This window comes from Rhipicephalus sanguineus, chromosome 7 (genome assembly GCF_013339695.2).
Source record: "Rhipicephalus sanguineus isolate Rsan-2018 chromosome 7, BIME_Rsan_1.4, whole genome shotgun sequence".
Classification (NCBI taxonomy): Eukaryota; Metazoa; Arthropoda; class Arachnida; order Ixodida; family Ixodidae; genus Rhipicephalus; species Rhipicephalus sanguineus.
The window spans coordinates 18803561-18947739 of record NC_051182.1 but is presented as its reverse complement, the minus strand read 5'-3'; the positions used below and the strand labels follow the sequence as shown (position 1 = coordinate 18947739).

Genomic DNA, 144179 nt, shown 5'->3' with positions numbered 1-144179 from the left:
ACGGGCGACCGGAGCGCACTGCACAGCAACCAAACACGAGCGACGGCAGCCATATTGCATAAAACTCATTTCCGTTTCCTGTTGTACAACGGCATCTCTTGGTCGGCTACTTTAGTTCACAACGCCACCGCTACCCTTATTTCCGTTGCACTGTCAAAGGTACAGTTTCCCATCTCTAAGTGTATGGGTGTTCTCTGCCGAGGCTCCGTCCTGGGGCCTTTGCTGTTCTTATTGTACATTAATGATATCGCCGACGGTTTGACATCGCAGTTGAGGCTGTTTGCAGGTGACTGTGTGGTTTATAGTCTCACTAACGGTAAGGAAGACCTTAGCCCGATTCAGCAAGACCTCGATCGAATCGGCACATGGTGCACTAGGTGGTGCACAGAGCTAAACCTCACGAAAACTGTCAATATGACATTCACTCAGAAAAAGAAGCCTTTAAATTACTGCTACACATTGAATAACATTGTAATTGATAAAGTAACCGAATTTAAATACTTAGGTGTTTGGTATACCTCAGAACTATGCTACGTAACCAGAAAGGCAGGAAAAATGCTGGGCTTCATTCGCAGGAACTCTGGGGCATTCAGTCAGTCCACACGTGAGCTACTCTACAAGACGTACGTGAGGTCCCTCTTCGAGTACGCTTGTATACTATGGGACCCTCTGGCAACGCGCGACGTTAATAAACTTGAAAGGGTTCAGAATCTAGGTGTGAGGTACGTGTCCCGTCAATACACTGTTAATTTCAGCGCAACAAGAACCAAGGAAGAATTTTAATAGGATACCCTGGTAGAACGACACCGAAAGCTGCGCCTGAGGCGTTTTCATTCCATATACCATGGTCCATGGTACGTTTAATATACAGATAGACATGTATATAATGCCGCCTCACTATAGGTCACAACGCGTGGACCATGAGCGAAAAGTACGAAAGGTTCTATGCCGGACAGAACTCTTTAAGAAATCATTCTTTCCAAAAACTATCCAAGACTGAAAAAGGTTACCTTCTGACGTCGTCAACGTAGTTTCAAATGAAATGTTTTTTGCCCTGCTGAAATTATTGTTTCTTTGATCCTTTTTAGACGTAGTGTATCTGTTATTGTTCTTGTCTTTTTTTTTCTTTCCGTCACAAGGTATGCGGAAGAAAACTGTAGCTATACTCCGGTATCAAATGATTTATCTTAATTCCTATTGAACTGACTCAACCTTGTAGTGTTTTTTGGCAAATTTAATGTATATGCTTTGAATACCTTTTGTTGTCAATCTGCTGTAGTTATTGTTGGTTTTGTTAACGTTTTCCACGTTTTGTCTATGACAAAATATTGAACTGTCCAAACTGACTGTAAGCCCCTCCCCCACTGCAATTCTGGCACTGTAGGTACCGAATAAATAATAAAATAATAATAATAATATTCGCGAACGGGCTTCGTGCAGGAGGCGCCTGCTTTCACTCCAAGCATGAGTGGTGTGCGTGCTCGCGATTTGACTCTTGTGTGCATTCCAAATAATTACTGCTACTGCCACAGTGTGCTCAAGGAAACCGCACCTTAAAATAGTGGACATGCGTCTGGTTTCGCAGCTTTATGGGATGACATTGTCACCACACGCCCCAATTTACAAACACTTATTCGCCCAAAATTAGAATATGCTGCCTCAGTCTGGGACCCAAAAGATGCAAACTTCATTCATTCACCAGAAATGGTTCAGAATAACTCAACGCGTTCCATTCTTTCCAACTATAACACAACAGCAAGCATGTCTTCCATGAAATCAAGCCTCGGTCTATCACCTCTTGCACCTCGTCATCAGATAATTCGCTTAAGCATCATTCATGCCGTATTTTATCATCCACAGCTACGTGACTGATTTATATTTCCACCTCAGTATGTTTCATCTCGCTTAGATGGCGCCCAAAAAGTACGCATTCCCTTTTGCAGAACTGACGCCTTTTTTCAGTTTTTTCTACCAAGGACATCAGAAGAGTGTAATCACCTTCCTCCGCATCTAACCTCTATCACGAATCAGCAAGTTTTCAAGAATGCCTTAGCTAACGTTGTATAATTATAGTTTTAAGTATTTGCTCTTTTTGTTATTTAGATATTGTTCTTTTTTTGTAACCACACCCCTCTCTAATGGCTCTGGCCCGGAGGGTATGTAAATAAATGAATAAATAAAAAGTGTTTGCCACAAATCACGGCCTCCGAGATCAGGCGCGCAATCTCAGAGGCCATGCTCAGACGAGCATCAACAAGCTTCCCTACGAAGTGGCGCTCTTCGTAAATACGCCGCTAATCTATTCTTTATAACGCCGGGACCGCTAATGGCTTCATTTGTGGACACACTAGCTTCGTTTACGTGCTGCGTCTTTTATAGTAGAGTCAAACTCTAATATAGCATAGTGGCTCCGCGAATGGTTTGTACATGTTAAAGAGACAGGGCGTGCAAACACGGACACACGAAAGAAGTGAAGACACCACAAACACCGCGGAGAAGTCAAGACAACACAAACAGCCCGGACACTTCTCTCTTGTGTCTGTGTTTGCCACGCCCTGTCCCTTTACCATGGATACCAGGGGCGTAACCAGAAATTTTTTTCGGGGGGGGTGGGGGTTCAACCATACTTTATGTATGTTCGTGCGTGCGTTTGTACGTGTGTGTGTATATATACGCAAGCAAAACTGAAAAATTTCAGGGGGGGTGGGAGGTTTGAACTCCCCCAACCCCCACCCCCCTGCCTAGGCCCCTGATGGATACTTACCAACTAGCTCAGCTCTCTGTTATTTTATGGTTTCTGCAGGTGCAGCCACGTGAAATGTCAGCATTGGTAAAACTTCCAAAGAAGCATTACAATTTTGAGAAAAATAGCACGTGTAGGACTCCGGAGATAATTACGCCAGTTGGGTTTATTGGATAATGTGTTATTTCACCGTTCAGAAAACGCTGGCGGCAGATCCTGGAGTGTTTCGTAGGCTCCCAGAGGCTCTCATCCTCTCTAAAAGTTCCATAAGGTTACAAAGAAGTGGAAGAAGCAAGCAATTAGTTAAAAGTACATATTTGCAATATTCACAGTTTGAAAGCGAATGCGAAGAGTGGTCATAAATATTGCTTCTGTACTATGTGCTTCATTGCGATTTTTCAAAGGAGATACAAAACTATAACGAAGCAACGTGAACGTATATTGACCAGTAACATGCAAAGAGAAAAAAGAACAGCAGTAGCGAAAACTAGAAGCAGCGCGAAAAAAAAACGACGACAAAAATAGGAACACACACAAGAGGACTAGCGCTGTACTGCCAACTGAATGTTTATTGAAGAATCACCCCTTATAGCTATGTTGTTCGGGCAAACTAGTTTTTTGACGTTTGGAAAATCCAAAAAAGAAAGAGAAATCGTGGAAGCTTATTTTATCAATAAAGCTGGAGATAAGTGTGTCAGCGCGGCGTCACTTAGTTTAACTACTCATGAGAGATCTTTTCTCGATAAACACCTGTTAGTTTAGCAATACGCATGTCCGCAATCGTTGGTTTTTTGTGGCGTTTTTTGTGTGACAAGGCGTTTTTGGTGGCATAGCTATAAGTGGTGATTCTTCAATAAACATTCAGTTGGCAGTACAGCGCTAGTCCTGTTGTGTGTGTTCCTATTTTACAGCGAAAGCTGTTATGAGATCATTTCACCGGCCGTTTTTGGCGCCGTAGTTGTCCGCCGCCGCCGCCGCCGCCGCCGCCGCTGCCGCCGCCACCGCCGCCGCCGCCGGTGTCCGTAACCAGTATCGCTCGAAATAAGAAAAAAAACGTGTAAAGGCGTTTATTGACGGCGGGATCGACGGCGACGATGCGCAGCGACGACAGTAACGACAGAGCGCACTCGCAGACTCACGAGCAAGAGCACGAGGGGCGTGCTCTCCGAGAAGAGGCAAAGAGGGCGACCCACTAGAAGGCGCTCAAGAGGACGGCCCATTACAGCGTTCTAATGCTTCTGTACAATTACCCCGGGTACGCAAAGGGAGCCGCCCGGCGACCTAACAGCTGGTCACTATGAGCGGGTCATGGTAGGGCTTGAGGCGCTCCACGTTCACAATGTCGCGCCCTCGACGGCGCATGTCCGAAGATGGCTCAATGGGTTCAATCAGGTAGTTGACCGGGGACGTGCGTTCGACGACACGGTAGGGGCCTTCGTATTTGGGCAGTAGTTTGGAAGAGAGGCCAGTTGCAGCGGTCGGGACCGAGAGCCACACGAGCGCTCCAGGGAGGAACGTGGACTCAGAAGTGGTGGTGCCACCGCGAATACTCTTCTGCCGCTCTTGTTCGTGCGTCGTAAAGGTCTTCGCAAGCTCGCGACATTCTTCAGCAAGCCTGGCTGTGTCCGAAATAGGCGCACATTCAGATCGATCCGGCCTGTAGGGCCCTGCTCCAGCAAACCGATGGCGCACACCTGACAACCGCCCCATATGCTTCGCATGCGGTTACGCCGGCCACGTGGCGCGTTATTGCAATCGCGTCCAGCCGCCTCAAGTCGTGCCGCCCGCCACCAGCCAGTCAAACCGCACATTTTACGCCCCCACCTACGCCTCTGTCACCGACGTCACGCCAAGCTCCATCTACTCGGCGCTCTCCGTCTCCCCGACGTCGCTCACTGTCGCCGATGCGCCCGCGTCCGGTCGCACGCGACCAGGAAAACTAGTCGTCGCAGTCCACGAGGCAAGGGCTGCGACGCTATCGAACTGCGAAAGCCCTCAGCGAAGCCCATCGAACGTAATAGACGTTTTTGTGGACGGTGTTCGCGCATCTGCCCTTATCGACACTGGAGCCGCCGTATCCGTTATGGACGCTAAACTAAGCCGCCTGCTACGAAAAGTGACGACGCCACTTTCCGGTCTTTCCCTCCGTACAGCCAGCGCCCAATGTATTCACCCGACGGCGGTATGCACAGCCCGTGTCATCATTCAGGACGCTCTGTACGCCGTCGAATTCATCATAATTTCCTCATGCTCTCACGACGTCATCCTGGGATGGGATTTTCTCTCCCGCCACGACGCCGTCATTCATTGCGCGCCAGCCGAAATAGAGCTTTCACCATTCTCAGATTTGACGCCGGCAGACAGTTCATCGGCTGCGACCAAGGTATTCGTCAAAGACGACATCGCAGTTCCTGCAAATTCGTCAACGGCTGTGTCAGTCTATTGCACCGGTTTCTGCGACGTCGTTGCACTCCTTTCTCCATGTGACCGCGTTTTCACTAGGAAAGGCTTGCTGGTGCCATTTGCGACCGTGGAAATCACTCAGGGCAACACGGATATTTTTGTGACCAACCCATCCCCGTTCACTGTTACGTTGGTGCGAGGGGAATGTCTCGGCAGAGCGGAACCCCTCGAAGACGCACAAGTTATAGACGCACCGGGTGACACGCACTGCGCCAGCTCCCGTACGCTCTGGCAGAGCGTGATGACCTCGGCCACTGTGCTGGGGTTTTTCGCGAGCAGCATCGTGAAGGCATCGTCGTCGATGCCTTTCATAATGTGCCTCATCTTGTCAGATTCCGACATGGTGGCGTCGGCTTTCTTACACAAATCGAGGACGTCTTCAATGTAGCTGGTAAAGGTTTCGCCGGCCTGCTGAGCTCGTTCTCGCAAACGCTGTTCGGCCTGCAGCTTACGAACGGCAGGGCGGCCAAACACGTCGACGATGGCGGTCTTGAAAGCGGACCACGTCGGGAAATCGGATGCATGGTTGTTGTACCACATGCCTGCCACACCCGCGAGGTAGAAAACCAGGTTGCTCAGCTTGCCTGCTTCGTCCCATTTATTGGGGACACTCACCCGTTCGTAAATCGTGAGCCAGTCTTCCACGTCGGTGCCATCCGCGCCGGTGAAGATAGGAGGGTCGCGGATACGGGGGACACCGGGACAAGCGTTCGGGGCAGGAGGCGGCGTTTGCTGAGCGGCGTCTTGCGGCATGGTAGATGGCACGGTACGGGATCGAAGCTCCAGGGGCATCAGATGGTGACCGAAGTTGTGGGGACGGTACAGCACTCTCCACCACTTTGTAAAGGCGTTTATTGACGGCGGGATCGACGGCGACGATGCGCAGCGACGACAGTAACGACAGAGCGCACTCGCAGACTCACGAGCAAGAGCACGAGGGGCGTGCTCTCCGAGAAGAGGCAAAGAGGGCGACCCACTAGAAGGCGCTCAAGAGGACGGCCCATTACAGCGTTCTAATGCTTCTGTACAAACGAAATAAGAAAAAATTCCAGGATGGAACGAGGTTCCAACCTGGGCCCTCTGCGTGTGAGCCCAGTATTCAACCTCTGAGCCATGCCGGTGGTTGAAACTGCTTTGCAAAAAGGTCCTATACAGGCTTCGTGTAGGGAACGAACCACATTAGCATATGCAATATAGCGTGGTAGAAGAATAAAATAAGCACCAAGCGTCGCACAACGCGAATTCTATAACCAGGCGTCACACAATGCGAATTGCGCAACGAGTAGATTGTTGATTGCTTCCAACCCATTACAAAGGTCTCTGCCATAATTCTTCGTCGTCATCAGGCACAGCATCAACAAAGTGCGCATAATGCCTTGCATGCGTTTAGCAGATAGCACGGCTCTCCGTAGAATGACGAAAAATGGCACAGTGCCTGCTGCCCTACTTCTCAAAAATTACAATGACTTATAGCGTAGTGGGTTCCTCGCAAGTGCACTTGTATTGGTTGCCAAGGAAGCCCATAAGCGCATGATCCATTTCCTCGGGGTCTCAGTAAAGTTCTTCGCACCCCTCCCCCGTCTCTCTCCCACGTCAGCGTATCTTATACAGCATGACGGCAGAGGGAAATAGCGACCGGGCGTCACCCAGTGCAAATTACATAACTGGTGGGCCGTTTAAAGCTTCCAACCCATCACAAATGGCTGAGCCGTAATTCTTCATCGTCATCAGTCGTCGCGTCAACAAAAGTGCACATAATCCCTTACAGACGTGTAGCTGGTGCCTCGCTTCTCCGCAGAATGACGAATAATGGCTTAGTAGGCGCTTCCCAACTTCACGAAAATTTGATTTATGGCGTAGTGGGTACCTTTCTAGTGTACTTGTATTGTAGCCCCAAGAGAGCTTACAACGGGCTCTTGAAACGCCGCTCTTCCAGCTTTCGCTGTGACTGTGCTGCGGTTTCAGCGCAGGCCTGGCGTTTTTTGTCGTCGTTTTTTTCGCGCTGCTTCTAGTTTTCGCATCATGAACCGACTCGCCCAAACCTACAAGTTGTTGCTAACAGCAGTAGCTAGCACCACGAGCAAGAATAAAGAAAAAGGACCTGAAGGTTTCAGAATCGACCCCACGCATTACACAATTTTTGTAAATACCATGCAGTCATGTTAAGAGGCATTCAAAACTAGGTTTATTGTCCTGTCGAAATCCTTCAATGCTCACAGGTGCCAGATTGTACAACCAATATGCAGATAGCTGAGGCGAGCGCACAGCGAACATTCTGCATCGAAGAAAGCATGCCAGTGCGATCGATAGGTAGAGCATGCAGCTGATTCCGTGCATGTGTAATTCAATCGGCGCTTTTCTGAAGGCTCTGCAACCTGCTTTTTAACACGGAATCCTTTCTTTAAAGCATCTATTCGCAATTAATTCTTCATAGATTTACTGCGCATGGTCTAGCTTTGTACTTTGCATCATTCTTTTTTTTTTCAAAGAGAGGCATCGCGTCTCATGAGTAACAACAACCTCATGTGGATTGGAGCTTCCCGAATTTACACGAGGCGACCAACTGTAAACATGGTAGCGTTCACTAAAGGCGTAGCGACATAAATGGAGAAATAAAAACACGGTAATCATTGTAGCATTGCCGTAAACAAAGCGCGATTGCTTGCCTTCTGTGTCATACAGCGGCAATCCACCGCCACCGTCACCCTTGCTCGTGAAGCAGCACCGGAAACTTGCGAAGTGTGTTCCTAGCGAGCATTTGTACGTGTTAGAGCCGACAACTACGCAGCAGTTGTTTCTGGGCATCGTTGCAGGCTGACAGAAGCGTTAAATTGCGATGGAAGACGCCACTATCGCAGCAATTACAGCGCTCGCTTTGGCGCTCACGGGAACACTGCTCGCCCGAGCCCGCCTACGCTTCCAAGCCGTGGCGACAGGCGTCGTTGTCGGCGCTTTGCGCCGCGCCCATACAGCCCCTAATAAAACGCGGACGTGTTATAAAAACCAACTCATTCAATTGAGTTTGTTTATATCGCCATACCTTTGATTTTTCATGTGTATTCCGATTCAGATTAAATATTCGGTTAGTATAAGCGGTCTATACATCTTCCTGGCTTCGTGTTTTGCGGTTATTTTGCTCTGTTTGCAAAAAAAAAAAATAAAATTGTAAGGAAGCTTCAGCCAGCAAAGCATACTTCTAAAGTAACGGTCGCACTCAGCCAACTTTGGCGGCGTCTGGTTGAGTACAGTGTTCAAACATATAGAGCAGGCGAATGAATGAAGAATTCGAGCGGCATCATCTAAAAAATTCTGCTGTAACAAAGCAACAGCTGCAGCTAAACGTAGTAAAAACAGTTTCTACGTAGACGACGGCGATCACCGGACATGACGTCACGAAGGACAACAAGGCAGCGACACAGTTGCGGAAACATTGCGAAATTGGGATTGATAATACAGGAAGAAAAGAAATTCCAACTTCTCTCGCGAGCGTCTTTTGTGCTAGCAAGCCATGATCGACTTAATGGCGAAACCTTTGAAAGACGCTGTGGAAGCCCAAAACAGCACGCCGAAAATTGTACTGCTGAAAAATATAAACAATACCAAAACAGATATGGTGTAGAAAAAAGAACCAATCCAACGAATACATAACCTTTGCTTGGTAACCGAAAATACGTAAACACAACTCATCCATTACGTTTCAGGAAGCTTATTTCGCACAGATCTGAGGGGTCGATGGGCAGATAATCCGACATCGATCGACACACTAAACACGCATAATCCCATCCACCCTATAAGGCGGCTGTTTTCCCACGCGCACCGAGGCGGATTCTTCCATTGAAGCAGCCGAAAGATGCCCGCATTGAAGGCACACATAGAGGGAAGTTGAACCCGACCAACGACAGCACGTCGCTCCATTGTCCTCGCCGCCGTCCACCGCGTGAATAGACTGCGATGTCACACACCTTTAGCCCAATTTCCTCGGTATACAGTGTTCGCTGTACACCGGAATAAAATTTGATTTGATTTGATTTGATGTGTCTGAGATAACAGATCAGAGGCAGCCGAGACGAGCAGCAGGATAAGAGAAATTTGTGCGGCCATTTACGGCCTAAGCGATAAATGCTTCCTAATAAAACGGAAGCTGTCAACGCCCCCCATCATTACTCCGCGTTGTGTGACACGTACTATCATGAACAATATGAGCTGGAACACCGAATTCATGTTTATTTACGGATTACTTGTAATGTACTGATATGATGTGTTGAATTGCAAGAGATAACTTTCCGCTCGAGCATTTAGTGTTACGAACACTTTTGTGCCTGCCACCTACGCTTTGCCGCTATGACCTTTAAAAGGTAATTTCACTGTTCCAGCTCACAATGCTCACGACTATACTTATATAGAGCGCATTTGAGGCATTAACTGTCAAGAGCCTTGCTGTTTTTGTACAGCTATAGAACTACGATTTCTATACGCAAGGACACTAAGCACCAGTGATCAATAGCAGTAAGTGTCGCGTCACATTGTCATGTCAGCGGTGCTGGTGAAGCCGGCCGCCATGGCTTTTGGCTAGAGAGACGTAAGGCCAGCCGAGGCGGCAAACTCAAGCAGAGGCTACAGGGCCGGGACTGGCGACTTTTTGGCGAATATCATCACCTATAAGGTTGCAGTTGGGAGACGGAGCTTACGGTAGACACGAGAGCTCGCAAATCACCCGATACGGCGGTTTCATCTCTCCATGGTTGCTCTATAAGCGGAACTGTTGGTCTTTGCGCTGTTTCGCGCGCACTTAGTGCACAAACCTCCGCGCAACTGAAGCCGCTCAGGGGTGGGTGAAGCGCCAACTCTAAAGTATTACTACAAATAGCTCGCCGTGTGATTGCAGGAGGAAGTATGCGAATGTGGATGAATTGTAACGCGTCGCGGCGCGGAGAGAAGGGTCGGTGATTTGAATACGCAGTACGAAATATTTCCTTCCGGACTATTTTTCTTGATATGTTTATAATACAGCGTGTCCCAACTCTAACGCCGCAAGATTTTTTTTTAAAGGAACGGCGTTACGCGAAGCAAACCTAGTACAGTGTTGCCAGTACGCTGGCGTAACCACTACTATTTTTTTCGTTAATAAGATTACATTAAATACATGTAATTTTATTTGTAACTCGGCAAACACTCACCTAGTTATCAGAATGTCAGTGAGGTATATGTGAGGATGTTCAAATGACATCTAACTTAGCTATTTTCAACGACGTACTAAATGCGTACTCACTTTTTTTTTCTGTTGACGAAGAAAGCCCGCGAAATCTAAAAAATCCTCTCAGTGGGCGGGATAAATCTTCAGATTTTTCTATAATGCTTGCGGCCATGGCCCCGAGCTACGATCGTGCGGTCATTTGCAGAGATACACAAAAAGCACAAGCTATTTAACGTTATACAAAACATAATTTTAGCATTTTCGATGGAGGCGAAAATGCTTGAGGCCCTTGTGCTTAGATGGAGGTATACGTTAAAGAACCCCAGGTGGCCGAAAATTCCAAAGCTCTTCACTACGGCCCACTAAAGCGTTCCTCATAATCATATCGTGGTTTTGGGATGTTATACCCCAACAATTATTATTACAAACATAATTTTACTCGATGAACGAAACACAAAGCCTACCAAGAAAAAGCCAGAAAAACAGAAAGGATTATTTTCAAACAAACGAACTTCATCGGCTTTTAGGTATACATAGCTGCGAATAGCTAGAATATCTCTCGTCTGTGTGCCCGGATGGTCTCGTTTGAGCCCCCAGATGACCTTGTCAGGGGCGTAACCAGGGGGGGGGGGGCGGTTCAACCCTCCCACCCCGAAATTTTTCAGTTTTGCTTGCGTATATATACACGCGCACATACAAACACACGCACGAACATACATAAAGTATAGTTGAACCGCCCCCCGAAAAAAATTTATGGCTACGCCCCTGGACCTTCTATAAGTACCTGGGAAACAGCTGTAGATGAATTTCTTCTCAATGTACGGGAGGGAGCTAAAGGCATTTCAATGCTTAACATGAATAAAAATGCTGGAGTGGGAAATATACTCCGAAAATGAAGCCACACCTCCACCATCTTACTCCAGGCGCTATAAAACGTTAGAGAAGAAAGCACGGTACACGAATGAGGAAGCAGCGTTTTCCCAGCACGCCCTAGCAGTAAATATCCCTGACAGATACGAATCAACGGGTGCCTCTCTCTTACTGCTTTCCCTAAAAAGCCGCAGAGGCATGACAATTTTTATTGCAGACCATGACATCGATTCTATGCGGGATGTATTACTTCTATAGGCAACATTGATCTCTTATTTTATATTTATGTAGCCTTGCGTTTACGTGAGCGGAACACAAGCACTTTATGTCTAATCGTGCATCCCATTGAGAAGGCTATGTTTTATAGGTAAACTAAAGGCAAATGCTGGCTTCACATCTGCTGCTCAGAAGTTGCGAGAACTTGCACTCCAGAATTTTCAAAGTGAAGACCTTGGATGTGTCATCAAACGCGAGGGGTGACCGTCAGCATCGGCCGCGTCGTCGTCAGCACGAGTGAGGTAAACAGTCACCGTGTGATGGCGTCACTGGACGACGTCAACGACGGAAAATTGGTGCCGTCATTATGTCGCAATTATGACGTCACATAGCGTGACGTCACATGATGATGACATCACATGAAATCACCCTCCTGTAGTGCACATAAAACATTCACCGACGATTACGATACTTCCTAATGCCAATTCTGAACGCAGCTTCGTGCTGGGGCAACGCCAGCTGTGTTCGAAATTATGGCTATCCGTAGTTGTAGCAATGTAACATTCGTTACATATTGCCACAGAAACTGCCAGCGTTGTTGTGCTACGCACACCATTCTGTGCATTTCAGGCGTCGCGAACCAAGCGAAACGCCGACAGCCCCGTTACGACAAGCGAAGCTAGCCGCAGTGCACGTGCCAGCCCTGCATGCGCACGAGCTCAGACCGATGGGCCAGCGCGCGTCACGGAGGAAGAAAGCGAGGTTAGAGGCCGGTGGCACGTGATATTGACAGACTCCGCCTTCGCTCTCTTTCGTCCTCGTTCGCTCTGTTTCGTACTCGTTCGCTCTATCGGTTACGCCGACATCGCCAACGCCAAGGGCGACGCCTCTCAACGCAGAAACGGGTGCCTAAGAGCTGCGCTTTAAAGCAGGCTGAAAATTATGATGAAATGATGACAAATCTTTGTCACTAATTTAGCGAAAAGGCTCAGAGCGCCAATCGAAATATACAACTTAGTATTGCAGACCACGTAAAAGTAGCTGCATAAGCATGTCCTCACTGTTTGGACCTATCATGGACGGACCAGAACGGGACCTTCAGGGCCGCTGACGTTTCCAGAAGCAAACTTAGACGTGTCCCTGAACGGACATCCAGGTTCCTCACTTCAGTTGTTGCGCATCATCGCACATGTCCTGGTCTGCCATATATATATATATATATATATATATATATATATTAAGCTTTCCGATATTATATCGAAAGAATTGTGGTGTACCACGATACTAAGGGAGTAGAAGCTTCCAGGTCAAGTTCAAGTTCAATCACGTGGTAGCGAGATAACGCGTGGCCGAAGCCGTGATGCGCTGCAGCATTTGCATAAGCCCCTATTATGAAACCATCGTTGCTTTCACATTTTTTATGTATTTTCGTTTTAAGTTACTTAGCTAGTGTGGCAACGTAGATATAACCGTTGCGTAAAAAATGGCCACAGTAGAAAGAAAATCAATACATATATATTCTTTGCTTACAAGTGGCGGTCATTTCTTGCTCTACAGTTGTCTTTAAATAAACGATCCCTTACCCTGCAGCATATCATTCTGCAGCTGTTTCGGCTTGCTTCATGAGCGATACGGGCGCCACTTGAAGTGTAACAAGTCTGAAATTCTTCGGTTATTTCAAGTCTAGTGGAACAAGACTTACAATGCGCGAATTGAATCTGGAACCTCGTGTTCAGTATCCTAAAGACGTGGTCACTCAGCAGTAGCACTTGTCCAAACAATTAAAGCATTCCATTTCAACGTTGACGTGAATTTTGATTCAGGTATACATGGTCAGGTACGAAGCGATGAAAGTGACTCGCTGCGACTCTCCATTTGACCGTACAACGCTGTCTTCCAACCACAGCTACGTAAGCAGTTCACTTCTGACAGGTGCTACTTCTGACTGCACAGGTGCAAGTGGGCCGCATGCAGCTCAGTTGCAGTTCCTCTGTACGAACACCCTTGAGAACACTGCTACGAAGAGTTGTCTAGCTAGAAGCGTCCCAGCGAACATTACCCGAACCTAAAGAAGAAAGGCAAGTGTTTTGGGCACCACTAACGGAGACCATTCATTTGACCAACTCGATTAGCTCGTGGTGGGGGCTGCCATTAATCGGGCTTAGAATTCAACAGGGAAAGGGAGTGAGGAGAGAGAGTGAACGCTGGGTGTACGTGTATAAGGTGTGCTGGGAACGGGCGCCGAGGGTTCAGTCGGCAGTGTCGTGTAGAACGCCTTATATATTGCTCTAGCAGTGGCGACTCAGGAGAACCGCGAAAGGTCCGCTGAGATGCGGCAGCCCATTAACGGCTGGCACTTCATTAGCACGCGTTCTCTGGGACACGGTGGCAATTAATCGTTACCTGTGTCACCCTCACAAAGAGTGCGGCCTGGCCACGGGTTCCCGTTTACTATAGGACTTTCTCGCGGTGTTCTTTGGCTGACCACGGATGCTAGTTTCGATTCAAGCACCTGTTGAATACCAGACTGAAAGTGCACTTGCATGAAGCTGGCAGTGAATTTCAAGAAATATCTTGTAATGTGGCACTGCCGATGTTTGGTCATTTAGTTCGCATACAACGGTCTAGCAGCCACATATGAACCAATGTGCTCCACTCAGAGCGGAGTCATTCTTATCTAAAATATCCTCGTAAGAACATTCATGAATTTCCTTACTATATAGTGGGGAAAGTTGTCGAAAAAGATTTTTATCACTTCGTCATTAGCTTCTTTACACCGGTGTATGTGGGTCAACTCCACTGATTGAGCAATACGTGAATGCCTCTCACCTTTAAGACGTCACTAGAGACCGGATTTTAGGCAAATATCTATTTTCTTCCTCGCGGTCCTGTCACGCCACTTTGAAATATGAGCATGAATTAGAGGTTAAGAAGGGCTTCTATAGTGTTTTTATAGTGCCTTTAAATGCTTACTTTTGCGTTCGTGCATATCGCCTATAAGTGCCTATAAATCGCCAAAGTGCGTTGGCGGGCTAGTTGGTTTATCATGCTAAGTTTGAAGAGCGCTAGTGAACGCGAACAGAGTAGAACATGCACACACACGCAGCGCTGTGTGTGTGTGTGTGCGTGCGTGTTCTACTCTGTCCGTGTTCAGGCGCGCTGTTTAAACGTAGCCTATGAATGCCTATTTTCAAAACTGGCGCCCATACGAACAGTATTTAACATCGTGTTTCTCTTGCCGGTGCAGTTTGAGCCCGTTATTCATGTTACTGCGTAACATTCACTATTCGGAACACTATGGGTTTCACCCTAGTCCTCTAGTTGAACTAACTCCCGAAAACAACCGCCAGCAGCAGTGAAGTGGGACGCGCCGGCGAGCATACGCCGCAGCGCTAACATGGCGCGAGCGGTTGGCGAATGCGAAATTGCGGAAAGCCGTCAGGGGAGAGCGAAGACCAAAAGAAAAATTGAAATATCATGTGCACGCGGCTTTTGTTTAGCTTATGTTAACTTTTTAAGGTGTTCACCGGCCGGTGAGAAACTGGTTCTACGCGATTCTACCCGGCCAATATGAACAATCCCCCCCCCCCTTCTGGTCTTCTAGCGATATGAATGTGTGCTCCAGCTCCACCCTTCGCAGTCATGCCGAAAAGAAAGACACAAAAGTGTGCGTTGATTCGATAGGTCCGAACAGTCAATGTCACGCGGTAACAGTGGACACTTGACTCACCATGCCACAGAATAAGCGGAGAAACCGTGTTCTGCAAAGCGTGCGTAACAAAGGACAATTCACCGCTACGTTCAACTGTTGGTGTCTGTGTACCCGCTTAAACAACGTTTTTTTTTTTTTTTTACTGCCGGAAATAGAGGTCACGCACGTCTTCCTTTGAAATATTTTGCATTTCTGTCAAAAATTTATTGTGTATATTTACGATATTGAAGGCCTAAAACGTTGTTTTTCCTGTCTATTTTCGGCACCTAAAAGGCGCTTTTTTAACGCCTAAAAATCCGGCCTCTAGTCATCACCATGTCATAGTGTTTAAGTACACTTTACAGTGACTGCATTTTGTATGCAAACTCGTATTAGCTGTATCCAGCACTAGCCTTATAGTTTCGACGCCTCCTAAATTTCTCATGCTATCGCTTAATTTATTAACAGATTTACTGTTCTGAAGCGCACTCGCATTTTCTTTGTATGAATTCTGTTAGTCTCACAGACTTATCGGTATGTGTTCTGCCTATCACGTCTGCCTATCTGCTGCAGTGCGTAAGAGCACCTAATCCTACTCCTTACAACGTCACCTTCTTTTACTTGCTATCTGATTCGCACGATTCTGCTTTTACGATAATCCTCCGTTCTGTCGCTTCTTTTTTTTTTTCACTGTTCACTCTTTCGTTTGTGCCCCGTGCCCGACGTCTTTACTCAAGAGTCTCCGCCACGTTGCCCTAATAATACCTCTCACATATGCATTGTGCTTAATTAAAATTCTTAACCCCACAAACGCGCAGCTAAACTATATGACACCTCTCTCCCAGTCAACGCCAGGACCATTTTGAAGTTTGAGTGAAGCAACTCTGAATCGGAAATAAATGCAAGAATAAGGTGTGCGAAGGCGTGGATACAAAGCTGTATAACGTCTTACCACGCGATGAGGCCACACCGAGGCTAGTTTACATTTCTCCACGCAGACCAAAGCCACATTCCCGAAGTACCACGTGATCCACAGTGAAAACACACCAGCAAGAAAGCTATCTCCATTTTTGGCGGCCAAGTGCCGCAAAGAAAACATTGGACCTTACAAAGCGTCAAAAATGTGAAGTGGTGATCTGCTCCTTCAAGTTGCTAGATAGATAGATAGATAGATAGATAGATAGATAGATAGATAGATAGATAGATAGATAGATAGATAGATAGATAGATAGATAGATAGATAGATAGATAGATAGATAGATAGATAGATAGATAGATAGATAGATAGATAGATAGATAGATAGATAGATAGATAGATAGATAGATAGATAGATAGATAGATAGATAGATAGATAGATAGATAGATAGATAGATAGATAGATAGATAGATAGATAGATAGATAGATAGATAGATAAAAACGTTCAGATAGCATTTCATTCGCTCAGAAATTATTTCATCGCATATATTGTTACGCCCACAGTCTTCTTCTTCCAACCTCCACACACTTCTTCCTCTTCTCAGTCCGGCACATACACGGCGTAATATTTCCCCCTTTGCAGACGAAGCGCACCGCGCGTTTTAGGCATCGTCCCGCTGACTAAAAGGTTTCAGGCGAGCCACATGGGTGACCTCAGTCTTTGTAGATCGTCTCCCACTAGCTGTCAGGCGTGCTATTCTATAGTCCACTGCACTGAGGCGCTCGAGGACAACGAATGGGCCGGCGTAGTTGGCGAGAAGTTTTTGGCACAAGCCACGCTTGCGCAGAGGTTTCCATACGAGCACAAGGTCTCCCGGTTCATAAGTGACATGCCGGTGCTTGCTGTCGTAGCGGAGCTTCGATCGGTCTTGTGATGCTATGGTACGCAGACGGGCAAGACGGCGGGCTTCTTCAGCGAGACAGAGAGTTTCGGCTAAAGAAGGATCGTCATTATCAGAGAACGAAAAGATAGTATCGAGGGTATAACGAGGGGGTCGAACATAAAGAAGAAAGAAAGGGCTGTGGCCGGTGGTCTCGTGTTGGGAAGTATTGAAGGCATACGTGATGAACGGTAAAACATCGTCCCAGTTCTTATGGTTGGACGCCACGTACATTGACAACATATTCACCAGTGTCCGGTTTGTTCGTTCGGTAAGGCCATTCGTCTGTGGATGGTAAGGCGTCGAATGTCGAAGTTCTGAGCCACACATATGGAGGAGTTCCTCGACAACGTCTGCCGTAAACTGACGTCCGCGGTCAGTTATTATGACGCGAGGAGGTCCGTGGCGCAGTATAATCGAGTGCAGAAGGAAGGAGGAGACTTGCCCAGCAGTTGCAGATGGCAGGGCGGCCGTCTCGCAGTAGCGGGTAAGATAATCGGCGCACACTATAATCCATCTGTTGCCTTTCGATGAGCGTGGAAAAGGGCCCACGAGGTCAATGCCAACTTGCTCAAATGGAGCCCTGGGAGGCGTCACAGGCTGGAGGAGACCGGCTGGAGCTGTCGTGACTGATTTGTGCGCCTGGCATTGGGTACAACTGGCCACGTACTGCTCAACTGACTGGCGCATGCGTGGCCAGTAAAAGCGCTCCTGTGTACGACGGAGTGTTCGCGTCATTCCCAGGTGACCCGAAGTTGCGTCGTCGTGCATGGCGCGCAGAACGGAGGAACGTAGCTTATCCGGAACCACCAGCAGGAAGCGGGAACCCGTGGCCGAGAAGGTCTTCTTGTAAAGCAGTCCTCCACGAACGCAGAAGCGGCCTCCCGAAGTGGATGCGCGTGCGTCAGCAAATAACGGCTCCAAGCTGACGTCTTTCCGCTGCTCAATTTCAAAGGTGGCCTTGTCCGGGAACATTGGTGTCACTGACGCAATGAGGTGATCGAAATTGTCGGCATCGCAAGCTGTCGTATCAAGCGGCATCCGCGAAAGGCAATCAGCGTCAGCGTGTTTCCTGCCGCTCTTGTACAATACCGTAAAGTCGTACTCTTGCAAGCGTAGGGCCCAGCGTGCAAGACGGCCGGATGGATCGCGAAGGCTAACAAGCCAGCACAAGGAATGATGATCCGTGACCACTTGGAAGGGACGACCGTACAGGTAAGAGCGGAATCGCTGTAAAGCGAAGACGAGTGCCAGACATTCCTGCTCAGTCACTGTGTAATTGCGTTCCGGCTCACTTAAAGTTCTACTGGCATATGCAATGACGTGTTCCTTTCCATTGCAGCGCTGTACTAGAACTGCACCTATGCCAATTCCGCTGGCGTCAGTATGAACTTCAGTTGCCGCAGAAGGATCAAAGTGCCGGAGAATAGGCTGCGACGTGAGTAGGAACTTCAGTTGGTTGAAGGAAGTCTCGCAGTCAGGTGTCCATTCAAAACTAGCACCTTGACGAAGCAGGCTGGTCAAGGGGAAGGCAACGTCAGCAAAGGCAGGAATAAAGCGGCGAAAATACGAGCACAGGCCTAAGAAGCTACGAAGCTCCTTCGTTGAGCGAGGCGGTTTAAACGCTTTCACGGCCGCTGTCTTGTTGGGGTCAGGCCTGATGCCATCTTTGTTGACGAGGTGTCCAAGCACCAATGTTTGTCGCGCGCCGAAACGACACTTCTTCGCATTAAGAACCAGGCCAGCGTTTCTAATGCATTCCAGAACAACGTCCACTCGTTCATTATGTTCACTAAATGTGCGCCCGAAAATCACAATGTCATCGAGATAACACATACAGATGTTCCATTTTAGGCCGCGCAGAATAGTATCCATGAACCTTTCGAATGTGGCGGGAGCGTTACATAACCCAAACGGCATCACGTTAAATTCATACAGTCCGTCCGGGGTTATGAAAGCAGTTTTTTCCTTGTCCTTTGGATGCATAGGAATCTGCCAGTAGCCTGAGCGTAAATCTATAGACGAAAAGTAGGACGCCGAATGTAGACAGTCCAAGGCGTCATCAATTCGTGGGAGAGGGTAAACATCTTTCTTGGTGACGGTATTCAAACGGCGATAGTCGACACAGAATCTCCAGGTACCGTCCTTCTTTTTCACAAGAATCACTGGAGCTGCCCAAGGACTCGATGATTCTTGGATGACGCCCTTCTGTAGCACTTCACGCACTTGATCGTTTATTATCTTGCGCTCGGACGGCGATACTCGGTACGGTTTTTGTCGAATTGGCTGTGCTGTTCCTGTATTTATCCTGTGGCGTGTGCGAGACGCGGGAATCGAAGGCGCATGGTCACTCTGTGAAAAATCAAAAACCGGCAAGTACTTTAGCAGAACGTCTAGAAGTATGCGGCGCTTGTCAGGAGGCAGTGCCTTGTCGACCATAGGTGAAATTTTCGAATCGTCTGAGCAAGCGTTCACTTGGGCATCAGGTCGAACGTTACTGAGGACAGCTACTGTTGTCGGCGAGTATTCTTTGAATGAAGCGAGCTTAAGTCCCCCTGGTAGTAGCACCGGTTCATTTGAACAATTTATGGTCCAAAGTTCCGTACACCCTTTCCTCACTGAGACTATGCAATGGGGTACCAACGTGTTCTTCTTAATGCAACTCAAATGGAAAGGTTCCACCATCGCGTCGAAGCTGGTATCGTTGTCGTAAATAGGCGAAGGAACTACGGGAACGCATACAGCACAGAATGCCGGGACAACGGTATCTTCGTAGACTCGAAGCGCACCGTGTTCCCTGCCCGAATTCTCCATAAGTCCATCAGGAACAGTGTCACTTATGAACACCTCGCCATTTCTACAATCAACAGTGGCCCCACACATTCGCAGGAAATCAATACCCAGAATTATGTCGTGCGTGCTCCGTGGAAGAATCGTGAATTCTGTCGCAAACACTTGATCACTCAGCGACACTGTCGCAGTACAAACACCAATCGGACACAGCGAGTTGCCACCCACGCCACAGAATGTTGTCGCTTTCTCCCACAAAAACATCACTTTGCGTCCCAAACGACCTTTGAAAGCAGCACTCATGATCGACACGGTCGCACCAGTGTCCACCAAGGCCATCGTATCTACACCATCAACAAAAACTTGCACTTTGTTCTTAAACATAAACACCGGTGGAGGTATCTCTTCTTGCAGCAAGTCACCAGCGACCTCACCCCCATCGGCCGCGCTGTCTAGTTTTCCTGATGTGGTGACGAGGAGCGGCGACGGGGCGACGGAGACCGGCGCAGTCGAGGTGCTGGAGGTGGTGTCACACTTCGGTCGGAGGCAGGAGAACGGTTGCGAAAGGGTCCCTGCCAAAAGCTGCTCTTGGGTCGTGGTTGGGTGGTCCAGCGTTCCTCAAAAGGTGGGAAATCAGGCTGCTGCGTCCAGGGTGGCGGCCGTTCATAGCGTAGTATTCGCGAGCGATCGCAGTACCTTGATATGTGACCGGTCACACCACAGTTGTAGCACACGGGAGCTGGGCGCAGTCGTCGCTGCCCTTCGACGTGTTCCGGCACGTTGGCATGCTCATTTGCGTAAGTGCGACGCTCAGCAATATTGACTTGACTGGCATAAATGAATAGATGCTATTTCAGTCACTTCTTAAGCGGGTACTCAACCACATTTCCATGTCATCATCGAATGAGCTTCGTATCCAAGTTTTTTGCATGACAAATCCATCGCGGGGAAAACTTTTCGAATCCTGCAGCAACGAGAGGAGTTACAGGGATTTGTCGCACGCTTCAAGCGCTTTTTACCGTCTTCCGTCTCGAGAAGCGCGCTGGAAACTACACAGCGAAGGAGGACACAGAAGAAAGAAGCTACGTCGCGCACGCGTCATGACCTTGACTGCACGTCATCAAACGCAATCGCTCTCTGCCCGTGTTATCACGGTGCGCGCAAATGTTGCTACTGGGAAATTGTAGTACACTCAAGAGCGCGGCACCCGGCACTTGTCAGCACCCCGTGGCAATCTGATCCAAACGCCGCTCTTCGCTTATGTGAGGCACCGGCCAATAGCAGGAAGCTGTTGTATGACGCAAGATATGTATGCGACAGCCCAACGATGAGGGTGTGTGGTGTAGGGGCACTTGAGAAAGTGAAAATTTCGCACTCTGCTTGAAACTTCGCTATGATTGCAAGATTTGGATGAGCTGTTCACAGCAGGCTCCACTCTCCACTGTATGTGTCTTAACACAATAGTATTCAACAGCTCGTTTCGCAGAAATGCCGGTGTTCTGCGCGAAAAATGAGCGTTGTCCGTGACCAAAAAACGAGAAAGATCCAAATAACATAAATAATAACGTTCGGTTCGAGTGAGAATTGAACCCATGCCTTCTGCCTGGCAATCAGGTGTTCTACCACAGAGCCATGCCATTCCTTCAAACAGCTTCGAAAAAAACACCATGTGAATGTCTTGTAGTGGGAGGAGTCTCCTAAACGTATGTCATATTTCGTGGCAGAAGCGTAGAATCGTGCCAGGCGTCAAAACATGTGAACTGCACAACGAGTTGGTATTTTGAAAGCCCGCCCATTACAAAGCGCTGACATTTATTTATTCATCATCATCGGCAAAACTATCAACAATGTGAGCAGCTGCGTAGGTTCTCGTGTTGACTTACGGACGCGTAGTGGGCCCTTCGCTGATTCGCAACAGCACGAATTATGGCGTAGTGCGCGCTGCGCAGCTGTGCTTGCAGTAGGCATTGTAGGATAGTTTCAAACGGGCAATGTTACGCGCACATACGTTCGTTTCCTCACGGCGCGGTTGAGGCATGCATCGAGAACAGAAGCCAGGCTAGCAGTATAGAAGGCGATGCGCACGGGGCACGATTACGCTATCGCGTTCTACTCTTGAAAGCAAAGCTTAAGCGTCCTCCAAGTTGTTTTCACCATGCGCGAGGAGCGGTTTAGGACCCATTAAAGGTGGGTCAGCGCAGTAGAGCACTTAATACCGTACACTCTAGGTCGCTGACATTTTTGTGGCTGCTATGCTCTGCCTACACTGGAACTCAACTGCATATGTCGTGTGGCAATGCACATATTGAATGTGGACGTCATAACCTCTCTGCCCATGGGTTACCTCGTCCATGACTGTGTCCATACCTCGTCCGTAGATCGAAATTACGCTTTCGTGAAGCTGCATATGATCTGCGTTAAGGTAATTTAAGTTTAGCCGTTTAGGCTTTAAAATGAATATGATTGACGAGTTACAGTTTCACTGCATAGTCTTGCACACCTTTTGAGAATCAGAGAGTTGGGACATAAAGACGCGTGTTTCGGAAGTCTCATCAAGACTGTATTCCTCTACATGTGGTGAAGACGATGCTGTGTGCATTGCATACAAGTTCTTCAGATTCCTGCTGTGTCTTTCTGTGAAACACTGCTGCTGTCTTTGTAAAGAAGCTCCAAGACGCAATATCTGTCGGTGTCTGGGGATTTGCTTTTAGTCTAGCGGCTCAGTCCGACGAAGCTGTAAAACTTGTGAATGCTCACTTTTGCAACTAATAAACAAACTGTAAGTAGCAAATGCTACCCCTTCTTAATGGCAGTACAGAAGACACATACTAGGAAATATGCAAATCGCGAGATACCAGCACTATTTCAAGGAATAGAAATTGAGTTTATTCGAAGATAAGTAAATTTCGTTCTAACCATGGAGGCCCTTAGTACAGGGCTTCTGTGGCCTTGGACACTGCGTGAGCCTGGTTTCCTGGTTTTCTCTGGAGTTCCAGGCTATATAGACCAATTTCACAAGGAGGCTGCCATTTTTAAAGCACTCCACCGCCGCAGCGCCGTCTATCGTCTGCGACGTTTCGCCGCCCTTCCGGTGTGTGGGGTTCCGCGGCGGTGTATGCAGAGTATGCGCTCGGTTCACAAGGTATTGCTGTTCTTCGCGATACACGGGGAAAACAGGGCAACGCTTTTCGAATGTAAAGGCGCTGATAAATAATCCCTGAGCTTTCAGCTTCAAAATGGCTGAAACAGCAAGCAGCGGCGGCCCACGAGAGGTTCCCGCAGCAGCGCCGACGATGAGTAGAATGCCAATGCAGTTCTTAAGCAGCATGTGTAAATTGGTACTTGCTTTGTATGTTTTGTTACAGCTGGCCGGGTGAGGTTCTTGGAATAATCACTATAAGAGAGCGTTAACATTTGGGACAACTGTGCAAGTATAATCGGAGAAACGTCAATGGAGACGAGCGAACACGTAGGCCATTGTCCGGCTGCGCGCTAGGTGCGCGCATTAGTGTTTAAGATGGCTCCCGGGTGTCCGTGCCGTGATTATTCAAGTTCAACGTAACTCTAATCCCTAACAGACCCTTTTGGTTCCTCTTGGCACGTTGCAATACAATGTTGACGGAACGACAGGAGCACAAACACCGATACCTGTGTTTATTCGTGTCGCCGTCGTAGCTTGTGGCCTCTCATCCTTGCACAGGATAAGGAACAGAAGTACGACGTGTGAGCTCAAAATTCGGCGTAGAAACAACACCGATGATAAAATAAAAATAAGCCTGTTGCACATCTGGAAGCGTGGCATGGCGTAAGTTCGCTTCGGCGCGAGCCGCCGCCACTAGCGATACGCCGAAAGGGCGCTCGTTTTATTGCGATAGCAATTATATGGACAGTCTCGGCTGGATTTTGCCGTCGCCGTCGCCGTCGCCGCCGTCATGCACCGTATATGTATAAGTACATATATATATATATATGAAGGCCCCAAAGAAAAATAACTCAGAAAAATGATTCCGAAGCGCGGAATCGAACCAGGGACCTCTTGCACCGCAGCGAGCGGCGCTATCCACTACGCCACGCAACGCAGATCCTCCACGTAGCTAACGGCGAGCGTTATATACACACCATTTAGCGCTGGACGGACTCAGAGACAGCAGGCGATAATAAGCGTTTCTTCATTACCAGCGAGGTGGCGCTAGGAGCCCGACGGGCGCATTTAAAAGTCGTCGGCGAGCTCGCTCGCTTCTTCTTATATTTGCGCATGGGAGAAGCTTGCCCTTCCGCTGTCTGCTCGCGCGGTTTTCTCGTGGCGAGGGGTAGAGGAATGTTTCACGCTTTCACCGTGATGTCCGCGCTCATGTTACGGCGCGTACGAATGTCACTCGAGCTCAGGGACGCCGCCAAACGAGCAAAGAGAAGATGAGCGCGAACTATCAAGTGTCACAGCTCGACACTTGAAGCACGCTAGTTTCCTTCGCTGCTTCGGCCGCCTTTGCAACAGAAGCGCTGTTCAAACTGAGAGTATCCATTGGCGAGCCTCACTTCGTATAGCATTAGTTCATTGCTATCGCATTCATTGCTTCGCCCTTGCGGCGAAACTGTGACTTTTTTTGGTAACATTATTGCCAATTTGTTTCCTGGCGAGTATTTCAGAAGCATTACGACGAGCTCACGTGTCCAGGTAACGACCTGGTTTTAACGAACGTGGGCCGATTATTCACGACACCCAGGCTGCCGCGCGAAAAAAAAAGTGCGGTTGTCATAACGCTACCCCAGTTATCCTCACAAAATTGACAAGTCGAGAAAGAACGTGCTCTCGACGAAACGTTAGAAACGCGTACCTACGCCAAAGAACACATGTCATGCGGGCCTTTCTGTCATGTAGATTGAAAAATCACAGTTTCGCCGCAGGGGCGAAGCAATGAATGCGATAGCAAGAAAATAATGCTATACGAAGTGAGGCTCGCCAATGGATACTCTCAGTTTAACAGCGTTCCTGTTACAAAGGCGGCCGAAGCAGCGAAGGAAACTAGCGTGCTTCAAGTGTCGAGCTGTGACACTTGATAGTTCGCGCTCATCTTCTGTTTGTTCGTTTAGCGGCGTCGTTTAGCGGCGCTCCGTAACATGAGCGCGGACATCACGGTTAAAGCTTAAAACATCCCTCTTGCCCTCACCACGAGAAAACCGCGCGAGCAGACAGCGGAAGGCCAAGGTTCTCCTTGCGCAAATATAAGAAGAAGCGAGCGAACTCGCCGACGACTTTTAAATGCGCTCGTCGCGCTCCTAGCGCCATCTCGCTGGTAATGAAGAAACGCTTATGAACGTCGGCCATCTCTGAGTCCGTCCAGCGGCAAAGGGTGTGTATATAACGCTCGCCGTTAGCTATGCGGAGGACCTGCGTTCCGTGGCGTAGTGGCTAGCGCCACTCGCTGCGGAGCAAGAGGTCCTTGGTTCTATTCCGCGCTTCGGAAGCATTTTTCTGAATTATTTTTCTTTGGGGCTTATATATAGATATATATATATATATATATATATATATATATATATATATATATATATATATATATATACACTTATACATATACGGTGCATGACGGCGACGGGGGCGGACATTTTCCAGCCGAGACTGTCCATATAATTGCTATCGCAATAAAAGTGCTCATTCAATAATCTCGAAATTGCACGCACTAAGATGGAACATTTTCTAGCCGCAGGCATTGTACATCATGAGCTGTAGCATAGAAACCAGAAAGGTTCATGAGAACAACTCTTGGCCAAACATTTTGTGTATTAATCGTCAGCCTTGATATTGGTTCTCTTTGGTGCAGATGATAAAGTGTACCAGCACCCAAGCACAATCACAAGCTGGCGTGATGACTCGGAGAAATGGCCATAAGTGCAGACACCCCATATAATAATATTGGCCTCGAGGCCCACCACTGGAAACGCCGGCGCCACCGTCGGCGTGACGTGCTTGGCAGGATCACGTGGTCTCAGCGGCCGCGTCGGCTGCTTGTGGCGCACTGCCGCGTGCTTTGAAAACGAGTTTCAAGTCCCACGTGCGCTGCAGTCTGTTCAAATTCGGAAGTTTTCTCTCATTTTCTACTCAATTGAAACCATTGTAATAGAGTGGCTGCCTCCGAAGGCGACGAACATGGGGCTCTACCGCTCGGTGCCGCAGTGCCGCGCTTACGCAAAGGAGCCCAGTGTCAGCCTGCACTGGTAACCGCGGGACAAGAAACAGCGTGAAGCATTGGTTGTAAAGCTAAGAACCGGCAAGTAGCCATCCGCTACGAGTCTTGTGTGCAACAAGCACTTCCGCGACGAAGACTTTTGTTACTGCGTCGGGCCTGCGATGTTCGGTGAGTAGCAGACAGCGCGCACTGAGACGAAGGCTCGCGCGTGCTTCCCGCCGGCAAATGATGCTTATCTGCCACAGGATGGTAAAAGCGCTACCTTTTACCACGTGCGATGCCATCTCAGAACCCTCCAATGCGACCTCTTGATCGTCGGCCCAGTGCTCAGCGTCCACAAAATCGGCTGCAGATGCGCAAGTCACTGTTTAGATGCGTTGAAAAAACGCACAGGGTCCCTTATGCATTCGTTAAAGATGACTAGAAGGCGAAAGCCAGCTTCTTCTTTTCAGTCGATGTACTGATTCTCCCGCGCCCCCCTCCAAAAGCGTTCTGCACCTAACGCGGTTTTGCACGGCCTCCGTGACCGATCACGGAGGCAATGCAAAGCGACCATGACGTGTGAATACGTCATCATGTGACGTCATAATGACGCTATATATTTTGGCGATCTGTGACGTCATATGGTGACACCATCACGTGACGATTATTTTTTGTATCACTCGTGTTGACGCCGCCGACGCGGGACGCCGACGGGCGACCTTCCCATTTGATGAGGCATGCGTTGCTTCATAAGCTACATAAATTTTGCATTGCCTCCGTGATCGGCCCACCGGCCAACCCCACGTATTTTCTTGGAGCCTCATTTATTTACGTGGGAAAGATGCCACCCTGTTGGCGTTAGACACGACACTGCTGCCAAAATTGCTGGGGTACTCGTCAAACATTTACTATCCTGTTTTGCGGCTGTTGGTTGCTGCAATACCTTCTATTTTATTCACCGCTATTTCCAGTTCATGTGGGTCCTAGTTCACAGCCGACGTTTGCAGAACAAGTCCGGCAAACGTTACTGTATTTTCTTTCTTTTCCTAGGCGTCGCATGCTACTACATGCTCGGTCTCGTAGACTGGTTCTCCTTCCACCAGCAATCTCGAAGTGGTGGAGTTTGGTCTATGAATTTGTTGATGACAGAGAGCGGCAAGTTCACTGGAATGCAAACGGAACGATAATTAAGAAGCATTAAAAAAAGGCGTCGCATTTGCTCGCGTTTTGTGTGAGCACCAAACGAAACGAATGCGCTGAATAAAGAAACAGAAGCAACGGCATTTGCCCGCTGAGCAGACCGATCAATACGCAGTGCGAGACAACTTGTCAAATGACATTGAAACGTACCCGAATTTAGACCGAAAAAAAAAAAAAACACTGAATCGTCGGGACGGCAGATCACAAAGTTGCCATGCGCACCGAAGCCGCAGTTATAAGGAAATTGTTTTTGAACTGCTCTGATAGCGTCCGCGCAGTAGTAGTTGTTTGTTTACTCACAAATTCTCATATTTTGCGGCCTAAAGTTCACAGCGCGGTGCCAAAACGCGCTCGTAGCAAAAGCGAAACCATCAGTACGAACATACATGCATACGCTCATACATGTAGAGACACCATCAGTCGTCGCGAACCCGTGCGATCGCTGGCTTGAGGCTTCTTTCTGTTGTGCTCCGTTTGGTTATACAGGCAGTCTACTCTAACGAGATATCTCACATAGTTTGCACTCAACGAGTGACTACCTTTCAAGCAAGAAGCCGGTTCAGGGGTCTCCAACGCGGTGACAGCGTGAAGCGGGTGCTCGGTTTTCTGCAAAGAGACAGCGACTGTAGACTATTTTGTGCTTTCAGTTCGTCGAAAATGATTATTTTGACAGTAAAGAACACAGTTCATTTCGAAAGTACTTACAGAAATGCCCTGGAGGGCTTCTGCGAGATGTTTTTGTAGAGCGCCGACAGCAAAACCTATGGGGAGCATGCCGGCGGTATCCTGCCTAGCACGCAATCGAGGCGCGTCCGACAGAGGGCGACTCCGTAACTCCTCGAGGCCAATGCTATTTGTCGGAGAAGAAGGCGTGCGACCTGAGAGAAGCGAAGTCATTTAAAAACATTGCGCACTTCGCATGCCTTGGATGCCAGTCTTTCAGGCTTTCGTAGCTGTTGCCGCAGCCAAACACGGCGCAGTGGTAGCTTGTCGACGTCCGACATTTCGATTTGCGGCAACACAATTGTTTCCGCGCGTCGAAAAATGGAAACACGCTGACCTCTCATGCACCACGCAGTGCAAAACTCGGGAATCCGCACACACCAGCGGCAGCGGTCGGCCGAGGTGGAGAGAGAGAAAGCGGTGAAAATACACCGGTTCGAGGCTACGCTCCTCCTCTCCGTGAAAACGGTCTATAGAGCTGAGCAGCGCAGCCTGCCATGGTGAGTGAGTAGAGTTTGTGGTTAAGTGGGACCACCAAACTAAACCGGGTACCGCAGGCAGTACGATGTAAAGTGGCGTGTTCGCCAGAATAAAGGGGGCTTGAAATTATATTGTGCTGTATACTGCTCCTTCAGGAGGCTCAAATACGCGCTTGCCTGCAATCGTCACTAGACGAAAACCCCGTCACTGGCTTGCTTATTGAGGGAGCGATGCAGCGTTCTTCTCTCTAGTCGGTAATATTGAAATACGTCAGCGGGTAGCAGGTCTCTGTGCCCGGTGCCCGTATGCCAGCTCGTGTACTCTCAAGGCACTCGTCCCAACAACAGCGTGGGCCCATTGATTTCCGGTAACAGACTCACTGATAAGGGCCCAGGGTACATCGACGCGGTACAGCTTGTCTTGGTGTGTTGTCAGTAGCCGATGGGACGGCGGGGGCGGATGGCTCCCGTTGTCAAGGCAACCGAAAGAATATCCATCTCGGTAGAAGCGGAAGAGGATGCACCAGTCTTATCTCATCAACAAACTCGAAGGAATTCAAAATAAAGCAACCCGCTTCATTACCAAAGATTATTCACGAACATCAAGCATAACTAACCTAAAAAAATCTCTGAATCTAAGCACCCTAGAAAATAGAAGAATCATAGCACTTCTATCTCATTTCCACAAACATTATCACTCATCATCGTCGTTCCGCGCACGCCCCATCACGGCCGCCCATCGTATCTTTCCGCGCCTGGATCACCCCTTTAAAGTACAACCCGTTTTTGCTCGAACAAACTTCTTAAGTAAATCCCCCCTCTTTCTCGCAATATATCACTGGAACAAGCTACCTGCCGACGTCGTTTCTTCTCAAAATCATGAAGATTTCGTGAATAAACTTAAAAGTTATTTTAATGAAAGTTAATATTGTTCTTGTGCATATCTGTTTTGTTGTACTTGTTGTCGTTGTTCTTTGTACGCGGAATTTCAATGAACGGGAATTATCCTTTCTTTGCATCCTTTTCTTGTTTTGAACACTGCGAAAATTTTCCTTAGAGTTTTTGTTGTCCTGTCCTTTTCTTTTCTTTCTTTTTAGTAGTACTTTCTTTATTTTCTCCGCGTAGCATCCCTGTTCTGTTAAGTAATAGTATCTCTACATATGTATAGCGTATGTGCATATTTATATTTATTTGTATCAATCGTTTGTATTTGTTATTCAATTTGTACACTGTAATTGTAACAGCTTTATTGTGTTATAACTCCCCTATGTAATGCCTACCCAGGCCTTTAGGGTTCTTGAATAAAAAAAAACACAGAAAACACGACACGTGTGATCGTGAAGGCTGTTTAATAAAGTGTCATTTCTTTCTCGCTACAAAAAAAAAAATTGCCGTCGTGAAAAAAAAAAAGAAACATATTATCTCTTACTCTATACAGTCACAACGGACAATGGGAAGGACGTGAAAGAGCATCGCAAGCGAGATTGTGATTAGATAGCGAAAGCAACACCTCATAAACGTAACTTTTCTCTGTGTATGAGGACACAAAACACAGGCACAAGCTCGTAGGGATGTGCAAATATTCCAAATTCGGAATATTGAATCGAACAGTTCCCTACTCAATTCAGCCATCTAATTGAATAGTGAGCATTTGTAAATACGAATATTCTTTGAACAGTTTTCGAACATCTCACAGTGCCTGTAGCATTCAGGAAAACGCTCTAAAGTGTTTTGTATTTTCAAGCAATTGTAATATTTGTTCCTCGCGCTCCATTCGTTCGCCTGTTGTTATAATTAGGAATAATAGGACGTGAGCATAGCCCTGATATGAAGTCTAGTATAATTGCTCGATATTCAAAAATTATATGAGAATTTAAAGTGGGTTCGCTTATAGCATTTGGTGTGGAAAATCATAATCTGCAAATCCCTCAGAACGATGTTTTGTCATGCTCGTCAAGGGCACATCAAGTATGTTAGTTTTCTAAATTCGCAATAGCACTCGCTCTTCCTTTAGAGGTGTTTAGAGCCGTAATTTTAAAGAAAATAAAACACTTTCAACAATCTCACATTTTCCAATATTACAAACTGACTCTATTCTAAGGAGCCTCAGTTCCCGCTTAATGAGCAAAAGCAACGAGTAGTTGCACTGAAAAGAAAAAAAAATATTTTTGAGCACTGAAACAAATCTGTGTACTTGTCCTGCTTAATGTATGGCGAATGTTACAACATTGACAGTAGAGCAGTACAAGGAAAACATTGCAGCAATAAAAGCCTGTGGTACTAAACAGTAGACAACAAAAGCTTTGTTCATTCCGCTGGCTGCTCCCTAATCGTCAGTCCATCAAGCTAAACTTACCCGAAAAATTACGTTCACCCTAATTATGTCATGCAGTGCACGAGAACACATACCATGGGGCCAATAGGACCGCTATACAAGTGATTTGCTGTAATCATTCCGCACAAATGTTAATTCATCAATGGTGCGTCTCCGAAAACGCCTTTAGAGTTGTGTCTAAAGCGAGCACAATAGTTTCCAGCTATAATTCTGGTTGAAGATTTCGTCACGGGATGTCGCCGTAAGCGCTAAGGTATTTACAGATGCGACATCGTTAATACCGTATGACGGAAAAAGGTTAATGCGTATATGTCACCATTATCATCATCAGCCTCTTCTGTCCACTGCAAGAAGAGGGCATTTAGCCGTGATCTCCAACCCATCCTGTGCTGATTCCATTTGATGCCTCCAAATTTCTTGATTTTGTCGCTTCTCTGAACCTTCCGAGGACCACGGCCACGCCTCCCATCTCTTGGTGTCCATTCAGACGTCCAAAGTGATCAGCTGTCATGTGTCCATCTCGTAACGTGACCTTCCCAGGCCCATTTTCGCCTCTCAATATTTACTCGAATAGCGTCTACGCTTGTTTCCTCTCTAGTGGACTCTGCTGTCTATCTGTTACAATTTCGCCTGTCACTTCTCCTTTCATCGCACACTGGGTGGTCCTCAGCTTCACCTAGAGTTTCTTTGTTAATCATCAGGTGTCTGCCCCATATGCTAGAACTGGCAAAATACGATGGTTGTACACATTCCGCTTTAGTGAGATTGGCATGCTACCGGTCATAATTTGAGGATGTCCACCTTATGCGCATCAACCGATCTTTATTTTCCAGCGAATTTCCTTTACCTCGATATGCTACCCCGCTAATATTTGGCATCGACAAATGTACCCTTCTGTTGCTTCAAGGGTGCGGTTGTCTAGCACGAATTCTCGCTTGTTCACCAGACCCAATAGCACTGTCTTTGTCTGTTGCACATTTATCTTCAACCATAGTTCGAAGCTTTCTCAGTTTATTTATTCAATCATCTTTTGCAATTCCTCACTGTCATTTCTCAAGCGTATTGCTCCGTCATTGCTCAAGTCGTCTAAATATTCCTAGCCAGGAAGCGAATAACGGTGAAGAGGTTGTATCCCCATGACGGACTGTTTTCCCGAACGGAATTTTCCTGCCTTTATTGAAAAGGAGCGGAGTATCTGTGGACTCTCTGTATTAATATTCTATGGTATTTACATATGTTTCAAGTAATCGTTTGCCGAGAAACCTCCAGAACACATGGTATCTCTACCGATTCCAGTGCATTTTCAGTGTATGAACGCACATAGAGGTTTTTTTGTGTTCATCTGCTTTCTCAATGATTTGATCATTAGCGTGAAGGTCTTCCATGGTGGAATACCCTTTCCTCAAGCCAACCTTGTTCTCTAGATTGATTAAAGTCAAGTGCGGCTCTTATCCTATTCGAAATTATTTTCGTGAATACTTTGTACCATGCTGCGAGAAGGCTGATCGACCTGTAGTTCTTGGAGTACTTCACGTCTCCCTTTTTGTGTATGAGTAAAATACTCTCGTTTTTCCAACTGGCTGGTACAGTCAGTGTTTTAAGGCATTGTGTGCAGAGTTTTGCGAGCTTTTTAAATATCAAATGTCTTCTATCTTTCATCAAATCGGTTGTTATAACGTTTTCTCCGGGCGCTTTTCCGCGCGACATGCCTTGTAGGGCTTTTCTAACCTCATCGATAGTTACGCTTGGGACTCCGGTGTCATGAGCAGTTTTGGTATCACTCGAGGCAAGCAGATATACATTCGATCTGTGCAGTTTTGAGCAAATGACCTCAACCGCCTTCAATATGTCATCAGAACTGTCAACGATATTGCTTTTCTTCCCATTGACGGCATGCAATATGGTCTTTACGATGCAGTTTTTCTTTAGCTGCCTAGATGTTGTCACCCTCTTTTACTCCTGCCTAAACCTATTTGACGTTGTAGTTTCGTATGTCACGAAGTTTTCTTTTGTTGATCCCTTACGAAAGCTCAATATATTCTACTTTGTCTCTTGACGTGGTTAATTTCATCTGTTGTTCATTTTTATTAGGTCTTCAGTTGTTTGAGAGATGTTGCTTAATTCGTGTGTTAGTACTTTACCACGACATAGAAGTGCTACTTAGGGAATTACATTAGTTACGGTTTCACTCATATCCTCCATGTCATTCTTTTCTTCTTTTTCTAAAGCATTCGACTAGTTCTCCACTGCAATCCAGAATTCCTCGGCTTTTAGCCTGTTAATAGGACTCAAAGCTGCCTACGATCACACTATCATCCTGCCACTTGAATAATGAATGCGCTTGCAGTATTAGAGAACTGATTTTTCTTTCTTCAATATTGTGGTGGCTTACAGGACGCAGGTCAGAGATGAAAAAAGGTCAACATATCGGTAAGGATGGCATAACGTCGCTTCAGATCACACAACCATCTCCAGTGACTCTCTTTCTCGACTAAGTCACAACGCTGGCCTCCCTTGTCGCAGTAAAAAATTAAAAAAAAAAGAAAAAACAGACACTGGTCATCTAATGTTCAAGCACGCACATGCACACAAGTAAACAAGCACACACTGGCGCATCATTTCATGTTATCAACAGCTAATTACCAAGTAATGGCGGCCTTCCTAACCCCAAAGATACCCGCACCTACATTTGCACTTGGAGAGGAGTCGGAACGGAGGCGTATGCATAATAAATAAAGAACAAGAAACCGCTCCGTCCCTCACAAAGTCCTGGTAAAGTCAATTTCACACAACATATAGTGCGACACCAGAGAATCCACGACGCACGAGTGCAAAGGCCCGTTGGGCAGCAGACACAACCACTACTACACTGTTCATTTCAAAGATGTGCGAGTGTGACATCAACAAAGACCAAGAGCAGTTGCACCAAAATCTGGGAGGTGCTTTCGGTGGAAAATGAAGTACAGCTTTATGATCAAACGCTTCTCTGAGGAAGGTGGCATGCAAGCCGTACTACCCACGATATATACTGCCCGAAAATGCTTGTCTGCGTGCAATTTTTCATTGTGAAGGTCACAACCAATGCCCAATTCCCATAAATTGATTTTTTGACGGCCTGCAGAAACCACGCGTTGAATTGACTGCTTCACAATCTAATATGTGCGTCACACTGTACAATTTCGATCGCGACCGGGCCCGTCCTCTATTAGATTGTTCCACCCCGATTGGATCCTTTCTGCAGTTTATGCGCTCAAGGCAATCACGACCGAGCAATTTCATTCGCATTGGTCTCAATCGCGATCAAACATGTATCGCATGTCACCATCGCATAAGTTAGGTCTGCGCTGCTCATGAAACCAGTGCACCGTCGTTGTGTGTCACTTCGTGGTTCCGGCACCGTGGTTACCACGCATCTGTTTCGTCGTCTCCGTCCACACCGTCGTCGTCGACTGCTACGTGGACGGACACCGATTCGTCGTCAGACGCCACATCCCTGTTCCGTTTCTCGCGCAACGACACGTCACCGTCGTCGTCAACGCGAACGTCATCCCCACCGACACTGACGTCATCGCCGACGTCCGCCCGCTCTCTTCTAGAGGTCCGTCTACAGTCCATTTGCGAGGCGGAATCCTCGTCGTCGCAACACGTAACGTCTGGATCGCTGGAGTCCTCGGCTGAGCTGCAGCAGTCCCGCTGCTGTTGGTGATGATGACGTTGCAGTTGGACTCGTTCCGCGCTGACGTCACCATCATCATCGAGGCCACGTTCTTGGAGTTCAGGGTGCACCAGAAAGCCCATGGGTTGCTGGACGACCAGAGGAAAGCCGCTTGCCATCGTTGTTGCCAGTGGTAACCGCAGTGGCGTCACGTGTTTCGCCTGTTCCCGTGGGGCTCCGCGAGACGCCAGGAGACTCTCGATGCTGAAGGCGGATGACTTGCCTCCGCCGTTGCTGCCGCTGGCGACGACGCCTCCGCCAGGTGGAGTGGTGGTCGTGAGCAGCGTCATGAAGCGGTGCGCTGGCGCGTCAGAGGAGCTGTCGTCCGCAGAAGATCTGAATAAAGAGATAAAACGATAGTGAAGACGCTGACGTGCATACTCCAATAATCAATTTCAAATAAATAAATTAGTCTGGAAGGTCATCAATACTACCATTTCCGAAGCCAGAGATCCAATCATTGACCTCTTTCCTTACTTAGGAAACCATTGCCTATGTCAAACTTGTAAGATATTGTCTGAGTTCAGCTTAAATGACGCTGAAAGTGAAGTAGAGTTCTAACGAACCTTTTAAACACATCTCACGAATTGCCAGTAGCCCATCACGTACGTATAGGGGTCAGCATTTAGACGTAACTTGAAATTATTGAGCATTTCGGCTGTACTTCCAGTCAATTTATTCACGATATTGTTATGCGAAGGTAAATTCTTGAGCCACTGGGAACTTCGCATACGAGTCCTTCGACAGGCATCGTTATCTTAAAAATTAAATGGTTATTCGAGAAAAAAAGACGTTTTCCTTCATTTTTCTTTCGTCTCTAGACAATGCATGCCTGCGGTACAAGGATCTACATTCACGAAACTTGCTGCCAGATAATTTGGCAGCGGATTCCATATCGCTCACAATACACTGAACTAACAACTTAAATGAGTCATAACTGACCAATATACGAGTAGTTAGGAGCGCTGCAGCTTTTTAAAAAAAAACTTGTAAGGGAACTGCTAGGGGCATTCTAGAATTGTATACGGAAACATTTTAGCCGCAACTCTGGAACTGTGGCCTAATGCTCCTGTAGGCTAATGCTTAAAGCACTGGGTTTGTATACTCAAGGGCCCTAGCCCAGCTCTATTAACATATTTATTTAATTTGTAGTCGTTGACTTCATCACACACTATACATCGCTGCTCCACGCCCATGTATGGTGACGTCACTCCTATCATGGGCGTAGAGATAGGGGCCGCTGGCGCAACACGTTACCTTGGGGACGAAGGGAGAACGCACAAATCTGAATGCGAGGTAGCCCTACATTTTTTTTTACGGTTTAAAGTAAAGCGTTCGCTTCCCCAATCACTTTTCTTTTCCGCCCATTGCGTGCTGAAGAATTCAAGTTTGCCGTCCACCTGAGACCCCTCTCCCATGCATCGCTTTTACTTCAATGTCCTAAAAACTGGGCACCGTGCTGCCATTTTTCAGGGTTAGCTGTGCCTGCAATTTACCTGGATGGTGGAGCCACGTCTTGTCGCCGGGGTGGTTCGAAGCGAGCCCTGGACAGCAATTCGATGACGTTGAAACCGAGCGTCTCCAATAGCCGGAACGTTTCCGGGCCAACCAGGGCCCGTGGTTCCTTGGTCGGGTTAGTGTTCCATAGTTCCGTTAGCGATTGCTGGATCGTTTCGCGTAGGCTCGCGAGGTTTACGCCAGGCTTGAGGCGGGCCTGAGAAAATGCACGAGTAATCATTAGATGAACGGTTAATATCGTGAAGGAGAAGTGAAATGCGGTGGCAAGGAATGCGCAGCGATTAACAACAGCAGAATACCTGCTTTGCTACCCTGAAGGCAAGACAGGGACGAAAGGACCAAGAAACGACGGTTAACATCCCACTCACGTTTCCTTACTTGTGCTTTTACCTAATATGAATCTTAACCAACTTGCCCAAAAGTCGGTTCTGCTGCCCTACTGGGGGTTCAGACAAGAAAGTAATATTTTTTAATGAGGGCGGAAGAGAATGCGCATGTACACTTGTGTAAATGATCGAGTGGTATCGTTAATTAATTTCTTGGGTTTTATTAACGAAAACCACAATGTGATTCTGGGGTACGCCATAATAGCGGTCTCGTGATTATTTTAGCCGCGTAGGGTTGTTTTAAATTGGACTTAACTAGACAGGTGTCCTTGCATTTCGCCCCATCGAAATACGGTCACTATTCCGTTAATCAAACTAGCTAAGTTTGCATAGTGGCTTCGTATTGCTAATAAGCACTGCCAATGCAATGAAATTGACGAAACGTTTTGCCATTAGAAACCGCATTAGGCCTTGATCACGCAGTAGTTCTGGCAAGTGAAAATCCGCAAATTTGTTTTACACACTTGGCCATTTCTAATTGTTGCTAGCGAAAAAAATGAGCAAACGTTTTCGAATGTTGAATAGCATTCCGTGGGTGCCGTTGGACGTGTTACGAAAATGTGTTGCGACTCCTGCGTGTGAAATGATATTCACAGAACAATATTGACATCCAGCATGACATTCGTATAATATACTTGAAGATCGCTTCCCTATTGAAAATTTTTTCATTATCCATTACTATGATCCACCATAAGGATGAAATGTCTTCCATGAGATTGGTGGATACAGTAGTCGATATGGTGGAGGCAGGATGAGTGGTGTTGTGTCCCTCTCCGAGCAAGTGAGAAGCCTGTGCCTCTGCGTCTTGTAGACCAGCCTGAATCAGGAATGAAAAAGGTCATTTATTCGCATCAACAGATGCACACGGCAGGCGTCTACTCCGGCCCGGTGAATACGCTAAACTTGCCCAGATGTAGCTATGATTTACAGCTGTCTTTCATGCCCCGTTCAGAGTTGTCAACGGCACGCAGACGCACAGCTTTCGCATTTGCTCAGGCGCGGGAGGGAGGGGGATGCTTAAGCGGGATTAATTGTTTATTCAGTCAGGCGCACAAGAACACCAACCTTGTATCCGCTATGGCCGCTACAATATCCACCATTATGATGGTAAACATTCCATGATAATGGTGGATTATGGTAACGGATGACGGACGAAATTGCGATAGGGCCATTAAAAAAATAACGCCGCGATAGTGACACAACACAGGCGCACCTGCTGCAGCCTCTTGGCCTGCCTCTCGAGCTGCTTGCGTAGTTTCTTTTCCCGCCGGTCCCTCTCTCGTCGCTCGATTTCCTCGGGAGGGATGGGTTCGCCCGAGCAGGTCTGAGGGTGCGCATTGTGGGCTGGTCGACCAGGTCCCTTCTTGGTGTTCTCCTTCTTGCGCCACTTGGCCCGACGATTCTGGAACCACACCTGGAGGACACAGTAGACAGGTGCGGTGAGTTTAGAAACCGCGGAGACTGACACGACCGAATTCTCTCGTTTAATGGGCATAATCAACAATTTCTGCTCATTGTAATGGAGCTGAGGCACAACGGAAGCGCTGAAATTGCTGGCACTGCCAATGAACATCTGCCTCCTTCATCTATAAATTGCACTTTTTATCCATTTAATGGAGCGCTATAAACAGTTATGTTAGGTTGTACTAAGAAATGACGCTTCTAATACCACCTTTACTTTGACAAGGCAACACGGAAAAGAAGGAAGGCGCAGGAAAGAAAAACAGATGCCATCATTAAGTACCCAGCCCAACTAACTCCTATAGGAGTTAGTTGTTATACAGCGCTTGCGAAACGGATTTTGACGGCCCATATTCAATGCCTCGTTAATGGTGCATTATTGAAAGGAAGGGCGGGGGTAATAAAATGAGCCAAGAACTTAATGAACTCGGCATATTTCCACTAAGTTAGCTGAGTCACGGCTGTCAAAATACGAAAAATGATTACGTAGACAAGAAAGTGTGCAAAAGAAAATAATATAAAAGAAAATCATCGACGATTACGACACTGGCTAATGCGAATTGTGAGCGCAGCTTCGTGTTGGGGCAAGGCCAATTGTGTTTGAAGGTATCGACTCTGTCATAAATAATAATATTTGTGAAGGAGGACAGCACCCACTACGTCCTTACTCGTATTTATGCGGATAAGCGAAGTACCCGCTCCATCTCTGTAAGGCATTATGTGGACTTTATTGGTTCTGTAGCTGACGACGATGAATAATTGTGACTGAACCCTTTGTAATGGGTTGGAAGTATTAAACGACCCACTCCTTACGCTATTCGCATTGTGTGACGCCTGGTTGTTATTTTACTCTTCTACCACGCTGTATTACATATGTTAACGCGATTCCTTGCCCGAGATGACGCCTCTATAGGGTCGTTTTGCGAAGCAGTTTCAGGCACCTGCGTAGCTCTGTTGTAGAATACTCGACTCGACCACGCAGAGGGCCCGGGCATAAATTTCATCCGATCCTGGATATTATTGCGATAGCAATGGTATGGCCACTCTCGGCACGTTTTTGCTGTCGCCGTCATGTCCCCTATACGTATATATATATATATATATATATATATATATATATATATATATATATATAGATAGATAGATAGATAGATAGATAGATAGATAGATAGATAGATAGATAGATAGATAGATAGATAGATAGATAGATAGATAGATAGATAGATAGATAGATAGATAGATAGATAGATAGATATAAGCGCACCACGGGGACTCGAACCTGCGACTCCTCGCTCTGCGCCGTGCCGCTTTCAAAACTCGGCCACGCGCCACTCGTTTAGGATACTAACGGCTAGCCATTTATATACACCATTTACTGCTTGCGGTACGCAGAGCTCGGCATGTCAGCTACCTCTGCCATTTCAAACAAGGCCTTTCCCATATCATATATCGGTCATTTTTTTAGGGGGTTTGACGTCAAAATTCGAGAACCTTATCGATACCGATCTCGAGAAGCACTAAAATCTGAACACGCTCATTTTGAAACATACATTCTCGTTCACGTATGTGTTTCAGCATGTGGTGACCACGTGGGGTGCCCCATGAAAAAAGTGCTTCGGACCAGGCACATCCCTTTATCTTACCCGAATAAGTTAAGCGTTATCAATCGCAATAGGCGAGAGAATCATGCCGGTGCCATTTAGCAAAGACATACAACTTTATTCCTTGTGAAGAGCAAACTAACGGCTAAAATTCTAAACACGCTGTCTTGATGCCTGGCATCACTTAGCTGCGACGAGAGCAGAAATTCCCACAGAAACGTCTTGTGCGGAGGTGATCCTCGTGGTAGAACGCAGCTGTAGATCCTTGACCAGACTTGTTAATATTCAGCAAGGATTACCGTTGTTCCCACAAGTAGGTACCTCCTAACATGTAACATGGCGATGAGCCTAGGAGCCTGACGACGTAGCGCCGGGCCGTGGCGGGCCGCGTGTTTGATACCACTGGCCTAGCATATGGACCGTGCGGTTACCTGTGAAGTGCTTTGTACCCTCTTCATTCCCTATAACGTTGCATGCAGAGAACACCACAAAAATCATTCCAGGAAAACAAACGATTTTGTCAGCTTTTTTGCCGCAGAAAACCGTTTCATACTTGCTTCTACGACTTTTTTTCCTTCCACCTCTCACTGATGTACATTTAGATTTTCTGAATTTTTCCCTATTAATTATGAACACTATGTCTATCTTCACGGGTGTATTAAGAAAGAAGTCACTCATGAAATTCCGCAACAGTATGTGTCGCTTGTCAAATCAACGGGAACGCTCGTATTAGGGTGCGTCTGTTGTAGCGGTATTTACGAGATCTGTAGGGTCGAAGTTTCTCGTTCTTGAAATACATTTGCTTGTAAGATCAGCATCATTTTGTGTTCACCTGCCAAGTCCAATAAATGCCCAGCGATACCTACATGCAGGTAACATCGGTATTTATTTACCTCTGATAACGAAAAGCTGGAATATCTAAATTCAGAAATGGGTTTTCGATAAGTTATTTCCAGTCCAATATCAATTTGTGCCACTTGACTGAATCACTGATAGTGTCTTCCTGGATCTAAACGGACAAAGAAAGACAGGAAGGCCGAAATAGACAACACACGGAAATGAAAAAGTCCTGATTTTCGGGATCACGACGCGAAATGCCAGAAGTGAGCACGCATTGAACACACCCATAGAGAGAGAGGGGGGGGGGGATCCTCGAAAGCAACCAAAGGATGCAGTGGCGGTTGGGGCTGCAAACGATCGGTGGTTGACGAAGAGTGCGCATGCGTGGCTCTGTTTTGGGGCGTGCTCGGACGTGCGTGAACGCGAAGGGCTTCCGCGTGGCGACAGCCCCCATCATTCAGCCGACAAAGCAGCCGCAGCCCCGGTAGGCGACCGCGATGTTCGCTCGCGCTGCGGAGCTAGACTCGTCCTCTAGAGAGCACCCACGTACCGAACATAGGGAGAGCTTGTATGCTGCTTGTGGCGCTTGTCCATATGTGTGTCTGCGTGTGCTCTTGTTAGTGAATCTTGTTAGCGTAGAATCGTTAACAAGATATTATAAAATCACAATAAGATGGTTTCTATGATCCATTTGAGTGCTAGTGGGTGAAGACTAAGAAGCGGGCCATTCTAGTAAGGTGCTTTGCTCAGAAAAAATCCGGCAGAAGCGAAACGGTAAGAAGGAAACGGTATTACCGGTAGGCTATGAAGTCTATTCGTTGGAACAGTTGGGGCGGAGTACTCCAAATAGTTTTTGCTCCAGAACACTGTGTAAGATCTCGCAAAAACCATAGGAGTCATAGTATTCGGCACATTTCTGCGAAGGTGGTGGAGAAAAGTGAACTCCAACGAACACACAAACATGTGAGCAGAGCCGATGCAGACGTTCGAATGAACAAATTGAAAGGGAAGGTTTTCGGAAGACGTTAAATAATGCTTTCTGGCAATTCAAAATCTGCACTGTGTTTCACAGTACAACTGGTCAGTGAGACTCTATTTTCAAATATGAATCCAGCAAAGTAGGCTAATCAATTGTTTTGTCGCGTAGAGATAACCACCCCATGACACCCCGTGACCAATATGTTTGCACGTATGTGTGAAGGATCGGCCCTCCTTGCTGAGGCACCCATCGAATGCTCTCCACGGCCAGAAATAGACGTGAGACAGGCGCTTCTATCACTCTTAATGTCGAAACTTGTGCATAAAAGGGTTAAAATGTCTATGTCCTACATATTTGCTTGAATAAAATATTCAGTAACCTAATAAAATGCTCTTTTGGGCGTGTTGGTTCATTATGTAATAGATTTAGCGCAAATGGACGGGACAACAGAAGACAAGAAAGAAGACAAGCGCTCGTCTAGTCGTCTTGTCTTCTTTTGGCCCGTCCATTTGCGCTCAATCTATTACATAAATATTCAGTGTCTGACGCTGAAGCTGGGTATTTCTGACTAGCATGACAATTGTCCATGAGTTACGCAGAATGCGCGATTGGGATGCAGCAATAAAAGGGTGTTTCGCCTATGCGGCCTGGAGGAGCTTTGGCAGACATTAACGCTTGCGTCGTGAACATGCGGGACTCCTCAGGATATCAGTATAGCTGATATTTTATATATACAGACACTTTATATATACAGCCACCAGCTACCCGAAACGACGCATTTAAATACAGCTTCTTTCCGAGGGCAATTAAAGAATGGAATGAACTACCAAACACAGCCGCGATGTCTTCCTCTATCGCAGCGTTTTCTGCAGCTTTAGAATCGCTTATTTTCTCCGAAACAGATGCGTCATAGTATTTTTTTTGTTATTTTTTTTTTATTCCTGTAATTCACGATGTCAATGTATATTGCCTCTCTCTTTGTTAATTGTTGTTTTCAATGCCCAGAATGCAAGTGCACAAGCCTGTGTTTAATTTCGTCTTTTAGTGTATTTTGTAACGTATTTCATGACCATTTCTTCTTTTTTATTTCTTTTTTCGCTTGAGTTTGTTGTGTATGCTATTTCATTGTATGTGTTTTCCACTCCTGTAAAAACCACAGCTTGGGGTTGACAGTATTAATAAACAAACAAACAAACAATAAGTGTTGGCCAAGTTTAGGGACAAGTTTCAGGACTTCAGGTTATTTGTATACGGATTCGCCAATGTACGAGTCACCAGTTAGATACGAAAATGCAATGACAGGGGGACCTAGTTCGCAACAACAGCCAGCCAGTGGCTGGCCATCCATCGTCGCCCAGGGTGCGTGGCTGGACAAGCCAACATGTGCGGTCGCGTGCGTTGGACGGAGGTACAGGCGAGCTGTGCACACTTCGTTGAAAGATTGAGCGAGGGACTCTTCTGGCAAGGAGACAAATTGTGCCCGCGCAAACAGATCACGCCCAGTTGTTCTGCACGCTTTGCTGTGACCGAGGGGATAAAAAAGAAACCATTTGCGGCGATTACATTTCACGCGTCCCCTTTTTGCCTTTTCTTCCCATCCCTATACGCATTTGATGATGATTGCCCTCGACTGGTCCGTTTCTCAGAATTTTCGCACGCTTTAATGAATTAATAACGAAAACTTCAAGTGTCCTCAACAAATTAAATTCATGAAATATAACCATAGATTCCTTACTAGTCAGATACTAGACCACCTGTGGAACGAAATAAAAAAAGTAATGCAGCAGTCTAAAGACGACCCCTCGTTTCGGTTATGACAACGTAATATACGTACCCCTGTCCCCGTCGAATGTATTGATGAATGTCCACGAATGATAACGTGTGTCGACGAGAGATTAACAGTTCTTGAGGTTGAGGATTAGATATCTCAGGCCAGAGCCTGCCTTAGGCCCTTCTACAAAATACGTCTCCATTTTTATGTGAAGCTTTTTTTTTTGCTGAATATCTGCATGTTTGCTTCGTTTGTATAAGCCCAACTGAGTTTCATCCTACGTGAATAAAATTACGTTTTGGCATTTTACTTCCCATACAACGATCATGAGGCACACCGTAATAGGGCACTCCGGATTAATGTTCAAGTGGCGTTCTTTACTGTGCACCTAAAGCAAGCAAACTGGCGTTTTGCATGTTGCCCACAAGTAAATTTGGTTGCTTTGGCATATAATCAAATCCGCACCCCTGCTGCTGAGCATCGGAAAACCTTTGCTGCTGAACATGCACAGCGGGTAATCGTGAATATAATACTCGGGCTTGTCTCAAGGCCTTATCTTTACGACGAACAAACTGATGCTCAGCTCAACAGAGTCATACCGCCAGAGGTCTCGGTCGATGCGGTGGATTTCTCAAGAGTTCAGGTTCAGACCCAACCAGATGCACGCGTCGGAACGCGCCAGCACGCGCGCCTCGTATACACGGCGTCGCGTGACCCCGGCGTAGAAAGAGGGCGCGGTTGGCGCGCGTCTTGTCGTGGCGGCGCAGTGTTGCTGGTTAGCCACGTTTAAGTTTGGCCAACGGCAACGTCAGAAAACGAGCATAGCGTACGATCCTGCGTTCGACCCGACCTGAAATAACTCTTGACATTGCTTTATTCAGTTAGGAACTGTTCGTCACACTTTCTGCGCCCTGTCTTTAGCTGTGGCTGGACAACGGCGACGTCAACGCGCCTGTCCGACGACAAAAGTCTGCCGAGTTCGCTCATACGATAACTGCAATTCTTGTTAAAACGGCGAGTGCTACAGCCGTACGGACGCTGCTTCACCCGTGCCATTGATGTGACTGCCTGGCCGACTGCAGTGCATGCGGGCCATCTGCAATGGTGCACGACTTTCCATAGCGACGATCAGTGATACGCAGTTTATGAAGCCGCAACGGGCTGACATTGCCCTGGGTGCCGTGGTTTATCGCAAACACTCGTGCGGCAACACGATCACAGCAGTCGCTTCTGAAGCAAAAACGTGAGTCGCCGGAAACGATGTCCACTTGCCGTGATAACGTGGGGTCGTTCACTTGCGCGATGCCCGCATCAGCTTATGGCGCGGCCCGTGAAAGGCTAGTAGTTCAAGCCCCCGGCGTCGACGAGCGCCAACACCCGATCGGGGCTCCGCGCCTGACACTGAACGTGTCCTTACCGCGTTCGGAAGCGTACGTCTGGTTGGCACCTTAGATAGTCCAAAGGTGTTATGTCATTATTCTCTGCGGTGTGACTTCTTACGCGGCAACTCCTGGCGCCTTGAAACTGATAATAAGTTACGCCTCGAATGCAAACATCCGATTCAACATAAGCTTCTTCCCAGTGTGCAACACTGAAAACACGGTACGAATCCTCTATCTCTTACCACGAATCCTCCATCCGCGAATCCTCTATCTCCCAACAATACACGGTGACGCACACTGTTATCCGCTATATCACCTCGGTAGTTATCCCCTAAGCCTATAATCCCAATCGAATAGAAGCAGCATCGACTCCGTTGTTCTGGCCAAAGCACGACAGCCGCCTGTTTCGGTCAACAAGAGTTGTTCCTGCGTGAATAAAGGATGGCCAACTCTCCTGAAACGTGCAAGCATGGGTAGCCCGCGTGGACCGGCGCGTCATTAGGCATTTACAAGTGGGCCTGGCGACGGTTAAATCCCGAGTCCAGTCCCGTATGCAAGTGGATACGGCTCTGGTAGAAGTTAACCAATCCGGGAGTTTGCGCGAGTGAAGCGTGTAAGCTCAGCGATGCCAACACCGACGCTGTAGGAAGACTCGGCTCTGCTCGGAACGAGGATCTCAATCATTCAGAGGGGGATCCGAAGGCTGCGAGGATGCGGCGAGGCGAAGTACGAAGTCCAAAGAGGGCTACTTAGCGCAAGCTCCCTCGCGAACTTATATGCCAAGGAATCAGGCACAGCCGGCCGCTTGAGTTCGATAAGCCAGGTAATGCTATAAATGCGATTATCTGTCTCAGCTTGTGGTCACTGATTCACAGCCTACAGCAGTGCATTAATTATTTATGTAGTTTGGCAGATTTAGTAGATGGTTGTACGCAGTGATATTACTACGGGGCATGAAAGATGGAGAGCGTTCGCAAAGCCAGAATGGTTTTTAATGTAATGAAGTACATTATGTAATCAGATAATCGCTACACAGACAACAAAAAAAGCAAGTACAATAAGCAATGGCAAAACCAACACAGACTCGAGATACATATAAGGTGACTCGTCACAAGCGCAAGCACAAAAAAAAAAGCACAAGCAAAAGGAAAAAGACACATCTTGCGCTCTTGTGAACGTCTTGGCTTTGAGAAGCGAATCATTTGTGGCCTAATTTGATATTTAATTTTATAGCCTCGTAGTATTCTCGCTAGTATGACGCGTGTCTGTACAGTCCGGCTTATGAGCGACATGAACTATCCGCTATAAAATAAGAACAATAGGTGAACACGGGTCATGATTCACTTGTATTATACGCGGCCACTTGATATTTGATCATAAAGCTTGAGTTTGCGCGTCGAGCGGAATAGACTTGCCGAGAGGCAGTCAGGTTGCTATACGTTTAAATATTTTGATTAAAATCATTAAAATGACTGGATGCCCTTGATCTGTGGATGTGTGCAAACTTTCTTCGTCTTCGAGATGGACAGTGGTGTGTACACAGCAATTTCCTTGTGTTTTCGACGATTTTTGAGAGCAACAGACACCAAATGGGTGCTTAAAGAAAGCATTTTTAACACAGAACCAAAGCGATGTGCTTTCAATCGACGTAATAGAGCGGTAATTTTTAAGCGGCGAGGATATGTCACAAACGAGCGCTTATAATTGGGCGCACGTCACCAATTTAGAACGAATACAAAATCCCGGCGCCGGCGGTTACCCGTCACCGCGCGCGCAGCGCCCCCCGCCCCCGCCATAACGGCCACCGACAACCAGCAGTCTCGGATCAAACGCCCGACCATGTTTGGGAACATCACGAAAGGAGAGGTGATGCAACGCCGAGCGACGCCGCCGCGAGTGGAACCGGCGAGAAGAATTGCACTTTCCCTAGCTTTGCCTGTGCTGCACGCTGAAAAAGACACTAGAAGCTTCTGGAACCCGGGAGCGAGGAGATATAAACGTGCAGTTACGGAGAATCTTGAGTGCGGTTCCGTCAGCCAAAGAAAACGTGCTTTATGACGTGTGCGGTCAGTCGATCTGGAAGAATCGCGTGATGATTTCGTGTGAGCAGTGAAAAGTTGCGTGAGTGTTTTCTGGAAGAGAAACATTCGGTGGCGACGATGCAAGGGAACAACGACGATCGGCGCTAGAGTTTGCGTGAGTGTTTCCTGGAAGAGCAACATTCAAGTTACGTTCCAAGAACTGAGGACTGGACACGTTTGAATATTGGACACGTGATGGACACTTGATGAATATTGGACACGTGATGAATATTTAAGATTTTTAGTTTTCTTGAATAGGTTGTAATGCATGAGACTGCATTTGTAGCGTGTGATTTGTTTGTTTTGTTCCCGCTGTTTAAACACTGTCTAAGTTATATTGTGAGTTGTAATTGATACCAGCCGAGTATGCATGTTTGTGCGATGCTTGTACTGCCTTATCTGAGAATACATTTTGTTTGTGTTATCAACTATTGGCTCTGACTCGGTCTTTGGACCACAACCGGCGTTCGCTGGCGCACTAAAAGGGTCTACTCTGAATTGTGCGCGCTTTCGTGGTGCGTTTGGGGGGGCCGATACGTGAGCCCTTGGAATCTGCCCGGCGATGCCTCCCAATTAACGGGAAAAGTGACAATGTGACTAAGCTGTCCTCAGTACGTAAACTTGAGCGTGTGTTTTTAGCGGTAGCCGAGGACATCTAATAGCCATGCTTTGCAATCATTCCTTCAGTTCTTTTTTCATCGATCGTGCCCTTGCAAAGTTCAATTTTACGCTGATTAATTCTTTTTTTTTTGGCAGCACTGCTGAACGCATGAAACGAGCCGTTCAAAGAAGGCGGAGTCCAGGAAAATTAATGAAAAGGCGGCGAACACATGAAAGGCGCGACGAAGGCGCTGCCAGCAATGGACCTGGAGGTGGGGCTGTGGGGAGGGATGGCGCTATAGAGTGAGGGGAGGAGGGGGCTCTTTACTAAGACTGCACGAAGCGATAAATAGACACGTGCACGCGTGCCCGGACAGCCGTGCGAGCCTCATCCATAGTCTGGTAGAAGAAGCCGCCTTTGAGCTTCACCAGAGGCGTTAATGGAAGCCCTTCGCTCCTGCTCATGAAGGTGCCCCGATTCGCTGCCAAGTTGCTGTCTTGGCGTCTTAATTAAACCCTGCTCGCTGCAAGTGAGGAGAACGTAGTCTTCCGGTCATCCGGGGTCGCACGCGGATCGCCTCTCGATGAGCACGGCCCGCAGCTGGTTCCCAGAGCCGCCACTGAGGGCTCTACAAGCGCTGGTTCCTACGGGGACGGACCAGCGCTTGGTCCGTCTCTTTCACTGTCCCGTGTGTCGCGCTGTTTCTCGTATCGTTCCTACGGGGACTCGCACAATAGGCAGTTTGAGTCTAACCGTAAGGTTCGAAATAGACATATGTAATTCGACTGCAAACATCTTACCATATATGTTATGCCTGGTTACTAGACAATTATAGGACAGCAATGACGCTGATGAGGAAATCTGATATTGCAGACTTGAACGAGAAACGCGCTGATAAATCTGAAATGAGTTGTATACTCTGCTTTACTGCTCGTGTAAATCTCGGAGGTAAGGTGATTGTTAGTTGGAGTACTCTTATGGCTGTGTTTCTCAGAGGAAGACCGGTGCGACACAGAGAAGTTTCCAACGTGCTGTAGTTGGTCAAGACGGCTACAAGATGCCCCTACAAGCCTTCTTATCGCCGTACACTGTTTCAGTGACCCAGTAATCTGCGAACTGCCATAAGCTTATGGAGAAAAGCAAAGCGCTAATGTTTGCGGATATCAGGTTGGCGGAGCTGTTGGCGAGATTAGAAATGCTTGTGACGGCGCAATAAACGGTTGCCGCTGGCTAGATAAGAAAAGGAGGAAAAACACAGGCTTAATCCAGCCATATAGCATGCCATTTGACTTTATCGCCAGATTTGTAGCGAAACAGAAGAGAAGTGGAATTATGACTAGCGTTTATTACTGAACAACAAATAATGTCCTAAGTCAGTAGAAAAGTATAAATATAAGAGCACAATCTTTTCCCTATTGCTTGAGCTGCAAGCCACAAGTAAGTTGCAAATAAATGAATCAATTATAACAAGTTCAGTGCACCTGCATAGTTTTTGTACAATGGATATAGTTCTTGCCAGATACAGAGTAATTTTGGAACATTCCAGCCAACAAGTCAATTGGAACAACAATAAACGGAGTTTGCATATATGCTGACTCCGGCCTACGCTCAGTCCGGCAATGCATTACCTGGACACCTCGTTGTTCATGCTTGCTTACTGCGCTAGAATTTTAATGATAGGACTAGAAGAGCGTTGAGCAAGAAACATGAACAAATGTAGAACAAGCAAATATGTAAGACGCAAAAACCAGCATAATTTATAGTCAAACAATGGGCAGCACATATCCCTCTCTCTGCCTTCACTGCGGCCTCCTCTCTCGAAATCAAATTAACCTTTCTGGACATGCGGTGCTTGTCCAGAAAGGTCCCGCATTCGCACCCAGACTCAGGGTGCGTTTATTTTGCGTTTATTTTACTTTTCCGAGAGCTCCCTCTCTTGCGTGAACACTATTAGCATTCAACTTCATCTCACCACGCTGTCAGACGCTTTTCAAGTCAACCGCAATCCCCCCCCTTTTTTTTTTCGTGCTGCAGCAGAATTACATTGTACTAAGCTTTTCTCCTCGGCCCCCTCTTTCCGTAACACCTCCACTGTTTCCTCCCCTCTTTAACCTATGTGGCCTTCGTGAGGAACGTAGGCACTCTATTTCGGCGGCCATTTACCAGCGACCACGAGCGGCCACGCCCCTCCTAGCACCTCTCACGATTGTGTGCATACGAACGCGCGCGGCTGTGATGCGCCCGCAAGGGCGCACGCCTCTTGGCGCCTCACCGCAAAGAGAGACGAGTGATAACGCGCGGGGCTTACACGCTGTGCTGTCCGAACAAGCAGTCGCCTCCGCATTCACGAAGCTTCGCCTTGCACGCACGTGAAATGATCCGGTTAGAATGAACCAATCTTAAAGAAAAGAATTCTCTAAAAAACTCGGTGATCACGTAAAGACTCGGAGAATACAACCTCGCTGTTGCAGCACCGAGTCCAGACCGCGGCACGGATTCAAACCCGCAACATTATGCTCAATAGCGCAGCGCCATAATTGAAGGCCCGCGTCCTGAAGCTGCGAGCCATCAAAATAAGCGGGTTTAAAGCGACCCCTTATGAACAAAGAGAGGGGAGGGAAAGCTCTTCATTTTAATCACGGCCCCGCAATTAACGTGACGTTTTAATCACCTAGCTTTAGTCCCGCCTAATCATGACGCTCCCCTCTTTTAGAGGCAATTATTTGGCTCCGTCACAAAGCAGCCGCCACCGTTGAGGCTCGTGCCAGATGCTCGAAGGGCAGCAGTCGCCGCGGCGGCACATTGAAAAGGCAGGCACGCCAAAAGTGTTCGACTGGCCCGAGCCGCAGCGCTGTGCGTACTGAGACAACAGATTTAGGCTAGGTGCGAGGAAGATGGAAGCCGCCGGGCACGCTCCACGCAATTAATATCTTTTTTCTTCGAACGAGCTCGACAGTTGCTGCCCCTTTCGCAGGTAGAAAGGCAGCGCGCATGCGCGGTCTTCTTTCTCCTCAGCTATATCTCGAAACGAACGAGCTCGCACGTGAGCTCCCCGCTGTGAAGTATGCGGCTTCGTTAAACTGCTGGGCTCGGCAATGTGCACTGTGAGAATAACAAAGGCACCGCGCAGTCCGGATAGAAAAAATATGCAACGCAAAAACATTACCGCAGTGCTTGCAAGAGATGTATAACAGTGTTTTAAGTAGACACGATAATATTTTCAGCCGTGTTATAGGAGTTCATCAACCTCCAGTATAGAGTCTACATGCAAGTTTGCACGTAGGCTCACGTGTACTAAATCTGATGACGATGGTGTTCAGGATTATGACGATTTGTATTTGCTGTGCAAATGGTTGTCGATACATATTTACCTAAACTATGTTGTTTTAATCAGAGTTCAATACATTTCTTGTAGTACAGGATTTTCGGCTCTTTTAAGCGTTATGTGCCTTTTTGCTCCCGTTGTCAGAGACCTTCAAAGGACTTACAGCCAAAAGCCAGCGCCGTTATGCGGACCTTCAAACGAAACCACCCGGACATCGTTGAGAAAACAAACCAAGAACATCCGTGCAACCGCCCAAAAGATTTTTTAAAAACGCCGTCTCTGGCTCTCAAGCCTTTGCTCAGGACTGCATTACATGCGCTAGCTACTGCTAAAACATGTCACAAAAAATATTACAAATAACATTAGTTCTTCCTAATGTTCGTCTACCATATCGCTGAAACTGTGTGTTCTATTACGCTGATGTTTTATTCCTCATTTCCAATAGCGACGTTCCAAGCGCCGATACAGAACGCCATGAAGTTTTCCTGTGCTCTTTTAAACACCAGCGGCTTGCGGGTTTCGCGGCGCGGGTTGCCATCTCCTTCGAGAGATGCCGCCACGCAGCGTGCGGCGCAATAGCGTAGCGTCACGGCCGCATACACAATGCAAAGCACAATAGTATGCGACACAATGGCGTTCTATAGGTCAGTGCATAGTTTGGTGTGGTTTGGTGTGGTGTAGTGTGATGTGATGTGGTGTGGTGTTTCCTTGCGAACATGCACTATACCCATTGTGGCTAGCATCATCTCCAACCGATATGCTTTGCCGGTAGCCATTTTATGCTTACTTCTAGTGTAGATTACCGGAGAGCCAGCCGTTTTTAAATGCGAAGCATTTCTTAGTGAACTTCTGCGACTTTGAGCGTATCTATCTATCTATCTATCTATCTATCTATCTATCTATCTATCTATCTATCTATCTATCTATCTATCTATCTATCTATCTATCTATCTATCTATCTATCTATCTATCTATCTATCTATCTATCCGCTTACGATTTTGTGCCCTCCTGGCCGCTTGGTTAATCTAATGTACACCAAAACTGGTATGGCGTAACATGACTCTATGACGAACATTAACGACAAGTCATAAAATGAAAATCATGACACGCATGTCATGTGCAGCATGATTTACATGCCACGCTCACGGTGCGCTGGTGGCTGTTTCGCTAGCTTGATATACACCAAAATTGGTATCTTGCGACGTGACTGTGACGAACACAAATTACACTAGTTAACATGAAAATCATGACACGCATGTCATGTACAGCATGACTTATGTGCCACCCTCATGCGGCGCTGGCGGCCATTTCGCTAGCTTGATCTACCCCGAAATTGGTATTCCGTGACGTGACTGTGTGACGAACATAAATAATACACGAGTTAACATGAAAATCATGACACGCATGTCATGTACAGCATGACTTACGTGCCACGCTCATGGTGCGCTGGCGGCCGTTTCGCTAGCTTGATCTACCCCGAAATTGGTATTGCGTGACGTGACTGCGTGACGAACATAAATAACACACGAGTTAACATGAAAATCATGACACGCATGTAATTGTACAGCATGACTTACGTGCCACGCTTATGGGGCGCTGGCGGCCGTTTCGCTAGCTTGATCTACCCCGAAATTGGTATTGTGCGGCGTGACTGTGTGACGGACATAAATAACACTAGTTAACATGAAAATCATGACACGCATGTCATGTACACCGTGACTTACGTGCCACGCTCATGGGGCGCTAGCGGGCGTTTCGCTAGCTTGATCTACCCTGAAATTGGTATTGTGCGACGTGACTGTGTGACGAACATAAAAACACGAGTTAACATGCAAATCATGACACGCATGTCATGTACACCATGACTTACGTGCCACGCTCATGGGGCGCTAGCGGCCGTTTCGCTAGCTTGATCTACCCTGAAATTGGTATTGTGCGACGTGACTGTGTGACGAACATAAAAACACGAGTTAACATGCAAATCATGACACGCATGTCATGTACAGCATGACTTACGTGCCACGGTCACGGTGCGCTGGCGGCCGTCTCGCCAGCGTGATATACACCAAAATTGGTATCTTGCGACGTGACCGTGTGACGAACATAAGTAATACGAGTTAACATGAAAATCATGACACGCATTTTCCTCAATGACATACAAGACGATGTATGCAGCTCTTTGCTGGCTGCTTCGCATTACATGCGTGATATCTGCCGGCTTTTTATTTATTTATTTCTATCTTTCTTTTTTGTGAACGTTTCTTGCTTCACACAGGCACCTGTTTGTTTGCTTTTTGTTCGAACTGTTACCTACCCATGTAACGATTCCGGCTGTATCGATCTCTTTATTTTTTTTACCAGTGGAGGACGTCGTTCATGATATGTGCCAGGAATGTTGTCACATGTACACACCGATACGTCTGTCGTTATAGCCAGCAAACATGTCACAAAAGTGAAGGTATCCCCGAAATTTATTGATCCAGAATATGCAAGTATTCGCTCGTGTCATCTTGTCGGAGGCCATTTTTCAGTTTCTATACATATACCACTTAAAAATGGCATTTGTGTGTGACGGACGAGAAATGAATCGAAGAAAAATATCGTAGCAGCAGCCTCTCACTGTGTGCTTACTGTAGGTTGCACCTCAGCAAATGCGCTACAGAGCAAGCACATCTCCAAGGGACGTAGTTTCTGTGCTGAAAGCCCCATCGTACATCAAAATGTACAATCTTGTACACGTAAAAAGTGAACAGTGACAACTTGCCACTGCATCACGACGAAATTGTTCACCATACATACGTCCTTCAGTAATGCTGAAACAGCTTCCGGCCTACAAAAAAAAAGCGCGCGCGCGCGCACGCACGCACGCACACACACGAAACCCAAGTGCACTCAAGCAAGTACACATTCTATGCTACACAGAGGGAGAGATGTATGTGCAGCACACACATAAATATACAAATGGCACATACATGTATGTACACAGGCTGGTGCGCATGGCTGCCTTTAAGAGAATTGCGATCAGCGTGGATGATACGTCTTCGTCACCTCCTTAGAAAAAAAAATCGAGTCTCCCACGGGACGTGGCATGGCCACGCAAGACGAAGTCGCCAAGGGCGAGAACGAATCTTTTGCCGGCTGACCGCACTGCGACGCGTGGCGGCACCTTGAAAGACTCGCCGGCTGGTCAGCAGCCAGCAAAAAAAACAAAAAAACAACGCAATCTTGAACGAGCACTGTGAAGAAACAACACACGGCGCGCGCGCCCGTGCCTCGTCAGAAGCGCGAGGACGTAGATAAAAAATTCATTACGGTCGGCGGAGAGACAGACACTCGGGGTGTATATAGATAGGCAGCAGGCGTGAAAATCCGGTTCCAACGCTGGCGCGTCTTTATTCCGGACCGTTCATTTATTCTGACACCCCCGACAACACCCCAAACACACCCTCTCACGACGGGAGTCCACTTTGCGAAGCGTCTTCGGAAAATAGTTTTTTTGCGGTTTGCAGGACGAGAGAAAAGAGAACCGAAGCGAGACTGGACGCTGCTTGGCAAAGAAACGAAGCTAAGAACAAAACAGGCGACGTCAGTATTGAGAGGCGCTTAATGAAGCCGTCCAAGGCGCGAAAGCTCGTTTGTCTTTCGGCTCCTTTTTGCGCCGTGACCGAAGATATGAGGGCGTCGAGGCAGTTTTCTAAAGGCCGTGTCCGTCTATAGAAATGCGTTTGCACAGCTTTCCTCCAGAGGTTGTCTGCCGATTCCGTTGTTATGCGTGGGTCATTAGAGAGTTCGCTTGGATAGCGTATATAAACAGGGCCCGAAAAAAAAGGTAATAGAAAAACATATAAGCGATTAACCGAAACGCCAGATAACCATAGGAATTTATTCTCCGTTTTTATGTATTTAGTTTCTCTGAATGCTACTACTACTCCGCTCGCCCGCTCGCACCACTTGCTCGCAAACCCGTCTAGGCAATACTTACTACTATTATAAACGTGAAAGCTTTATTCTGTGAGGTAGTACGTGTGTGCGTGATACTTCATAATAATAATATCTGGGGTTTAACTTCTCAAAACCACGATGTGATTATGAGAGACGCTGTAGTGGAGGGCTCCGGAAATTCTGACCACCTGGGGTTCTTTAAACCTGAACCTAAATCTATGTACACGGTCCGGAAACATTTTCGCATCCGTGGAAAACGTGGCCGCCGCGGCCGGGATTCGATCACACGACCTTCGGGTCAGCAGTCCAGCATCATAACCACTAGACCACCTTGGCGGGGCACCGTGCGTGATACGTGATACTTGCATACCCAAGCGTGCGCTTGTACCTAGGTGCGTACAGTAGAGCGCGATACCAAGGTTATCGCGTGAGCGTCAGCCAAGAAATAGGACAGCGCCACGGCCCAGAATCCCGTTTCGAAGAGAGAGAGAGGTATCAGGCAAGCGTCACTCTGTGTTTTTGCTGTTCCTTAAGCTGCGATCACTCCCGTCTCAGGAAAGCGCAGCTCTATTTCGTTTATTTTTCGTTTTTTTTTTTTGACTACACGATATATTTCGTTATGCATAGCAGCCGTTCAAACGAAGCATTGCCAAGCACCATCTTTACCAGATCTTTCCCAGCAATTTTGTTACGGTCCGCGCAGATAAGAGCCGCCGAATACCCTTGATAAGCAACGAATGGAAAGTTTAAAATACAGATAAATGTTGTATAGTTCCTCGTAGGGGCGATTGTTGTAGCATGGAACAACCAAAGAGGGCGAGAAGAATGCGTAATCTTGATTTTCACTGTCAACACACGCCGGTCAACACACGCACGATAAACTTCATATCGCACCTGACTGTATTGATACTGATCACGGTCACGCTGAATATAGCGTACACCATGCTGGTAGTAGTCTGAGAGGCCTCAAGACTATGCAGCAGTGGCGACGTACAAGAATTCATTTAATAAAGTAGGGTAACGTTTACGGCACTTAGTTAAGATTTCTTATGTTGGCGACACCGTGCGGTTTTGGAGAAAATTTTTTACCAGGGGTCATTGAAATTACGTGCAACGTATATATGTGTACGTGCGTTATACATACATACATACATACATACATACATACATACATACATACATACATACATACATACATACATACATACATACATACATACATACATACATACATACATACATACATACATACATACATACATACATACGCTTTTCTTGAGACCTACAAACAAAGTCAAGAAACGGCATTCGCCGCTTCGACAATGAAAATGTACAAACAGTCACCAATGTGCTGGCATCAGATGAGTTCCTCGCTTGCACGCACCGCAACGAGATGGGTACGGCATAATATTGTCGCAAATACGAACTCAGTCAACGAAGCAACCAGAAATAAAACAGAATAGGATATCTTCAAGTATGCTTGAAGATTCCTCACTCTGTTTTTTTTCTTTTGTTTTATTTTTTAAAGCTGGCGTCAAACGATTGACTGAAATAATTCACGCCCGCAATTTGTAAGCCAAACCGTCGTCGAACGGAGCTACAAAGCCTTCGGATCACATTTTTATTCTAAAAGTGAAGTCAAGGCTTCTGGGTGTACACATGATTCGGCAATACGTACACGGGCGCCGTGCATACAGCCGCAGATGATAAAGGCGGCGCTTGGAGCGCCTTGGATGTGGAAAAAATGAAAAGCCGCTGCAACGCCACCCCTCTTCCTCCCCCCCATCCTCCTTTTTTTGTAGCTTTTGTCGATGCTTTATTTGCAGATTACGTGCAGATGACTTCGAGTAACGGAATACGAGCAAGCGAACGTCGCCCGTACTTTGCTGCGACGCTTGCTTGAATACAGAAAAATAAAAGCTACAGGACGAATTCTAAAATGTCTGGAGCGAAGGGGGATGCACTTGTAGACGGGCGCTAGGGGTTCGGATTCGTGAACGCTAAGGGGTAAATTTATATGCAAATTCTAAAACTGCGTATATTGAGTATGCGAAGATGAAACGAATATCTTCGCGAGACTTGTTTCCTTTTTGTTTAGGTTGTTCTTTTCGCTTGTTTGTAGCACACGCGAGAAATGTTCGCAATATACCGTCTGATTTTGACGCCTTTTCAAACGTGGAACGGCTTCATAAAAATTTATGCGATACCACAGACAACGTATGCCAGGAAACTGAGTATCAGCAAGCAATCATCTTTTACAGACGCGTGAACACTCCATCTGAGCTGAATGAATAGCCCACTAGATGACGTTTGAAACAGGAAACCCATCGACGCTCTCTAATTACTTTTCACGGATATCTCGCGACGGCATATTACAGTCGGGAAATTGGACTACAACTGTACTCGGTATCGCCGGCTCACTTGCATAGAAAGCGTTTAATGACCCATATTTCCAGAACTGGGGAATAGTGCAATCCATGGAAATGACGAATTTTTATTTCTACGCTGCTTTTTTATTAAAGTGACCTCGAAGTACCAGAGTTAATACAATCGTCAAACCAGCATGCGCCGATTAACGAAGTCAATGAATGAAATAACGGAGTCATGGCTACTCACCGTCATGGCTACAAAACACTACCACATATAAATGCGCAGATATACCCAATAAAGTGGACGGGAGGCCGACCGCCGCCGTAGTTCAATTGGTAAAGCATCGGACGCGCTATTGGAAGGTTGCAGGTTCGGTCCCTACCGGCGGCAAGTTGTCATTTCGTCCACTTCAATTCCTTCACATTTATATCATAATTACTACAAAGAACGTCCCCTTTACTTTCCTTGGCTTGATTGCCTGTTGGTTGTCATTAATGCTATGTCTAACAAAGAAACCGAGCCCTTATATTCCCCTTCCTTCGTTGATAAGGTCTTAAGATATTTAACTTTTCAATTGGAGGTTCTAGCAGATGACGTGAATTTTCGTAACTTATACGGGAGAGGGGGTCGGTGGGGGGGTTCCATCTCTTGTGTAAGGGACCATTGATTGGATCCTGTTCATTTTCGCGTGCGTCGATATAATAGATCCCGCTCAGTAGTCGATGACGATTGGAACCTGTCCACCACCTCTCAAGTCTTAACCAAAAAAGGCACATTGAAATGGACAGCGCACTAGAGGTACATGGCCGTTCCTGCATTTCGTACCCATGTAGATGCGGCCGCCGTGGCCGGCAGCTGCCCCCGCACCTTCGTGCTTCTCAGTGCGACACCTTACCTACGATGTCACCAGAGTGGGTGTAATCTGTGCCTCGCTTCTAAGCACGAAAACTAAAGGTGTAGCCAGAGGCATGGACGCTGCAATACGTACTCTGCGTGAACGCCACATGTCAACAATGGAAGCAATTCCGCGAAAGTAGGCTGCGTCAATAGAAAGAAACATGTCCCCGAGGTTTGCCTTGTGGGCGTGGTCCAACCAGGCGCACATGCATTAGGAAATCATCAGGCAACGAATCATACTGCACAAACGAGGCTGAGCTTGGTTTAGTTCCGCAAGCTCTCACCGCGACAGTGGATGTTGACTCTTCGAGCCGCTCGATTTTACCTCACAGCTTCGCTGCTGAATATCAACATGACACGACTCATTAATCCTTACCGTCTATATACGTTTGTGGCAAGCAGACGAAGACGTCACGAAGATGGTACTCCCAAAATGTCTATACGAGGCACGCAATCCATTGCGGTAGATAGAGATGTCATTAATCGCAATCACAGCGCCATAATGATGGAAGAGAAATGTTGACTCTGTTGACTGCGTACGAGCAAGAGTGCTCGTACGCTTTTTCATAAGGTTATCCAGGTCATATTTGTTCATATCAAAGACACGTGGTGGGTACTGCCGCCAAGTCCCTCCACTGCGTCATGTGTCGTTTCATTCACAGTTGATTTGCGGCCAACACATTACACGATTACATCACGAAGGCTGTGATGACGTCACTTGACAACCCTCGCCCCTCAACACCCCCTCCCCCCCTATACACGCACACCCTGCTCGCGCGCGTCTAAGCCTTAAAGCAGCCGACATGTTCCTTTTGTCCTCAGAGTGACACAAGATCGCCATGTAACGTCCGCGACAACCCTCTTCCTCTTTTAGGTACACTACGAGTCTACCTTCTATGCTTTCCGTAGAGTTTCGCGATTCTTTTATCTTTATCTGTATCTATTTATATTATTCTGTAATCCTGGGACAGAGAAGCACCCTTGTGATCTTCCTTGCCATATTTGTCGGAATCATGAAAGCTAACAAAACAGGCAGTAAGATAAAAGCTTACTCCAGCGTTTAAGATGCACGCGACGCCACGGTTCTAGCGTATCGTTGAGGCTGGGAGAAATGGAGAGTTGTATGTGGGTAGCGGTGTTAAGAGAGCGTTCAGCAACACATTTAAAAGAAAAGACATCAGCAAGAAAAGAAGCGCTTGAGGAATCAGCGGGGAATAGAGCGCACTACCCCCGATCGCCTAGCTTTGTCGTTCACAAAAAGTTTGACGTAACAAAAAAAAAAAAAAATATGCCCATGAACAAACCGGCGAGGGCAAAGCCCGTGGTGTCGAGCGCGGAGACTGAAATCTCGCGGGGTGCGTGTTGAATGTTCCCGTTTACAAGCGTCCTTTCAAACGCGGCCATAGATCTCCATTGATGCCGCAGTTTTGTTAAGGCGAAGACCTCAGATGGCACATCAAACACGAAAAGTAGTCGTCGGCGTCGGCGGCGTCAACACGAGCGATGCAAAAAAGATCATAATCACATGATGACATCACACTGTGACGTCGTCATAGTGGCGTCCACGGTGGTGGCGTCACTAATTCTTGCGACATGTTAAGTCATGATGACGTCACACTATGACACCGTCATTATGTCATAGGTCGCCAAAATCTGTGACGTCACTATGACATCACATATGCCCGCCGTCCGCGGGCAAAAACGCATGTGCCACATAAATTAGGCCAACCTCACTACTCACCACTCGTCGATTAGAAATGAACAAGTGAGCACACGGGCGCCAAACACCAACGTATGTGCCACACACATTGGGTAAATCCCACCACTCACAAATGGCCCACCAAAAATGAAGAAGCAAACAGATGGGCGGCAACCACCGATAATGGACGAAAACCAATCATGGACCAGTAATGATTCAAACATCAATCCATGGACCAATCATGGACTAATCATGAAACACCAACATAGGCCGCAACCAAAAATTATGCACGAAGCGCCAAGCGCATGCCAGAGAGGACGACATGTCCCGAATCGCAGAATGCTGCAAAAACGCGCATGCTGCTAAAATGTCTCCTCAAGACTGTGCATGAGATGCCAAACGCACGCAGTACTCCAGGTAAGACATCGCCAGGAGCGGCAAAAAGACGCATGCTTATCAAATGGTAAACTTCAAAGGAGCATGCGCTGTATTCGAACAGTACTTTCTGGACAGACACTTTGTGTTTAGTTGCAGAGTGTGTGTGACCGGATATGGCTCGAAATTCTGTGTCAGCTGTGTGTCGTGTGCTAAACAGCTTCGGTGGTGGTTCATCTTCACAAGTGGAATGGCTCCTCAATTTTACAGCAGAGCTGTTACGACCGTTTTCAGCTCATCGATGCATGCGTAGACCAAAAAAAAAAATCACAGCATATCCACGGAGTGAATGATGATGAGTGGGCGAAGCTGCGGAGGTTCATCGGTAAACCGTGAATCTTCCGTGAATTCTGCCCAGTACATCATCACCGACGTGAGATCGGGCGCGCTTATACTAAAGGTTCGATTAGAGTTATGACGACTTGCAGCTCACTTTAATTTTACATGTACGCTGTGAATTTTCATTGTTTAGAAAAGCATTGCTTTAGAAAATATCTGGCGTCTTTCGTTAAGCAGCTGGCGTCTTTTCGTTTTGCTTTAGACACATCTGGCGTTCTTTCGTTTTGCTTTTAGAAAACATCTGGCATCTTTCGTTGGTTTATTTCATCAATCAACGGCATTTTGAACAAAACTTTTATTGTTTAATCACGCACAGGAGAAATCTCACCAGGCACTACCTTGGAAATAAACAATGGCTGCTAATGGGAATGAGAGACAGAAGAAGTCGGCTTTTACCTAACACTTACACTTCTACTAACGTTTCCTACTGGAACATGCCAATGGCTGATAATGGGGAATGAGAGACAGAAGAATTCGGCTTTTAGTTAACGCGCACGCTGCGAACTTTTTATTGTTCAACAACGCACAGGAAAAATCTCCCACCGGCACCACCTTGGAGGTCAAGATCTGGTACTAGCGTTACGACTGGTTACGCACTACGACTACGAGGGACGAACGGGTGCCGCTTTAAGGAGCTTCGCCCCTAAAACAACAGCGGGGTTTTCTCGCCGTTGCCCGCTGCGTTAGCGCGCTTGTGGCTGCTCCCGCCCGTTGTTATACGGTGGTCTACTGGAGGTGGCATGGAAGCCCTCTGCAGGACAACATGTAAAGTTGACATGGAGAAGTGCACAGATCAGGAAAATTGTGACTTTGCTAAAATTTCTGGCCATGCATGCGTTTCGCCGTGTGCTTTTTAAGGTGCAGCTCTAAATGGTGACGAACGCTATAAATAAGACGCAACGCCCATGCCGTCGGATGACGGGGTCAATGGAAGGCCGCACTTTACAAAAGGCCGTACGCTTACGCATCTCCTATACAATAAACAAAGGAGTTTTCGCGCCCGCCAGCTGTGCTGGTCGCACATCTCCACCAAGTGCATCGCTCCCGAGTTGTCAACACGAAAGTGCTTTATGCCACTTTCCACCAAGGCTTCTCCGACGTCATATCCCTCACGGAAGTGACGTTGTTAAAATGCACCCGAACAGATGACTAGAAAAAACAGAAGTTTGGTTGACTTGAATGACCTGGGAATTGAACCCATGACATCTCGGTCCGCGACGATGGGTGCAGGGAGCTCTACGAACTGCGCTACCGACGCAAATACGGGAGCCTTGAAAAACTCGCCGTATATTCCTCACATCTTCTAATACTCAGTTATCTTGGTAGGTGGGGGCGGTTTCACCATCTGGGAGCGGTGAAATGAAGCACAGCATCATGACAGTAACCAGCGCCGACAGCGATCGCTTCGGTGGTGTCAATGCAACGGAGGTTTTCGGTGCATCATTTGTATGTTTCTTTCATTTTATCTCTTAGCTTTCGTTTATTTGTTGTTGCTATTATTCACGCCTCTTCTGGCTTATAAACTCTTCAGCGAAGGGGATCAGTGCTATATGCTTCGCCTAATTTGTACTTCGCAAATTTCTCATTTGTGCCACGTACTTAACGTGTCCTGATGCGCATATAACTTCTTGAGCAAGCACCACGAATATGCTAGCGTTACGCGCGTGAAACACAAAATATGCCAATGACGTCAGCCAGAGAAATGTCGTCGCTCTTCTTCGGAAAATATAGGGTAAAAATAAATAAATGAAAGCAAAGCGAGCAGTGTTTCTCACGCAATCATTATTTTCTTGTCGCACTTCTAAAAAAAGCGAGTCGAAATATCTACGGCGATAAAATGGCAAACGGTTCTTTCAAGGAAATTTGAGAATGACATTGTTGCTGTAGCCAAATCAAAGAAATGTTCACACCGATCGTTATCACGAAAGTGCAGGCGCATGGAAACAGACGACACCGAAATAGCAGACGTCACATCTTATACCGACACATTAGGGTGACGCGGTGTGTGCGTGCACTCGAAAGAAAGGCAAGCCCCAAAGCTTTCGGCGTCGACAGGGAATCGACAATCAGTTCACGTGAAGCACCAATACCATTGAATGGCAATGAAAAGAGAGATCGGCCGATTTCCCAAGAGCTCCTGTTTTCTCTTCACGTCGACTGATTCCTCTATAAAATTCTCGCGAATAGAGGTACGAAATAAAGCAAGCAGCCCATTTTTTTCAATGCAAATACCAGCAAACACGACGGTATACTGGAGTTACGTTTTATACCGCCCGCTTCGCAAGGCTAATAGTATTCACAGGCGTGCTCCCAGCATCCATTCTCCGACGGCAGCGCGCCAAGTAGGCCTAACGATTATGGCGTGCCAATTGACATTGCCCGCTCTCAATAAAAGGGACAACGGTGGGTCGTAAACGACCGAAGAGGCTTCGAAAATCGGCCGTGATCTTCGAGAGCGCAGAGAACGGACAGAAATGGCGAGAAAAGCATCCGGATAAAAGAATAGGCAAAAAACGAGGGCAGGTTTTTTCCTCTCGACTGTAAACGCGGGTGACAAATAGCGGAAAATAAAGCAGACGACCCCATTTTTATGGCCGCCTGCTGCGCTTAAGCCTACTTTCATTCTTGCCGTCTGCTCCAAGGTGTCGCGCTATTGGTTTACTTATTTAGGCACGGCATCGTAAAACCGTGAAACGCGACGCCCCATTTTCGCCCACCGTGTGTGTATTAGGAAACAAAAGAGAATGCAAGCATCTAGATAGCGAATGTAACAGTGCCGCTTTAAGTTAGGGCTAAGCGCGCAGACTGCCCGTCGTCACGTCCGCGTGCGAATTCATATGAGGCGGCGAAGTGCTGTCTGCTCACCCGGACAACGTCGTCCGCTCCGCTCCCGAGGAGACGGCTGGATTGTGACCTTTACGATTGTGACACCTATCTACAGTTCGATGCCTTTTTTATGTGTGATCTTGTATTAATGGCGGCACCATTTACTACAGATGAAAAGACAATGCGTTGAAAGTGAGCTTTCTTGTAACAGTATAAGTAAAGGGCACTCGCGTAGTTTGAATGGTCTCTCCTTCGGCTGTGCCTCCATAACTTCTGGCGTAACTTCTTGTACAACGTTTGTTACTTCTAGGGTTGTTTTTCACGAATCAATGTCACTCTTCAGGGCATGGTAATATTCTTCCGGCTCTGCGAGATTACTTACAGCTACTGTATCAAGCTATTACGATTGTAAAATAGTTTAACTATAAAACTCTGGTTAAACTAGAATGTCAACCAGTCTTGGCTTCGAATGGCTGCATATATACAGTTAACCAGCGGCCAGCTATTGTATATTACGAGCTATTGTATATTGTATATTGTAGCTATTGTATATTTAAAATTTCAAATATGTCAGTAAACACTCACAGGGCCCCTTATGCATTCATCTTAGATGACTCATAGGATAAAGCGATCAATTTCTGCTTGTTTGTTTTCCCAGTCGATTCTGTCGACTGCGACTACTGAGCCGATTATAGCAGGCCGAGCCCGCTGATGAAGTGGTGTCGAAATTATACTAAACAAAAACCGCAGAGACAAGTGGGGAATCATTGCAAAATTAAGTAGAAATGTCTAAAACTGATGGCACCCAGCATTACACTGGGTTATCCCTAAATGAACTACCTGCAATGAACATCGTGGCGAACATCTGTCATTGCTTCTCGCATTTGAGAAAGCATGCTTCGAAATATGACCAGCTAAAACACATCAACACTAGTGTGCCTAGTGGGCGGCTGTTTTCGTAGTCTGGAGGAATGGTGACATTCACGACCGTGTTGCTGCTTTACGAACATACCTAGCAGCTATCTATCCTTGATGACAACACTAAATTTCTATTTAGTGTATATCTTGTAATGCCAAGTAATAGTGCTGTATAATATGTAATGTTTGCGTATATTATTTTCTGTACAACTAAAAAACTTTATTTTATGTCCGATTGGTAAAAAAAAAACTTTTTGTAGAAGTTAGTAGTTTTACTATTCGTATTCGAAAAACTATATAAGAAAAGTATTCCATACGATTTGCACATGGCTGTCACTATAAGAATTCGCTTCGAGGTTCAACATTTGATAATCACACACCCCTAATTACAATAAATAATTACATGTAATGTAATATTACATTACTTATAATGTTATTACATTACTTGTAATGACAAGTTACTACAAGTAATGCAATATTCATTACTTATACTGCAATGTATTACATACATTGTAGCGAAGAGAAACGCGGTAATGGGGCATCCCCTCCAGTGCTATCTAGTGGGTCTCTCTCTGCAGTGCATTGCTCGTGGATGCTGCTCGCGCTCGGAGTCCGGGAATTCAGCCGCTGCTTCACCTACTTGTCGACCCTTACGCAAGTGTTCAATAAACACCTTTACAACATTAATATTACGTTACTCGTAATGACAGGTTTTCACAAGTAACGTCATATTCAATACTTGTAGATAAGTACAAGTAATTAATTACATGAAATGCGTTACGTATATATCTGAAGGGGTATAACGATGGGCACTGAACATTCCCAAGTTTGTGTTTTTTGTACAGTCATAAAGTGTGAGCACGTCATAGCACCTAAACAGTATGGCAGAGTAGACAACTGTCAAGAGAATCAACCTAGAGCTTCGTTAGTTTAGTGAAAGCTATTATCAAAAAGTGCATTTTAGTTTTGCTAGTTATTTGATATCATTTGGCGATCCCAGGCAATGACGACCTTGAGGCAGTCTCTCCACGGCTGACATCCAAACATGTGAGTATCATCACTGATCGGCTATGCCCTCATAAAAGTGACTGCTGATTTTCCATTGTCGGAGTATGATCGAATTATTAACGATGATAGTCTTTCTTGGGGTACTTAAACGGAGAAATCTTGGTCTGTCTTTCTGTTTGTCGGCACGTCACCCGACTGAGCCGCTCGGCCAAAGTTGAACCACTTGCCCAAGGGCCAGCCATATTGAACTGGTACGGCTGTTCATACGTGTGAACGTTGTCGATCAAAAGGTAAATATCACGCATATCTGAGGTGCAACATCACTAGGTAAATATTAGGTGGTGTGTTCCTTTAATAGAAAATGCATACATACATAATTCCAAAGACCCTATTTTCATAAGCTGCGCTGAAACTTGCCTTCCTCCGTGCCCTCTGCACAAGCTCATTGTTGTGTTTCGGTTTCGGTTCTATATTGCACTGTACGAATGTCATGGGGCGCCGCTCTGGCATTCCTGTTTTACGCAGGCGACGTGTAAACAAAAGAGTGTGTGGAGAGTACTCGTTGAGTGCGGACATTTCTTCTGCTTCAGCGCATCGCGCCAAACCGCGTGTTCGGGCTGGTTGGCGTCCCCACCGGTCGCGTTGGTCACCGCCGGTCTTCGCCTGCTGCTGCGCCGGGACTACCAGCCAGCAACACAGCACTCATGTTTCCCGACGTGTTGCCAGATGGCGTCCATATCTCACGCAGCGCCTCTTCTATCGTGTTTAGACGACATTTGCAGCGAAGCACGCAGATACGCGGCCAATTTTTTACTTTATTGATTATCAGTGATTCCACAATACTCATTGACTTGCTTCAATACCTCGTCAACGACATTTATATTGAGCAGTTCGCAATAAAAATGTCATTGAATCATTTTTTATCGAAATACTATTGAGAGAATATTTCTTCAACAATATTTCTCTTGAGAAACTTCAATAAAAACTTCATTGACTAGTTGCTACTTAAATACCATTGAAGAAATATTTGGTAAGCAATATTTCTGATAAGCACATTTCAATAAAATTTCTTTGACGCAATTATTTTGAAATACCACTGAAGATACATTTAATCAGCTGTATTTCTGTTGAGTAGTTTGCAATAAAGTTTTCATTGATGCAGTTATGTCGAAATACCATTGAGGAATTATTGACTGCTGATTCTGTACTACCGTTCGTCATAAAAGTAGTTCACGCGCCACTAACCCCTTCTAAGCCGCATTTATTTTAATTAGTGCCATCAATGCCTCATACATTTTAATACTGTATGTCAGTCGAAGAAACATTCACACACACACACACACACACACACACACACACACACACACACACACACACACACACACACACACACACACACACACACACACACACACGCACGCACGCACGCACGCACGCACGCACGCACGCACACGGTTGGTGAACATTTGTGCCGTGGCCTTCGTTAGAGTTCTGACGGACGTCGTGCCACGGCGAAACGTGCATCAACCAGTGAAACATACAATTTTCGTAAGTGCGCCCTTTCATTTTCCCAACCATATGTGCACCGGACCTACAGAACTTCCTCGTACCCTTATTAACACTTTAAACGCCAGGTTTTCTTTTTTTTTTTTTGTAAACGTTGTTCGTTGTTCGTGGTTCTATCTTCTCGACCGGTCCTTTCTAGCGAAACCTCTAGGGAGAAATGAAGAAGGGCTCGGCGGGGAGGGGCGGTTTGAAACCTAGCGAGAAGTCCTGTATGGTGTGCGTGTCTTTCTTATCTATTGTAATTCACCACTGATCGAGTATTTGCTTTACGCGAACACGTGTTTTGCGTGTATGCGCGCGTTCCTTGCTTCTGACACTCCTGGGAGCGATGATGTATAAAAATGCATGGGAACGTCGTAAATATTGGCTTGTGTATAGTAAGGCTTTGAACGGACAGAGCAATTCATAAATGAAACTTAAGTATGTGCAAGGACTCTATGGTCTTTCCGCCTTCGTTACTTCAAGGACATCGTATTTCATGAAATGCTGGAAAGCGCAGCTTCGAAGCGGGAAAAGTAACGCTGAACACAGTAGCTCTTTTTCAAGACATAAATAGCAGGACCCATTGCAGTGCTTCTATATTGGTTACTAATCGGCATACAGTATTTTGGGATTCCTTTCAAATATGAACCAACTGGCCCAGACACGAATTTCATTAAAGTACATTTTGTGGTTTAGCATTCGCCCTTCACTAGCACATTTATGTTTGCTCTTTTTCACGACGTTTGCAAAACGGGATACCCTAAGATGCTCTTTCAAAACACGTACTGATCCTGCTCTTATGAGGGCGACGTACAATGCACTAATAAATAGTGTTCAGTGGGCAATTGCAAGTTGATGGTATGTATACGCACTAGCTTACATGTCCCACTTAGAATATATGAGTTAAGGTTAACAATTCAATAAAAAAGAAGTTGCAGCTGAACAGCCCTAAGAGCGCGGCATTGATGGTGGCTGTGCATGATCATAAGATATCACATTGAACTTTCGAAGAGCTGTAAAAAAAATATCACAAGCAAACAAAATAACGTGTTGATCTTATCCATGAACTCTTTATTTATGTTCTCGGGCGACTTTTGTACTTTGTTCGGGGAGAGAAACTGCGGCATTATTTCTTCTTTAGCGGTGCTTACAAAATATATGTAAATGTGTAAGAAGGAGCTAAGAAAAAACTGAATCACCGTTTAAAATTTAATCGAGACAATGTTTGAGCACAGGGAATAGCCAAACACCAGCGATCACTTAGCCAATAGGAGACAGCACTAACCGATACGAGCCATCATTCAGGTAACATCCGCTAGGGCTAACGCGTTCGCAGGTAAATACCGCAGCTTAAGTTATGCAATTTAACGATATATATATATATATATATTGCGTGACGTCACTGCCTTAGGGAATCAAAAATATTATCAGAAATTGGATGTCTTACCCAACTACATAACGTGAGTGCAAGAGGTGCAGGAAGGAATTGGCTTCAATGTCTATTCTCTAAGTATTTTCCCACTTCTCAACAACCCCTTTGCGGGTAGTCTGTCTATAGTTGTCAGTTATATTCATTGTATATTCTATAAATAGTTTCCCACCTGCCATCCACAAGGCCCTCCCCCCCTCCCCCCAATAGAAATACTGATGGAGGGGGTGTTTTAACGAAAATAAATAGTTTTTCTAAAATAGTCGAGGCCTTCATGAAGTGCCCTGCCCCTCCCCCGCTCCTCTCCTTTCCGAAAACCGTAAAAAAATTCCTGGCTACGATCCTGTCATCCACACTACAGCCGTGCACGGGCCGCTTTTCCGAGCCCGAGCCCGAGCCCGGCCCAGGCACGCAGACTGCACCGAAGGTACGCCCGAGCCCGATGCCAAACGGCTGCGAGTCCAGCCGGCCCAGCTCGACGTACAAAATGTAAAGCCCGGGCCCGGTCCTGCCCGACATTATGAAATGCAGAGACAATATATCATTTCCGACATTATGGAATTTTATTCGACATATCAAAGTAAAACATCAGCAAACGACACATGACAGTCACCATATACACAGATTACAAGTTGTCGAGTGAAAATGAGGAGAGCTGTCCTATGATTCGGACGTCAGTGAACTACGGCGCTCTAGCATCACATATTCCGCCGAACTGAAGTTCTGTTCGCTGCTCGCACTGGTAGCCGCAACTGCCACTATGTTTTTCGATATCATAGCAAGCTTGGAATTCCGGCACAACTATATTTTGGGCTTAATTCGGGCTTAGCACCTGGGCCGGCCCGCCCGATAAAAAACAATGCAGCCACAGCTCGGCCGGGTCCCGAGATCAGAAGACGTCGGCATACACGAGCCCAGCCCGCGGGCCGGGTCGGGCTCGCTGGCTTTCGGGATACCCGGATACCCGGCACACCTCTAATCCACGCTTTGGTGAGTAGCCTGTCTATCCCTTTCGACAATGTATATTCAAGGGATATTCTATATTTTCCCGCCTATCATCCACTGCGCGAATTCGACACACGGACAAAAGAAAGAAGCCAACAGACTCAGCGCTTCTTTTTTTTTTTGTCTTTGTGTCGAGTTAGTGCTGCAACCAATTCCTCTAATGAAGCATCAACAAGCCCACTTTGCTACTATCATGCACACATTCGTGCGTAGCCTGTCTACCCTTGTCAAGGCTACCCTGTATCCAACACTCCTGCTTGCAGCGTTCAACCGCCTGCGGTGTTAGCCAGAAAATTTAGATTGCTCGGCAATCAGTGCTCGGCAGTTACCTCGGCTGCAGTGACTGGCAATTTCTTCCGAACGAAAAATCGCGAGAATTGGGAAAGAAAACACTGAGCGAAAAAAAAACAGACACAGAGGCTAACTTAGGCGCAAAGGCAGCGTTACAAGCAAATGGGGAAGGCTCGTCCGGCGGCCCGCGGGAAAGCCTTCATTTGCATATGCAAATGAAAGGCCGCCGCGCCAGAGCAGCATCGAAGGGTTCATGCTAGATACCGCCTCTCCGTTACACCCAGCCCAGCTATAGCAGCAATCTGCCATCCTATGGCATGCGTTGCGCAGCAGATTTTATCCTCCTCGAAATAATTCCTCCCTGCATGGAAATTATAGCGGTATAATTTCCAACTAGGCACTGTGATTGCTTTTCTTGTTCTGCAGTCACGTGGCGCCGTGACTGTTTCGTAACCCTTCTGACCCTCGTTCCCGCATCATCAGCCTCTGCTTTTTATGCTTGTGCATCATTATTCCTTTTATAAATAAATGGTGTCCGAGAGAGTATGACAACCTTACAAGAAGCCACCCTCTTATTTTTTCACACAAAAAAAGCAAAATAATATCAAGTTAATTTCAGCGTGTCCGGTATTCGAGCATACTCGCGTGTTCTAGCAAAAGGTTGGAGTGCTGAACGATGGCAGCAACGTTTCATTTAAAAACAATTATAGACGCGCTACTCTCAGGTATGTACGGAATCACAGATCCCTGCGACCAGAAAGTTCCAGGTTGCATCATTAAACAGACCACTGTATGGGTAGGATTACACTGTCCTGCGGGCAAATGTTACTTATAGGTCAAACAGTCAGACCTTGCTACACGCTGCAGGGACTGCACACGTAAACAACATTTAGGCGCATGCTCTGTTGTAGGCTGCAACTCGGATAAGTCCGCTCGACAAAAATAATCGAAGCCATGGCAATGAGACAGTTAGACAATAGATGTGTCAGCATGCTCCCGCGGCCTTCATCTGATAGGAAAATAGATGATCTTTTGTCGAGTGCGCATTGACAGAGCGCACACTGCTTCATCTCATGTAAAAATACATATCCTTTCTTGTCAATAAAACAGTTCTATGTAGCGCCATGTGTCCTGGTCTCTTCAACTGTGTCCGTGTCGACATTTGTGCGATACTATTTCATCCAACCGCAAAAAAGAGAGAAAGAAACGGAGGTTTTCTTAAAGGACTCCTCACCACCCCGCGTTTAAAGACGAGGGATTGGTTTCCTCCTCGCCTTCGCTACCCTTCCCACAGGCCAAATCTCCCCCTCGCCATTTATATCTTAGAAGCACATGTACCACGTCAGCACTAAGCGTTGAACCTATCAAGATTTCGCGCTTGTCCGCTACACGCTATTACCTCCGTTGGCGCAGTCGGAAACACAGAAAATGAAGTGAAATCAGTTGATCGCGCATGATAGTCATGCGAGGGAAAGAAGAACGGATGGGCGGCTGCATGGCAAAGCAGTGCAGGAGACGATTCGCATCTGATATTTCGCGTATATGGACCAATCGAGAGTATGTACCGCAATGACGTCACGGGAATCAGTGTTCTGCATCACGAAATGCGCCAGAAAGGCGAGAAACACCAGGAGAGCATACTGCGCTCGTTTTTTGTATATTCAGAGGCTGGTGAGGGGCCCTTTAAGCGTAACGTAGTGATACTTTAAGTGATTGATTACTGTAGGGTGATTGTAATCTGTTACTATTCGGAGACAGTAATTGTAATTTAATCGGTAACATTTTGGAGACTGTGTTTGTAATCGCAATCGGTTAGTTTTTAAAATGAAGTAATTGCAATTTTCAGCGGTTAAAGAATTTACAGTTACGTTGAGAAGTCCGATGTTAGTGCCGAACACTGTAACCGCGAGAGCAACACAATACAGCCCTATGCGTATATACCACTTCTCAGCCTTATCCATTTTGTGTTAACGTCTGTTGCAGTGTTTGCAGGAAAGTCACCCCAGGTAGAAGCTACGTCGAGTCGCGTACCAAGAAGTTTCGTACGTATATTTGCGTGCGTCCGTATCTCGCGAAAAATCTTTCCATTATTCATCACGTATATTGTATAACAATGCATCGCTGACGTTTTGCAGTCGCTTGCGACAACACACAGTAACCAACCTCTGCATTTCAGATTTTGCTTCCACCGCATTTTCGATATAAAAGCAATATTGCGTATTTTGTTCTTTCATTTCAGTAAGAACAAGGGGGCAGGAAGATTGCTTGTCAAACATACCCTCTCGTGCCGGTAAGTATGGATTCAAATCCCTTCAATGAAAGCGCAGTGCGCATGCCCTCGCTTCTTGCCCAGCCAAATTCGCCGTGATCATTACTACACTGGAGCCGGTGTCGTCTGCATAATGCAATGCAAATCAGATGACGGGGTCACTCAGTAGCAGCGAGGAGAACACCAGCGCACAAGAAGACGGAAAAGACGGCCTGCGAGTGTGCATGCGTTGGATTGAGTCACGTGGCGTTTGGAAGCCAGGGGTCGCCAGAGCTCCGCGATGCCGCTTAATCAATTCGTTCAAACCCGAGGCCGAGCTTCGCACGCGACAAATGGGAGCATCCGGGTCCCTAGGATCCATGACCATTCGTATGTTGAGCGCGGCTGTCCTCGGAAAATTACTCGCACGCCAACACTGCGCGTGACTACGCTAAGCCTAGATTGTAAGGAGTGGCATTATTAAGCAGGAAGACGCCATGGAAATATGGAAATGTAGATGGTAAATGAAATATGGCAAAGAATGATGTGGTCGTGTTGAAATATCGAAGCTTCCATTTATAAGATGGAATCAGCTTGGTATTACAGGTGTAACGGAGATCACGTAGAGATGGCTTTCCCCCACAGGTCATATAGGATGGCTGGCAGCAGCAATAGTTATGACATAGTAATGCACTACATTCAAGAAGTGCCGAAATTTGCGTTCATCTCACAAGGCTGATGAATAAATTGGCAAATTTGTCTCAAGGGTGAGAGATTGCAAGCAATGTCTAAAGCACGTGAGTCGGACTACAAGATCGGCTTTGTAACATTACTAGGAGAGGCACGTGAGTGCGCTGAGCACCCTTGAAATGCTCCCGCGTAGGAACGATCTTTTTGGTTATCTGGAATCCCAAGCCATTCGCGTGCTGAGGAGCACCGTAATTATTGTTCATTTCTAGAACGAACACATCTGCGCGGCGATTTCAAATCCCCCGTTGTGTTCACTATATGGAGGCATCCTATGTACGACCTACCGATTTCTTAAAGTGAGCGCATGCACGCGTTGACATCATTACCGCTCACTGACTGTCATTAGCCGAAACCCCCTGCGCAATAAACGCATATGAGACGGCATCAGGCCCCATTTTCACTCGCTAGCCTCACACGAAAGTCAATTAAAATGTGCCCAACACTCAGGTGCACTTCAAAGCACACACAGGTGTAGTCTGTCCGCCTCTAACGACTTTTTCAATGATGTCCAAATAAAGAAACAATTCCTTATTTTGGGCTATTGACTCTTTTATGAACAAGCGCGACCTACGAGCGGAAAATTGCGAAAGCGCCGTCGCGTGTGGTGAAGAAAGAAACGTCCTGCCGTCCCATGTTCTTTCATTACGACAGCGTAGAGGATGATTCGTCAAAAAGAATCAACGCTCTTCGTGAAGCTACAAGAAAATGAGAGACTAACTTTCAAAAGGAAAAGCGGAGAAAGAACACCAATATCTGTAGAGTGATGTAACCGTCAGAACGTCATTAGTACAAAGGAGCACCCTGGGTAAGCGACAAGTCGGCATTATATACAGCCGCAAGATGCGGGTCAAATTATCCGCGATTCACTCGCCACTTTGAACAGTGCAAACGCAGTGGACGCTTCATAACTTTCCACACGCACTACCTGCTACGGTTGCCCATGCTCGTCCTGTGACAACGGTCACACAAGCTTCAAAGTTTGGCGCCACACGCGAAACACATTTATGGCGGCGGATCACGAAAGAGGCGCCGACGGCAGCAGATGGACGATGCTGAGAAAAATAAAAAACGCAACTGCAAGTGTTTCTAATTCACTGTCTTTCAGGATAGCGTCCTACGAAGCGAGGGAAACCGAGAGCACGCTTAGATTTCGAACTTAGGCCCTCTTGACGGGCGTACGCCACGTTAGGCTTACGTAATTGATCTCCGCGAGCGAAGGGGATCTGCTTTTGGGCAGCGATCGCGTGAGCTAGGCCAGAGAAAAAAAAACCAAACGATGAGTGGCCAAATTAACATCGGTTTTCGGGAAGACCCGAAACAGGTAGGGCGTAAGTGACAGGCGAGTAATTGCAAGACCGCGTGCGCGCACTGGCGCATGCGTGTTGCGCAGGATGCGAGGACGGCCGGCGCTTCCGCTGTCGGTGAGACCCGTGGTTAAGTGGTGGCGGGGTTTCGTCACCGCCAGAAGGCGCCTTGCGCGGCGCCCGCAGCGGCGCCTGCCGGTGTTTAGCCCCCAGCTTGCCATTTTCTCTTCCCTTCTTTTTTCCTCTTCTTCTTCCTAGATTCTTCTGCTACCGAGTGCGCCCTTCTTAGCGCCAACATCGGGACGACAACTGCTCACGCGTAGTCCTTGCACGGTCGTTTAGTCAGCCCCATTCGCGTACTTAAACGATAGTTTCCCGTTTCCTGCGTTTCGTGCCGGAAGCCACCTGTTGTCGACGAAAAGGCCTCGGGCAACGGACGATGCTCGACTTGCGAGCTCTTTGGAACGTTTTAGTCTTTTCAAGTTCTGTATCAATCGTCGATGCTTCTTCGTTGATTTTGTTTGGTAACAAGCCATAGTCGTAGTCAAGATGCTTTGTTCAGTGAGAGCAGAAAGCCGTAGGGGATGAGGGGGTATGGCGGATCGTAAGTTTCTGGTCTTCGTTACCTGTAAATGCCCGTTCGATAAATGTGTGCTGAATATTTACCGTTTAGTCCAATATAAAACTGTAACAGAGCCAGATTACCTACGCATGAGAAGAGAAGGTTTGCCTTAGGTATCGTCTTTTTTTTTTACAACAACACAAGCAACAACCGTACTCCAGGCGTTGTAATCATTGTACTCGGCGTGAACTGTTCAACGTTTAAGACCACTCATTTGAAGCAAAAGACCATTTTCTCCGGGGTTAAACAGTGGACAAAAAGATGCCCCTTTCTCAAGAGACATTTAAAACTGGGACAATTACATTAAGCTTCATTCTTTTCAAATATATAAGTTTTGCAGTTTAAATAAACAAAATTAAATAATGCTCTCATCGTGAGCCGAAATGGCGCGAGCGGAGACATGGAGGAAAAAGACGGATACTCAGCTTTCGATATGCCAAGTTCTCCATGCCCACAAGAGCACTTGTATGCGATTAAGAAGGATTTGGGCCCTGTGTCATCTTTAGTGCCTCTTCAGACACTCGGCTTTATACAGTAAGCGCATTATCATACCTTATATTAATGTTCAGTATTATTATATGCGTTCATATTACAGAGTAAGCTCTCATGACAAAAGAAAAGGTGTCGGAACATTTGATGCAAGAAAAATTACTCTGAACAAGTAAAATGAACAGTGTGATAATAGTGAAACACTAAAGTAAAATAAAGCAAATATAATTGCAGAATTTACTACACAGAACTAATATTACTTAAAATTCTATCAGCACGCACGAAAAATGCGCATGCTATGACTGCGCAAATAACCAGAAGTTCCAATAGCCTTGTTCCAACAACACTACATCTCAAGTCATTTTTATTGAGGGCAAAGCCTTAAACGGCTCACGAGAAGGGTCAGTTGGCGTAGAGTTGCGTGTGCTATGAAAACACACACGAGCATCTGCGTGCCTGGTGCATTGACGCGCGCGAACTGCGCGGTCACTTCGTCTTTACAGTAATGGCGCTAAGGAAAAAAAACAGAAAAAACGGCGTCCACGTGATGTATAGCCGAATGTAAAATATCCACAGCGGATGGCTTTCGCCTTCGAGTCGCCTTTCCACAAGGGACACTCTGCGTACACTAAAGTACCTTAAACACTCTTTTCGGGGCATTACACAAGAGGTGGGTATGCAAAAATTAGTACAGAAAGTTCTCCGCAACATTACTTTACAGAAACGGCATTATTTCTTCCATGAAGACAGATAAGGCGGTGATGGCCGCGATGTGGTGGGGAAGGCCGTGGCAGGCTTTAATTGTGTGAAACCATAACGACAGAAAAAGCAGGGAAAATCATGCTAGCAAGTTCGATAACCTGCCCTCATACTGAGGTTCCGCAAACGGATCCAACATGTTCTGCAAATACGGGCGACACATGCACCACCAAAAATAAAGGCAGTCTCATCCTCGAGGCTTTTTGCGCGAGAACACTCAGTGTAAGATCGGGAGATTGGGCATGTTCGTACTCGATATTCACCACATATTAGCGCTGTGTCCGCGTCGTACCTCTGTGTATTGTTCCTTTTGTGCGCTATGGGTGTGAATCACTATGCGCAGTAATAAACAAGAAAATTGCCTAGAAATTTCTGCAGTTGAAACGGTCACAAGTGCTAGAAATTTGAATCAGTCCTTTGTGAATTCTTCAGTTACCTTCGAGACGGTGAAGGCGGACTGTTTGTTTGCGCTTGCTTGTGCCCAACCTGAATATTTCTGTAAAATCCTCCAGCAGAACCGAAACAGCCTTAATGTACCTTAGAACGCTGAAGCTTGACTTAGTTGGTACGGATTCATGATAAGACAGGTAGGCGTCCATACACGGACACACGAGAACAGATTGCGTACGTGTTTGCGTTCTCTTGATATCTTCTAGTGCGTCAAATGGACATGTGAATACACTCAGCGACACTCCCATGACATAGAACGAAAGTACAAAACAGTATTGCATGAGTAGAAGACTATTTACTCCTCCGCACATCAAACTTAACAGGGCACAAATAGTGACGCTTAGACAATAGTAAAGAAGTTCATATTACTCACCTAGACAATACAGAGAATGGCAGAACATTCAAGACATGAATGCTATATGTAAAACATGCAAGGTGTTCTGGGAGTGTTGTTCGCTTGGCCTTGGCATTACTCGTGACAGGTTTTCAAGCATGGTTAAGTCTCAAGACCACAAGCAGGAAGTCCTATCTGCACAGCACGCCCGTGATAGGGCCAAGAGGCTTGACCTGCCAGTTTCAACGTGGGTGCAGTTAGGCGGGCTCTACAGCCCTGTACAGGACATTCAATAACGTGCATCCTCCTCCTCCTCCTCTTCCTCCTCCTCCTCCTCTGCAAATCTACCGTATTTTGACACCTCAATGTACCTGCACGCGATAATCTTCCTGGTGTATGGAGCACGGTCCGACACAATGCTGGTACCACAATATAAATAATAATAATAAAAAAGAACGTTGGGGAACTCATTTAGTGTTTGCATTATAGGCTGCGGTGTGCTGCGGAGTCGCCTTCGACTCCTGCTGATAAAATAAGTACATGGGTGCCAGTGAGATCACATCGCGAGGCATATAAGCTTACTGGCACGCTTTACTGTTGCCTGGGCAATTATATAATCTGCCCGCACACGAATCGAAACCCACACAAAGAGCTTAACGCGGCCTTGGCCCAGTGAGTCTCAGCCAACGGGGCTCAGGTCTTCTGGTTATTCCTTTCTTCCCCTCTCTCTCCAACTCTCCATTTTCCTCGCGATAAATACGGATGTTGCCGAGTAGCGCAATAAAGCTTTGAAAATGAAGCAACTGCTACTCTCCAATATATTGAGCAACTGCATCGACGAGAATGCCGCCAGATGTCAACTCTTCCCACATCATTTACTTTCATCGCTATTAGAAAAGAGGGTAGCAAACTGCTCCACCACCTCAGGCTACGTCTGTGGCGGCCATTTTGGTGCTTCATGGCATGAATGCATTCTTGCTACAATGTACTGTGCAGGCGTGCTACGCAAGATAGTGGACTTAACAGACGATGCTATTCGGCTCCTGTTTCGCATCGCATTCATATACTTTGGTCTACTGGCCTCTACGCTTATTACAACGATACATGAGACGAGTCATAAGTGCACAATACCGTGCACTACTTTTGGAAGTTAGACATGGCCTCAGAGCTCATAACTGCCAGCGTTCATCCAGCCGCAGCAAGAAGATAAACCAATGCCGTCTTCTCGCACACAATTCACTTCTGCGACGACGCGTCCATCCTTTATTTGATGCTATGATATAGGCACTGCCGAAAATTCAACGTCCTTTTCGCAGTACGCTAACGTCTTCCCGTTTCTCGGCGTGCACAACGCTGCCGTGAAGTATACTGACAAAACTAAGCACGGCCACGATGAGGCATGAAAATAACGGGACAGCGAGGCAGCAGACGCTACTACCGCATTGAAAATCTCGCCTTGCCCCAAATCACGCGAGGAGCAACGGTTCCCACCTTCTCGCAAGCTCCCTAAATAAAGCCGGTTCCTTTAGCGCAGCGCGCCCATCAAATCTCTCCTGTGTAGGCGGCGCTTAGATCGTCCATCAAACGCCTACACTCGCAAGAAAACCGTTGCGGACCCTCCTTCCCCTTTCCCCGCCCACACGAACACAACATACTCTCAGGCGCAGGGTTCAAGCATCCGGGGATGTGGGTTCATGCTCACGATGTCGTCTGCTTTCGTTTGAAATTGCACGTCGCCTGCTCTTTTTCTTTAGGGAGCGGGATCTCCGCTAGGTGGGCGTTTAAATGGGGCCTTACGGGCGGATGCACGCAGTCTGGCTGAACCTGGCCCATTGTGAATATGTACCTGAGCGTGCACTGATAGCTCAATTCTGCAAGGCATACATTTTGTGCTAAAACGATTGCTCGCTTTTTGCAGCCTGCAAGTTCTCGGGCGTATGTGTACATTGCGTGCGTGACTCTGGAAAGCTTCGCCTGCCCTATTACGCAGGAAAGATCGTTTACCGGCGACCGCGGCGGTGCCGGAAATTTCATGCAAATCACTATATGGGCTCCCGACTGAAAAAGGGGGCGTTGCGATGGAAGTTGCCGGAATAACCGGGAGCAGACGCACGAAGTTTAACTCTATTCATTCACCGTTACATCTCTTTCGTGCATGATGGACCGACGCCGCATTTGATGACCGTGTTACCGCAGCCAGGTGCTGCGGCATAACACACATCCCGCTGCAACGTTTCTCCCCGACGTTGTGCACATAATGCGAGGTTCAAGCAGTTTGCCGTCAGTTTACGCGCCAAGCTTTGTTGATGGAGGAGCTGAGATAAACCTGTCGTTACTCGGGTATAACACGCACATTCCAAAACAATATACAGTGCTACAAATAAATTAAAAGGCAAAAGTGGTGAGTTCAGGTGCTTTGCAAAGTCGAGAGATATGCAATCATTCAAGAAAAAAGAACAACAGACGTAGCCTTGCAGCGGCTCGCTAATAGACAGTTAAAGTTTAGCGGGTTTAGCGGAATAGCGAGCATAGCGGGATTGAAATGCGCATGCGCAGTATGCTAAACGGCCCATAGCGTTTACCGTACGCACGTTATTTTTCAGATTTAGCGTTACCGTGTTTGCGTGGTTAACGTAGTGTACGTAAAAGATGGCGGCGGTTTTGGACGCCCGCTTCGACTATGTAAAATGGCTTCGCTTGCCCTAGGTAGCTTCAACGACCGAGTATTACGGATAACTTAGCGTAGTTTTTGAGATCGCTTCCCATTTCGAACCCCCCTAGGCCTATCTAGAATATCGGTGTAAACACGTCTGCAACATGAAAATTTTCGCTTTTGGTGCGTAGTTGATATTGATTTACTTTTATTGTCCCTAAAGAAAAGTACTAATATTGCTGTGTTCGGGGATAGAGGCAGGCATTCTCAGTTTTTTTTTCCTTCCACTTCTTTTAACGCATTCACCCTCCGCTTGGTGGCGCCACCGTTCCAGCTTGGGCACGTAAACGCTATCCCGCTAAACTAAAACACGCTGTCCGCGATCAACGTTTGCGGCACGGTAACGCTATTCCCTTAACCCCCGCTATCACGCTAACGCTAAACTATAACTGTCTAATGTCTCAATTCACGCAACGCACGCCCGCATATATTTAGTGTTTGAGTGTTGAAGTTAAGGCGTCGTTCAATTACAAGCCACAAGAGTATGGCTGTTTTTGCGCAATCAAATAACGGGGGAAGGGGTCCAAGGGAGGCTTGTAATTGAACATGAACCGACTAGCCCAGCAACGTGTACTTCTAAGACGTGGTGTCTGTTGTGTTTCTAACAACCTTTAGGTCGAGCGCATTTGTTTTGGTGCGTGGATGCGTCCGTCTCACCCAGCAGGTGCACGAATAAGGTGTTTGTGTGTCGTCGTACTTCTAACTTTTTCGTTAGCTCCCCCCTGCTGAATGACTTACATGCAAACGCACTATATCTGCTACTGACATGCGGAAATAAAAATGCATGTGCATGAAACAGCTGCAAGCGTATGATTGTTGTTGGTTCCGTTGAGGCATGTCACACCAACTGTTTTAAACAACCACTGATTCTGCAGGCAACGCTTTAGGAATTTCGCGCGTGTTTCACAGCGGTGTCGTATTTGTGCAAGGCCTGCTAAATCAAATAGCTGACATCCAGGCGCGGCTGCTGTCGGATTTCGCCGCGCTGCGAAAGGCGTCATTTAGTAAGCTTTGATTGATTCATATTGAAGCGGCGCCCTCACTGATTGGCTCGAAAAGATACGATGTAGGAATTCGAGAACATGCGTGTTTTAGAGTGCAGCGCCCTCTGGAAGCCAGTGCAAAGTGGCTTTTTTTCTTGCCGTTAACCCTTTGAGGGCGGCGGCCACATTTTCGATGGAGGCTAAAATGCTGGAGGCCCGTGTGCTTTGATTTACGTGCACATTAATGAACCCCAGGAGGTCGAAATTTCCGGAGCCCTCCACTACGGCGTCTCTCATAGTCATATCGTGGTTTCGGGACGTATATGTATATATATATATATATATATATATATATATATATATATATATATATATATATATATATATATATATATATATATGACCCTTTCAAGGTCATTTTTTTTTCGCGGAATGCGTTCCAGAACAGAAATGCGTTGTTTTTAATGAGGTTCTTCAGATGCACTTATCTAAGAAAAAAATTCTCAAAAATATTTTGGGTGACCTTAAAGTAAAAAAAAATCTTTTGTGTTGTTACATGCCCATGGTTTTTTCATGAGTAACAGCAAGACAAATTGTAAAAAAATAATGAAAAACTCTATGACTGTTAAAATATTATGCGTTGCAAAAGGCGTTTGTGTATTTTATAGACATATAAAAATAAGTGCACGAAGTGGCGTCAAGCGGAAACACGGAGGGCGAAAATCCACTTTTTATCCATCAGCTTCGTCTCGCCGCGCACGCTTTTGAGATGTCGCTCGCTCATCAACATATGAATCTTAACTAGTAAGTAACACCTCGTATGACGGACTGACATTCACTGAATCAGATTCTGATTCGACAGTCGAGCGGGGATTTGGAGGAATCGCCGCTAGACGCACTTTTGCAGCCGAGAAACCGGAGCGCACTTCCATAGCGCAAGCAAACTGCGCGGGCGAGCGCAGTGAAGAAAATTGTGTAGTTATGAGCGTGTCCGGAAATATATTGCAGCAGGATAGAAAGTTGGGCTAGTTGGTACGTATGCATTATAGAAGCAGCGCTAAAAGACGTAGGCGAAGAATAAACAAGCAGACAGGACGAGCGCTTCTTCGTCTACGTCTTTTAGCGCTGCTTCTATAATGCTTCTATAATGTGTCCGGAAAGCAAGAACAAGTCCTAAAACCTATAATAATCATTCGTCTTATCGCCAACGAAAGGGAAGCGGTTTTTGCGAGTCCCCGAAACAGGAAACGCAACCGCAGCGGCATCGTTTGTGTATGTCAGAGCATGCACGGAAAGAGGCGTAATCGAGTACCGGGGAGCAATAAACAAGATAGAAAGAAAGCCGTCACCTTTTGAAAGATTTTAAACCAGAATCCCATCAGTTTTTCGGCGCAATATGCGGGAACCGGCCAAAGCACGAAACTGACACTAACCAGCGCACCGCTGCAGTAGAGCATAAAAAAGAAACTGAGAGGCATAGGCACTAGAAAAAAATTCCATGTATTCCAGCAATGTAGCAACACATGCCGAGCAAGAAACATTATCGAAAAAGGCGTGCGTTTTGAACATAGAGGCAATGACGTACATGTACGTCTTTGACCGTGTTGTCGCTGTTCGGGATGACTTACATGTAGGCATAGGCGTGCGCAGGGTTCCCCTTCAGAGGGGGCGAAGGTTAATCACAGTGCCCCCCTCCCTATTAGGTATGGGGCAGACTTTGTGCCCCCCCCCCCTCTTAGGGGACTAGGGGGGCCGCCCCCCTGCCCTTCCCCCCCTTCCCCGTGCGCACGCCTATGCATGTACGTCTTTGACCCTCGGTAGAAAAGCCACATCGTATACTGAAATAAGTGTTTTTATTAAGAAATGCGAACAAATGAAACAAAGTCTGAGGCATTACAGTCGTGGTAACTATCTGTAATTTAATATTGAGATCACTTTCTTTTAAGCCTGCTGCACCGAAGACGCCACAAGCCGCAATAGACGTTTCGACTTCCTCAGATGGCTCCACAGCATTTAAGGTCCTCTGTACAGCATACTTTCTCACTGCCCTCAAGCGAGCCATGGAAACAACTTTATTGTATGGATGGAAACAACTTTATTGCAAGCGAGCCATCAAAAGTGTATCTAAGATTGGCTATATTGAGCACGGTGAACTCGCGGCACTTTCATGGCATTTTTACAGGTGTACAGGCAGAAAACAAGGGGTTCAATACTGTCCCATTGTCGGTATTGAGCAATGGAAACGCTATCACAGACGATGGACCATCACGTGCTATCAGGAAGTTATAATATTTGCGTACATCATGCACTTGGTTTCCCTGAATATTGATATCATTAGAAGAGGCATTTGTTATAGAGCACACATAAACATTTAGGTGATGCTGATGGTCCGGGTGTTGTTGATGATGCTAACAACTAGACCATTAATCATTACATTAAACAATCGTCAGCTCTAAACTCAATTACGGTTCTTCGAACTGGTACCCTGACTCTTCTACCCTTGTGTCCACGCTAGAAGCCATCTGAAAACTGTTTAGCAATATTCTTTGTTACTAACCGTCATAATACCGCCAGTTCATATGCTATAAAAACTTCTAACAAATGTTAACAGGCCCGCTTGTGTCTTGTTCACAAAAGCATCTTTACGAATCCTGAGCTGAAGTGCATCTTGTTCTCCACGCCTTGTGTACAGCGCTTACAGATTGAAACATGATAATTCAGAGCTAGTAATGCACGTACTTTTGTTTCTACCGTCTTCAGTTCGTGTTATATCGGTGTAATTTTGACAAGAACATTACGTCAGAGAAACGTTATCTTCGGCGGCCAGATTCTTAAAGATGTACGTGAGGCCGTTGTCTAAATAAATTGAACATACCAGTCATAATACCAACCTGGATGCGTCAGGCAACAGAGCAGCCACTCGGTCGACGAAAGTCACGCTTCCATTTTATGCAAGTTAAGCCTACTGTTTGCCTATGGCATTCTTGGAGCTATTGTTCTGCTCTTCATGTGTGAGAACGAAACAAACGCTCGCAGTACTTGCGCATTTCACGCCCTCGTGGGTTACAGGAAATTACGCCTCCCTCAACAAAAGACAATAAGCGCTCGAATCCAAATCCCTCCACTCGGCATAGGTAACCAGTGTTCCCGCGTTTGTTCCGACTATTAACCGGCGTAAAAATAATGGGATTTGCTTGTGCACTACAAAATACAAACGAAGAGCAGACGGGAGGCGGTGCATAGATGGGGAGGGCATAGAAGAAAAAAAGAAAAGACGCTGCCAAGCCGTAAGAGCTGCTGGTTCTGCGAGAGTAGCAGGGGAGAATTCCTTTTAAAATGCTAATTACTGTTGGCGGGAAAGTGCACAAAAGGGCAGGAAAAGCTAGAGAAAACATTCGCACAGGGTAAATAAACGCAGAGATGTCGGACGGTAAAGTCAAAAGCGAACCCTTAATGACCTTTTAATTGAATGGGTGATTAAGCCGTTTCGATTCCATTACGAGTCCAACGAAAAGTTTGGGAGAGAGCTGACAATTCGGTAAGAGAAAAAGTAAAGTCAAGAGCGACGGCAAAAAGAAAAAAAGAAAGAATACGGGCAGCGTCTGAGGCACACTTTAAATAAACGAAGTCGAAATGTGACACCGGCGAATACAAATGGCTGCCGTGCGCGATATTATGGCTGTAGCGATACCATAGCAAAACAAAAGAAAGAAGAAAAGCAAAGCCTAACGGTGAAGTAACGATTTTTCGTTTGCGAAAACAAAACACGTTTTTGTACGTTCGTTTTCTCCGCTCGGTCACTGCTAATTAATTATTCATCACAGCTTCGTATCGCCCATACAAAAACAAACAGAAAGGACCAAACTGTGCATATATTTATTCTGTAGCAGGGCTCTCGAAAGCGCATTTGCCTTTCAAATTCGGGGCCGCTGCATTTCGTCTGCTGGCTTTCTAATAGCCCTAACGGGAACGGCGACTCCATCTGGCGTTCATTATTGGAAATCCGTGACGAAGTGCGTACACGGCGAACGGTGGGGGTTAACAGTATATTTATTCATATACGATTTCATTGGCACACTTGTGCGTATTCAGCCCGTAAGCTACATATCGCTCGGGGCTTGATTGATTATACGCTAGCGATTTCGTTGACAGATTGAAAACGCGAGCAACCGTTGAAAGCAGACGACGGCCCCACTTCGGGAAGCTGTGTAGAGTCTGTTTTAATTTGTGATTAGAAGGAAGGGCAATGCGTTCGAAGTACGTAGCAGACGACAAAGCCGTTTTTTTTTTTTTTTTGCTGTTTGGGCCTAAACGATCGTCCGCTTGATCGAAAGGACAGTTGCATTGTGTTTCGTGTATACGTATGGTACGCGACACAAATGTACCTACAGCATGCCGTTAATCGAATGTCGGATAGCGAACTTAGAGAAGCGCAAAACGTTTACGGTGCCTCATAACATTGTCTCTGTATCCATGCCCGAGCGATCAGAATTCAGCACCATGTCGTCGATGGTGCCTTTGTGGGAAATGGCTTGGGTGATTATTTTTCATGCGCCCGATAGATTCGGCTCCGCGCGCCGCAAATATATGCCGATTAAATGATCTAGAAGCACCAGTACCAGTAAATACAGTGCGAGTTGATTTGTGGACACGTGCTAGATTTTTTCTTTATTTTTAGCGATCTGTACTTATATTTCTAGCGTGTTGATTCATTAGAGTATCGAGCTCGGTCTCTTTCTTTCTTTTTTTTTGCAATTGTTTCACGACGGCTGTATGTGGACTGCAAACCCAGTTGAAGTGAGATAACACAAATTAAACAGATAGGCGCAGAATAAGAATAACAAGATACGCTTCCCAATAGTAACTCATCCTCAATATGCTAGTTTGTGAAGATGAGAAAAAACTTGGAGGATGCTTAGTGATAAGGATGCTTAGTGATGAATTAGTGATAAAATGCGGGAATCGCTGTGACATCGGAAATCTTTCCATTTCTGCTATTTGCGTCGGTCTATTTTTTGGCAGCACAGAGGCTTGGGTTTAGTGGCGGCACGAAGTGGTGAAGGCTAACACGAGTGCGAGCAGGTTGTTGCCATAAAGAAAGTGGTGACGTTCGCTGTGTAAGCCTGCTACAATGTGGCAGTATATATAAGTACAGTGCTACAGAAAGTTACTTAATCGCAAGGCCGAAGTACTGAAGCAGCAGTCCGTTATATAAAGACAAGAAAAATCAAAGCCATTTCCACCCGGAATGAAAGCTGCACGAACTGCGGAGCATTAATTCGCCCGTGTTTCCCTCGTGTTTATCTTGTTATCTGCCCTTTTATGCTCTTTCCTGTCGTTTTCTTGTGATTATGTGACGTTTTAGACCGTTTTCTGTTCTTTGATTGCGATTATCGGATTTGTTTTGCGATTATCTATTTTCTGTTCTATGGTCTCCTTTCTACTCTTAAATATACTGTTTGCTGCTCCGTGCACGGTTCGTCTAACTCCCGGCACTGGCCTTTCGCCTCCCCTTCTCTCGTCTTTAGATCTATGTCTAACTCCCGACGCTAGCGTTTCGCTGTCGCTTCGCTGGCTCTGACAGACGCATGCATTAGTAATTAGGCGACGCTGGCCTTCACGGGCAAGCGCGCCTTGGTGTTCCAAACGTGCTGCCTGCTCGGCTTACGTATATCGAACGTGGGACCTACTCGACCCCAACCCGAGACTGTGTGACAACGCGAGACATGAGACGACGATAGGGCGGCCTCTTAAACTGCTCCGCAGCTGAAACAAGGCCAACTATTGAAGACGCGTTAGGGTTAGGGTAAGATTCATAACGAAAGATTTCTTGAAATCGCTGGTTTTGGCGATGGAAAGGGCTGAAGCGGGAAAGATGATATTACAGTCGTTGTTCCTTGTAAGAGAAAAATAGTTGGAACAACGCAAGTTAATGCAGCAAAAGATCAGCATGTCAACTTTGAAGTGATTAATTGTTTCTCGAATGAATTGCGCAGATGATAGTAAAAGAACGTACGCGCGCAGACAACGCACGAGAAGCGATGAAGACAACCAAGACAAGACCAATCTCTTCTCCGGTGTCCGTATCGGCATGCAGACGTACTTTAATCATGAATCTGTACGAGCCAGCTCAACATTCTGCCATTCTAGATTCGCTGTGATAGAAAGGAAAAGGCTAAAAGACTTCGTTCTCGCTATTGTGTAGTAAGTACACATACATGACAAAAGGTAGTGTACATTAAAGCCGCATATACCAAGAATTGGTTAAAAGGTTTCAACTAAGCCCTTTCCTCAGAAATGCAAACATAGACGTTCTGCACGATCAAGCAACACACTAAGTATACAAAAAATAAAAAAAGAAGCAGACCAAACCAAGCCACAAATTACGAACATGTTGTACACGCCTGCACCCTCTGAACTCTCCCACATAAAAAGGCTATCTACAGAGGTTCGACTCTCTAAGAGGTGTCAAGCGAAAACGGAAGGAAATGCAGCTACCTAAATGAGACGCAGCTCCGGTTTTCTACCCTATTCGATGATGACATAAGGTTAAGGATTGAGGAAAAATAACACAGGAACTACGGAAACCATCTCTGATTTGACCGGAAGTTTTGATGTGCATTCTTTTACTCTTGGGCTGCCCTGGAGACACGAGAGCGGAAGAGCGCCATGCACGGTTGCGGCATTTCTCTGTGATGAGGAGTGAAAAATATAGCACTAAGTCAGAGATTACGCTGACATGAATGAATGAATGAATGAATGAATCGGTACATAGCGAATCTAAGAAATATAGCAACATGGCAATAGAGAGTTTTCTCATTACCATCCGTACTTCACAAGAAAAATTTTGTTTCGTTACGACCATCGTGTTCCTGCAAAAAGCCACGCTTCAGCACCTCTAAAAAGAGATGCGTCGTAACTACGAGCATAATCATAAATAATGAGAAATAAATCGAGCAATTCTTTTGGTGCCGCGATGCATCCTACAGGGTTTGACCGGAAGCAACAAGTACGTGAGGTGGGGACTCGACTGACTCGCCCGGTCTTACGGAGCACTCCGTCTTGTATGGTACTCACAACAGCGGGATCCATTAATAACAATCAGGTGGCTCGGCCTGGGCTTTTTTTCTGTATACATACACGAAGTCTGTTCTTTGTTCATCCTCGCAACGTCTCAATTTTCGCGAATAAGCGCGCGCTCCATGGCGGGCCTTATACACACGTTCCTACCGTAATAGCGCCTACCGCACTAAGCTACGGAGCGGGACGACACAATGCACTATGTACTACAGCAGGATGTGGAGATAAGGACGCTCGGCGGCCACGTGTACTAAAACAAGCCAGGTAGACACGGCTGAGCCCGCAGGGCGCAATACGATAGATTAGCGCGAAAGATCGATTGCATATCTTGCTCGTTCATCCTAATTTTACTCGCGATGTTTGCAGATCACCCTTGCGATTGTAAGCGCACCATCTTGGACGTGCACATTCACGATGAATCGATCGTGGTGAGAGCATCTGTAACGCTTTAGCAGGAACGCCGTTTTGGGGGTGGCCATACAAACGTTTCGTTTAAGCCTAGTAGACGCTTGCCGCATTTCTGAGGTTGGATGGGGGTCTCACTGACCGCGGTAGACCGTGCACGATAACAGCGGTGTATGAGAATCACAATGAACAAAAAAAAAACAGACCTGCGCGGATAGCGCAGTACAGTCACAGCGAAAGCTGGAAGAGCAGTATTTCTAGAGCCCGTTGTAAACTCTCTTGGGGCTGCTAATACAAGTACACTTGCAAGGTACCCACTACGCCATAAATCATACTTTTTGTCAGGGCTGGTCAAAGATACTTTGAAATTGTGTCACGATACGATAAAGGTTATTGGGCAAGAAATATTTGAGATACAGATACAAGATACTTCCGAAATTATTGTATCCGATGTGATACTTCCCAATTGTACCTTAAGATACTTCGATACATTGGCAAATTCGCTATTATAGATCCATATAATGAAGCAGCAACGACCTATGTACAAAAGGGTTTACTTCAAAATTTCTTAACTGCGACCAACTTCGTTTAATTTTAATCAAATATATTTTAATGAAATATGTTTGTATCCCGAAAGTCCTGTCTTTCTTGCTCAAATCATACTAGTCAGAAACAACCTATTGGGATTTGTTTGGCTGCTGAGCATGGCAGCATTTTGTACGCTGCTCTATCAGTGGTTTTTAATTGACACTTTTGTAATTGATAGGTGCCGCTGCTCTATTGACGACCAACTAGCGGGTTGTCAAGTCGCCATCTACTTGCAAGAAGCCTCCGCACAATGGCTCAAATGCCGCTCTGCAGTATTGCCTTGTCCGTAAGCGTATAACCGTTTTCGTGGTACTGCATCATCCGACAGGTGCACAGCAGCAACAAAGCTGGTAGCAATCTTTTTTGTGATCATCGTGTGAAGACGATAACTACAGAGTCAGCGCTCATAATTCATTGAGGACATGAAAGTGCATTGATTTTTCATGCTCTATTTATCTGACAGCGTAAAGCGTTCGTTAGCAACATATTCCCAAACGTGCAATCTTTTCACATTTCTTCTCCGAGAGGAGTTGTGCCGCCCAGAAACGTCTCAGACGCATCCTAGTGACACGAAGCGTCGCCGTATATCACTGCTATTCACGCTATTGCCACTTCTAGCTCTGCTTACCTGCCGATTTGTAGCGATAAAAAAACTTTATGGTGACCTAAAAAAGGAATATAATTTTATTTAAGTGAAACAGCAGGGCGGTTTCGTATTAAACAATCGCAGGAAATAAGTATACAGGTTGTTTCACGTAAGTAGAACCAAATAATTAAAAAAAAAAGTGCTTAGCCGCAACTCAATGAAACCAACGGCATATGGTTTACCGCCATGTGGCGCTCGTTATAGTATTTTTATTGGTTAATTAACTAAGGCCAATTATGCGACGTATTTAATATTCACATTAGTGCCAAGTGCGCTTCGTCACGTCATAGAGCGCATTTAAAAACGACTGATCCAGACTTTTTTTTTTTTTTTTTTTTTTTTTTTTCGACGTACGTGCCCCGCGGAAGGCCGTGAAATATGAAATCAAACCACGTGACGGTGCTCGTGCGCTACCTTACTGCAGCGCTCTCAAACGTTCTTCGAGCGAAACAACCGGCATGCGGACCGTCATCCTATCGCCTCTCAGGCACGGTGGCGTGTATTCGCCGTGTGCGGCAGCCAGGCTTGTAGACGCACTGTGGAGACGATGCCTAGAGCAGCGGCCGTCATTTCGCCATGGTCCATGCGCCGGTTGTTGCGGAGAGCGCTGCAGTACGGTAGCGCACGAGGGCAGTAACGGCATATTTCTGCGGCTTTCTTTAAACGCTGGAGCATAGAGTTTCCTAAAATTAACTAGAGGGGACTCTGGCGCTGCGATCGTTCAGCTACCATGGGAATGATGGGTAGTACACAAATTTGCCTAATCTTCGTGCTTGCGGCTTCAAACGTACTTGTGGCTTTGTTTATTGCTGTGTTTTGGCGTTCGTTTCGGATAAAAGAATAGGCCGTTGTGAACTTCGTGACCAGGTTTGAATCAGTGAGCCTAAAAAAGTTAAAGTGGTGAAGTGGAACTGCTGACTTTTGCTGAATTTAGTTTTGCGACAAAGCGGGTGCAGCCGACGCGGAGCCAAACGGAGCCGAAAGAACGAAGTTTAGACAAATTTGTGTACTACCCATCATTCCCATGCTGGCTGAAGCGTCATGCGTTGCACCTCCCATAGACACTAGCGCCAGAGTTCCCTCTAGTAAGTATTGTAGGAAACTCTATGCGCTGGAGGATATCACTACGCAGCATGTACGTTTCCACAAAAAACTGAATTGGTCTTTTTTTTTAATGCCTTCTACAACGTAACGAAACGCATTTGGCCCTAGATTGAATATCAGAAATGTTGCATCATTAATCTTAGCTAATTGACAAATTAAGCGATATATAAAAATATCGTAACGAGATCCATATGACGGCATACCATGTCGCTGTTTTTTTTTTAATTGAGGTTAACCATTTTTTTGTGAATATTTGGTTCCAGTTAGGTGAAACACCCTCTATAAACGCGATACAGGCGGCTCCCCTAACAGCTATGACAATATAGCATGATGTATCGTCAACTTAGATGTTAACGTTAGACAACAGAAAACTCAGCGCCTAGGAAAAATAGCATAATAGGGCTCGTGGGGACGCTCATGAGAAAAACGGAGTAGTTGGTATTACGTTTTTCAAACCCCCTTCCTAACATCTTTAAGACTTTTTCTTATAATTTCCATTTTTATAATGCAAACTCAATTTCGCTATTTTACTAAATCGTAAGCAGAATTTTTGTTACGGTATAGTCTAAGCACGCTCAGAATATTTTACTTTTGCCCTCAACACCTCCTTGACATAGCAGTAAACTCACAGCGCTTGCCCTGTGCACTGTCTTCTTCTCTTCTCAGCCAGCTCGTTCTTTTTTTTCCTGTTTGCGCTAAAAAATATGTCTGCAAAACTCACAGGGAATGTAGATATGTAAATAGTACCAATGACGCCGGCAGTTCAAAAAATAAGAATAAGCAGAGAAGAAATTTAGGAGCAGGTTACAAAAGACATATGAAAGTAAACAGACGCGCAAAACCTATACAAAATCCCAGGTAATGCGTGGGTTGCAGACGGAAGACAGGATAGAGAGCCCTTGTGCTAACAATCAAATTATAATTAAAATAACTTCTTCAATAATTTAGCAGGAACAACTAAGATACAGTATGCCAAAATATATTCAGTTACGTAAATGCTTCTTCTATTGCATCTAGCATCGGCATCGGTAGTGCGGCGGGTCTGAGAATATCATTCATATAAGTGAATCTCAGCGAACGTAAGTGAAGCTTACATGCACGAGATCTTTCAAATCGCTGATGCGTGAAGGCAGCGAGATGCAAAGCAACCCCATTCTTGCATTCTTGAAACTGCAACGAAGCACCACGCGAGACAAACTACGACAACGGCACTATAACGGCATCAGAACTTGAGCGAAAGACGCTGCACTCATTGGAGCACGCAACAAAGCGCCGTCGCTACGAACAAATGTCATCAAACCGACACAACTGAAAAAAAAAACACATCGAAAAAACAGAAGGTCGCCTGCGCGTAGACGTTCATGCGCTTACCTTTGTCGAGATGGCTCGAGAGCCTTCACGTGACTCTGCTCCACCAATATGGACGCGTATACCTAATCTCCTGTGCTCGCTAGAGGCCTCTGGCGGAAGGATAAAAGAATGTGGTAGTTGTTTTGTTGTATTCTGATGGGTAACTGGCAGCAGTATCAGCTTAAGAAGCGCAATTCAGTCAATGTTTATTATTGTTTCGAACGGTGGTGTTTGTATGCAGTATCTTGTATCTTAAGATACACGATACATTGCTGAATATATCGTAAATACAGATACAGATACTCGTTTTGCGAGACGTACCGCGATACAGATACAAGATACCCAACGAGTATCTAAAACAGTATCTAAAATACATGTATCTTCGATACTGCCCAGCACTGCTTTTTGTGAACATGGGGAGCAACCGCTACGCCACCATTCGTCAGTTTGCGGAGAAGCGAGGTACCCAGTACACATATGTAAGGCGTTATGTGCACGTTGTTGGTGCGGCGGCTAATGGATGGATGGATGGATGGATGAATAAATTTTATTTCGGTCCCTCGAAACGCGCCCTGATGACTATGGAGAATTAAGGCTGAGCCCTATGGGTTGGTAGCTTTAAACGACCCACTAGTTACGTAATTCGCATTGTCTGACGCCCGGTCGTTATTTCCCTCTCCTACCACGCTATGTAACTTATGTTAGCGTGAGAAAGGCAGAGAAATAGGGAAAGAACTCTATTGAGGCCCTGAGCAGATGGATCGGCCTTATAGATTTCCTTGATAAATAATACAAATACATTTGCGGAATACCCACTGCACTCTAAATCACAATACTTTTTGTGAAGGAGGGAGCATCGACTGTTGCATTTTTCGTCATTCTACGGAGAAGCAAGGTACCCGCTAAACATCTGGGAGGCATTATGTGCATTTTGTTGATGCTGTGACTGATGATCATGATGAATTAGTGCTGAGCCCTTTGTAATGTTGGAAGCATTTATCGACCCACTCGTTGCGCAATTCGTATTGTGTCACGCTGGGTCGTTATTTTGTTCTTCTGCCACGCTCTATTACATACGTTAAGGTGGTTCATTCCCGACATGAAGCCCGTATATGGTCTTTTTGCATAGGGGTTTGAAGCATCGGCATGGCTTTCTGGTAGAATATTGGGCCCCCACGCAGAGGTTCGAACGCCACTCCATCCTGCTTATTTTTTCTTATTTCGTTTTTTTCTTATTTCGCGCAACATAGCTTACGGACACCGGCCGCGGCGGACAACTACGGCGCCGAAAACGGTTCTTGTTGTGATTTCATAACAGCTTTCTCCGTAAAATAACACCAAAAACTGATCTATCCATATACGTCACAGTCAGTGTGTACAGGATTTCAGCGCAATAGAGATACACGCGATTGACACAAACAAAACTGCAACCTTGCACTTGTAGCCTTGCAGAAGACAAGTCCGTTTCTCGAAATGGTGGCTCCAGCGACACCCAGTGTCCCAAGCATTTTTCAGTCTCTGTACCTACGTTCGATAGAATGACGACTCGACGACACTACAGAGTTTAGAAATGTCTTAAACACCTCAAAGCACTGGCTCGCACGTGGCACCTTCTGAAAGGCATTCTATTCCGCCCGATAAGGTACGCTCTTTTACCTCCTTTGTATGGAAAGGAAAATAAACTTCAGGCGAGCGCCGAGCGAGATGAGAGTAGAGGAGGAAGGAGAGGAGGACGTGATGCGAGCGCGGTCACGGGAGCACAGCGAGAAGCGCCTGACGCTCCTAACGCGCGCATGACGCAAGCCAGCGGAGCGTACGCAGGTGCAGCAAGCCTCAGCGAGGCGGAGGGAGCGGCGCACGCTACGCGCCGGCGCAGCAAGTGACGTCACCCTTTTAACACGAAAGTGTTTTATGCCGGGGACCACCAAGACTTTCATGACCTATTGCCGCCACGGAAATACGTCAGCAAAATGCACACGATCAGATGGCAAAGAAAAGAAGTAGAAAAAAAGTTCCCTATACGGAACTCACGACCTCTCGATCCGCTACGGTAGGTGACGGACGCTCTGACTGCTGTGCCACGGTCACAGAAGCAGGACGCCTCACGAACGTGCCTTTTATCTCTCATACTTTCCTCTCACAGTGCTCTTGCTTCGCGGTGTGGTGTCGTCGTTTGGGAACGGTAGAGTGAAGTAACGCATGGCATCCGCGATTAGCTCCGGCAATGCGCCGTTGCACCGATGCTCCTGCCATCCCATTCGGCGCCTTTCCAAAAGAAGTGTAACTTTGTCAACTCTTTACACCGCGCGCGAGGTGGCGGCTTTAGCCCAAACCAAGCTCATAGCATCCATCCATATTAAAAACTAGCTCTGCGACGCTCACCTGGCTGTCACACCGCGTTCCCCGCTCGAACCGTGAGAAATCACGGCAAGGCTGGAGTGGAGACATAACGCGCGTCGCGTTTCCCGTCGCGCTTCTTGCCCGGTCGTATAGTGTTATCTTCCTGTTAACACCATAAAATTCCGCGGAATGGTAACCTTAGCCCAAGCTCTGTAAAGAAGCTCAGCGTTCATATTAGCGACGCTCTTCTGGCTGCCACACCGCTTTCTCTGATTACGCTCTCCGCATGCGAATGGAAGGGCCTGAGCGACGCTAGCAACGGTGCATTGCCGGAGCCATTCTCGGAGCCAGTCTCGCTATTATAGCCGGTGAAATGTGGCGTCCACGGTGCTGATTCGGTGACGACGCAGTTACGCGATCCGCCTTTCGCATGAGCGTGTGACGCCTTCTCGCCAGCGTAGGTCCGCTTCCAAATGTACCAACCAACGTTACTAGAACAAACTCAGTTTAAAAGCTCCGCCGGAGAGGCGGTCCGCGTGGCGGTCGTGAGAACTAGTGGCGCTGCAGTCACGTCTAGCTCCCGCGGCTGGCGCTTGTTGTGATCGGCGCCGGCGATGTACGAGCGCACGTGGGTTACAGCGTCGTCTGCGCTTTGTTAGCTCGTCATTTTTGCGACTGTTCTTGACCGGGCTTAGCGTCTTGTACGAAGTGATGTACGAAGCGTAACGAGGGCGAACAGATTCACAGTGCGGTATGCCGACTTGCTTTGCGCTGGGCTGCAAGAGCGGCTACCGCAACGACGACTCCGCTTCATGACACTTCTTCGGACCTCCAAAAGACCCTACGCCATTCAAGCTTCGCATCGCAAAGATAGAAAGCTTACTGCGAAATGCAGGGTCTGTGACGTTCATTTTGAGAGTGACGACATTGTAAAGCACTATCGTCGTGTCGTTGCGAGACAAGAGGTTTTGATCCCACGTGGAAAGTGGGAACTCGCGCCCGGTGCCGTGCCGCGCTTGTTCCCAGCACTTCCACCCCACATTTCAAAGCCAAAATGTTCGGGGTTTTGGCGCAAATCCTCCCCAAAACGCACGGCGTCCCGCGAAAGCCCCGTGCCCAGTTTGGAGGAGCCGCCAGAAATAGAACAACAAAACGAAAGGCAGGCGATTACCTATATACGCTACCGAGACTGAGAGTTGCATCACACTGACATTCGATCAGTTGTCAGCTGTCGCCATGCCTTCAAAGCAGTGGATTTTCGAGAGATTTTACGACGAGGTATCCAACAAGATGTGCGGAATATTTTACACTCGCCGGCTCGGGAACGGGCTGCTCAGCGCAAAAAATTTGACACGGTACACATAGAAAAGACGAGGACCAGCGCTGGTTCTCGTCTTTTCTAGCTGTACCGTGTCAAATCTTTTGCGCTGAGCAGTTTAATAATGTAATACCAACTAGCCCAATCCCACACTTTGCTTCGGGAACGGAGACTTACTTGTGCAAAAGATAATTGTAGTTGACGAGCAGTTTAACTGCGTAGTAAACGGCTACAGCACGAAACGCAAACGGCTGTCGTACAGTGTAACATCTGCTCGGTGAAGTTGAAAAACTGAAGTTGAATACTGACGACTGTGACAGAGTACGCGCGAATAACTGCTCGGTGCTCACATCAAGGCCGAGCTGTTCGAATTGTGTAAGGCACCGTAGAAGGATGCGACGTAGAAAGATGAGACACCGAAAATACAACTATCGCTGAAAAAATTGCTCAGAGACGACATCTATTCGATGTAATCGCACACTGAGATTTCATTTACGGAGTTCTCGTAAAATTTTCCGATTTTGGGTCAGTATCCCTTTAACCGTCGCGAAAACGTGTCTTGTAAACATTGCAGAGCATTGGCAATGTTTTCGAAAACATTTTTTTCAATAAATTGTAGAAACACGAGTACTGTTTTTCTAGAACGTTTTTGTATCTCGAGTAAGTACGCTTCTTTGTACACTATAAAGGCTTTTACAAACGTGTTGGGTTGTTCTTGGTCTAGATAAGACGGCAGCGGCTAAAATTGTGGTGGTAGTTATAAAAATTACGCTGAAAACCCTCATTCACTTAGAAACTCTTATGCCTGGAAGTTAAGCGCAATGTAGACAGCTCAAATATTGTCACAGGGTCGTGACGTCGACGAAGGCAGCAGTCAGCAGGTCCGAGTTGAAACTCTTTATTCGGCCGAACTTGTGGCCGAGAAACTCAAAGTCAAACTACAGCAATACACTGAAAGCGGCGAACAGAGCGTCGACCGTCGATCAAGTGACAAGCGGTCAAGGGCGTCGGATTTTATACAGGCGCTATCGAACTTTCCAGCGATATCGCTGGTGGCGGCGTTATCTCTCGAGAAAGCTGGAACATTCGCGTGCAGCGCGCAATCTTACCAAAACGATCTACGATCGCGAAGCTTCTCGAACACTGCTTCGCGGACAGCGTCGGGCGCTGATAACCGTCCTTGCTGGTCAAACCCGAATACATCAAAATAAAACAAGAAGTGGGCGTGGCAATATAGACCGAACATCGATTCTTAGCCAATCAATGAACAACGCACGCGGGCCAATGCATACAGACGACCTTATGCATATCCACCTAAGCATCCACCTAACTAATACAATAAGAAAGTTGCGGTGCACTTTCTTGCGGTGCACCGCAGCGTTCTTATAAGAACGCTGCGGTGCACCGCGAGCAACTGCGCGGTGCACCGCAGCGTTATGCCGTGGCAGCAGACGACGCGCCGATAGTGGAGCAAGACGGAACTGCAGCGCCGCTAGTTCTCGCGACCGCCGTTCGGACCACCCTCCTCCGCTGGCGGAGATACGGAGCTTTGAAACTGAGTTTGTTCTAGTAACGTTGGTACCAACGGTGTTTTTAACGCGATAGCGTTAGAGAGCTCGTGTCGCAGAAATTCCGTCGTCGGTGTAGGGCCCGCGGGGACCGTTGGTTGTGAGCGAAAAATCATCCGTGAGCGAAAAATCGAGAAAGGAAATGGACAACTATGTCCATCTAGCGGAAAACATATCAAGCCAATGCCGCCTTTTCCAGAGGAAGCGTTGATCAAGCAAACAGCGAACGCTAGATAATGTGCTGCCATCTGTGAGGCATTGTGAGACTCTTCATGGCCTCCGAGATGCCAAGCGCGCGGCGTGCATCTTGGAGACCATGCGACTATTGCTTTAGATCAAAAACCTGTATGTACCATTCTCGCGCGCGCGCGTGTGTGTGTCTGTGTGCGTGTGTGTGTAACAATACACATTAATAAGTATGCACTTAGTGGTTGAAGTGCGCACCAGGGGCCGGATTTCGCTATCGCGTTCAACTCTTAAAGGCGAAGCTTAAGGGTCCCCCAATTTTTCTCTGCCGCCTACAACTTCGAGTGCACTGGCACCGACGGCTAGGGAGCGCACAGCTTGTCGTTCCTCTCCTCAAATGACGACGCTCTGAAAGAGGGCATGTCAAGTTATTCTTTATTATGTGCATGTTGAAACCATCTTTGCGCGGTATTCGCCATATGGTGTGTCCAGGTGTATGTTAACTACTACAGCTACCACAAAGGTGTAATCATGTTCGTGGAAGTTTGTCGTCGGGATGGAGATGTGCCACTAGGCGTCGACGTGGGTGCGTCCACATGAAGCATTGCTATAGCTGTCAAACACCAGTAGACATTGTGCAAGCTCTCGTATATCACTGTATAATAAACATTCAACTACTTCTGCGAGGACACGTTCCAATTGTCGTGTTATACCGATTCTAATATGACGGTAAGATCAACCATGTTTTTTCTCACCTTCAAGTGAGACGAAAGGTACTGTAAACTACTGTAGTCCACTGTTGGACAAGTACCTACAGCTCCGAACCTGTCTTGCAAGCTCTATTTGCAGCGAAGCTAAAGGCATTCTATGGTCTAATAAGATTCTTAATTAACCCTAACTAAACATTGCACGTTGTAATTGTACTCCTTCCTAACGCAATACATGAGTGCTGCGCACCCACCAAACGTCACTTTCTTATGTTCAGTTACGGAGGACCTATAGGCACTCTTCTGTGTTTTCAGGGTGTAAGTGACCCTATTATTTAGGTTTTAAGCCCCGCCACGGTGGTCTAGTGGTTATGGCGCTCGACTGCTGACCCGAAGGTCGCGGGATCGAATCCCGGCCGCGGCGGCTGCATTTTCGATGGAGGCGAAAATGTTTGAGGGCCGTGTACTTAGATTTAGGTGCACGTTAAAGAACCCCAGGTGGTCGAAATTTCCGGAGCCCTCCACTACGGCGTCTCTCATAATCATATGGTGGTTTTGGGACGTTAAACCCCAGATATTATTATTTAGGTTTTAAATAATTGTCCACTGGGCTAACTAAAGTTTTGTTCACTAAAACTAATCCTCATTATCATATCTATCCTATAAAGCCATTATCTAGAACAGCTACTACATTTCTATCGTTTTTTTTTTTTCGAGTTTCGTTGCACCTTTTCTGATGTCACGAGGGGTCAACGTCTCCGCTATAGCCTTATGTTGCTAAGAGCTAGCTTCATAAAAGAGTACCGAAGTTTTCATCATCAAATCACACTTAAGGCTGTGAAACAGCCTGGAGTATAGGCATGTACAAGGCATCAAAAACTTGGTTAGGATAGAAACAGCGCCGTGCATAGAGCACCATATTTGGAACTTTCGTCACAAGTGGTGCCCACATTCATTTAGACAAATGTTGTTTCTTTACTGGTGGAAACACCAAACGTATCGTCAGATATAAGGTGATATATTTTCAATATGTGAATCTAGCCACATTACGGAGCTGTGTCTTTTGTTGAAGTTCATCTATATAAGCTGGCTGCGGCAGCACGTCAATTTGACTTCACTACTTTCAATACGCAACCAAACTCATCCAGAGCTTTTTACGTCTCTTACATGGTTCCCTCGAAATGCGATCTATATATGCGAATAATGAAGTCGACAAACAACTAACTTCTTGTGAGTAGACGCAGTCATATGCTGTGACGTCACAGCCACGTTGGTGCCGTAACTCCCGGATGGCGTCGCCACCAACAGTTTCTTTATTCTTTTTTTCGCCGTCATTAACGCGCTCACGTACATATGGTGCCCCATACAGATAACTGTAAGCGCAATGTTTCAGACATTCCCGAACAGCTATTTACCTATCTCTCTTATCTTAATACACCTCTTAAATGCTTCCCTTTTCGGCCGGGTGATTATAATGCCGCTAGGCTGCGCAACGAAATCCCCCGCATGCAGCAATGGCATCCGCACAACAGCTCGTAATCAAGCAGCCACTCTGGCCAGACGAGACAGGGTGTGTGCGAATAAGAGGGCGCGGTAGCCATCTTAATCGGAACTCATAATCGACATCGACGACGCAACGGATGAATATCGAGACCTCGTTGGTTATGTGTCCAACCCGTCGACAGAAACTTGCGCATCAGTTCCCATTACCTCGCCGCTCTTCGTATATATATATATATATATATATATATATATATATATATATATATATATATATATATATATATATATATATATATATATATATATATATATATATATATATGCGAAGAGCGGATAGGTAATGGCAACTGATGTGCAAGCTTGCACATCAATTCTGTATCACGATGCGCGAGGCAGGCCTATCAGCGAATGAACCAACGGCATGGGCGCGGCGACACGAAAAATATAGCTCGAATGCCGGGTGGGTATGTAGAGGCACTGTGTACACGACTTACTGGCATTCGAATGGTGTGCGCGGGAACACACAAAAACACACGGTTGTAGATTAATGATAGGCCCTTAGCATCTCGCTGTCAAACAGCGGGAAGACCTGAGGGCAGCCATTATGTGTGACGACACTCAGGATGTGTCACCAAGCATTGCTGTTACAGGTGACAGTCTTCTTACGAAAACTGCTTGAAAAAAGCACCAGAGAAGAGCAAGGAACACGGGACAGGCCCGTGTTCCTTCCTTGTCACCGGTGTTTGCTTTTTTTTTCGCGCACTTTTCGGTAGAATGTGATAGCAACGCGCACAGCTCTCAGTTCTAAGACAGGTGACAGCTTGGCGTATACGCGCACTCGAGCCGAGTGGGTATGTCACGTCGAACAGTGCTATCCGCGATGCGCAGCGCCTATAGGGGCGCCACTGAAAGCCGCGTAGCGGCGGCCGTTAGAACCGCTGGTGGGTCGCGTAGCAGACGCCTCATTCGCGCGCGTGCGATTCGCCGCTTGTGCGTGTCCCAAATAATTACTTTTGCGGCGTTAGTTTGCTAAAGGAGCGGCACTTTATAATAGTGGACATTTGTCCGATTTCACAGCTGTGTGGGACGACAATTTCACCATACGCGCCACGTGTTTGCCACAGACAAGCGTCAACAAGCTTCCCTACGAAGTAGAGCTCATCGTAAGTACACCGCTTTCTTTATAACGTCCCGGTCACTAATGCCTGCGTGCGCTGACACGTGAACCAACGTTTTTTCTCGATACAGTCGCTTCGTTTACATGCCATGTATTTATATAGTAGATTTTGAGGGAGCGCTGTCACCCCGGCGTGTAGATTTCAGAGGTGCGGCCACACGAAGGGCCAGCGTTGGTAAAACTTTGAAACCAGCACTATAAACTTGTGAAAAAAAAATAAACGATAAACTTGTCATCATCGGTGCAGAAGCGCACAGCGAACATTCGGCACCGATGATCGCATTCCAGTGCCATCAATAGGTAGAATGCAGCCGATTTGGTGCAGCACACGTGTGATTCCACGGCGCTTTTGTGAAGGAGCGGTCACCTGCCCCTCATTTTCTGGAATTGCGCTTCGCGCCATTCGTGGGAGATGGTGTAATTCTTTTATCAGAGTGCGTGATGGTATTACAACTTCAAAACAAGGAATCAATAGACACACACAAAGAGAAGAAGTGTGTACAACAATGCTATATTTTCAAATGAACTTATTATTGACGGAAATCCATAAGGTTCTCACCGAGAACATGCGCCAGCAGCATACGACACACGTACAGCCACATGTCTTTGCGCGCGCGCATCAACACTTGCTGAAGCTGCGTCCAGCGTGTCGTCAAATAAGTGCAGCTTCTTAGACCCTGTACGCTCAGCTATATCTGTCCATTTTTTAAGCGTTTCATTTTTAAAGTATCACTTTAACACGGGCATTACTGCTACGAAGGAAAATCACGCTGGTGTCACTATTTTGCTCCTAATACCAGAGCCCGTCGCTGCCGCTCCAGGCTCTGGCATTGCAGGCCCGAGCAAAACCGCGAGAGCGCCGACGTATGATACTGGCCCCCTTTTCTTCCCCGCCCCCTGATGACACAGGCCAACCACTGTCACTGGTAAGTCAAACAAGCACCGCGAGCAATACACAGGACGTAACTTTAGCAACGGCTTATCGTAACGTAACTCTAGACGCAGCCTAATAAAAAAAGTGTTCGACGAGTGATGAACATTCCTTGTTGAACATGAAGCTACTCGCCCAGCCGACCAACAACTAGCCGCCGCCTTTTACACACACAGCTTCTCTACGCGAACATTCAGCCGATTCAGCTGCCGCACCACCTCAGGCCCTTTGTTTCGCGCCTTCACAAGTGATGGCCCTCGCACTCTGTGTTCTTCCTTTGAGGAAGCGGCTCACGTTTTCGCCTATTCGGGCGGCGGCATAACCATGGTGGTTCTCGTCGTTATCCGGCCGGTTATTACGCCTCGCACCGGTGTACGAATTTCTCTCTGCCTTTTTGGTCTCGCCAAGGATGCCGAGCAATTTGCCGGGCACACATCGCGTCCGCGAGAAGCCTCACACATCCCACCTCTTTCCTGTCTTGCCTCCTAGACACAAGAACCACAGGAAACAACGCCAGATGATGCGTTGAGTTCAGAAAGAGGAAAGAGGTCATTTATTATTTTACCTCTGGCGCTAAAGATAGACATCAGGACAGGTATGTTACAAAAAAAGAAAAAAGGTGTGAAACACAACAACCTAAAACACACAAAGAGCCTCAGAACACACTGAGTGCCCACTTATCTCCTTAACCATGCTTCAAAAAACCAGAGAAGAATATTCCTTTTTTTTAGCAGAGGGGGGGGGGGGAGGTGTTTGCTCCTTTCAGGTGATGAGTATCTTCATTGATATCCCCATCGAAATGAGGCGGCAACAAGTAGCAACTTGGCTCTTTTTTATAATCAGGAGTTGCTTCATATATGCCACTCCAGCATCATCTCTTTTTCCTTTATTTATTATATCTTTCTTCATACCAGCCTCTAATTCTCTGCTTTGCAAATACCTGCGCCTATAACTCCTCTAATTCTTTCAATCACGTGTATTCTTGCCTTTTCTCCAAAGGCATTTTAAGTATCATGCATATATCAACCACCGACCAGGTAATACTTGGAGATCCATCGAAACACAAAGCCTCTGAAAGGTAAACAACACCTTCCACGGCTGGCTCTTACTGGAACAATGTCCTGGCATTCAATTCCAATGTGTCGTGTAGTTTCCGAAGTTCTCATGCAGCACACGCGTGTCTCTTCCTGTGGTGAATAGTGCGTTTTTGCCCTCAGGAATCCTAATCGTGTATCAGATGGCGAGGTGCTATCATACATCTTTTCTATCCTGATTTCATTGTGAGCAGCTGTGCAACGCTCCATTTTACTATATTCATCCATCGATCTTTGTATCCAAAGTGGGCTAACTGCTTCTCTTAGCTCGTTCTTATGAAACATTGTGCCAACGTACATGAGGTGTCACACAGGCTAAGGAGGGTGGCTGGCAAAAGAGGCGTTAAAGTGAAGTTCTGCGCATGCCGCAAGCTTGATGGGCTCTGCCGCAGGGTCAACGAAGAACCTAAAAATAAGGACGTGTTAAGGAACATGCTAAGCGCTATGCTGAATATGTATGTATCAGATCCCATTTATTGTGGGCGCTGTTACATCGGCCAAACAGGCCGATGCATAAATGATCGGCTGAGGGAGCACACCTACTCCTTAATAGGCTTTGTTCCCAGCCGTTTGTCTGCCCGTTGTAAAAATTGCGGATGTCAGCCAAGTTTTGACAAGTGCGTGGTCATTGGGCGTTACACCGAGCAGTGCGCAAGCGAGATAACTGAAGCCTTCCACATTCAACAGCACAATGCTTCTTGTGTAAGGGTGCCTTCAATTTTTCTTCACTGCAGTGAAATTAGACATCTAGGGGGTACTTGTGCGACAGCTTCATGATAATCTGCTCTAGCTGATTACCATCGTTGTATGGCCTGTATCCCATGTATGTGCATTTCTGCTTATGCTTCCTTGTTCTGCGCAATAAACTGCTTCCTATATATTGCAGTGGTTTTGCAGTAAACCTTGGCTGTTAGATCAGCGCCGTGTCTGTGTCATCATTCGGCCCCGCCTTAAGCGCGCCTTTATTCTAAATCTGTAATACTAATTTCGCTCTGCGCATTTCTCAGTTCAAATGAAGCCCAATCTATATCCCTTCGCGCTGCCTTTCCCTTGGATTTCCCCTCCCCCACCTCCTCCCCAATGGCAATCGGTCCGCTGCCCTTTACGAACTTCCACTTCGGACCCCGACAAAAACTCCGATTTCAAGCACACAACTGCATTTGCGAGCATTAGCGCTGGTAACATTAGGCATCTTTAAATACCACGCACCGCCAGATATTTATCATAGCCTCGATGTGATTTGGGTTCGTCACCTCTGCTTTTCCGTTTGCTCTTATTCTCATATTATTTTGGTAGATGCTGTCACAGTTTATTTTGTTACTGTATACACCCAGCTACTTTTATTGCTTGACTTTGACAATGGCTTCCTGTTAGATCAATCTCACACCAGTAGTTATCTCTTCATTAAACATCATGATTCCCGACTTCTCTTGTGTTTGCGATTCCTTCAAATCTCTTGCTCATCGTCTGCTTACACAACGTCGTCCTCACACTTCAGTGCAAGAATTATCTCTTTTGTCATTTGTCGATTACGCGCTCAAGATAAATAAAACTCTATGTCATTGTTCTCCAGACGTTGTTCTAAGCGAGTAACATGAAAATTATACAACAGAGATTGAGAGTACCCCTGCTGCTGTCGTCAACAAATCTCCACTAATTATTTGCATTGATCGACTTCCCCAACAATTTTTACGCGAATATACTTATATAGATCACTTTCAGAAGTTCCACGAAATCGTCGTCCATATAGGTCCTTGTGTCTCAGGATGTCCCATTTGAGTTTCCCGGTATACTTTTTCATAAACTCACAGACTCTTGTTCTCCTTCATTACTTTACACCCCCTTTTTCCTTCCCAAGTGCAGGGTAGCAAACCGCAATTTTCTTCTGGTCAACGTCTTTCTCTTTCACTTACTTTTCTCTCTCTCTCTTTCTTAATAACTGTTTCCCACGGCGGCAGCGCCAGTTACCGAAGTGCACACCTAGTTTTAACAATGCCAACGTTGCTTAATCTGTTTAGCCACAAGTGGCCTTTGAGCTGTGGAACATCGTGTGTCATCATCGTCATCAGATCATCACGTCCCGCAGGCCACGCCACGGTGGTCTAGTGGTTATGGCGCTCGACTGCTGGCCCGAAGGTCGCTGGATCGAATCCCGGCCGCGGCGGCGGCATTTTCGATGGAGGCGAAAATGTTTGAGGCCCGTGTACTTAGGTTTAGGTGCATGTTAAACAACCCCAGGTGGTCGAAATTTCCGGAGCCCTCCACTACGGCGTCTCTCATAATCATATCGTTGATTTGGGACGTTAAACCACAGATATTATTATTATATCATCACGTCCCAACAGCGCCGCGCAGATCGCCAGCGCACCTCATCTGCCACAAAAAATGAATTATATATATATATATATATATATATATATATATATATATATAGGCAGGCATGGTGGCGAAAGTGGCCGTAGTGTTGCTAACAGTGAAGAAGATCCTCCGTGAGAACAGCAACAACGGAAGTTTTTATTTCGACAGTTTCGGCCAGAACGATGCCTCTGGCCGAAACTGTCGAAATAAAAACTTCCGTTGTTACTGTTGTCACGGAGGACCTTCTTCATTGTATATATATATATATATATATATATATATATATATATATATATATATACCTGTTCATCACCAACATTAATCGGCTCGCGAAAGCGACGATTAAATGAGATATCAATGCTGTCGCAGCTGATGCATCTTAGTCATCCGCAAGACGGCATATTGTTTCCCATAAATTTCTATAAGAATACGGCTACACTTCCTCTCGCTATGTCTTGGTAAGCAGCAGTGAAACAGACAATGTGGTCAAGTATCGTGGCAAAGTATACCAGAACAAGACAGTGCAATGGTGGTCTCGCAGCGCCACCTGTCTCGAGAAGATAAAAAGCGTAAAAGACGGTCAAACGCTTGTGGCGGACTTGCACCACCTCAACTGCTCAGGGGAGCACCATCGGCAGCATACGAGAGACAAAGACGGTAACGCCCCGTAAGAGGCTCTTTTGAGGATGTAGGAGTGGCACGAACCTTCATCGTTTTCCTAACCGTCGCTCTTCAAGCTCCGCTGATGGATCATTCAAGAGCGTTACAGTGGCGCACATTTCAGTGTGCCCCGGTAGCTGCCACTTCGCTGCCTGGCTTTCGTTTGTCTGCTTATTCGGTGAACAATACGTGCGCGCTCGTCTCGGTTTTTTTTTCTCCTGCAGATGGCGCTACGTGCAGGTTCAGTGCCAAATGGTCGCCACGCGTATGTGTCGGTGCTGTCCAAATGACCGCGGCGCTCTTTGTTTCTCGACTGCGGTGGTTTTTGTGCTGCGCGTTCTACACTGACGTCACTGTCGACCACTAAAATTCGAGGAGAACAAGAAAAGAGCGTAAAGCCCACATGTGTGCGTGTGCGTATTTCTCCGCGACGACGTCATCACCGCCGCCTTCACGGGTCACAAAATGGCGGGCGCTTGACTTCTCGGTCGTGTCTCGGTGGCCCACCATCAGCTTCGTGTTGCTTCGTTTATTCCCTTTGTTTCTTCTCTCGGCACTTTTGCTACGCACACGGCAACGGTGAGGCTTGCTGCGTTTGCGGACAAAAGGCAGTGATCTCAAGGCGCCGTGACGGTAGAACGTAGCCACTGTCTCTCATCACAATGCGCGTACCATACGCACAGTCCTTTTTTTTTTCTACTGGCGTGGTTTCTGCCTTCTGAGAGAATCTCTTCAAACCGGGGTCTTTCGGGATGGGCTTCGCTTGCGAAAGGTCTAAGCAGATAGATAGATAGATAGATAGATAGATAGATAGATAGATAGATAGATAGATAGATAGATAGATAGATAGATAGATAGATAGATAGATAGATAGATAGATAGATAGATAGATAGATAGATAGATAGATAGATAGATAGATAGATAGATAGATAGATAGATAGATAGATAGATAGATAGATAGATAGATAGATAGATAGATAGATAGATAGATAGATAGATAGATAGATAGATAGATAGATAGATAGATAGATAGATAGATAGATAGATAGATAGATAGATACGCTCAAAGTGCCAAAGGCTCGCTAGGAAATGCTTCGCATTTAAATTACTATCACTCTCTTCTGCAATCTTCTAATCCTATTCCCCATCCCTAGACAGAGTAATATGCCAGCAGTTAAATAGACGCCGGCAAAAATGTGCGTTTTTTAAATGAAGACTGTCTCTTTAACATTTTTGTTTGCTACCTCACCCGCACATTCTTTTCCTTTTGATTATGACTTACATTCCGAAAAGTATGCCACTGTAGTGGGCAGCGTGCTTTACGTCCGTGGTGAAAGACAGAGCGACCCACAAGCTCGATCATCGTTGCCGTGACATGAGTTTTAGTCACCCGGCTAATAAATGTTTATTCGTTTTGGGCATTCTGTTCCCACAAGTTGCTGACCTCGGACGCCTCCCACATCGCATCTGTACATGTCGCCCAGTTTCTCTTCGGCTCCATGGAACCAAACTACCAAGAAAATGCGACACATTCCGTCGCCCCACTCAAGCTTCCTGAGTTTTGGCCCGCAGACAGTGAGCCCTGGTTCATCCCTATCAAGACGCAGTTTCGCCGTCACCGCATCACATCGCAGACGTACAAGTACGATTATGTCGTGAGTTCGCTCAGCCGGGCCACCATAGGTTTGATTCGCGACATTTTGCTAGTTCCATCATCCGATGAACAGAACGACACAGTAAAACGGGAGTTAGTGCGGCTCACCACCACTCTGAGTCGCGACACATTCAACAGCTCCTTTCATCGGAGGCACTTGGTGACAGAAAGCCGACTGAGCTGCTTCGCCGCATGACGCATCCACTCAGAACCAATCCATCATCGACGGACTTGAAAATCGTCTGTGAGCTCTTTCTGCAGCGTCTACCAAATCAGGTACGGTTGATTTTATGTGCCTCACATCCGATGATGTCCACTGAAGCCCTAGCAACAATGGCAGACGAGATCACGGATACTCTACGTCTTGTCATATCTGCCATCGACCGTTGTAATGCACCAGTTTCGAATCAATCGCAGGGACAGCAGCGGTTTGACGACCTCAGCAACTCAAACGCGCAGTTTGCTGAGCAAGTGGACCAACTAACTATGAGTTAGCTACCTTACGCTTCGATGCAGGTAGAATTGCCGGCCCAACCAAAGCAACTCTGTCCCTCTGCCTTCATTTGTAGGTATCACGCCCGATATGGCACTCGGGCACGTAACTATCGTCCACCGTGCAACACTTCGGGAAGTAGTCGGGCCAGTCACTGATGACGGCAAGTGCTACCGGCCCTACGTCAAGTCGTCTTTTCTATGCCAACGACCGCGTAACGAACGTTCGCTACATTGAATACAATGGATCAGAAATTTGTATGCTTCTCCCTACCTTTGAAGAACGCAGACGACATCGTCATCACACCTCCTTTAGCATAGTCGCCAGCGGTTCAAATATTGAAACGTATGGCCAGAAATCTGTGACTCTTAACCTCGGACTGCGGCGCCCCTTACGATGGCTGTTTACCGTCGCCGACTTCCGCGGTCCGATTATCGGTGGACACTTTCTGTTGCAGTTTAACCTTGTTGTCGGCCTACGCCAATGCCACCTTCTGGACTCCACGGCTAACCTGTCGGTGCAATGCCTCACCACGTCTGCGCCACCCTTGCGTCTCGTACACGCACACACCTGGTTATGGACACCTTGGTCCACTATCCCACAAGAATTTCCAGAGATGTTCTGACCACCATCGCCAGATCGCCCAATAATGCACAATATCACGCGTCATATTCTAACGAATGGACCATCAGTATATGGCCGACCTCGCCGCTTAGCGTCAGACCGCTGAAAATTGCAAAGCAATAATTTGATTACACACTCGACTTGGGCTTCGTTCATTCTTCCGCTAGCATATGTTCACCCGCTTTAGGCATGGTCCCAAAGAGGACCTGTAATTGGAAGCCATGTGGAGACTACCGCGCGTTAAAGAAATTGACGCATCTCGATAGGCATCTTATACGTCACATTCACGACTTCACCGCATTGTTTCACGGTTGCTGCAGATTCCGCAAAGTGGATCAAGTAAAAGCTTACCACCAGATGCCTGTCGAGCCTTCCAACCTTCCTAAAACCATGATCATCACAGCTTTCGACATGTTTGAATATGTGCGCATGCCCTTCGGTCTCCGAAGAGCTGCTCAAACATTTCAGTGGCTCACGGTGACGTGCTACGTGGCCGGACCCGTTGTTTCGTCTATATAGATGACGTTCTTGTATTAGGTCGATCTGCTGTAGAGCACAAACTTGACCTACGTAAGGTCCTTGAACGTCTACGTCAATACGGTCTCGCGATCAACGTCTCGATTAGCGAGTTTGGAGGAATAATATTTGTTGGTGTTTTACGTCCGAATACCACGATATGATTATGATGGACGCTGTAGTGGAGGTCTCCGCAAATTTTGAACATCTGGAGTTCTTTAACGTGCACCTAAATGTAAGTACACGGGCCCCGAGCATTTCAGCCTCCATCGAAAATCGGCCGCCGCGGCCGGGATGAGTTCGGAGTCGATTCTCTCGATTTCCTCGGGCATCGAGTAGGCCAGCACGGCATCCAGGCCGTTTTCTCAATCCGTGTCCATGTCATAAAATATTTCCCGCAACCGTCAACCACCCTGAAATTACGGGAATTTGGGGACCTCATCAGTTACTATCGCCGTTTCACTCCTCTTTGTGCTTCCATACTGCACAGTCTGCTTTCTGGAAAGCAACAAGCAAACACGCTTATACTATGGACGAATGCTGCTGAATGTGATTTTAACATTGCCAAAAACGCTCTCGCTAGCGCGACTTTTCTCACACACCGGAAACCAGACGCGCCAATATCCGTTTTGGTAGACGCCTCCGACATGGCTGTTGCCGCTGTTCTTCAACAGCTTGTTGACAATAGCAGCCTGTATCTTTCTTTTCAAGGAAGCTGACATTGCAAAAAACATGATACAGAACTTCTGGCCACGAACTGCTGGCAATCTACCTCGCAGTTCGCCACTTTTCTCACAACCTCGAAGGTCGTCAGTTCTCTATTCTCACCGATCACATGCCACTAATTTTTGCTATTAATTCCAGCAGCTCCTCGCACACGCCACGCGAAATACGCCAGCTTGCTTATATTTCCGAGATCTAAGCTGGGACGTCAAACACCAGCAATTAATTTCTCATAATATATTACAGGTCAGCATACGCCCTTTTCTAGTACGACTCGCAGCTTCTGTTGTGCTTCTGGAGAAAAGAACACCGCGGGAAAGCGCAGCTTTTTGCCTTCCTGGCTGTACAACACAATACGTTGCCTCAGCTTCCTTAAAGTGGCACTAGAGACGTCTGTTACGGTGGTTCTTGTAAGAGCTACTGTGGTACAGGCGCCATGCCTGTAAAGTGCCTAAGACGAACTCGCCCCGGAATCTGAAATCCTATACCGAAATTTATCTCGACCGCGGCACAGGCAATGTTACCGAGCGCTTATCGGTGTCACGTGTTGCATTCTTATGCCTCTTCCTTGAATACATCAATAGGCCTGTCTGCCGAGACATTACCCGAAACACTACCCGAAAGGCTTCTTTCCATTAGCAGTCAGGCCTGCTACCGGAAGTAACCCTTTCGGGATAATGTTGCTTTGCGCGTCGGTGTGTTCCGGGCGTTCAGAAGAAGCGTAGACTAAACGTGGCCTCCGAGCAACCATAAGTAACGTATACAGCACTGTGGCATGGCAATCTGGAAACCATTTGCACGAAGAACCATGGCACAGCCCGGGGCGAAAGCACGACGACTGCTTATGCAGGCAACGAGAGACGAGCCACAGGAAATGGCCGCCGGTCGTCAAAAAGCTAACGGCTGCGGCGCCAATTATGACACCGCACTTCTTCATGTCGTCTGCCGAGCCAGGGGAGAGGCAACGAAAACAATTTGCGGCGTGAATTCCACGAGAGGTAGAAAGAAGCGATTTGGAGGGACGCCATTTGCATGCCGTCTGTGGGTGAACCTGTAGGCACGGAACTGTAACTGCACAAATGAACGGAAGCTAGCGAAACAACAGATGGAACGAAGTAGACGCAACCAGCGGCGTCGCCGGCTTCCTTCCGTCTGTTATTCCGCTCGAGACAAGCGTCGTCTACTGAAGTCCATTAGGTGCTAATTTCGGGCATCTTCCCCCTTCCACTCACATTATATGAAAAACCAGACAGGCAAGGCGGTAAGATGAAACCATTCCTCCCTCCCAACTCCTGTAGCCTCGAGCAGGTGTGCAGAGAACGCAACGAAGGATGACCCGTCTGCGTGACGCGTGAGTGCGTGGATGAACCATGGTCTTCTGTGCGCGCCAGTACATTTTTTTTTTTTTGCAGCCGTCGGCAACCGTGAGCCTAAGATGTCTGCTCTAGAGAGTTCGTATGTTTTTCGCTAGGCCCATAGCTCGTAGCCAAACTGCGTCATCCGCTGCGAGCGCCACTACTTGCCGTGAGCCGTATGCTTATAAAGTTCGCCTGTTACCCGCCAGCTCTAGCTCCCAGCCGAGTCAACCCGAACCTCAATCATTGTACTTCATGTGAGTTTTATTCAGCAGCTCTTTTTATCATATGCACGAATGGCACCCCCTTTGGTCCTCCAATAATTGCCCCATTATCCCCTCGTAACGCATCCACAGTCCGCATCCACACATCCGGATGTATGAAAATGCCGCTCTTTCAATGTTGTTTCCGGTGGTTTGGACATAGGGCTTTAATTATTCTTTTGTTGGGGCGTCCAATAGAGGGCGATGCCGTCAGCTGCATTTTTAGGCGCCTCAGAGGTCGTTTGGAGGCGTGGCAGTAATTATTTCGGGCAGGCTCCAGCATTTGCCATGGGAGCGTAGAAGAAAAGGAAATAATAAAAGGCTGAGCCGTATCGGGATGAAACACATGTCCCTATCGGAAATCGGTGATTACATTAATGACCTTATCGGCATACGGTTTAGCACACGCGTAATGACATGTACGATGAGCCATATCTTTGGCGCACTCCTCGCGGTCGCGCTTTGTTCGGCTCTCCGTTACCTAATACAACGCCCTGTAGCATAAAAAAACGAGCTCATTAGATTTTACAAGATACACTGTCGGAGCCCAATTATAAAAGACTGAGATTGCTATTGAATCCAGTAAGACACGGCTTACAGAATAAGCAACGCACTTACTTGAAGACACGTTCATGCATATATATATATATATATATATATATATATATATATATATATGCATGGGCACTGGACGTCAGCTGCTACTTCAGCGTCATGGCTCACAAACTAGTCCATCATTTTCGCTTTGATAATACGGCGAACTTGACTGACTCCACAACGCATTGTCGGTACTGAGAGGGCCAGTAAACGAATTTCGAATTAAAGTCATGCGATGTAATTATCATCAGACATTGTCTCAGCAATCACTCAGCTGTCTGAATAATATAACCAATGAAGCATATGAGATGATCCGCTAATAACAGCAACGATAGTGCCAGGGTTATGCCGTTCTTTATACAGAGCACCGTAGTTAGCTATAGCCAGAGTTTAGAAATATTCCGGCGCACTCTATGACGACGGGATCAAATGCATCTTGCTGTCTATTACATTACATGGAGTATGTCACACTGATTTTTGTTTTCTCCGTAATTAGGCAAAATTGATTAAGAAACTTCACAAACAACGAAGCTTGGCAGTAAAATCCAATTAGAAAGTCGTAGATCGGTTTGGAAAGTATCTTATTAGATCGTTTCTAACTTTCTGTCTATTAGGTATTAGTGTTTTTCTGCTTACTACAGCTGCCCGCTGAATACAAAAGAAAAAAAAAAAAGAACATGGTGCATTTGGTCGCGTCCTCATAGAGCGCGTCGCCATATTTTAAAACAATTTTGCAAGAGTTAGTAGGGGCACCCTGTATCAGTTGTATACCATCGGATACGACCTTTTCGTGTAATATCCATAAAACAGAAAAATTGAACATGGATATTTACGCGAGAGTAATCACATATACGATATATGTGCTAATATTTCATTTCAATTTACATAAAATAGCAGTTTTGTTTAGTCGTGACAACTTTGAAAATTAAACAATGTTCTCACATCACGTGCTTCGATATGCCAGAACCCTCACAGTGTGCCAGTTAAAATATAGCCCGCCAACTAGAACTCTTATCTCATCAGAACAGGACCGCATAAGTTCGTGAGCGTTTGACACCTTTACTGGAAGCCATTTCCTGATATTTGTGCATAGAGGAAAAGTCGCCTTTGAACAAGTTCCACTTAAGAGACTCATCGCGTTCAGTGCGACTCGGGGAGCACATTTCATTGGAGTATACGTGCAAACTGTAGCCCTCGAGTGCGTTGTCACTAATGATGACATATGCGTATTTCCGGAGGCGGATGCCGGTTGCTTTAGGCATAGTATACCAGCGATCACGTGCACCCGATATGGTTATTTATTCCTAAGTGTCAAAATAATTCATAATGACTAAGAGCTGGAAGGTTGTGTACAGACATACACGCAACAGAAAGGAAAGAACAGACAACCTTAACGCTGCACATGCCAAAAAAGTTTTATTTTGAGAAAGGCATAGTGTTAGAGGTGCACATTAAGATAATCGGAAACAGAACGAAATGAAAAAAAATAATTGGGAAACCAGATTACACAGCCTCAACTACTTGAGATGAAAGCAGTGCCGCCGCAGCCGGAAAGAAAACGAGCAAAATGGCGCCAAAATAAGTCCTTCTTCACCGGAGAGCCGAAAGTGCAGCCCCTTCCCACCCCTACGAAACGTGAGCCCGGTATACATACACGTATATAACGACCCACCATTTGCATAAATCCCGCGTTAGACCTCTGCAGAAGCCGAACCGACGCGCGCCACCGCGTGCTCTAAATGTGCTTTATTTGTTCTTTGTTTTTTTCCCGCCAGAATTATCCAGCGTCACCTTTTACACATGCCAAAATCCCTGGACACAGCTCCCCCTTGCGTGCTGACGCCGCTGAGACTGCGCGTCACGCCTTCACGGTCTGCGCTCCTCACACCAGAAATTACGGCGCAGTGGTGCAAATGTCGCGGCAGTCGTCCATTAATCAATTGGGAGAGGCATTTACCGCGATCCACGGGCAACATATATATAAAAGAGAAGAAACAATGTCAGCTCAAAAACATCCTTTCAAAACGAAACGAAGAAGTCAGATTAATGGCGTCAAGGCCGCCACTTGGGTCGCAAATCAAACAACCGTGTGCCCAAACCTACTCTTCGTGGAAAAGCAGATGGCAACGCAAACCACGTGACCTCTCCGCCCGAGCAGTGACCGTCACGCTGTACTCTGCCAATCAAGTACGGAAAGGAACTCGACACCGTGCAAGAAGTGTCTGCAGCCTATATGCAACAAAAGTGTAGAAATTATATAGTCAATGAGCTACAATAATTGTGAGGATATTCATCCAACAAGATCTGTATAAGGCGTGAATGTTTCATAGGATTTGACTTTTAAACTGGATGGAAGTGTTAATAAGTAATCAGGCAAGCAAGGTACGTATAAGATATCGATTGAAATAAAACAGGGAAATGATTTATAGACTCGGACTCCTTAAATGCGTAGATAAGAGTGCGCCATAGCGATAGGAGGTATAGGAGCTTGTGCAAAGAAAAGCAAATGATAAATGCAGTGTTATAAAGTTGTATAGAGAAAACAAGAAATAATTGTTAGTAATAAAAAAACACTAGTTACCTATTTACTGTTTTGACGCCGCGTACGCAAGGGCTATAGAAATCATCACCAGAAGTTGAATAACCACCGACTTATCCAGTGGCGTTTTATCCCGTAAACTTTGTAACTGCTGTAGAGAATCTGACTGCGCAATGCAAAGAACTGTTACAGTTAGCACACCGCGCGAACTATTACAGTAAGAGAACGCCGCATTCAGAAGCATCGCGTGCCAGGCGGTGCTTTTGAAATACGCGAGGCCGCCGGAAGCGTCCAAAGTCTGCGTGAAAGAGCCTCAGGGAGCGCCAGCTAGACGCCACGCGAGGAGAATCTGCCGTAGTTATGAGGAATTGCGATGCATGTTACCAGCAGAGAGGTGCAGTCCGTAGAAAAGAAGGCGTCGTGAAGCAGAGAGAGGGAGACAGAGAATCGCGATGATACGCTGGAAACGAAAAAAGAAAAAGGCGAGGAAGATGGTGTAGCCATGCATCGTTACTCTCCAACGCGCAAGCCTGACGGGGGCGCCATCTGCGGAATACCAGAGAAGCCCACGCAGTGCAAACCTGCAATTACAGTCACTTGTTTGCCGCCGATTCCACCCACTTAAGATGACGCTGGCATCGTTGGGCGCGCTAATCGCACCCGCGTACTCCGCACCAATCGTTTTCCAAGCTGCCCTTTTCCTTCGCTCTGGCTTCGAAGAAGGAAGATCGTAGAGCACGAAGAGAAGTGGCGAGACGGCAGAACGCGTGTGTTCAACGTGTATCCACGTCATCGGAATCGCGTTTCCGATTGCCGACAGCGCCGCCCCCTTTCTCGCCCCTGCTGCAACGAATGCCGCTTGCACAAACACGCGCGCCTATGAATCGACGCCCATCCATCTCTTCAAATTGAGCATCGTTGACAGCCGGGACCGGTTTTCAATTACACGTTCTTAGCCCGAGCAGCAGCGGCAAGCGTTGAGTCGAGCAGCTAAGGCAATTGTTGGGCTGCTGCGCCTTCGTGGATTGTTGAGCCAAGTTTTGTAAAAAGGGGACCCAACGTGGCCGTTGCGGACTGATGGACAGGACGCAGTGGCGCCACCTCTAGCTTTCAACTACCGAGAAATTACGAGGACGTGGCGGGAAACCAGAGTTTCTGAACTACCTTGACTTCGACTTCAGGGATTGCTGAGCAGTGCAGGTATTATTACCGAGCGCATTTACTTTTTCGTGGAGTAACTTGCAGTAATTCCATTGTTTGAGGGAACAATCGGCAGAGAACTTAAATTAGGTGAAGTTCCATATTGTCGCTTCGCTCGCAGAACCAGCTCAACAATATCAACAACTCGAAAAGCCAAGTTATGCCTTAAATGGCGTTATTCACCGAGTTCGAAAATGTAACGCATACGACATGAGCCTGTCGGCCAGAATATTTCAGCAGCCGCATGATTTGGGTGACGCTATGTACAAACCATTGCCTCCTGATTAGAGAGCGAGTTTTCATTTCATTTTTCGTCATGCTTATCAGGAGGAGCATGCTACAGGCGTACCGCCGAGTAAACACCTCCAGCTTTCTTTAAACAGACCCCCTGTCTCTCTCTCGCATCGCTCTCTATAAAGATTTCTGAAAAGTATGGTCTATCGCCGGACAACCTGCACTAGTTATGTACTTTGGCTACAGCTCATCAAATTGGCATACAGGAGGAGTAAACTTTATTGAAAAGTCGGTAAGAGAAAGCTATGAGAAGAAAAGACTCTGCAGCCAAGTTTAGTTCTTTAGTTTTACAGCAGAGCTGTTATGGTCGAGGTTTACCGTGTTCATGGATAGAAAATTATCATCATCATGAACCGGCACGCGTTCAATCGCCACCCAAGCACTCTGTACGGATGGCTAACAAGAGACGCTGAAACGTGCGGCCCCTAATCGGTGTTTGCCGCTCGTGTATTCCCTTGTTAATGTTTAGAGCACTAGTGTGGTGAGCAGTGGGATATGCTCAATTTCTGGGGCCCGTATGCGTTGTAGGAATTTTATAGCAGAGCTGTTATGGTCGGGGAGCGAAAAGATCGAAGACGAGAGAACCACTACGGAGAGAGAGATACAAAGAAAGACATAGAAAGCAAAACAGGAAAAAAAGAAAGAAATATGGGGAACAAAGACGGAAAAAGATACAAAGACAACGAAACAAATAGACATAGAGAGAAAGAAAGACACAGGCGCAAAAAAGACGGATAAAAAAAGAGAGGAAGCATACCCATGTATAGCACAGTATAGCAAGCGGTGGGAAAGAGATAGGTGAGAGGGTAAAAGCCTAGCCAAGCCAGGAGCAGCTAGGTGTCCACAAGCTCAGCTGTGACGAAGCCTTGCGCGACATAGTACAAGATGCGCAAATTTTTTAAAATTAAAAATCTTGGCCGATATTTCGAGGCCCATTCGGCCTCGAAACGGAGGGCAATCAGGGGCTCACTGTCCGGCAGGCTCCGCATCTAGTGCGTTTTTGCAGTTGTATTCCTTTACACCGTCGTTCTTTCCGCGTTTGTCAATGCGTTGCCTTCTCCATTGATTTTTAAGGCCGTGTACATATACGCTCGGCAGCAGCCCCCTTGACCGGTTGATATTTCCTGGCGTCGTTTGTATAACAAGCCGAAACACAGATATGTAACAGAAACACAGACGATCGTGGCAAGGAGCAACAAAAGGCAGTCCACATACCCGCCCCCCCCCCCCCTCCTTCGTCATCCCCGTGCAGCGCTGTTGAGGTGACCTCATCGCGAAAGACAGTTACGGCTCTGCACTTTTCTCTTCTCCTTTTCCTTAAAGTCACCTCTCGGAGTCCACACGGGTTTCTAAGGAAGAAAAAATCATAGTTGGCAAAAAGCTCCCGGACGAAGAAGTAATATTCGTGAACTATATGAAAGACCTCATGCACCTGACGTTCCGTGTCGTTAAGTAGCTACCGTAAAAGTGCCAATTAGGCAAATTAATCAACGAGAATATCAGTCGTTATTCCTCTTTAACAACCAATATAGCAGCTTTGTCGCAATTTCCCACATCGGCCACTCTTGCGCGCCCTTTATCAACTCGCGGCCCGCATGAGCCCGAAATAACACCCACATGGAACCATGTCACGCAACCAAGGATGTACCGCGCGGACATTGCAGCGGATACTGATAGAAGAAGAGCGAACAAAAGGCAACAATGGTCATCAAGGAAATGGATAAACACGGCTCACGCTTTCGAAAAGGCTGCGATGGCGAGAAATAACGACACGAAAGGAAATAATCGAGGCGACATAAAAGAAATAAGCTACCGGGCGGCGCGGCCATTTGGCTACGCAAACAGCGCAGGCGTGGTGCGTGAAGTCATGAAGCCATCAGGCTCTGCAGGGTGCCACGGTTGTTCCTATTGCTCGGCTCAACCTCGAGCCCGTGGCGTGACGAGATGACCGCCACTCACGCCACGCTCTCTTTGAAACGGTGCAGTGGCGTGCCTCCTAACGAAATAACAAGCGCCGGTAGGGCGCTTTGATGAGAACATTTCGTTACGAGGTTCACTCCAAGCTGTGCCCTTATCCCTTTGTACATCTAGGTATAACATCTTGTCCAAGTGGCCAACGACGGAGCGTGAAAGGTCCACCACTCCATTCAAAGATTCCCTAATCCTGATTGATTTGGCGCTCTTGATGCCAATTCTCAGGATTCGACCGCAGTCGCCGCGCATATATAACAATTGGAATACTTCGATCATCATCGGCAGTAGCAACAGAAACTGGCCTATTCGCGGTTGCAAATGTCACCGTCCAAGAACTCCGCACAGGTGGTTAGCCAGCAGAGCTGAAATGTGCGGCCCCGGTGTTAAGCAGAGCGTAAATCCCGCAGGTTCATTAAAGACTTTCTGAGCTATTGGTGCGTCTTTCGGCTTCCTAATGAAGTACTAGGCTGCGACGGAGAAAACGACGTCACTGACAACACAGCCAATCTCTTTTACTACTTCTAACTATACCTCCGCATTCACAGCTTAGTGTGTCTCGATGTGTGCGCCCCCCTTAGGGTGTTGCCATTCTTTGAAGGGGCTGATGCCGCCACGACGCCATTTTCTGCCCCGCGTCTCGTGCCTCTCAGCGCAGCTGCCGTAGAGGGGTGAGACGCCGGTAAGAAGCCGTGGGCTAAAATATGGCAGCCGCGCCGCAGTAGACGCCGCAGATGTCCTCACCCTAAAGCGGACAAAACGCGCATCAAGGCACCCTATCACAGCTGCTCTTCTTCATATACGGAGAACCAGCATAGTCAGTCCAGTGGGACTTGCCCAATTTTCGTGGCGCATACGCGTTAGCAGTTATCGCGTACATGGGACCACAGTCCCTCAATACAGCTTTTAAAAGTATTTGGGCTCTATAATAGGAAGGCCAAATTTTGGCTTTCCCTAGCCATATGCCGCTTCACTGTAAAAGGTAAGCGCGCACACAAGAACGCAAAGGAAGGGAAATAGATTGCGCGAGCACCGGCTACCAACCGAATGGTCACACTGTGGTGGAACCAAAAAGGTAGGCGCATAACATTTCTATGCACGTCACGCGGGCAAAATCGGCTTTACTGGTGAATGTGGGACACCTGCGGTCTCTATGAAGGACAACTGCTTGGACACTTTACTCCTGAGAAGGGTAGTCGAAAAGGTGTTCGTAAGCCAGCCAGCAGCGAGTTTCGCACTTATGCGACCACCACGGTATACGTACTTGGACTAAGAAGATATCATTTTAATACATGCAAATAAACGACAACTACTAGAACCGACAGACTGATGGGCTAGTTGGTAGTGCATAATTCCGAACAGTAGCGCAAAGAAGCACACGGACGGCGACAGATCAAGACGGGACACTGCGCTGTCTTTATCTGTCGCCGTCCGTGTGCTCGTTCGCGCTATTGTTCAGAATTATGTACTAGAACCGGCATATATCTTCATCTCGGCCTCGATATTCGCGGCAGAAGGTTGATTCAGTCTGCTACCCCGGTGTTTGGCCATGACAATGTGAAGGCAAATAAGTCTATCGAACACAATCGTCCAACTGCTCACTACAGCACTGCAGTCAGGGTCAACCTCAGCAGCCGCTTCGAGCTAACTGCGCAACCACCATCCTTTGCGAACTGATATAGCCTAGCCGACATGCCCAAAATGAAACCTCAAGCCTGCGTAGGAGACATAATTACCTAGCCCTATTACCTGATCATTAGTGACCATAAAACATCAAGGATGTGCCCGTTTCAGGGGACTGGCCCAAGACGAGAAAAAAGCCTCACCCGCGAGCTGCCAATCACCGATGCTCATTTCTTTTTCCCTCGATGGAGTAAAAAAAAGCTAAAGTAAAGGGAAGAACATAGCTACCAAAAAGAAAAAAAAGAAAAAGAGTGTTCGCCTACGGCGTGCACCAGCATATTAATGCGCGGTATCACCTTACGCTAGAGGGCGTTGTCAGCGGAGTGCAGGCGCACAAGCGTTGGGCGAGCAGTCCATTCGACACTATGTCTTGTGCGCTATGGTCAGTTGCATACGCTCATCTGCTTCGTACCTCGGCTTATGCTGAGAGTGCGGTCCGTCATTCTGTGATGACTGCATCAGACTGCAGCCCGAGAGCAGGCGAGCGTTTCTAATCGTGTTTCCCAGTGTGACCACTCCGCGACGCTCGCAACGGACATCGTGAAGCTCCTTCCTGCGTGCGTGCGTGCGTGCGCGCATGTAGACGTAAATGAAAATGGTACCAGCTCTATGGGCGTGCACCACGGCATACCTTTTGAATGCGCGTAATGTTGACACGTGAGAATAGCTCTGCGCAATCGCTGAAGGCAACGGCCTTCCCCCTTCCCCAAATTATGCCGGAGAGAGCTCTAAATAGATTCGCAGGAACGGCTTCAAGGAAAACGTCGCAAAAGATTGATGATGTGCTCGCTGCTGCCATCGTAGTATGCACGAAAGAACATTGAGGACTACCTGTTATACGTTTGGAAAGTTTTTCCGGCAAAAGCTTCTGTGAAATTATTTAGTGATTAGTATACAGTCGAAACCCGCGATAAGGAAATCCCGAGCGAACGAAATTCTCACCGCAACGATATATTTTCGGAGCACCGGCGAACGCCCATAGGAGTCAATGCATTTCGTAACTCGCGACTACGAAAGATATTCATACCGCAGTCCCTCAATAACGAAATTTTTGAAACACGAGTGCGCAAATAATCCACTCTCGCAACATTAACTACATTCGAAAACTGCTGAAATTCATTCGTGCTACACTTAAATTGTGCAAAACTACCGCTAGCACTTGAGAAGCAGCCGCCATCATTGTTTACAAAAAAACATAAAGCTGGCGACAATGATGATGATGATGGCTTGCCGAAACGTTATCGCGGACTACGTAGCCAAATCCACATTCCTCATGGAGTTTCGTTCGTTGGCTTGGCTCTGTGCTTGGCTTCGTCGGCTTTGCGCGCACATGGTCGCGTGTGTGGAGCCATTTGTGGAGCGTTTGCTTGGTCGCTTGGTGCAACGTGAACTGTGTGTTGCGATTGCTTCGTCCAATTTCGCTGCCCGCGAAAATGCCGCCTCCAACGAAAAAGCGGAAGTTTATCACGCTGGAAGATAAGGCTGCAATCATCAGTGAGGTGGAAAAGGGCAGGAAAAAAATGGACATCGCCGATGAATTCGGCGTCGCGTGCAGCTTGCTGTCCGCGATTCTGCGCTGATCCAGCGGAGCCGGAAGAAGGTTCACCTGTAGGCGCACTTGATGGCGGTACTGGTGACAGCGCAGTGCCGCCGCCACTGACCAGTGCATGGGGCGAACTTTGTGCCGTGGCAAACGAGAGTCCCTATCGAGAGGCATGAAATTGCTGCATGGTGAGGCCCGCCAAAGCAAACTTACTGACTTTTGGAAGTAAAATGTGTTTTTTGTAAATTCCATGTCTTTTCTGCCGCATTCTCGTGCCAACGAAATTCCCGCAAGAACTTAATTTTGTGTTTTCCCCGCCGATTTCGTTATTGCGGGTTTCAACTGTATTACTACCGAGACTTCAGGAATTAAGACTGATTTTATGTCATATACAAGCAGACTGCATAACTATGCCGTGGTATTGCTGCATGGCCTGCGCCAGACTATACGCCTTTGGCTCATGACAGAATATACGCTTGTTTCTCAGGGCTCCGCCACGAAGAATTTAATTGTAATGCTTGCAATCGCGGGACGAGAAGCTGATGCAAAAACGAAGGAATAATCACTTTGGGCTATATCGTTGTAACTGATCGCTCATTAGGCTTAACAGACAGTTTCGAACTGTTTCCAACGTCCTAAATCGCTGCGAATTGGCCACCTCGGACCCTGGAAGGGCAAGAATGCAAATACGGCTCAGCACATAGTATAATCGGTGGCTCACAATAACGCTCCCAATTAAAGGGTAGACAGTGTCGAGTGCTCGTAGCCAACGAAGGGAGAAAGATATGTGCGAGGGAAGGAACAGGACGTTTCCTTTTACAATCATCCGGTCATACAGACTCTTCTAATAACCGTCATAAACATTATCCATAACCCCCGGGACCACCCACGTCCAGCGAAACTCGCACTCGGAGCAGCTTCGATGGCATAACACAGAGAAGGTTGAACGCGCCACGCGGCCCCTGCAACCGGCAAGCCAAATACGATTGGTACGAGAATTATAGACCCTCTAGGCTCACAGTCCTCCAGCATTACATTCGGGCATCGCAATCGCCACGCCTACGGAGAGGGATCGGTATTTGGTTTTCTGCTGAGGGGAGGAGAAGGCGACAATTAAATCGCAGGAAGTTGCCATTCCGGTGCGGGAGACCATATTATTGGGGACAGTCGGCGATGTATCAAGAGCGCAGCAGTCCACCAAAACCAGACGACAGAGACGACAAGCGCGATATCACATCTCCTTGTCGTTGTTTATTTCGGCAACCGTTGCAGCAGCGCCAGAGGCGGTGAGCAGTGACCCTACTGAAGTGCACGAGCAAACACCCGCGAGTGAAACAAAATGGCGAAGGAGATACGAAATGCAACAAAAGTAATAATAAAAAGGTTAGACCTTAAGGGCCAGGGAGATCCACGTATGCGGTACCGAAAAAAAAAAAACAGAGATACACCCGATACCTCGTTTTCTTTTGCTCCCAGTTAATGGGCGCGAATTATTTATTACGGCGAACCGCTCTCGCCCTGTGCAAACCGATGCTGGGCGGCATTAAAGGAAAACGCTGGAAGCATAAGCGATGATGGAGAAATGGCAGTACGTGCCGCCATCCAGCAGACGCGGCCGGAGAGAAACAACACCCATGGTCGAAGCGTTCTCTTCCTCGCTAAGTATAGTGCGTCGACGGCTTGTTAGTGCAGCCGAGTCGAGCCAAGCCAAATCGAGTGATTGAGGGTGGCTGAAGAAGAGGAGGGTGGAACGAAAGCGGTAACAACTCCGAGAGAAGTGTAAGTAGCGACGAGGGAAGAGGGGGGGGGGGGGCGATTCAACGACTCAACGGCGCTCTGGTAAAACGAAAGAAGCGTGTTTGGTCACGGCCGTTACAGACGTCGCGGGCGCAATTACCTGGCTCATTATTTCAACGATCCGGCGATCCACGGCGCTCAAGGGGGACGCCGCGTAAGGTTCGCGGTGTTGAGGCGGCTATATAGAAAAGCAAAATAATGTAGACGTCGCCGAACCCAGTTAAGGGAGCAAGCGTATGGCGACAACGTCAGAAGGAAGTCAGCGCCCTAAAATACAAAAAGAGCAGTCAAACAGAACAAAAATGAAAATCTGGCAGACGAGGTCTGTGCGATGTCGCTCTGTACAAGAGACAACAGCAAGCGACACCCGAATGAAAGATAAAAAAAAAACGTTGCAGGAGTCTATTCAGGTAAGCTGTCCAAGCATTGCTTCTGAAAAAGCCTCCTCGACACTCATTTCTCCGCTACGTGTACGCGCTAAATTTTCATGTACGCTGATCGGCCAATCTTTGGCCGCCCTCTACGAAAGGCCAGTAGTGTTTCTACAAATAGGAGGCCATTTTGGCCAAGTTGAAGCTCGATGACACGTAGCTATGAAATATGTTTTCTTCGTGCCCTCCCCTCACTTACAGCACTATTGGTATACGTACGAGCACAGAATGACATTTTTCTTGAGTTGAGCGTAGTGTACAATACACCACCTTATACCAAAAACATTGAAGACATTTAGTGTGAGACGAAGAACACATTTTAGACCTGTGAGCATGGTAAAAAGTGGATTCCGAGTAAATAATAGTAATAGTAGTAAAACTTTGCTTCATAATTGCGTACAATTGCTTCCTACTGCAGCAGTAGGACCAGGGGCGTAGCCACCCCGTGATTTTTCAATTTTGCTTGCGTATATATACACGCACACATGAAAACGCATGCACGAACATATATAAGGTATGGTTGAACCCCCCCCCCCCCCCCCCGGAAAAAAGTTCTGGCTACGCCGCTGAGTAGGCCTTAAACTAAGGTGCGAGTTAACGAGGTTCAGCAGCACCTTTTGAACACGGTCAGCAAACGTTGCCGATCGGTGGCCGAGGCTCTTGCTAACGTGTCTGCCAAATATTATAGCACTGCACACAGCAAGGAATTCAAAGACCGCTAGAAATATTTCCCTCTTCTCTCGGCAAATTTCGCGATATAAGTTTCAGACAACGTCATAGGCAGGAGGAGACGGCCATTGGCTGATATGAGCATTCGTGTACTGCATGGTTGCCGCGGCTGGCACGGGGTGCTCCCCGTACCCGCGCCGCTCTTTATAGTGCTAGAATCACACTATAAAATTACACCAGTAAGACTGCGATCTCGCCGAAAGTAAACCGTCGCATTCAAAGAAAAAAAATATCTAAACAAATGCTCAAGACAACGATGCGAGCTGACGTAGCTTCCTGACCCTTTGTCGTCTCACAGTGCAGCTTTCGGCGCGTTCGCTGGAACGTAATAAAAAAGATAGCGCTTGAAGCTTGCGACAAAACTCTGGAACTCCGCTCGTATCGGCGGATTGGAAAAAAATTGCGGCAATCGACTTGTGAGGCAAGAGTGTTGCAGGGCCCCAACTGAAACGTTCCGAATGCTATTCCAAGAATTCCATGTTTCCTTACAGAATGCACATATAATCCGTGTATTTTCCACATATTTCCCTAAGACTCTTACGGACATACATGGCGTATATGTAGAAAATATATGGACTATATGTGGATTTCGTGAGGGAACATATGGAATTATTGTTATACCAGGCGGACCGTTCCAGGAGGGACCCCTTTAAATTACACCAATTTAGCGAAAATTGTAAGCCTAGCCCATATCCATTTCTTCTTGATTTCAACTATGATGTCCTTAACCCCCGTTTGTTCCCTGACCCACTCTGCTCTCTTCCTGTCTCTTAAGGTTACACCTATCATTTTCCTTTCCATCGCTCGCTGCGTCGTCCTCAATTTAAGTTGAACGTCGGCAGGATAACCGGTGGTCATTAAGGGTAACTGACTGGATTCCAAGAGATGGAAAACGCGTGAGGGGGAGACAGAAAATTAGGTGGGTAGATGAGATTAAAAAGTTTGCAGGTATAACGTGGCAGCAGAAAGCACAGGACCGGGTTGATTGGCGGAACATGGGAGAGGCCTTTGCCCTGCAGTGGGCGTAGACAGGCTGATGATGATGATGATAAGCCTAGCGACAATCTCGCAATATAGTCACCTGCACCATTGCTCTCACATAACACACAGGTATATTTGCGCTATAGCTCCGTGCTGCCGAGTGCCGATGAATTTTCTTAAATTCTTTACAAACGTGTACCGTGCTTTGCGGAGGCGCTAAAGAAACAGGGGTGCACGCAACTAACCCGCGTCTTTCATTACGACATCCTTCACAATCATCTGTGCAGTTTTGAGAGGATGAGATGCAGAATTAATTATGAAATTATTTTTTTCCAATGAAGTAACCAACCCGATTGTAGAACTTTGTGACGATAATTAAGTAAAGATAAAAATGGCCAATATTATCCAATAAATTATAAAGTGGAAAATAAACACGCCGTATACAGACAACTATTACTCGGGTTTGTGAAGCAGGACGCTAAAGAAGCAGAATACACATTAAAGGCGAGTAGTTCGAAACATTATAACGTTAGCATACATTACAACGCCAAAAGCTCGACCATAAATGCGAGTAGCATCGCTTACTTTGACAACAAGCAAATATTAATGCATTCACACCACTATGAGTATTTTGGCGCCCAATAAAAAAAGCCAGAACTGCCCGCATATTATTTTTCATATAAATATATTTGTTTTATAAGTATTGGAAGAGAACAACCAACTACGCCTGCACCATTTTCCTATGCCCGATGTCTTAGACACTTTGTGTTTATTCGATCATCTTCACAGTCATTACCATTATTAGTTTTCTGTAATACACAAAAATGTAGGATAGATAACTTCGAAACAGGAACCACATTTCTTCAAAATAACCCGTTCATGATCAAGTTGGCACTCGCTTATGAAATATAATTGGCATTATTTAACAACCGGTGTCGATGTGTCCACGTTTATTGCCTTCATTGGCTCTGTATTATTTGCGGTAATGATATCTTATAACTGTATTTCTCCTCGTTTCTACATTCTAGGCCTCTTTGTACTGGGCGATGAATCGCTGAAGGAATAACCGTCGCATGGCCATGACGTACACTACTATAAAGGCTTGTTCACACGTGCGCCTAGCACCGGTCGTGCGACGAAGTTAGCCGCAAATGACCGGTTTGTTCGCAAAGCGACTACTTTGGCTTTGTCGTTCGTTGTTCGATTTTTCGGTCCCGCGACTGCAATCACAGAGCTCTGAACCAATCGCATGCGCAAGAACAGGACGTCAGCTTATTCAGCCAGTGGCCATGCGAACTATATGCTAGTAGACGTAAATATCTCAGTGGCGATGGGTATAGGTCGCATTCAGGTGTGAACATCGTCGCCTTGAATGGATTTTCGTCGCCAGTCGCAAATGGTCGCGCGACCTGTCCTAGTCGCAGGTGAAAACTAGCCTTAACACGCTTTACTCACCGTTGCCATAGTTTCTTGCCGGGTGTACTGTACCTGACACCCGGCCAGCTGGCATCAATTCGAATGAAATCCGACGCACTACATTTTGCTCGCGGGGAACACGCAGAATCAATTTGGGCATCCGGGAGCCTGCAGCGCATATTAACGGTCAGAAAATTGCTCGCTCTTTTACCAAGTTCGCCGCACTGTTTAGCGAGCTGCAATTTTGCCCCAATGGCGCTTGAAGAAGCTGAAGCTCGGCCAAGGTCACATCGCACGATATAGAGGCCTCGGGCCTCAAAAAATAAATAAAAAGAAACAAAGAAAGATTAAACAAAGAAATGAAGGTAGCACGGTCGGGGGATAATCTTGCGTACACTTACGCTGTCCGAATGGGCGTGTCGAATGAAGGCGTGCAGGGTGGCGTTTATTCCGAAGGCAAAGTTTGTTTTGCTTCTATATATGATAGTGCGTATTCGACGATTGGGCAATTGAAATTCCGGGGTTCATGGAACCTCGCCGCTTATGCACTTTCTCAGGGCGATCCGTACAAGAGAGCAGAAACCGCTCTAGAGCACAGCAGGGCTAGACAATCTAACCATGACGCTCAGTGAATCAATGTAGAGTCAGTGGTATTAGGTAATAATTAATAGAGCGAACAAAACAAAGACCCAATGAGCCAGGTGTAAACCGTCACGACGGCTTACTGCATAAAATACGATCAGTGCCCAGTCAGCGGCATTGTAGAAGTGTTGTACCCGCCTTACCGCTAATCTGCTATACGTGTAGCGCTTTTCAGCTTCATTATTGTCTCCTCTTTTTTAACCAGAGGCGTATAGCATTAGGTTCTCTTAGTTCAACGGTGTGCTGCATGAAACTTCATTCAAACAGCTTCACTTATAATTGCGTGAATTTTTGTCCCACTTAGTTGTCAAATCACTACCAAACAACCTCGCGGTCCAAAATTTGCGATAGAGAGACAAGTGCGCATTTGTACCTCGTGAACAAGCTGCCGCAAGAATTTTAAGAATAAGTGTTGTAATAAGTACGGTACAAGGTGTAAAACAACCCGCTTCGGCCGGTTTCAGTTGTTTGCCCGGCCTTCCCACACATCTCGGCAGCGGAGAGGGGTAGGCCTAGCCCTTTGTCGTGGCTGCGCAAATTTCGGCATCGTAACACGACGTCGGCAATTACGTCATCGGCGCGTGCCCATAGAGTGAGCAAGGCTTCCTCTACGTGTCGATCGTGTGAGAGCGGCGCGGTGAGAAAGGGCGGTGCGAGGGCTTCGAGGCACTGGCGAAGTGCCTCGAACTACTCGATGCTACTGCGCATGCGCCCTTCCTCTAGTGGTAAAGTCGCGAGACACCTGATCTCGGAGGCTTTCGTTCTGGCGATACCGTTGTCCCGGTAGTCTCGGGGTTCTACCAAATCGACAGAAATCAGCACAGGAAAATAAAAATGCTGACGGCACGGCGAAAACTTCATCACCGCAGGGCCAAGACGCTGTTTCGTAGTGCAAAGGACCAATCGATGAACTCGGTGCTACGTAGTGTTGCCCATAAGCAAGATTGCGTCACTGCACGGGCGAAGAGGACTGGAGATGCGCAGGCGAGGGGCGCACGAATTGTTTTTAGAAGTGAAGCGTCCGCGCAGCGCTGCGACATTCGCTAAATGTGATCGCCGCAACCTTCTGCACAAATTAGCGAGCTTGTTTGCGAGGGTAAAAAAATGAAAAGTCGGTGCCTATTTAATGGCACTTTGATCCAATGCTTGTGTGTTAACTATTTACTAAATCCTTCCGGAATCGTCCACTACGGCGTGCCTCATGCTCATATCGTGGTTTTGGCCCCTAAAACCCCAGCAGTGATTATTGTTTGCATTGTGCTATAATGGACATAAAGCCTTCACATAGCAAGCTTCAGGAAAGTTCGTTCAACAAATGTAGTCAAATTACGAAAAAAGACTGAATTCGGTGGCGTCACACTGGCGTTTTGGGGATCAAGTGTCGGCGCTAAATTCAAACATAGATTTCGTCTTCTAACGATTATTCTGTGGTAGCGAGATTAATGACACTAGAGTTCTGGAACAGCAATTATTTTGTCTAAATAGATTTAATGTTTCACGTTAGCGCTCCTTAGGAGCTATAGTGAAGTAACTTTGCCAAGTGTTACATTGAGACATATGGACAGTAATGTGCAATCTTTCCGCGAAATTTGAGCAAGAATACAGCAGAAGTAAGCGACAAATGTTTTCTTTCTCTTTTTTTTACAACTTCAGAAAAGTATGCTGTTCCCGTACACTCTAAGAAAAAAAAAGTATGTGTGACTGCTTTGGAATAGTCCTGACTCGCTACGTAATGACTCTCTTTAAAGAGGCGCGTTAACTCTCTTATGGGTCACGCGACTCTAAGAAGAGAGTATAGTGACCCTCAAAGAGAGTTGACGGCACTCTTTAATCAGAGTCATATACGTGGCAAGGCAGAAATGTCAAAAAAGATTGGGGGACCCTTAAGCTTCGCCTTTAAGAGTTGAACGCAAGAGCGAAATCCGGTCCCTGGTGCGCCCTTCAACCACTAAGTGCATGCTTATTAATGTGTATTGTTACACACACACGCACACAGACACACACACACACACGCGCGCGCGAGAATGGTACATACAGGTTTTTGATCTAAAGCAAGAGTCGCATGGCCTCCAAGATGCACGCCGCGCGCTTGCCATCTCGGAGGCCATGAAGAGTATCACAATGCCTCACAGATGGCAGCACATTATCTAGCGTTCGCTGTTTGCTTGATCAACGCCTGCTCTGGAAAAGGCGGCATTGGCTTGATATGTTTTCCGCTAGATGGACATAGTTGTCCATTTCCTTTCTCGATTTTTCGCTCACGGATGATTTTTCGCTCACAACCAACGGTCCCCGCGGTCCCGACACCGACGACGGAATTTCTGCGACACGAGCTCTCTAACGCTATCGCGTTAAAAGAGTCAAAGAATTCTTTTTCTTTTCTTAGAGTGTAGTGTACTGCGGTTGTAAACGGCACGCGCTACGTTCAACGCCCCGTGACCACACTGCACGAAACGCGGGCGTGCTCGAATTTGCTGCTCCCTTGCACGGCGTTTCATTGCGCGATTCCCACTTTGTGGTTCCCGATTCAAACTGACTTAACGCCAGGCTGAAAAAAAAATGTGCTACAAAAAACTTACTCTTAACACTTGCGCGTCGAGCGCTGGCAACACGCGCCGATAAGCCCATGTGCCCTTGCTGCTGTTCTTGTTTTATTATTATTATTATTTTCTGTTTTTAGAACGAAACGCTACGTGTTCGTCCGCTTGCCTCTAATAGGGTACACGCAAGGGTGCGTGAGCTGGTAGGGGTGAATATATTTTACGCGCAAGACAGCTATAAATAAGCTATGTGTCAGAGCCGAGATATTTCGGTTTTTCGTTGCTCTGGTGGTGAATACGTCTTATCTTAAAAAAGTCCAAGCAACAAAACAGCGCTGCCATTTGGAACGCTTGCCGTATCATGGTTTCAAGTGGAGAGCCACGAGCAAGCATTCTGTGCTACCGAAGAATGCTTGCCTCTGCGAAACAGCACGCCTAGAAGTGCAAAGTTTCGTTTTTATGTTTTTATTTTATTTTCAATATCCAGCGCGTGCAGCATGAGTGCGCATGCGCATTCCGCGGCACGTGCCCGCTGACCGGAAATATAGCGTGTGTATAAAGGCACGTGGGTGCTTTCTTTTTTTTTTAATATTTATCTCCCACTATGCGCGTGCCTCTGCGCAAGTTCTTAGAAGGTGTTCTAAAAATGGCAACTCGGAAGACAAGAAAAAGTAGACGTCGCTTTGTATTTATTATTTCTAAGCCATCCTATTCAGCGTATTTCACGCGCACGCCGTTTGCGCATGGCTTGATGCAGCCGCTTTCTTTCCCGTGCTTGAGGTGCGTTCCCGTAAGGCTCCAGTGTCTATTTCCAAAAGCTAGGTCACGGTTTGCGCACAACCCGTTTCAAGCTGCACGTCTCCACGACAATGTTGCGTGATGTTAGGACGAAGTTGCAGTTGCAAGGCTATCGTGCGTTGTCCGTAATACCACCATACCACCTCTAGAACCACTATACAGACACAAAGTGTGAAAATCCGGCGCATTGCGCGCGACAAAAGATTCTGTTGACCTTGTTCCGTGACGTGAGACGCTTATCAAATGCACGCTCCGCGTCCTGGAACCCAGTGCTATGCACAGAATTGTCTATAGTCGGTTACGACCTAATAAAAGGAATGTATGCTCCGGCCACACAACTACGGAGCCCCTGTTCTTCGCCTATGAAAGACAGAAAGTGAGAGAGACATGCAGATATGTACTCGTGCGAGCCGATTTCCACTCGAACTGCAAGTACTTTTACAGCGAAAGCTGTTATTAGATCACAACAACAGGCGTTTTTGGCGCCTTAGTTGTCCGCCGCCGCCGCCGGTGTCCGTAACCACTATCGCGCGGAATAAAAAAAATAAACGAAACAAGAAAAAATACCCAGGATGGAACGTAGGATAGAACCTGTGCCCTCTGCGGGGCAGCTAAGTGTTCTACCACAGAGTCATGCCGGCGCTTGAAATTCCTTTGCAAAAAGACCCTATACAGGCTTCATGTCGGGAAGGAGCTGCATTAACATATAATGTGTAATATAGCGTGGTAGAAGAGCAAAGTAACTACCAGGCGCCACAGAACGCGAATTCTGTAACCAGGCGTCACACAGTACGAATTGCGCAATGAGTGGGTCGTTGAATGCTTCCAACCCATTGCAAAGGGCTCAGCCATAATTCTTCATCGTCCTCAGGCACAGCATCGACAATGTGCACATAATGCCCTACAGATGTGCAGCGGGTACCTCGCCTCTCCGCAGAATGACGAATAATAGCGTAGTGGGTGCTTCCCAACTTCACAAAAATTATGATTTATGGCACCGTGCGGGTACTTTGCACGTGCACTTTATTAGCAGCCCAAAAAGAGTTTACGACAGGCTCTAGAAATGCCGCTGTTCCAGCTTTCGCTGACTGTGCTGCGCTTTCCGCGCACGCCGGACGTTCTTTCTCGGGTAATGTAAACGCGACGCATATTAAGTGTCACATCACGTTTGGCTTAGCACCGGTATAAGAATCACTGACGAAATTTCCAGGGCTGTTGAAGTTTCCGGCCGAAAATCAGCGACACAACCGTGCGTCTGTATAGGAAAGTGGACTACCTGAAACACTCTTGGAGTGTTTGACGTCACGAAAACGAGTAAGTGCTAATGAACCTGTGCAAGTTATCCGTGGGAGGGACGGTGGGCGGAGCTGAAATTTTCTTCTTAGGTTGCAAACGAGTACACACGCGTCCCACACTCCCATTTGTTGAACCAACTCTCCTCACGCCGCCAGCACAGAAATCAAACAAAACCTGCCTTCGATGAGGGTGGCGATTTGGGCTTGTTGGTATGGTTGCATGATAATTGATGGTAGCGCAGGCCAAAGACACGGACAAAAGAAGGCACATGAGACACCACAGCGCTAACTTTCAGCGCTGTGGTGTCTCATGTGCCTTCTTTTGTCCGTGTCTTTGGCCTGCGCTACCATCAATTTTCATAAAACCTGCCTTATCTGTAGCGTACATTGAACTAACCATCCAGCTCGTCTGTCCTTTCGTTCTTTCCTATAGACGATTTCACATAAGACACCTGGGCGCCGCCACCTTGGGCTGCTAAACGAATGGTTTCTTATTTTTGCATATCGCGACATGAATTAATAAGCTCATGTAACGCAGAATACCCCAACCCAACCGTTTCCATGCGTATGCGTTACCGTAGCACTGTTCGTTTAGTTGATAAAGATACAAAACGGCAAGGCTACGCGCCAATACTACGGCACCGACGCCCATCCGTAGGGTGGTCTATTGACCACAGTTTTTTAATCGCTTGTAGGGTTTAACCAAGTTTTGCAAGGCGCTGCGGGTCTGACTGACCATTGAAAACCATAGCACTCGGCCTGTTCTTTCCGCATACTGGCTGCGAAGGTTTGCTCGCCATCAGCTGTAGCCTAGCCGAACGTGCTATACTTATATAGGCGGCGCCTACAGGACAACTAGGGACCCTACAATGGCTGTAGGAACAAAATGATTCTGGGGACATTTTGACACATTTCCGAACGCACGTGTGAAAGAGAGAAATGAAAGGAAAGAAAAGCTTGGAAGTTGGCAATATGAAGCATCCTGTTTGCTACGGAACTGTGGACAGTTCGGCAAGGCATTAGAAAGGAAAAAGGAAACGATTGGAACAGAGTTCTCGAAATGCGGTTAACACAATTTTTGTCATTTCCTTTCATTGCGATAGTATTTGTGCGGACACTCCAGGCGAATTCTTGCCGACGCAGTAAGGTTACGTATACGCACATAAATATATATCCCACGAATAACCATAGTCCTAAACATTCCTTCGAAGCGCGCAACCACGGTATTGAACCACCGACCCTTCGATCGGTGGCGCGACGCCTTATAGCCCTGTAACATAGGCAAAACTAAAGCACTTTGCACAAAAACCACTTTATTGCTCTGAAGGACCCTTTGCAGAAAGAAGGTGCGCCGATGACACACGGCATCACACTAAGTTCTTTAGGTGGTTCGTGGCCTCTGCGATTAGCTCCGGTTTATTAGAAGAATACCGCGAAAAATGGCGCTGCTTGTTAAAGCACCTAGAGAAAAAAAGTGGCCGCGTATCTGCGTGCTTCGCTGCAAATGTCGTCGAAAGACGATAGTCGTCTGCCGGCCACTATATGAGTCCTCCTCCTCTATGTTGAATCGCCGCATCTGGTTCATAGCGTCGCATTTGCAGCGCAGCCCAAAAAACACTAGCATTTTACACGCAGCCTAAGAAACACTAGGGTTTTTAGAATTATGTATCTATGTATTTTCTAGTAAAGGAACACACCACCTAATACTTATGTACTGATGTTGCGCCTCAGATATGCATAACATTTGCTTTTTTATCGACAATGTTCACAAGTATGAATGGCGGTACCACTTCAATATGGCTGGGCGGAGTCCCGCAGGTGGTTAAACCTTGGCCGGGTGGTTGATTCGGGTGACAGACCGACAAACAGACAGACAGACAGATAGACCTAAATTTCTGCGTTTAAGTTCCCCAAGAAAGATTTAAAAAAGATAAAATCAAGGCAACTCCGCACTAGTGGAGCCAAACCTGAAGGAAATGTAGAGCTGGAAGGTCTTCTTTTCTTTAGGGGCGAAGCTCTTTAAAGCGGCACCCGTTCGTCCCCGTCGTAGTGCGTAACCAGTCTTAACGCTAGTACCAGATCTTGACCTCCAAGGTGGTGCCGGTGGGAGATTTCTCCTGTGCGTTGTTGAACAATAAAAAATTCGCAGCGTGCGCGTTAACTAAAAGCCGAATTCTTCTGTCTCTCATTCCCCATTAGCAGCCATTGGCATGTTCCAGTAGGAAACGTTAGTAGAAGTAGAAGTGTAAGTGTTAGCTAAAAGCCGACTTCTTCTGTCGCTCATTCCCATTAGCAGCCATTGTTTACCTCCAAGGTAGTGCCTGGTGAGATTTCTCCTGTGCGTGATTAAACAATAAAAATTTTGTTCAAAACGCCGTTGTTTGATGAAATAAACCAACGAAAGACGCCAGAGGTTTTCTAAAAGCAAAACGAAAAGACGCCAGATGTTTCTAAAGCAAAACAAAAGACGCCAGCTGCTTAACGAAAGACGCCAGATGTTTCAGGGGTTGGTGAATAGGGGGTTGAAAGAGAAAGAGAGAGAAAATAAATTATAAGGGGCAAAAAAATCGCAATACTGCTAGACTGGGCTGTTGCACGGGAGTACAAAAGGTGACGTCGTTGTCTCGACAGTGTGTTCTTGGGGGTTTAAGCGTGTTTACAACAGCCCCAGAGAGAATTGTGGCGGTACTCAGGGAGCCTTCGTTGAAAGGGTGCATTGATGAGTTGTGCGCGCTGTATGTGAGAGCAAACCTTTTTCGTTCGAAAAGTATATGCTGCTTTCCCATAAAGAAACTTTGCCGGGAAAGGGATTCTCCTATGTCGCGTCTCATTCTGTATGAGCGCCTTTCCGAAAGATATCCCCTTAGCCAAAGGGCATCAGGGTGCCCGTGTGTCAAGCGTATGAGACCATTTATCTACAAGCGCATACATACTCCTGTACACAAATACATCCTTTACTGTTTGGGGGCGCGCCTCTCTCAGATTCTACAGCGCTATGCGACCGTAGTTAATACGGACGCTTCAACAGGACCGAGGACAAAGTTGAACGACCTAAGAGAGTGGGCATGTAGACTTTTCCCCTCAATTTGAGGAACTGTTGCAAAACGGGTATAATGTTTCTACGCTAAGAGAAAGAAAAGATAGAAAAAAAATTGCATGAGTAGCACAAGGAACGTGCGAGTTTGCCATCTTCTGCCAGTCGAGTGGGAAGGAAATGTTTATTTTCGGAACTCAGAGACCCGCAGCATCATCTTCGTAGACCGGCGAATTCAACAACCACGCGTTCATTGTGCGCACTTTGACGAAGAGAAGCAACGTGTGCGCCAAACAAGCTGGCGCAGCGATTACGACGGTGGCGAAAGAAAAGGATCTGCTTAGCGCGTGCGATTCCTACGAGACGCGCAATTAGACAAGCCGCTGTTACCTCGCGTGTAACCCGGGTTCAAGGCTAGCCTCTCGCATATGCGCCGAGAAAGAACGTACACAAGGCGCGCATTAGAGAAATACATCACAAGATGGCGACTCTATTTGTGTAAGTGCTCATGGGTTACTTCCTATTGCCAGAGGCAACGCAGGCTGTTTCAATTGTGCATACACCTATACCTGTACTCGCGCGCACGTGCGTTTGCGTGCATGTGCGTGTGTGTGCGTGTGTGTGCGTGTGTGTGCGTGTGTGTGTGCCTGTTTGTACGCTGGCATTGAAGAATTGGCGACTGGATGGCGCAACGTTCGATGGTCCCGTCTGGGGACGTTTTTTCCGACAACGCAAATGGGGACACTTTTTCCAGGGACATTTTTTCCGGGCACGTTTTTTCCGGAACCCGGCATTAGTATCTTCGTGACTATCTCTTCTTGTTAACTTTTGTCTGCGTGTATGTCTGTGCGCGTGTAAGTGTGGGCTCCTACGTCATGTTTGTGTGCCTGATAGTGGGGAGCAGTTGCACCGAGGGAAACGCTGGTTGTTGGGGAATAGTATAGAAGCAATTTCGACAAGAACTACAAAAGTTGTACGCGGGGCACGCCATCTTTGTAATAACGTTTGCGGGTCTACGCACTGCTCAAGCCTTAGACTGTCGCGTCACTCCGCGGGAAAGAATCGGCACAGAAAAACTGCCTGAAATGTCTGAAACGTTTCGCTGTCTCCTATAAGAACACACCTTCAGGGGCATTGGAGCACCCGTGAAAAAAATAAATAAATGATACACCAAGCTATATAACGAGGTGTTTCTTTCGGGGTTTGTGTAACTCACACCGACTGCAGTGATGACGAAAAAAAAAAAAAAAAAGGACAGGGTCAAGGCTCACGTTCCAAACGTCGATAAGAAAGGTTTAGGTCCACAGGACCCTAAATGAGAGGCGAAAATGCGGAGCACCTTTTTTTTTTTTGTGCGTGTGTGAAACCGCTCTTGAACAGCAGGTGAGGCAGTCTGGAGCGACTCGTTGAAACCTTGACATCTGTTTCATATACAAGATGATAGGCGATGGGCGGGAAACAAACTGGCGGAAAAATACCTGGCTTCGATTGCGCCACTAGCATGAACCGGCCACCCTGCCACTCAAAGAAGTGACGCGCAAAGGAAAAAACGCTGCGCTGTAAACATAGCAGCCGCCGACCATCGCAAGCTTTCTTTTATTTCTGCGTGTGAGTTTTGCAGCTGCCACGTCACAAACGACGTCTGCAACACACGCGCAGGCATCACGCGAGAATAGGCGAGAAAAAAAAAAAAGGATGCCGCTGCTCCCGCGCTCTGTAGCGGTAGTTCTCGCCGAGCCTTCTGGAGTAGAGATGGCGCTAAGGAAACGTGCCCGTGAAGACGGCTTCCAAGACAGCTTTCAAGACAGCACGACGAGTGGCGGCGTTGTTATAACCGGTGTTTATGATGGGCGGGTAGGAACAAAGGGCACAACTCTAGTTGTTCGTTCCTATGATGTCTTCCGCGCGAACTGGCTCGCACGCGAACAGGCGGTAGTGTTGAGGAAAACGACGTCTCAGTGCGCCAGGGCTGCCGACACCTCGTAGATCTTTGCGAAAAGCATGCGTGTACGGCACTTATCTATCGGCTCATGCAGGGGCGGCGAGTAAAACAAGAAAGGCTGTGGCTATACTGAGGAATATTAGGGTTGCTAGTCGTGCAAGGCTTGAACCGCGGTGCCCAGACGGTCAAGAAAGACGTCCAGGATTTTTGGTGGCTGACATGACAAAGCGTTGCGTACATCAGTGTGCCGACGTTAGACGCCTTTCGGGAGCAGAAGACGGAAGGGATCGGTTCGGCACTTCAAGAAGATATCGCGCTATTTTCGAACGAGGCGCAGGGAGTGAGTAGATGATGAGGCCATTTTCTTTTATTTTCTGACACTGGTGTAAGCCTCGGCAACGATGCTAAATCCGCCCACTTTTTGTTGTTGTTGTTGTGGCGATGGGCGAACCTGATATTTCAGCATTTCTATGGGAAAACATGCCGGATGTCAGAAATCTGCACGGGCTCGGGCCTACCCGGAAACCCGGGCCCGGCCCGGCCCGTGGGCCCCGGGCCGGGCTCCGGCCTGAAGCTCCGGGCTTAGGGCCGGGCCCGGGTTTGAGGTGGCGGGCTCGGGTCGGGCCGGGCTTGGACTTTGTTCGGTTCTTTAAATGGACCCTATAGTGAAGCACTGAATCGTTTTAGACTGATAAAGTGTGTACTCTAAGAACTCGAATGTCATTCATTTCGTCATCATAAGTTTATTATCAGACAAGAAAATGAAGGTCGAAATTTCATTTTCTTTTAATTTCGCGCCGAAACTCAGAGCATGACGCCACAGACTTCAAACTGTATTTGTCGTACTTGGGGGACAGTGGCTCTACAAAATTTCCTGACACTCGATATGTTAAGTCTATGGCCCCCTGATAGGTCAATGTACTTCATTTTTAGTGATTAGGAACTACGTAGGCCTCATTAGACGCCGTAAGATGTCATGGCGTCTGCTGCGCGAATTTCAAGGAGGCGTCGCCAACCGCATTTATCTTTTTGCGTGTTTTCTCACTTACCAAGAGTCTTGTGCCGGCGAGCGTGGTGATTTAGAAATTACAAAATACTAATTTACTGATAGTAGATTTTTTTTTCTTTCTAGTGCCCCTTCAAGTGTGTTCCACATACGTTGTGCATACATATATGTTTCACATTTTCTCTCGAAAAAACGCTTTCTTTAATGTGGGGCAAGCTATTTGGAGAATTTTTTTAGGAACAAGTACGGAACTTGTTTTGCTCCTTTCATATGCGGCTACTTGAATTATCCTAAACCGGCGAGCTAAAAGTAGATATACCAGGCACTTATATAGCTAACATGTCGCTATTCTGAGCTTTATTTGCATTCGTTATCATTTTATATCGAAAATGCTAATTAGGGGAGGGGCTAGGTCGTATCAAATGCCCGCTAACGTTGCCATTTAACAGAAGAGCTTTCCGATATATCACATGTGGGTCGTTTCTGAAGGGTATTTGGCGGCAGGATTCCAACAACATATCGACACCTATCTTCAACATGACTAAAATCTGGACGCCGATTTTGAAATATTGAGTTTTGTTTCACGGTTAGGTATCAACATTTGGTAGCCACAGGGAATGCCTCACGAGAACAAAAATTTAGACCTGTAATGCCTGTGTAGCTTAAAGGGGTACTGACACCATTTTTCGAAGGCGAGTTTACTCTGCCATACAAATCTTCACTATGCAGAGACGGCTCTGAGCAAGTGTGAAGCTCAGCAAATACTGATAAGATGTTTTAATTTGATATTAAAATCATTTTTCCATGGCGCACCTACTGACATCGACACTAGCTTGACGTCAGGCTACAGTACAAATTCTGGTGACTTTACGCAGCAGTGTGGCTAGTTGTGATGGCGTTATGTACCAAAACTTCTAAGATGGCCGCTTGTGCGTCATCAAAACATCCAAAATAGCCGCTGGTGCGTCACCAACGGAGCCACGGTGCGGAGCGGCCGTGGAAATGTCACTATATATTGTGCGAGCACGTGACGAGAAGCTCATACCGTGTTGTGACCTCAGGGTACAGTACGAACTGAAACTAGCTTTTAAAAACATACTGTAATTAATTTTTCAGGGCGCACTCCCGCTTAACACTACCTTTTCTAGGCTCATGATGGCTTGACCTTTCATTTGACGCAAAAAAACGACAACTGAAAATATTCGTGTGAGTACCCCATTAAAAACATATATATATATATATATTATCAAGAAAATGAAAAATGGGACGAAGATAGTCATGTGCGGGCCGTGAGCCTCTAGCGAGAGGCCCACGAGCCGCGTGTTTGGGTCCCCTGCGCTATACAGGTATAGTGTGAGAGCTACGTGATACTGTCGCAACACCGTTGGAATGTGCAGGAATACCGTAGGTTCAAACAGCATAAGGCGCGAGGCCAAATATATTTGCTTGACGAAATATCACGCTTGAAAAAAGACACGTATTCCGTGCCGGGTGATGTCCCTTTACCTCGAACGATATGCATCCAATGAGCAAGCGCCGTGAAGCTTATTCAAGCCTTTATTACAAAACTGTAACGAACACCGAAAATAGATCGAAATCGCTTCGTCCACCTCCTGCTAATCCTGCCCGCGTATTCCACGTATTCCAGTGATCACCTTCTACCAGTAAAACATCGTTAGGAAGGCATAGATGGATCATTAGGCATAGAGCGCGGTGCAAGCCATGCACAACATACACTGCTGAAAACAGCCAGGAGAAAAGTGATACTGAATGGTGTCACGACGTTCGGGAACGATAGAAACGAAGGGATAAGCTGCACAGCGACGTTCATTCTGCAGAGGTCTACCACCACATCCTAAATTTACTCCAGTGGTGGAAGTTAGAAGAACGACTGCCGACATCTTCACAATTCGCAAGGCAGATGTGCACGCCTGCGGCAAGCGCATGCAGTGCGAGAAACTTTAGCGTGGCAGGATATGTGATGCAACGGTGGATGGCGTGCTTAAAGCCGGAATCTCTAGATAATTTGGTTTTTTTTGCACAATAACACGTGAAGAAATAAAGTATAAAATATGCCACAAAAGACTTATCGACTTTATATAGCAGCAGTGGTGTGATATATGAAAAGAATGCTACCACAAATACTATTTTCGTCCTTTCGGCTGCCTATACGTATTTCTAAAAGTACACGTGGTGCACACGGTTCGTTATAATTTTTATCTAGGTTAGTGTATTTACAACAAGGTAATAAACTTGGCTTTCTTCCTGTATCTTGCTGTGGCAAGGTGCTGCAATGCTGAAGACAGGTGCTACATATCCAGAAGCCGGGTGCACAATTGCATTTGTCATTAGAGCACTGAACGCATGCTGCAAATCACTTTCCTTGCTGCAATATCTACTACAAGACGATCTTGATGATCCCCATTGCATTTGCAAAAAGAAAAAAAAACAGTTAGGTATACACTGCCGAACGTTACCCAGCATGTCCACTGAACTGTTTCCACCGTGAGCCCCTTTTTACACGAAATTACCGTAGGTTAAAGTAGAATTGTTAGCGAAGCATTCGCCATGAAAGCGTAGATAATTGCTACTTAACATTTTGCTGTAGATTCTATGTTCTCGAAAAACCACCTATATTATTGGATCGGGCCTCTGTCGGGCCTGATCTGCCGTCGGGCCGGGCCGGGTAGGCGAAATTTTTTCTCGGGTTCGGGCCGGGCCCGGGTCCCGCATTGAATCACCGGGCCGGGCGGGTAAACTTGAACGAGTTCCGGGCCCGGGCCGAAAATCACGGCCCGTACAGTGCTCTAGCATGAACGCCTCTACCACCTCAGAACTGATGGTCACTACGATAAGGGATTCGTAGGATCCGATAGTATGAATTTGGAGCTTCAATATACGCAAACATTGGCAAAAAACACTTGATGTTCTCGCCACTGGCTTCAACACATATTTTTTTTTATCTCAACTACCCTTTTGCAAATAAGTATATATATGCCAGCTTTTACTTCATTTAATTCGTTCCACTAGCATGATACGAATCATCCATACAACGCCCTGTTTGCCAATAAACACCACAGGCTAGTATCGTGTTGCTGAGCTTCCCTATATGGCAACACTGCGCAGAGACGTGATTCACTTATCGAGAGACACGATTCTATATTCAACATATTTAAAAAAACGCGCTTTAATTTGGACATGAACATGGCGATGACGTTATAATATTATACGTGTACGTTCTCTCCACATAACACCACCTCAACCAAAATTGAGGCGTCAGTCACAGGCGAAGCTGGAAAGAACCATTTCAGCTTCGCTCTAGATGTGCCATGAAGACTTAGATGGTGCCATGCTCGGGATGACGTCACTGACCTGTACACGTGACTCGATGAGGTCTAGCCGCATGGCGAGAGCCTCCCTCATGAAGACGTCCGGGTAGTGACTGGCCTCGAATGCCTTCTCGAACTCCTCCAGCTGCCAGCCATTGAAGTTGGTCCGCGTGCGACGCCGCTTGCCGCTTCCGCCGTTGCTGCTGCCGCCATCTTTGTCTGACTCCGCGGCATCTGCGATACGAGACAAACGACACGCGCTGTCGGAAATCTGCGATTAATTAAATACGGACATATCGTATTGTTCTAACTGTAAAATGATGCAGATGGCGTGTGGCTCCGGTCAGGTAACCCTAGCATAGCGAGTTTTGTGCGAAGACTCCATCGATCCCCTTTTATGCCACTGTTATCATTTCGACAAACAATGGCAGACTCTCCGGCATGCCGAGAATAGAATACATGACCGTAAATTGTCGATATTTGTTTCTTCAGGTCATAATGGGGCACGCCTAACTGCCGCAGGTGAAGATCCTACTACGTTCCAGCTTCTTTTATCGACCATCTGTACAGAGTGCTTGGGCGGTCATTGAGCGCGTGCCGGTTCATGATGACGATAATTTTCTATCTACGACGCACGGCAAACCCGACCATAACAGTTCTGCTGTCAAAAAAAAAAAACACCTACAGCGCCTATGTGCCACAGAATTAGGGCGAATCCCACTACTCGCGACACTGGTTTACTAAACATTAACAAGGGAACAGCACAAGGCAACGGGCGGCAAACTCTGATTAAGATTTCTGTACATATGTAATTAATAATTGAGCAAAACACGAAGTATCCCAACATCCACCCACCACCTACCCCAGCGCCTATCCACGACATGTCCCGCCACCCATCCATTTAGTGTCCGCCCACCCACAAACTCTCCCAACATCCACCCATCACACCCATCAAGTGTCCCACGATGGCCACCTTTATTTTCATCATAGCCACCTGAATTTGCTTCATAAATTTTATGATTGCCAATTCTATAGTATCTTCAATATGGTGCACGCACAGATACAAATACACATACGCACAGACACTTAGAGGGTCGGACTTCGCCCGAAATAAAATACCGCTTACGGTCCTGCTCACCATACGATGTGATTGCAACCAGGTGGCGTCATGATAATAGTCGATAGTTATAACGGTTGTGCGCAGACATGGAAGAATAATCTGTCGCATCTGTGAGCCGAACTAACAGCTTTCCCGCACGATTACAAATAAGATCTTTTTTTAACATGCACAGCCACATGTCGAAGGATTTCGCTATGCCTACCACTCCTACGATAGAGTTATAATTATATTCATTCGCCACTTTTATTTTTCTCATTTTTAGTGGTTCCGGACAAGCACGTCAACCAACTCATCGGAACTCGCGTAATTTTCGAAAACGCTGTCTGCTTTGCCTGACAACCCAGTTATCTTCCGGAGAAAATAATCTCGGACACTCTGCAAAACCTATTTCGGACGCTGAGGCGTCGCTGCATGTCAGTCAGGTGTCCTGTCTACACGGTACCAGTTAAGTGAAGACAGTTCTTGAAATTGAGTCCTTAGGTGTGTAATACGAGGCGGGTAAACTGCTCGCTCAAAGCAAAAAAAAGAATAAAAACCTCGCTAGGAAGTTTCGAGTTTGACAGGCTGACGCAAGGTTCCGAAGAGCAATAATTTACGCAGAAAGTTAAGGCAGATATGAGCACAACTAGAGCGTCATACAAAAAGAGAGTCCACTGCTCGGCCAAATAAAGAATAACAAGTATACGCCTGAAGGAAACCGGCTGATGTAATAGAGGGGTGTCAACGTTAAGTAGGCGGCTTGCAGCCGATAATTACAAAACGGACGACGGCGTTCACAACGGTCGCCGCGCAACAAACGCGTATCTTTTGTTTCCTCACACCTGCCTTCCTTTGTTGCAGACGACAACGCGTCCTTCATCGTCTGAAAGGCGCCCACTTTGCTGGCAGGAGATGAGATATCCATCATCTTTAATTGAACGCTTCCATACCTCATTATGTATGGTAAAATTTTATTACGGGTAACACACTTTGGGTGATCTGTCTTGATCAGAGAGCCGAGACAGGCTCAGGTAGTCAGATTCCAAGCAACGACGGCACTGGGAAAATATCCCCATAAGTAGTGCATCTCAATATAAGTGGCGGTTTGAATGTCTGTCGAGTGGAGAACAAATATTTCTATTTGCTGAACTGTACTGTGATCGGCGATTTCTGATATTTATATGGGCTTGCATGATTTGACAATCCCATAAAAATGTCACCAGTCATTTGCCCGTGTTTGGTTTCTCAGTGTTTGGGTTCGTTGCGCAGTAAGAAAATATGTCTATAGATAGCTCTTGACATTTGAAATATTGCCTATTCGCTGGCACTGTCGTTTCCCCTGTTCAAATACATGTGGAATAAAAAGAAACCAAGTTTTTGTAGGCCCAGTTGCAGGATCGCGTTAAACGTTCAAAAGATGCCGAAGTTCAACTGAAGCTCTATCCTTTGGCCTCTCTTTAGTTAGAGTGTTTCTTTCCATGTTAAATTCGATGATTCAGTGTATGAATTAGTCAATGAACCCTTCCGTACATCGATCAACCAGCCTCTCAATCAATGAAGTATTCGCTTATCTTCTACATTGAATATAATTGAATTGACTTTATTCACAACAGTGTAAACAATGTTGCGGGAGACCAGGGAAGAAAAGCAGGTTAAAGCAACTTGAGCTTGTCCTGGCCGCCCTACACACACGCCAGCATAGCGGTCGTTTCAACAAAAAAATAAATGAAAGTTACATATAAAGTGCATTGTACATTTTGAAGCATATTATATCCCTAATCATGATAGATTGTTGAACAGGAAATGTCGCTGGAAGCAACGTTCCGAGCTCAGCTATTGTTTAGATAATTTCTGTCGTGCAAACATTGGCTTTAGGGACATTCCCTGCTAAACGATTTCTCTTCACTTGAAGTCTCCATCTTCCCTTGGGCATATGTCTCGTTTTCACTTTTCAGCGGTAAAGAAATACTAACATCGCCATTGTGTTTAACACAATGTTCCGTTTCAGCATGACAGTTCGACTGGTTTCTCCCAAAGAATAAATGGGCAATGAAGAACCTTGCTCGGCAATTCTCAGTGGATGCAACTGTTCTCGGCAGGTCCCCCATTTCAGTGTTGCCGTTTTAATGCTCGCGTGATTTCTCGTTTCTTACCGAGAGTAAACGCCCCCAGTGATGAGTTCTGCTCTGTGGCTTGATATCCATCGCCAATAATATCGATTCTTTGGAAACAAATTTCGAGCCTATCGACTCGAAAACAACCCCAGTCCTAAAACTAAAGAACAAAAAGCAAAGTAAAAAAAGAGAAGCGCAGTCGATTTATACGAAGCGACGAGCTACGTCTGCCGCAAACACGACCGGTAACGCCCATGCGCTGTTTCGAATCTCGTGACCGGGGCTAATTATTGCGCTACAGTTCTCTGCGAATCATGTCGACGACAACTTACGCAGGACGGGCGAAAGCAATCTTATCTTGGCAATCTAGTTCGTTGTACGGGTGCGCTGCGTACGCTCAAGTTTCTTAATTCGATTTCGACCCGGAAAAAAAGGATGTACGCGATTGTGGGAGCTTGCACACGTGGTGTCTTCGTTTTATACGTAGAATTCTGAAAAAAAAAATGAAACGTACAGCCCTTCAGCTAACTTGAAACGTAGTTGGAGGCACCAAAGTGGTGCGCTTTTAAGCTCAATTTAGTTGTGGGCGTGGCACTTTTGGGTAATTTTCGCGAGCAGAATGCCGTGAGCACATGCTCATATTGTCTGAAACGAGACGCTTCCTGGGGCAGCAGCAGGCGATCGGAAAAGACGGTCGTTGAAAACATCAGACGAACGTTGAGCGATCGAGGCTTTTGTTACGCAGTACATTAAGTAGCCAGATAGTTTCTCCTGCGGTTGTAAATTTTCTTCGTACAGTACGA

General features: G+C 46.7%; 1 protein-coding gene across 1 annotated transcript; it reads right to left on the bottom strand.

Annotated features, from left to right (window-relative positions):
- Positions 1-29804: 29804 nt before the first annotated feature.
- On the bottom strand, positions 29805-141148 carry LOC119399317 (homeobox protein unc-4 homolog). Its single transcript, XM_049417337.1, has 5 exons — positions 141097-141148; positions 140207-140397; positions 37565-37765; positions 35944-36161; positions 29805-34783 (listed from the first exon to the last, which is right to left on the bottom strand). Exons 1-5 carry the CDS (start codon positions 141146-141148, stop codon positions 34135-34137), a joined length of 1311 nt encoding a protein of 436 aa, XP_049273294.1. The 3' UTR covers positions 29805-34134.
- Between the last annotated feature and the right edge of the window lie 3031 nt (positions 141149-144179).

What these genes read in the sequence shown, in the direction of transcription:
- LOC119399317 (XM_049417337.1), bottom strand. Translation starts at nt 141,148, where the DNA reads ATGAAAATAAAGGTGGCCATCGTGGGACACTTGATGGGTGTGATGGGT. An exon ending in GATGGGTGTGATGGGTGGAT is followed by an intron (nt 140,398 to 141,096) that starts GTTGGGAGAGTT and finishes CTCGTATCGCAG; the next exon opens with ATGCCGCGGAGTCAGACAAA. An exon ending in GACGTGGCTCCACCATCCAG is followed by an intron (nt 34,784 to 35,943) that starts GTAAATTGCAGG and finishes CTCTTTATTCAG; the next exon opens with ATCTTCTGCGGACGACAGCT.